The 144,179-nt window shown below is 36.7% G+C and overlaps 5 protein-coding genes and 1 pseudogene across 9 annotated transcripts; 5 read left to right on the top strand and 1 right to left on the bottom strand.

Annotated features, from left to right (window-relative positions):
* Positions 1-31,480: 31,480 nt before the first annotated feature.
* On the top strand, positions 31,481-51,995 carry LOC128241872 (nuclear receptor subfamily 4 group A member 2-like). Of its 4 annotated transcripts, none has more exons than XM_052958985.1 (11): positions 31,481-31,861; positions 39,245-39,390; positions 44,057-44,191; positions 44,425-45,371; positions 45,624-45,804; positions 46,554-46,683; positions 47,875-48,035; positions 48,581-48,783; positions 49,324-49,502; positions 49,829-49,976; positions 50,281-51,995. In XM_052958985.1, the coding sequence occupies exons 2-11, from the start codon at positions 39,370-39,372 to the stop codon at positions 50,390-50,392; spliced, it is 2,217 nt and encodes a 738-aa protein (XP_052814945.1). In that variant the 5' UTR covers positions 31,481-31,861; positions 39,245-39,369; the 3' UTR covers positions 50,393-51,995. The 4 variants fall into 4 exon arrangements, with proteins under 4 accessions (XP_052814945.1, XP_052814946.1, XP_052814947.1 ...); XM_052958986.1 differs by lacking the exon at positions 31,481-31,861 and adding an exon at positions 36,560-36,667; XM_052958987.1 differs by lacking the exon at positions 31,481-31,861 and adding an exon at positions 38,938-39,020.
* Positions 51,996-55,164: 3,169 nt separating this feature from the next.
* Positions 55,165-72,914, top strand: LOC128241739 (acyl-CoA 6-desaturase-like). The gene is made up of 10 exons (XM_052958803.1): positions 55,165-55,481; positions 61,258-61,347; positions 61,551-61,748; positions 62,534-62,635; positions 63,310-63,496; positions 63,913-63,986; positions 64,256-64,353; positions 64,697-64,873; positions 65,950-66,075; positions 71,146-72,914. Exons 1-10 carry the CDS (start codon positions 55,290-55,292, stop codon positions 71,204-71,206), a joined length of 1,305 nt encoding a protein of 434 aa, XP_052814763.1. The 5' UTR covers positions 55,165-55,289; the 3' UTR covers positions 71,207-72,914.
* Positions 72,915-76,201: 3,287 nt separating this feature from the next.
* On the top strand, positions 76,202-95,965 carry LOC128240891 (importin subunit beta-1-like). Of its 2 annotated transcripts, XM_052957879.1 has the most exons (22): positions 76,202-76,371; positions 76,480-76,538; positions 77,920-78,102; positions 78,590-78,790; positions 79,105-79,181; positions 79,487-79,562; positions 81,501-81,650; positions 83,955-84,065; positions 84,577-84,678; positions 85,375-85,546; positions 86,194-86,438; positions 86,868-86,998; positions 87,343-87,490; positions 87,869-87,940; positions 88,641-88,788; positions 89,055-89,137; positions 89,369-89,476; positions 89,881-90,024; positions 92,232-92,337; positions 93,022-93,136; positions 94,282-94,443; positions 94,671-95,965. In XM_052957879.1, coding segments are annotated over exons 1-22 (2,634 nt in total). In that variant the 5' UTR covers positions 76,202-76,331; the 3' UTR covers positions 94,672-95,965. The 2 variants fall into 2 exon arrangements, with proteins under 2 accessions (XP_052813839.1, XP_052813838.1); XM_052957878.1 differs by lacking the exon at positions 94,671-95,965 and having other exon boundaries at positions 94,282-94,447.
* A 4,541-nt stretch (positions 95,966-100,506) lies between these two features.
* LOC128239836 (uncharacterized) lies at positions 100,507-117,998 on the top strand. The gene is made up of 11 exons (XM_052956278.1): positions 100,507-100,896; positions 101,807-102,044; positions 108,363-108,461; positions 109,110-109,288; positions 109,578-110,447; positions 110,647-111,794; positions 111,999-112,141; positions 112,407-112,603; positions 113,192-113,286; positions 113,929-114,068; positions 115,117-117,998. The coding sequence occupies exons 2-11, from the start codon at positions 101,831-101,833 to the stop codon at positions 115,365-115,367; spliced, it is 3,336 nt and encodes a 1,111-aa protein (XP_052812238.1). The 5' UTR covers positions 100,507-100,896; positions 101,807-101,830; the 3' UTR covers positions 115,368-117,998.
* Positions 117,999-118,458: 460 nt separating this feature from the next.
* LOC128241002 (innexin unc-9-like) lies at positions 118,459-123,446 on the bottom strand (annotated as a pseudogene).
* A 5,184-nt stretch (positions 123,447-128,630) lies between these two features.
* Positions 128,631-143,012, top strand: LOC128239835 (uncharacterized). Its single transcript, XM_052956277.1, has 11 exons — positions 128,631-128,704; positions 129,237-129,474; positions 135,090-135,188; positions 135,783-135,961; positions 136,196-137,065; positions 137,269-138,416; positions 138,619-138,761; positions 139,032-139,228; positions 139,786-139,880; positions 140,557-140,696; positions 141,809-143,012. The coding sequence occupies exons 2-11, from the start codon at positions 129,261-129,263 to the stop codon at positions 142,063-142,065; spliced, it is 3,342 nt and encodes a 1,113-aa protein (XP_052812237.1). The 5' UTR covers positions 128,631-128,704; positions 129,237-129,260; the 3' UTR covers positions 142,066-143,012.
* Positions 143,013-144,179: the final 1,167 nt, after the last annotated feature.

Here is a 144,179-nt window from a genome sequence, read left to right as displayed (position 1 = left end):
TAAAACTGTTCAAGTCAATATGGTAGAGCCTAATACTGTTCAAGTCAATATGGTAGAATCTAAAACTGTTCAAGTCAATATGGTAGAACCTAAAACGGTTCAAGTCAATATGGTAGAGCCTAAAACTGTTCAAGTCAATATGGCAAAACCTAAAACTGTTCAAGTCAATATGGTAGACTTAAAACTGTTCAAGTAAATATGGAAGAACCTAAAACTGTTCAAATCAATATGGAAGAACCTAAAACTGTTCAAGTCAATATGGAAGAACCTAAAACTGTTCAAGTCAATATGGAAGAACCTAAAACTGTTCAAGTCAATATAGTAGAACCTAAAACTGTTCAAGTCAATATGGTAGAATCTAAAACTGTTCAAGTCAATATGGCAGAACCTTAAACTGTTTTAGTCAATATGGTAGAGTCTAAAACGGTTTTAGTCAATATGGTAGAACCTAAAACTGTTCATGTCAATATGGAAGAACCTAAAACTGTTCAAGTCAATATGGAAGAACCTAAAACTGTTCAAGTCAATATGGAATAACCTAAAACTGTTCAAGTCAATATGGAAGAACCTAAAACTGTTCAAGTCAATATGGCAGAACCTTAAACTGTTTTAGTCAATATGGTAGAGCCTAAAACTGTTCAAGTCAATATGGTAGAACCTAAAACTGTTCAAGTCAATATGGGAGAACCTTAAACTGTTTTAGTCAATATGGTAGAGCCTAAAACTGTTCAAGTCAATATGGTAGAACCTAAAACTGTTCAAGTCAATATGGTAGAACCTAAAACTGTTCAAGTCAATATGGCAGAGCCTAAAACTGTTGAAGTCAATATGGCAGAGCCTAAAACTGTTCAAGTCAATATGGTAGAATCTAAAACTGTTCAAGTCAATATGGCAGAGCCTAAAACTGTTCAAGTCAATATGGAAGAACCTAAAACTGTTTTAGTCAATATTGTAGAGCCTAAAACTGTTCAAGTCAATATGGTAGAACCTAAAACTGTTCAAGTCAATATGGTAGAACCTAAAACTGTTCAAGTCAATATGGTAGAACCTAAAACTGTTCAAGTCAATATGGCAGAGCCTTAAACTGTTTTAGTCAATATGGTAGAGCCTAAAACTGTTCAAGTCAATATGGTAGAACCTAAAACTGTTCAAGTCAATATGGTAGAACCTAAAACTGTTCAAGTTAATATGGTAGAACCTAAAACTGTTCAAGTCAATATGGTAGAGCCTAAAACTGTTCAAGTCAATATGGTAGAAACTAAAACTGTTCAAGTCAATATGGTAGAACCTAAAACTGTTCAAGTCAATATGGTAGAGCCTAAAACTGTTCAAGTCAATATGGTAGAGCCTAAAACTGTTCAAGTCAATATGGTAGAACCTAAAACTGTTCAAGTCAATATGGTAGAGCCTAAAACTGTTCAAGTCAATATGGTAGAACCTAAAACTGTTCAAGTGAATATGGTAGAACCTAAAACTGTTCAAGTCAATATGGTAGAACCTAAACCTGTTCAAGTCAATATGGTAGAGCCTAAAACTGCTCAAGTCAATATGGTAGAAACTAAAACTGTTCAAGTCAAAATATATTTTTCCTTTATATTCAATATAAATAAGAAAGATTGTTCAAAATAATTGCCCTTAAACCCATTTTAATGCCATCTTGAACTGAACCTCTATTACATGGACATTGGGAAAATGTCTGAATACATACTATTTATTCATCCGTGTTTAGTACAAACATTATATGGATAAATCTAATTTCTTATATAATTTAATTGTACTTTAATATGACGATCATTCATAATAATAAAGAACCCTGCTTTTAGTAAAAAGTTTGAAACGACTTATATAAATCTACCTGAATCAGTTTAACATAATATGCAACTGTATTTAGACATAACTTAGGATTGATTTTGGATTTGTAAAAAAATATCACTAACACAGGCATCATCAAACATCAGACTCCATATAAGACTAAATTTTGTTTTTGTTATCACAGGAAATGCAATGACATGTGCTTTTTAAAACAAAAAAGAACAAGAGTATTTTTCAGAGTACATTTTTTGGTTATTTAGATGTTTTTATGCACCAGCCAATTGTATATTCCCCCCCCCCCCAAGTCCGGGATAGCGGGGACTTTGACTTCCGGTCTCTCAAAACCCGGGTAAAATACCCGACCTACAGGGACACACTGCTGGTAAAATCCCTGCCAAATGGCCCCGCAACCCCGAATGTTAGGCCCATTCTCGACTATTTTCAATATGAAGACAAAACCACATTCACTAGGCACTGCGGGGCCACCTGAAAGGTAAATACACAGCCCATTGCCTCTGCTGTCCCCGGTATACCCCTGGAACAAGGGCGAGGGGTGGGCGGGGCAGTCTTTCCAATTGACAAGTGCATTACAATCCCGGATTATGCTGCAAATAAAACAAAATATAAGGTGATAAACTTAGGCTTACTTATGTTGAGGTATATTCAGACCAGTGTTTATATCGCTATTTGTGAAAAGATATTTGTTCAAAACTGTTGTTTTGTCAGAATTTGATCAAAAATGAGCTTGATACATCAATTTGGACCAACCAATGACTCATATTCCAGTTAAGTTGACCTGTCATTTTCAGCATCGTCGTAACGAGGTAAAATTTTGGTTCCTTGTATTATGACTTCAAACATATTTATTGTCAAAAATAAGATTTAATTTCCAAACTCCGAGCCACATTGTTTATACCGGAAGCCGCCATTTTGATTGAATTTATTGAAACCCATGCTAAACCGATCGATATACAGTATAAAAACACTACGCATCGGTAACTTCCCTTTACAAAAACACGAAAACTAGCGTAGAAAAATTATACTTGATTATTTTTAGCCTTTTAATAAATTATTACCTGAAAAAAATCTGCTTGGCGATCAAAATGGAGGTGCGGGCGCACAAAAAAAATAAAAATATTTTTTTTACATTTTCAAAAAAATAGGAGCGGTAAATCCGCGGAACGAAATATCAATTTGGTGTGGCCTTATGTACTTATCAATTTCAGTTTTTTTATTTTTGTTTTATTTAAAAATAAACATCTTACTAAATTAAACTTTAACGGTGTTATCAGTTTGCTGTATTCGCTTTATACGGAAAATGTGTTGTTGACTAAAATAAACACTTTCCTTTTCCATATCGGCATATTAGACATTGAGTTGTTTCAACCTAAATAACGGAATTTTCTAAAAATAAAAGAAGAAGAAGCCGACTATATTTGATATTACTTGAGAAATATTTCAACTTAGGGACTAGTTCATAAATTGCAGAACATTGCTTTCAATAGTTTCCACGTTGCATGATAAAATATGAAGTTTAGTATGTTTTATAAAACTTTACACTTTAATTAATAATGAAACCTTAAATTATAATAGCCCTGCTTATAATTTTGAAAATTTTGATTTTAAATACCAACTCAATCATAACAACTCGGCCATCTCCGAGATAGATACAGGCCGAGGTGTTCCGATTGAGTCCAATTAGATGAAGGTTACACGGTACTATTACAATATCCTTTATGTTTGTAAACCTCCTACCCCTTGGTGACAGCAAAAAAGTCGAGTTTTGAAAAATTAACATTGAGCTTAATTGTTTGTTTTAAAAATGTCATTCGAAAGAATGAACTCCAGGTATTTCCCTCTTAATATATAGTATTTTTTATCCCCGTTTTATATACTCATATGAGTGAAATGTGTTACAAAAACTTATACAAAATATAAAGCAAGGAATTCAGATAACATGCCGGTACAAAAAGGTGAATGTCATGTTATTGAACTCTATGTATTATACCATTGATTCTATTTCTTCCGAAGAAACGTATGTATATTTTTGTTATAATTTAGTTTTAACTGGAGGATTAGCTCGGAAAAAACAACATCAGAATTCCGGGCTTAAACTATTGTAACAATATTATTAACCATAATGTCCTTCGAGCATATGTACACCCAACATAAAAAATATTATAATTGAAATAATAACCATTTTTGGTTATCTGCATGCACGTTTTTCTTCTAATTTCATTGTGCCGACTTGATGCTATGCATCAACTTTTTTCTTGTACAATTATGATAGCATTTACAAGAAAAACAAGTTTTGATTCAGTAGTATGTTAATAACACGTAACTACTATTTATTATTATTATTTGATATATTACAATGACTATTCAATCTTTAATTATTAGACAGTGGGTAGAAATAAATAACGCAGTCCAATAACCCATACAGAGTACAAAAAGAACGATGGATGACGTCACAAACATAATACAATAGAGAATACACGTGGCATTGGCATGACATGACGGGCATCAAACTTACCGCTCTGTCCTCAGTTTTACTGATTCTGTTTGGCCATAACGTCATGAGTCGAGAGACAAAACAAAAAAAAACGTGTTGGTATGATATTCATACAGCATGGTTAAGGCTTCGCTGTCTCTTAAGTGCTGTATACCAATGATTCTGACAGGAACATCGCTGACGATGGCATTAGTAGGAGGCTTGCTTTTCTATACGAACGCATCATAGCACTCTAATAAGTCCAAATTTCAGTAACAATTTTTCTTATCAAGTTTATTGTAGAAATGTTGGCTGTATTGAGGATGACAGTGCATATGTCAACCTGGGAGAAATGCTGTCGACCGAGGTGAATTTTATTATTCCGAATAAACAATCACATGACGTCAGAGGGTAACAGTGCAACAGACAGTGAAAATACGAGAAAGACAGACGAGACATCCATCCGAATGTATTCATTGAGAAATGTTGGGGTAACTGCATTGGAACGGTCAGCGGATCAGCAGATCAATAAGGGTTTAAACTGGCGTGTAGGTACGATAACCAATCATAGATATGCTTGATCCGAATCGATGATAAATAGCAAATGGAGTCCTATTTTAACAAAATTGGTTAAATTGTTCTTGGCTTCATTGATACTTAATTTAGAATAACACGCATACGCGCGCGCACGCACACACATACACCACAACTCCTCTTACTTTGTCCTTCCTTCTGTCTCTAACAACCTTTTCTCTGTCCTGAATAAGACTTCATTCAAACTTCACAGACTTGAAGTGCACCATGGAAAGGCGAGTTATGTGTTCATAACTATGAGGTCGAGATCCTTTGGAGATCAAAATTAGCATAGCAATAAATCGTCTCAGCTATTTTTATTTAATTAATACTGGGTCGCAACAGCCATATTGGGTGCATCTGTCAAATTACTGTGACTGTTCCTGCTTAATCTTAAAGCAATAGTAATATCCTAAAAGTTTGATGTTGAATTCCACAGTACATTATTCCCTTATTATCAAAATCAACTTTCAAGTCAGTTTTATTTTGAAATCCGTTTAAAGCTTTACAAATTGTTGACTTGATAAAACAGGTTTAATAACATGTAAATGGAAACCATATATATAATTAAACATTGGCTCTTTACAGTGTCTGAGACATAATGTATCGTGTAGTCTCTGTTTAAAGCTGCACTCTCACAGATTGACCGTTTGACTGTTTTGACAACTTTGTTAAAAACCATTGTCTTGGAATCAGCCATTGTTTGTGTAAATGTCTTTAAAGTGACACTCTTATTCAATATCAATACATACGCATGTATAACAAACATACATTTTGAGTGAAAAATCTTTAAAGATGCACTCTTACTCCCAAATAAGATTTACCACAATTAATACAATTGTTTTAATATACCAAAAAGGATGAATAAATGTATAAAACAATGGTTCTTATGAAGGATACCGAGTTGAATTTTAAAGAAAGGTGCAGAAAACATGGTATTTCTACCTTATGAAACGATAGTATATCACAATAAATCTTTTAGCACTCACCAATCATTTAATAATTTTGCGTTTTCAGCTATTAAATACACGGTTACAATCTCATTATCAGTAATTAATATTTTCCATAAATGCATTATTTAGTAAGTAGTTAAAGGCTTATCAGTCAAATTTATGTTTGCTATAAATGTGTATGTTATGATTTTGAATAAGGGTGTCACTTTAACTACTTACTAAATAATGCATTAATGGAAAATATTATTTACTGAAAACAATATTGCAGCTGTGTATTTAATAGCTAAAAACGTAAAAATATTATATAATAAATGATTGGTGAATGCTAAAAGATTTACTGTGATCTACTATCGTCCCATTAGGTATAACTACCGTGTTTTCTGCACATTTCTTTCAAATTAAATTCGGAATCCTTCATTATTTTCGACATTTATTCATCCTTTCTGGTATATTTAATCAATTGAATTTGTTGTGGTAAATCTTATTTGGGAGTAACAGTGCATATTTAAACCAGTGATATTAGAGTTCTGACAAAAGATCAGAGTTGTTCATATTCACGTTCAAAAAATTGATGTTTTATGGTGCTTTAAAAACAAGAAATTTTCAGCAGTTTTCCGAACAGCTTAAATATGTTCTAATGTGAGTTGTCTTATATGACTGAATTAAATGTTGATTTTGAAAAATAAAATGTCAATACTGTCAATTTGTTAGAGTACACCTTTAATGTTGTATTCTAAAACTTAACAACACAAAACTGTGTTCCCAATTTATTGCTGAAAAGAGTGAAACAACAACAACAAAACACAACAAGATAAGATCAACATGAACCTTATTAGTGATGGCCCAAAGCATGTCATAATTTACAGTTACATATAATTATGGAAATACTAGAGCACATTTCGATTGATACGGACTGAGACTCTTACATCAAGCTCTGTTTGTCTCTTTCTTGATATTATCATGTCGAGATAGAAAATCTTCATTTGACTATACTTATAAACGTTTTTGTAGCAGTTGAATATTGTTTGAGTTATATCCTATATTCTTAAACTTTCACCATACAGTCGAACCCCGTTGGCTCGAACTCACAGGGACCGGCGGCAATACATTGAGCCTCGGATTTGTTAACCTTCAGGTTTAAAGAAATCGGTCCTCTACATCTAGCCAGCGAGGAATTCGAGCTAAGCGAGTTCGAGCCAACGGGATTCGACTGTACATTAAAACAGTTCCTTGTGTTGCATTTGAATAGCGTGTGCATTTTAGAACACTAACTTAATTACATTTTGTTAAATTTTTACACACTTTATGGTGAATACGTCAATGAGATGATCATAAGGATATATCGCATTGCAAAATAGCTGCATGACTGATGATGTTGTTGTTGTTTATTTAACGCGCCAATAATATCTAGATCAGTCAGAAGTTAAATAGGTGACACATGCTTTCAAAACAATATTTGTAAACCAATGCACATTTTAAATCAAATCATTATTTCTAATTATACCTTACTTTAATTGCTATTCAAACAGCGAGGTTAACGTCTAAACATATCTGTCAGATTGTGACAGCTCAATCATGGAGATGTTGTACATGGAAATACAGCATTTACAAACATAAATCATAGCATGACAACACATTATCATAACAAGGCAGCATTCTGCCTCGTTTTCGAGTTCCTTTAATCTGATTGGACGACTCGTTCTAGAAATCACGGCAATCCCAATTCTGATTGGTCCACTCTGGTGAATCATCTTGTAAATGACAAGACGTGTAACAATTACTGTTATGTGGTCGACATTGAAAGTTTGGTTTTATCATTTTAATATGATTTATATTAATACATCCTCGAAGCCGGTTTACAAATGATATTGTTTATATGAACATGAATGAACAGTGGTTTGATTTTGTGTTTGTTGTTTTTTTTTATCTGCGGTCTTTGTATTTTTTTTCTTTACAGTTCATAACATTTATTTGTTATGTTGAAGATATTAATCAGCTTAAGTGTAATTAGTAATCACTATTGTCATAATGAGTTGTTCTTTCTTTTTTTTTTGGCTTCACAGTCATAAATTGGTCACAAGAACCACTAGATTGGAGAAATGAACTAATGAAAATATGATTTCCGTAATGCAAAATTTATATACTTACAAACATACAAAGGTATACAATGCTCAAACGTGTTGATGTTTGTTTGTTTATTTGAGTTTATCAAGGTCTGCCCGCGCCCATTGGCTGCATTATGGCTTGACCCCACCGTGATGACATCACGACTTAAATTGTGTTTAAATGTCATAACCGACATGAGATAGAAGTGACAGCATCCAGACATTGGAAGACTTGAAGAAACACAGTGAGATACAAGAGATCCGGGTGCGATACCCTAGCTCTGTGCGAAGAAACCTCTTGGTTCTTTAATGTGCTCGGTGTAAAGAACCGATACACGGGATACAACTTTCCTATCACTTTTATACATCGTATTCAGTTTTGCCCTAATTGATACATGTTTGGAGTAGTTTGAGAAAGAATGCTTGTTGACCGTTGTTACCGCCTAATGAGCTCATAGTCAAGATGGTTTTTGAAAAATATTTATTAGTATATGAAATGTGCGTTCGTGGGTGCCAAGCGTGCGTGCGTGCTAGAGTTTTTGTCTTCATTCTGTAAAACAGAAGTGTTTGCGTTCGTGATGTCCTTTAAGTGTCCATTTAATACTGTGTTTTGTATTGAATAACAAACAACAGGAGCAAATAGAAAAATCACTCACATTTTTATGATGACAAGGAATATTTTTATAGTTTTCAAAACCTTCAAAATTCAAGGCGCTCCAATTGTATACTATATATAACGTATATGTTTTTTAGTCTTTTATACATTAAAATCTGATATATGAATGATATGTGAGCATTGGTACCATTTTTTTTGATATATCTGAATTGCTTAATTTCTAGGGTGCGGTGGAGTGCGGGGGTATCTATGAGGGGTCAGTATTTTCATTATTATTTTAAGAGTTATCATTGTTGTTTTTTCCTTACACAGTTAAACGAAGCTGGCCCTTCTTTGTGCTCTATTCGGCATTTATATCTTTTAACACAGCTGGCGTTCATTTTTGTATTGTATTTAATGATAACTGATGTTTGTATAAGCTTTCCAAATGTCATTTATTGATTTACGAGGTTCGGAGTTTAAGTAACCCATACACTCAGGGGGGTGCATGATAAAGCTACTTTACACTCAAGCAGTACGGAGTACAGCTGCAAAACACTCACGTAGAGCGGGGTAAAGCTACAATACACACAAGCAGTACGCGGTAAAGCCCTCAAACACTCAAGATGTGCGTGGTAAAGCTACATTACACTCAAGCAGTGCGGGGTAAAGCTACATTATGCACAAATAGTGCGGGGTAACGCTACATTACACTCAAGCAGTGCGGGGTAAAGCTACCATACACACAAGGAGTTCGGGGTAAAGCTACCATACACTCAAGCAGTACGGGGTAAGGCTACTTTACACTCAAGGAGCGCGGGGTAAAGCTGCCAAATACTCAAAGAGAGCGGGGTAAAGCTACCATACACTCAAGGAGTGCGGGGTAAAGCTACATTACGCACAAGCAGTGCGGGATAACGCTACATTACACTCAAGCAGTGCGGGGTAAAGCTACCATACACACAAGGAGTTCGGGGTATAGTTACCAAACACTCAAGGAGCGCGGGGTAACGCTACATACACTCAATGAGTGCGGGGTAAAGCTACCATACACTCAAGGAGTGCGGGGTAAAGCTACCATACACTCAATGAGTGCGGGGTAAAGCTACCATACACTCAATGAGTGCGGGGTAAAGCTGTGATACACCCAAGGAGTTCGGGTAGACAAACGACAGGGTAGAATACAATTGATGTGAATGCTAAAAACAAATAAAGATATATATTGCACAGGCGGACAGTTTGTCAAAAGAATCTAATGTGAACGATAAAGCAGCGTTATAAAAATAGAAATGCAATTTAATCTTATAATTCTTATTAAGGTCATTTCAACTTGAGATTTATCGGAACGAGAAGGGCAATCGAAAAGGTAGGCAGCACTTGTCTTCTAGGGATATCGAGTATTATATCGCATTATTTCTCATCGAATTTGTCCCACTCTTTCCTCACCATAGGCTTGACACAGCTCGATTTTCTACAGCACTTAATATCTACTAAAATGCCAAGAATTATATAAATCTGCAACATAGCCGGCTTCTTAAATTATGTTAGATTTTGTAAGAAGATACTTTCACGTCAAGAAAAAGCCTTATCTACAGAGCTTTCGGTGAGTGACACTGAGAAATGACGTCATTGCAATGTTCTGCGAAAATATCAACGAAAACACATTCTAGTGGTAGGCGGAAAGTACATGACGAGGGGTGAAAGGAAAATATTCTATATGTTTCTTTATTTTATTTCAGTTTGTAGCTTTGCGCCATAGCCCTTTGAATATTGCCAGTTCATTGTGTTTGTACTCAAAGGTCTAAGTTATAGCGGTAACATTTGAGATAAAGAATTAATGGTTACAAGGGCTATTCGAGCGAAGCGCGCGAGCACGTCTTCGTCATTAAGAATTTACCTATTATAATATTCCATTATGTTTTAGATATAAAATGGTGCACTGTCTAATTGGGAATATATTGAATATGTCAAATTTCGAACATTATGACAATATTTAAAGGTTTTAACTTCTTAATGAAATTAAAATAAGAAGCAGAGTTAGGTCACATTTCAAGTTAAAGTCCCATCAACGTCTTTACGAAATTTGCATATCACGTGACTTTAAGAATACCTAAGACTCAATATTGCTTTATTTGCTAATAATTTGCATTTTTTACACAGATTTTCCGTTTTGACAACGTTTTAATTTTTTGTCTTGGAATTAGCAAATGTTGGCGTTTATATCTGCAAACCACTGATATAAGACAGCTGACAAAAGGACCAGATCGCAAATTTTCATATTTCTGTTCGAAAAATAATGTTTGTTGGCTTTAAGAAAAATGCATAAAACATCAATTTTTGAACTTAAATATAAAAATCTGCGAACTTATTTTTGTCAACAGTCTTATATAACTCTTTTCCATGGATTTTCACGAAAATTGACTCGTTCCAAGACAAAAAATAAAAAAGTTGTCAAAACGTTCAATCTGTGAGAGTGTAGCTTTAACTGAGAAGGTGTTTTTTTTTCAAATAAATCTTTTAACCAAAATAGGTCTTCTCTGTTTTGCATCTGAAACCACTTTTTTAACCATTATTTTACTCATATCAAAATCGCAGAACAAATAGAGATATACACATACATTTTGGCAATATCAACATTTGCTGAAGAGTTCCAGTTTGGTATCTGAGTTTTAACACACCTTAATAATTATTTGCCATACTTTATTTGTATTTGCCATGCTTAATTTCGTCAAACACAAAAATTGCATTTTGCAAACACACGAGCGAGCAATAAATTGCGATTTTTCACTAAACAACATTGATAATTTTTCATTCGAAAGTACTTGCATCACCTTTATTGTAGAAACAGGAGCTTAATTTTCTTCATGTGAAATTTCATTTGAACATATTCAGTATTTCTCCAGTTATTTCTCCGGTCTAATCCGACAACAGTTCGGGTACTGTTTGCAAAGCGCTATGCTCCTCCCACTAATCTACCTCATTAGCATATAGTGAGTCAGTGGTCGAGTTAAGAATTTCGTTGGTATTTCCCATACATTTCTTTTAAATAAAATATCGTGTGGACCTTGGATTTGTTCAGACATTATATGAGACTCTATCACAGTTATATATCACTTTTTTATCTTTTTCTGTAGTTATTTAATCCTAAGTGGCATTGTGAATTTAAACATTATTGAGATTGCCTCTAATTAAGTCAGCTTCTCCTTATATTGAAACCCAAATTAGAATTGGAGGTTTATAGCTATCCGTTGTGGGACCATGAAAATGATGTACATTCACCACTACTTCTACACGACATATTTCTAACAACCTGCATCAGGTTTAGCTCGATGTTCATACATGAATGATATCATGTATGTACAGAAATCATTAATTACTGGTCTAGCTTAGGATATTTTCAAACATAGCTTTATACAAATGTAGTGCTACTATGGATTAATGAACCAATACCCTCATCAAATAAACTGTTTAAATTTAGTTAAAGATGTTTCTCCAATACCATATTATTGTTCTCATAATAAGTGTGATGTACGCAAAAACACCGCAGGAAGCGTCTTCACTGTCTTGTAATAAACCGCTGCCTTCATTAAAGGAATTCCAAAAGGACTATCCGCGGTATCGCTGTATCACGAACTGCAGAGAGATCTAAAACAGTATATCCGCAATGCCATATCAGGAAGCCGTAATGGCTCCAAGGATATTTTCGCCTCCCTTTTAGAAGACGGATACACTCATCAGACCGTATTTTAATAGTCGCAACTGGTTTGGAAAACAGCAAGGGGGAGTTGCACGTCAACTCATTTTTTGTTTATTAAAAACAATGAGAAAATTGGGATGGTTCTAACCTTGAACTGTCTGTACAGACAGAAATGGATCGGAGTATTACACTTAAAACAATTCTATAGAATTTCCTACAAAATTCAGGAAACGCTTTGTTGTAGTTTGATTTTTTTGTCAAAGATATATAGAATTCCAGGATGATTCTAAACAAATTATATCTTCTTTTAGATGTACAATCTTAGTAACCATGCCAGTTTTTGTTTTATTTTGCTTTGGTGTGTAATTCTGAACTAATTTTGTAAAAACTATTTAAAAATTGTTGTCCATCTATTAATTTACAAAAGGTGCATAAACGTTGCCGTAGAATAGAAAAAATAAAAAGGTAACAATCACCATTAAACGTATCAATACTAAATATATTTGCCTCAATTATAACGTAAAGAATTGAAAAAATGGGTGGGATTTTTTCAATAACAGGAAGACATTTTAAATAATGGCTTAAAGAATCTTCTCGCCTCCATTTTACAGTCATCATGCCGTGGTTACAGTCATCATGCCGTGGTTACAGTCATCATGCCGTAGTTACAGTCATGATATCAAAGTTACAGTCATCATACCGTAGTTACAGTCATGCCGTTGTTACGGTCATCATACCGTAGTTACTGTCATCATACCGTAGTTATGGCCATCATACCGCAGTTACAGTCATTATACCGTAGTTACGGTGAGCATACCGAAGTCACAGTCATCATACCGTAGTTACAGTAATCATACCGAAGTTACAGTCATCATACCGCAGTTACAGTCATCACACCGTAGTAACGGTCATCATACCGCAGTAACAGTCATTATACCGAAATCGCAGTCATCATACTGTGGTTACAGTCATCATACCAAGCTAACGGTCATCAAATCTTAGTTTCAGTCATCATACCGTAGTTACGGTCATTATTCCGAAGTTGCAGTCATCATACCGTGGTAACAGTCATCATACCGTGGTTTAAGTCGTCAAAAAGTAGTTACAGTCATCATACCGTAGTTATGGTCATCATTCCGAAGTTGCAGTCATCATACCGTAGTTACAGTCATCTTACCGTAGTTACAGTCATTATACCGAAATTGCAGTCATCATACCGGGGTTACAGTCATCATACCGTGGTTACAGTCGTCATACAGTAGTTACAGTCATAATTTCGTAGTAACAGTCATCATACCGTAGTTACAGTCATTATACCGAAATTGCAGTCATCATACCGTGGTCACAGTCATTATACCGAAATTGCAGTCATCATACCGTGTTAACAGTCATCATACCCTGATTACAGTCGTCATACAGTAGTTACAGTCATCATACCGTAGTTACAGTCATCATACCGTGGTAACAGTCATCATACCGTGGTTACAGTCATCATACCGTGGTAACGGTCATCATATCGTAGTTACAAACATCATACCGTGGTTACAGTCATCATACCGTAGTTACAGTCATCATACCGTGGTAACAGTCATCATATCGTAGTTACGGTCATCATATCGTAGTTACAGTCATCATATCGTAGTTACAGTCATCATACCGTGGTTACAGTCATCATACCGTAGTTACAGTTATCGTGCCGTAGTTACAGTCATTATGCCGTAGTTACAGTCATCATACCGTTGTTACAGTCATCATACATTAATTACAGTCATCATGCCGTAGTTACAGTCATCATGCCGTAGTTACGGTCATCATACCGTAGTTACAGTCATCATACATTAATTACAGTCATCATGCCGTAGTTACAGTCATCATGCCGTAGTTACGGTCATCATGCCGTAGTTACAGTCATCGTGCCGTAGTTACAGTCATTATGCCGTAGTTACGGTCATCATACCGTTGTTACAGTCATCATACATTAATTACAGTCATCATGCCGTAGTTACAGTCATCATACTGTGGTAACAGTCATCATATGGTAGTTACAGTCATCATATCGTAGTTACATTCATCATACCGTGGTTACAGTCATCATACCGTAGTTACAGTCATCATATCGTACTTACAGTCATCATATCGTAGTTACAGTCATCATACCGTGGTTACAGTCATCATACCGTAGTTACAGTCATCGTGCCGTAGTTACAGTCATTATGCCGTATATACAGTCATCATACCGTTGTTACAGTCATCATACATTAATTACAGTCATCATGCCGTAGTTACCGTCATCATGCCGTAGTTACGGTCATCATACCGTAGTTACAGTCATCATACATTAATTACAGTCATCATGCCGTAGTTACAGTCATCATGCCGTAGTTACGGTCATCATGCCGTAGTTACAGTCATCATGCCGTAGTTACGGTCATCATACCGTTGTTACAGTCATCATACATTAATTACAGTCATCATGTCGTGGTAACAGGCATCATACCGTGGTTACAGTCATCATACAGTTTTTTGAAGTCTTTAAACCGTAGTTGCAGATATCACAATTTGTTGTGGGCTCTTATTGGAACACAGGAAGGCTGTGTCTTACCCTGAACATTGAATACACTTTACAAGTGGAGACAGGAATGGCCTTAAACAACGCTTCAGATGTATGTCATTACAAATGAGAAAACGCTTTCATTTTATTGTATAGGTCTTGATAATTTGACTATATTGTAAAATTTCTTCACCCATTTCCAAAAACGGCATGAATGTTATTTGGTAGTAGAACAATGTCTTATAAGGACATTTCATGCGATATCGCGCGTGTTAAACACCATAACAAAGGATGAACGAATAATTGTGTCCAAAATATCAACACTATTACTACGTACTAACAACACTGCAGAACACACTACGTTAGTACATTGTCTCCCATGAAAATGACTGTTTTGGGGCATCAAACTTCCACTACATTGATGAAGCGATTCCCGCCAGTTTGAACCGAGCATCGTATTGTCACCATCATTCAGTTACGGCGCTCATCGATTACCGTGAGAAAGTTTCCAGCAGTGACGTCACCGTCGCTTTACATCATAGCTGCTTACTTACGCATTTTGTGCTAAAAGCAGTTCAGTTGTATCCGATTTTACATTGGAACAGTATTGGGATATTGATTGAATTTGTGCGACAATGACGTCATGCGAGATTTCCTCAGTCTCGTTTTGAATAGCTCGCACCAAGTGATCTAAATTTAGGAACAAACGGATTTTCGATACAAACATTGATCGCAAAAGGAAACAAAAAACAGATACCACTCCCGCTTTAGCACTGCAAGAGAAAATTGTCCTCCAATAATAGTGTGTCATTCGTCGGAAAGCTGGAAAATAATGACCAGATTTATGTTTTGAGATACGTACAGTATAGAGAAAGGATGTTTTTCCTGTAAAGGATTTTTATGTTGTAAATACATGTCGCCCACCCACCACCACCCTCCTCCCCTAACCCGAATAAAACACGACTGGCGTTAGTTGAAAACGTTGTACGTAAGAAATACATGTCAGTATTCTGAAACAAGTCATAGCAGAAACTATTAATATACGTGTGTTACTTTGTTACTTAATTATTGCGTTGTTCAACTGCCCCCGTTTGGTGTTTGTTTTTACACTTAATCTTCATAAACAAGGACATTGATGACATTAAAGAATAGTATTAATAATATATAACAAATGCAGTATGTGAGCTTTTTAAAAAATATATGCATGTATGTCTGTATCCAGTGCCTCGCGTAAAATGATCAAATACACTTGCCACTAGGGCATATCCAGTGCCCAAATCACTTTGTTAACTGGCAACCAGATTAAAAAGGACATAAAATATGATGACAAACACACCCAGAAAACATATATAGCAACGATGCAATGGAAAATATAGTACCTTGAATTAAACGATAACCCAAATGTACCAAACAGACTCTTAACTAGAAAAATACCCGACGTAACTTTACAAAAAGAACGATACCATATACAAACAAATACCCATGATAAAAAAAAAATGTTGGAATGACCGCAATGAAACGGTGGGTTATGGATATCCTAACACTCTTGTCCCAACATTCATAAATAATACCAAACACATCTGACTTAAAAATGCATGCGGTAAAACATACTGAAGATATCCTCAATGGAACAACATAGCTAAACAGGGGTAAACCGCCATGGATCAGTCAGCGGAACTACATAGATGGACAGGGGTCAACTGGTGACCGCCATCGATCAGTCAGCGGAACTACATAGATGGACAGGGGTCAACTGGTCACCGCCATGGATCAGTCAGCGGAACTACATAGATGGACAGGGGTCAACTGGTTACCGCCATGGATCAGTCAGCGGAACTACATAGATGGACAGGGGTCAACTGGTTACCGCCATGGATCAGTCAGTGGAACTACATAGATGGACAGGGGTCAACTGGTCACCGCCATGGATCAGTGGACAGGGGTAAACTGGTTACCGCCATAGATCAGTCAGCGGAACTACATAGATGGACAGGGGAAAACTGGTTACCGCCATGGATCAGTCAATGGAACTACATAGATGGACAGGGGTAAACTGGTTACCGCCATGGATCAGTCAGCGGAACTACATAGATGGACAGGGGTCAACTGGTTACCGCCATGGATCAGTCAGCGGAACTACATAGATGGACAGGGGTAAACTGGTTACCGCCATGGATCAGTCAGCGGAACTACATAGATAGACAAGAGTAAACTGGTTATCGCCATGGCTCAGTCAGTGGAACTACATAGATAGACAAGAGTAAACTGGTTACCGCCATGGATCAGTCAGTGGAACTACATAGATAGACAGGAGTAAACTGGTTACCGCCATGGATCAGTCAGTGGAACTACATAGATGGACAGGGGTAAACTGGTTACCGCCATGGATCAGTCAGCGGAACTACATAGATAGACAAGAGTAAACTGGTTACCGCCATGGATCAGTCAGTGGAACTACATAGATAGAGAAGAGTAAACTGGTTATCGCCATGGCTCAGTCAGTGGAACTACATAGATAGACAAGAGTAAACTGGTTACCGCCATGGATCAGTCAGTGGAACTACATAGATAGACAGGAGTAAACTGGTTACCGCCATGGATCAGTCAGCGGAACTACCTAGATAGACAGGAGTAAACTGGTTACCGCCATGGATCAGTCAGCGGAACTACATAGATGGACAGGGGTAAACTGGTTACCGCCATGGATCAGTCAGCGGAACTACATAGATAGACAAGAGTAAACTGGTTACCGCCATGGCTCAGTCAGCGGAACTACATAGATAGACAAGAGTAAACTGGTTACCGCCATGGATCAGTCAGTGGAACTACATAGATAGAGAAGAGTAAACTGGTTACCGCCATGGATCAGTCAGTGGAACTACATAGATAGACAGGAGTAAACTGGTTACCGCCATGGATCAGTCAGCGGAACTACCTAGATAGACAGGAGTAAACTGGTTACCGCCATGGATCAGTCAGTTACCGCCATGGATCAGTCAGCGGAACTACATAGATAGACAAGAGTAAACTGGTTACCGCCATGGATCAGTCAGCGGAACTACCTAGATAGACAGGAGTAAACTGGTTACCGCCATGGATCAGTCAGTTACCGCCATGGATCAGTCAGCGGAACTACATAGATAGACAAGAGTAAACTGGTTACCGCCATGGATCAGTCAGCGTAACTACATAGATAGACAGGGGTAAACTGGTTACCGCCATGGATCAGTCAGCGGAACTACATAGATATTCAAGAGTAAACTGGTTACCGCCATGGATCAGTCAGCGGAACTACATAGATAAACGTGGGCTTTTTTCATTTGGTTTGGAAATCACTGCCTCACCACATGGCGATACATTCACTACTGTAAAGGCATTAGCATGGCTGACTTTATATTGCAAACAGAAAGAAATTAAAACATTGATTTTACCTGAAAAAGCTTTACAAATAGAGTCGCGGCAATATTAGCAAATAAACACAATGGCCATTTTCAAAACAGTTAATACCACCCACATTCTATTGTGTAATTTGTTTTACTCGCATTTCATTTAAAATTGTGTACAATAGTCGGAACATATCAACACCTTAATTACAACAAGCAAAATAGAACCCATCTTCTATATCTGTGTACTCTCATGCTTTATCGTGTTCTAACATCTGCCGCCGTAAAATGTGTTTTGCTAAGTATAGTAACACTCTGTTCTAAAAGAAACATTCGTTTACTGAAATAATTAGGAGGAGAGCTATATTTGTCTCTGCTGAACTTCAGTACCTAAACAACAACAACAACTGTTGGTCAATTGTCACGTGATCTTATTAGTTTCATAAACTTAAAAAGTCATAATCGCTATAGGCCAATGCAATTATTCTCAATGGTCATTACCTCTGATAGGAAAACTAGAAGATAAACGTTTCCATGATCAAATAGAATAGTACGAAATGGAAAAAAGGCAAGTCCCACGACATGAACTCTTGTTTTATATAACTGAAACACGCAATCTTACATTAGCTTGTTTACCTCAATAAAGTCAGTATGGAAGATGTAGAGGGTGACAACCTAACATTCCACAAACCACTCGCAGATCTATTTCAAGTTGTAGTGGCTTAAAAAAGGAGCGTTATTAGATATTAGAGGTTATTAACCGTGTCAAAGTTTTAGGCGATCGATCGTAAATCACTTGAAGGGTTACAGCACTCAATCAATCGTAAACAGGTAATAAAATTATAGCGCTCGATAAGAATTAGTTATTTCGAGCGCACGCTTAGGGAAAGAAGCTCTATCTTAAACCGGTTAGTGAGTTAGAGCGCGCGACGAGGGTAAGAAGCTCTATCATAAACCGGTTAGTGAGTTAGAGCGCGCGACGAGGATAAGAAGCTCTATCATAAACCGGTAAGTGATGTAAAGCGCAATGTGAGGGTAAGGAGCTCTATCATAAACCGGTTAGTGAGTTAGAGCGCTCGACGACAGTAAGGAGCTCTATCATAAACTGGTTAGTCAGTTAGAGCCCACGTCGAGAGTAAGAAGCTCTATCATAAATCGGTTAGTGAGTTTGAGCGCGCGTCGAGAGTAAGAAGCTCTATCTTTAACCGGTTAGTGAGTTAGAGTGCACGATAAGAGTAAGAAGCTCTATCTTTAACCGGTTAGTCAGTTAGAGCGCGCGTCGAGAGTAAGAATCTCTATCTTTAACCGGTTAGTAAGTTAGAACGAGCGTCGAGAGTAAGAAGCTCTATCATAAATCGGTTAGTGAGTTCGAGCGCACGCTGAAGGTAAGAACCTATATTATAAACCCATTAGTAAATTAGAGCGCTCGATGAAGGAAAGAATGTCTATCATAAACCGGTAGGTGGATTAGAGCGCTCGATGAAGGAAAAACGGTCTATCATAAACCGGTAGGTGGATTAAAGCACTCGATGATGGAAATAAGGTCTGTCGTAAACCGGTTAGTGAATTAGAGCGCTCGATGAAGGAAAGAATGTCTGTCATAATCCGGTAGGTGGATTAGAGCGCTCGATGAAGGAATAAGCTCTATCATAAATCGGTAGATGGATTAGAGCGCACAATGAAGGAAACAAGGTCTACCATTAACCGGTAGGTGGATTAGAGCGCTAAATGAAAGAAAACTCTACCATAAACCGGTTGGTGGATTAGAGCGCTCAATGAAGGAAAGAAGGTCTACCATAAACCGGTAGATGGATTAGAGCGCTCGATGAAGGAAAACTCTACCATAAACCGGTTGGTGGATTAGGGCGCTCGCTGTAGGAAAGAAGCTCTTTCATTAACCGGTAGGTGGATTAGAGCGCTCGATGAAGGAAAGAAGCTCTTTCATTAACCGTTAGGTGGATTAGCTGCTTTAGACCAGTTAAGAGCTTCATAAACCAGGTAAATGTTTGCGGTAAACAAACTGCAATCAACTCAATTAACAATTAAGACAGATACTGCATCATTTTTTTATTATTACATAACAAAAAAACAAATTTCGAAATATCTTACCAGCTAAAAACATGAAAAAAAACCATTGCTAAATGCAATCGTGACTTTATATTTAAAGGCGTGTGCATTCACGATATGAGATTTTACAACCGGCATTAAGCGTTGTGTGGTTGCCGTGAAATCACCCCAAACTACGTCAATACTTATTTATTTGTTGATCTCTCGGAATCATTGGAGTTAGCGATTTGAAAAACACTTCCTTATAAAGCTGCACTCTCACAGATTGAACATTTTGATGAAAACAAAATTTATGTCGTGGAACGACCAAATTTGTTCGAAAATGCATGGAAACCAGTCATTTAAGACTGCTGAAATTAGATCGCAGTTCAAAAAATTATGTTTTATGCATTTTTATTAAATCGTCAGAAACGGTTTAAGCCATAAAACATTAATCTTGGAACGGAAATAAACAATTCTACGATCTGATCTTTTATCAGCAGTCTTTTATCACTGGTTTACTTTACATGTAAAATGTGTGTGCCTCCAAAGTATCTTTTTTCTCCAGTCTATTTCAAAATGGGGACACATAACATAAGATGTTTCACAAAATACAAAAAAAGGTTAACCGTGCATAATATTGTGGGGTGAATACAGTGATGCATTTATTAAAACAAGCTTAGAAATGAATTCATCCGCATGGGCAGCATTTACAATAAATAAATTTATAATAAATCCAGCAGCATAAACAGCTTATGCACGTGCAAAATCCATCAGCATAAACAGCTTATGCACGTGCAATAAATCCATCAGCATAAACAGCTTATGCACGTGCAATAAATCCATTAGCATAAAAAGATTATGCACGTGCAATAAATCCATCAGCATTAACAGCTTATACACGTGCAATAATCCATCAGCATAAAGAGCTTATACACGTGCAATAATCCATTAGCATAAAAAGATTATGCACGTGCAATATTCCATTAGCAAAAAAGATTATGCCCGTGCAATATTCCATCAGCATAAACAGCTTATGCACGTGCAATAAATCCATCAGCATAAACAGCTTATGCACGTGCAATAAATCCATCACCATAAACAGCTTATACACGTGCAATTATCCATCAGCATAAAAGATTATTCACGTGCAATCATTCCTCCTCATAAACAACATGTGCACGTGCACTATACAGTCAGTGGAAAAAACATCGAAATAAAAACAATGTCACAATTTCAAGGATTTTTACTGCTAAATTACTGAGACGCTTTCTGTAGAAACTCTTACATATAATGTATCGAATTTCATATGACTATATAACACTATCGATTCCAGAAAAAGGATAGAAATTACAAAATAGCATTTTTTCCCCAATAACAAGACGATTCTAGGAAATACTGGTCTATTGTTAGATTTCTACCAAAGATAATGCCTTATACAGCTAAATAAGGTTTTCATAGCATATTTGATTCAAGCTAATGATATAGACTAAGGATAGTCGTTTGTTTCTGTGAAAGATCGAAATATCTTTCACAGAGTGGGCACCAAAAGCTATATTGAACGAGTGGCATAGATATGACTAGAAACTGTGAACCTGTTTAAAGAAAACATCTTCATGAGGACGGTCCAGTAGCTGCCTTGTGATGAATAGAACTGTCGAAATGTATCTGCCCGGAAAAAAAATATGTATTCTTAAAATATTACCTAGATTTTAAGGCTCTTACAGGGGTTCTGTTCTGTATCCTATCCTATCGTACCCTGAATAAGGGATACATAAGGCACCAGTCAATTGTAACCACGCCCCACCCCTGAGGTCCAGCCAATTCCGGGTAAAATCCCCTTCCTTTGAGGACACACTGCTAGTAAAATCCCCGCATAAAGTCCCAGCACCGCAGGGACATCTCAGGTACGGCTCATTTCCCGCTGTTTTCGGCGTGAAAAAAACCCACCGCACTCAGTCGGCACTGCGGGGTCACTTGAAAGGTAAACTTTGAACATGGTCCATTTCCTCCGCTATCCCCGGTTTACTCCCGGACCTGTGGGGCCGTGGTTACAATTGACTAGTTCATAGCGCCACAAGACAACACGACAACAGCCATAGATCACTTCAAAATACCGCCTCGGAACCGTCAGTGAAAACATGGTCAGTTGAGGAGGGTACTCGGTTTTATGCCGGTTGTAATGTTAAGTGGTTTCCATGATTTATTGTTGTTGGTGTCCCTTCTTCTTTCCATGTGGTCTTATCTTCGTAATTATAGACGTAATAGATGTTTAATCTTAGCGGAATGTTGGCTATAGAGAGGATATTGTGTTCCTCCTTGTAGTTTCATCTTAGCGGAATGTTGGCTATAGAGAGGCTATTTTGGCCCTCCTTGTAGTTTCATCTTAGCGGAATGTTGGCTATAGAGAGGCTATTGTGGTCCTCCTTGTAGTTTCATCTTAGCGGAATGTTGGCTATAGAGAGGCTATTGTGGCCCTCCTTGTAGTTTCATCTTAGCGAAATGTTGGCTATAGAGAGGATATTGTGGCCCTCCTTGTAGTTTCATCTTAGCGGAATGTTGGCTATAGAGAGGCTATTGTTGCCCTCCTTGTAGTTTCATCTTAGCGGAATGTTGGCTATAGAGAGGCTATTGTGGCCATCCTTGTAGTTTCATCTTAGCGGAATGTTGGCTATAGAGAGGCTATTGTGGTCCTCCTTGTAGTTTCATCTTAGCGGAATGTTGGCTATAGAGAGGCTATTGTGGTCCTCCTTGTAGTTTCATCTTAGCGGAATGTTGGCTAAAGAGAGGCTATTGTGGCCCTCCTTGTAGTTTTATCTTAGCGGAATGTTGGCTATAGAGAGGCTATTGTGGCCCTCCTTGTAGTTTCATCTTAGCGGAATGTTGGCTATAGAGAGGCTATTGTGGCCCTCCTTGTAGTTTCATCTTAGCGGAATGTTGGCTATAGAGAGGCTATTGTGGCCCTCCTTGTAGTTTCATCTTAGCGGAATGTTGGCTATAGAGAGGCTATTGTGGCCCTCCTTGTAGTTTCATCTTAGCGGAATGTTGGCTATAGAGAGGCTATTTTGGCCCTCCTTGTAGTTTCATCTTAGCGGAATGTTGGCTATAGAGAGGCTATTGTGGTCCTCCTTGTAGTTCATCTTAGCGGAATGTTGGCTATAGAGAGGCTATTGTGGTCCTCCTTGTAGTTCATCTTAGCGGAATGTTGGCTATAGAGAGGCTATTGTGGCCATCCTTGTAGTTTCATCTTAGCGGAATGTTGGCTATAAAGAGGCTATTGTGGCCATCCTTGTAGTTTTATCTTAGCGGAATGTTGGCTATAGAGAGGCTATTGTGGCCCTCCTTGTAGTTTCATCTTAGCGGAATGTTGGCTATAGAGAGGCTATTGTGGTCCTCCTTGTAGTTCATCTTAGCGGAATGTTGGCTATAGAGAGGCTATTGTGGCCATCCTTGTAGTTTCATCTTAGCGGAATGTTGGCTATAGAGAGGCTATTGTGGCCATCCTTGTAGTTTTATCTTAGCGGAATGTTGGCTATAGAGAGGCTATTGTGGCCCTCCTTGTAGTTTTATCTTAGCGGAATGTTGGCTATAGAGAGGCTATTGTGGTCCTCCTTGTAGTTCATCTTAGCGGAACGTTGGCTATAGAGAGGCTATTGTGGCCATCCTTGTAGTTTCATCTTAGCGGAATGTTGGCTATAAAGAGGCTATTGTGGCCATCCTTGTAGTTTATCTTAGCGGAATGTTGGCTATAGAGAGGCTATTGTGGCCCTCCTTGTAGTTTTATCTTAGCGGAATGTTGGCTATAGAGAGGCTATTGTGGCCCTCCTTGTAGTTCATCTTAGCGGAATGTTGGCTATAGAGAGGCTATTGTGGCCCTCCTTGTAGTTTCATCTTAGCGAAATGTTGGCTATAGAGAGGCTATTGTGGTCCTCCTTGTAGTTTCATCTTAGCGGAATGTTGGCTATAGAGAGGCTATTGTGGTCCTGCTTGTAGTTTTATCTTAGCGGAATGTTGGCTATAGAGAGGCTATTGTGGCCATCCTTGTAGTTTCATCTTAGCGAAATGTTGGCTATAGAGAGGCTATTGTGGCCCTCCTTGTAGTTTCATCTTAGCGGAATGTTGGCTATAGAGAGGCTATTGTGGCCCTCCTTGTAGTTTCATCTTAGCGGAATGTTGGCTATAGAGAGGCTATTGTGGCCCTCCTTGTAGTTTCATCTTAGCGAAATGTTGGCTATAGAGAGGCTATTGTGGTCCTCCTTGTAGTTTCATCTTAGCGGAATGTTGGCTATAGAGAGGCTATTGTGGTCCTCCTTGTAGTTTCATCTTAGCGGAATGTTGGCTATAGAGAGGCTATTGTGGCCCTCCTTGTAGTTTCATCTTAGCGGAATGTTGGCTATAGAGAGGCTATTGTGGCCCTCCTTGTAGTTTCATCTTAGCGGAATGTTGGCTATAGAGAGGCTATTGTGGCCCTCCTTGTAGTTTCATCTTAGCGGAATGTTGGCTATAGAGAGGCTATTGTGGCCCTCCTTGTAGTTTCATCTTAGCGGAATGTTGGCTATAGAGAGGCTATTGTGGTCCTCCTTGTAGTTTCATCTTAGCGGAATGTTGGCTATAGAGAGGCTATTGTGGCCCTCCTTGTAGTTTTATCTTAGCGGAATGTTGGCTATAGAGAGGCTATTGTGGCCCTCCTTGTAGTTTCATCTTAGCGGAATGTTGGCTATAGAGAGGCTATTGTGGCCCTCCTTGTAGTTTCATCTTAGCGGAATGTTGGCTATAGAGAGGCTATTGTGGCCCTCCTTGTAGTTTCATCTTAGCGAAATGTTGTCTATAGAGAGGCTATTGTGGCCCTCCTTGTAGTTCATCTTAGCGAAATGTTGGCTATAGAGAGGCTATTGTGGCCCTCCTTGTAGTTCATCTTAGCGGAATGTTGGCTATAGAGAGGCTATTGTGGCCATCCTTGTAGTTTCATCTTAGCGGAATGTTGGCTATAGAGAGGCTATTGTGGCCATCCTTGTAGTTTCATCTTAGCGGAATGTTGGCTATAAACAGGCTATTGTGGCCATCCTTGTAGTTTCATCTTAGCGGAATGTTGGCTATAGAGAGGCTATTGTGGCCCTCCTTGTAGTTTCATCTTAGCGGAATGTTGGCTATAGAGAGGCTATTGTGGCCCTCCTTGTAGTTTTATCTTAGCGGAATGTTGGCTATAGAGAGGCTATTGTGGTCCTCCTTGTAGTTTCATCTTAGCGGAATGTTGGCTATAGAGAGGCTATTGTGGCCCTCCTTGTAGTTTCATCTTAGCGGAATGTTGGCTATAAAGAGGCTATTGTGGCCCTCCTTGTAGTTTCATCTTAGCGGAATGTTGGCTATAGAGAGGCTATTGTGGCCCTCCTTGTAGTTTCATCTTAGCGGAATGTTGCCTATAGAGAGGCCAATGTGGCCCTCCTTGTAGTTTCATCTTAGCGGAATATTGGCTATAGAGAGGCTATTGTGGTCCTGCTTGTAGTTTTATCTTAGCGGAATGTTGGCTATAGAGAGGCTATTGTGGTCCTGCTTGTAGTTTCATCTTAGCGGAATGTTGGCTATAGAGAGGCTATTGTGGCCCTCCTTGTAGTTTTATCTTAGCGGAATGTTGGCTATAGAGAGGCTATTGTGGTCCTCCTTGTAGTTTCATCTTAGCGGAATGTTGGCTATAGAGAGGCTATTGTGGCCCTCCTTGTAGTTTTATCTTAGCGGAATGTTGGCTATAGAGAGGCTATTGTGGCCATCCTTGTAGTTTCATCTTAGCGGAATGTTGGCTATAGAGAGGCTATTTTGGCCCTCCTTGTAGTTTCATCTTAGCGGAATGTTGGCTATAGAGAGGCTATTGTGGCCCTCCTTGTAGTTCATCTTAGCGAAATGTTGGCTATAGAGAGGCTATTGTGGCCCTCCTTGTAGTTCATCTTAGCGGAATGTTGGCTATAGAGAGGCTATTGTGGCCCTCCTTGTAGTTTCATCTTAGCGGAATGTTGGCTATAAAGAGGCTATTGTGGCCATCCTTGTAGTTTCATCTTAGCGGAATGTTGGCTATAAAGAGGCTATTGTGGCCATCCTTGTAGTTTCATCTTAGCGGAATGTTGGCTATAGAGAGGCTATTGTGGCCCTCCTTGTAGTTTCATCTTAGCGGAATGTTGGCTATAGAGAGGCTATTGTGGCCCTCCTTGTAGTTTCATCTTAGCGGAATATTGGCTATAGAGAGGCTATTGTGGCCATCCTTGTAGTTTCATCTTAGCGGAATGTTGGCTATAGAGAGGCTATTGTGGCCCTCCTTGTAGTTTCATCTTAGCGGAATGTTGGCTATAGAGAGGCTATTGTGGCCCTCCTTGTAGTTTCATCTTAGCGGAATGTTGGCTATAGAGAGGCTATTGTGGCCCTCCTTGTAGTTTCATCTTAGCGGAATGTTGCCTATAGAGAGGCCAATGTGGCCCTCCTTGTAGTTTCATCTTAGCGGAATATTGGCTATAGAGAGGCTATTGTGGTCCTGCTTGTAGTTTTATCTTAGCGGAATGTTGGCTATAGAGAGGCTATTGTGGCCATCCTTGTAGTTTCATCTTAGCGGAATGTTGGCCATAGAGAGGCTATTGTGGCCCTCCTTGTAGTTTCATCTTAGCATCTTAGCGGAATGTTGGCTATAGAGAGGCTATTGTGGCCCTCCTTGTAGTTTCATCTTAGCGGAATGTTGGCTATAGAGAGGCTATTTCGACCCTCCTTGTATATCATCTTAGCGGAATGCTGACTATAAAGAGAGTACTGTGGCCCTCCTTGTAGTTTCATCTTAGCGGAATGTTGGCCATAGAGGCAATTGAGGCCCTCCTTGTAGTTTCATCTTAGTGGAAGTTTGAGGCCCAGTTTAATGCCACAAATAAAGCTACGCCATAACATACGCTAAATGAGAGACAAACAACGTACAAAATAACACAGACAGACCACACACGTATCAAAACATTCAGTTTCATTCCATTCCAGGTTTGAGATGCTGAACAATGTATGCCGCATTAAACAAAAAACAAAACCAGAAATATTCTAGGTATACATGTGCTCATTAGCATACTGCCTACATCCATAATGTTCACATTTAAGATACCGGCTGTCATAATTGTAAAATGTAAATTAGACATAAAGTTTAACAGGCGGAACAAATGGTGTTGTATTTAGCCGAGTTAAAAATAAATTTAGATACATTTGGCGCGGAATATTATTAAAGGATGAGTCATATACTAAAACTTCCATTCGACAAACTTTTGATTTGTTATACAAACAACACACGGACGTCTGCTTGATTAGTACACATATGACTTGAACGGCATTAAACTTGTCACCCATCTTTTATCCGCTTTATGCACCAGTCAAATGTAACCACGGCCCCCAGGTCCGGGGAATAGCGGGGACTTTGACTTTCGGTCCAGCCAAGCCCGGGCTAAATCCCCGCCCTGTGGGGACGAACTGCTGGTAAAATCACCGCCAAATATCCCCGCACCCCAGGAACCCTATAGGTAAGGCCCATTCCCCACTATTTTTGGCACCAAGACAAAACCACCGCATACCCCCGGACCTGGGGGCCGTGGTTACAAATGACTGGGGTATTATATGTGTGTGGTTACTGCAATCGCTTCTTCCTCTTTACAGGAGCAGTCCTACTTGGCTAGTCCCTGTAGTTTCCAATGTATTATTCATCATGGCATGCGCCATGACCCCGAAAGATCAGCAGATGAACCAATCACGCAGTACAAGTGGTCACCTTTTCTAACTCTTGTTAAAGCTGCTCTCTCACAGATTTCCTGTTTTGACAACTTTTGTATCCAGTTTTTGCGTAAATATCAGCTAACCAAAGATATCAGACTGCTGGATCAGATCGCAGATTTTCATATTTACATTGGAAAATTAATATTTAATGGCTAAAGGCGTTACGTACGGTTTAAGAAAAATGCATTTTTTGAACTTAAATATGAAAATCTGCGCTCTGATTTTTTGTCAGCAGTCTTATATCACTGGTTTCCACGCAGTTTCGCATATATTGGCTCGTTCCAAGACAAAAAATAAAAAAGTTGTCAAAAGGTTCAATTTGTGAGAGTGCAGCTTTAAGAAATGTTGGTACAAGTAGCAGGTTTAGTACACGAAAGTCTGCTAACCCCGCAATGAACTCTTGTTTCACTGAGGGTTCAAACGTGGTTACCTTGACATATTTTGATATGATCACATCTGTATGTTTCGGCGTTTTCTCTTTCACATGAATTCTGAAAACAATGTTCAAAAATAATTGTCATGTAACGGTATTAATAAAATTACTTGAATAAATCAATGTAACAAGATACATTTATCTTTTTACGGTAACACGCGGTTTCTCCGACGATTTACAATGATGACAGATGTGTTTACTTGTAGAGCGGTGTCTCTTTTTTTTGTGTGTATGACCTTCAGTAGTGTGCGTTTAATCTGTTTCTTGCTTTATTTCTTAACGAATATGTTTTAATATTGAATCTGGAATTCAAACAAGGTCATACAAGTAGTTGTGCCTCTATACAGGGTGTGATATCGTTATTGCTGGGCTCCTTGACTTGTGGCTCTATACAGGGTGTGATATCGTTATTGCTGGGCTCCTTGACTTGTGCCTCTATACAGGGTGTGATATCGTTATTGCTGGGCTTCTTGACTTGTGCCTCTATACAGGGTGTGATATCGTTATTGCTGGGCTCATCGACTTGTGCCTCTATACAGGGTGTGATATCGTTATTACTGAGCTCCTTGACTTAATTGTGCCTCTATACAGGGTGTGATATCGTTATTGCTGGGCTCCTTGGCTTGTGCCTCTATACAGGGTGTGATATCGTTATTGCTGGGCTCCTTGACTTGTGCCTCTATTCAGGGTGTGATATCGTTATTGCTGGGCTCCTTGACTTGTGCCTCAATACAGGGTGTGATATCGTTATTGTTGAGCTCCTTGACTTGTGCCTCTATACAGGGTGTGATATCGTTATTGCTGGGCTCCTTGACTTGTACCTCTATACAGGGTGTGATATCGTTATTGCTGGGCTCCTTGACGTGTTCCTCTTTACAGGGTGTGATATCGTTATTGCTGGTTTCCTTGACTTGTGCCTTTATACAGGGTGTGATATCGTTATTGCTGGGCTCCTTGACTTGTGCCTCTTTACAGGGTGTGATATCGTTATTGCTGGGCTCCGTGACTTGTGCCACAATTCTCTATTGCGGTATTAGTAAATCATGTCATAAAAGAGTCAATTAAAAGTTTTCTTTTAATGTGGTGTTGTTGTTGTTGTTTTCGTTGTTGTTATTGTTGTTGTTATTGTTGTTGTTGTTGTTGTTGTTGTTGTTGTTGTTTCAATTGTATCAAATATACACCACGTTTAATATTTGACATAAACAGCAAAACAGGCTTGTGCATTAAAGCATGTATACCAAACATTTGGTTGCTAAGTACTTCCTCTTTTAAATTAAAAAGCGACTGATTACCTTCATAATATTTAACCATACACGAAATGTCCTTCATGGGTGTTGAGTCTTTGCCAAATTTGGGAATATTACTTAACATCAAAATGGTATTTTAATCCAACGCGAATGTTTCGTATGTGTATAGATTATCTTCTGCAACATTTGGTACGAAAGCGACATTTTAATTAGGCCTAAAACGTAAAAAGCTACTTATTCGCACACAAAAAGCGAAGCGGTTCGCTGTGACGTATCTCTTTTCAAACTTTGTGCGAGTTCAATACTGAATTCTATAAAAGGACAGACGAAATCAGTTTCGTTATTCAATATCAAATTTGGCATGTTCTTTCCAAAGATGAATTAAATGCAGCATTCTTAATACAATTTTGTAACCGATTTGTTATACAGCATGAGGGTCGTTCAATGTAAACATTTTTAAAGTAGTACACTAAAACTTTTACAAGGCACAGGTGAAAGTTTTGTTTTCATGTAAGGTACTATAATAATTATACAATTAATGACTGTCAAGTCTCGGTCGAGAGATTGCATGTACACTTATGTTAACGATAAGAAAAACGATGTTTTGTCAAATCTCAGATATATAGATAAAATGTCTGTGAAAAATAATCCTTTTCATTCACTTACGTTTTCAAATTATTCATAAATTCTGCATAGATTGCAAAGACGTTAATTGCAAAGACGTTAATTCCATATACATTTAGCTCTATGTATCAGTACAATGACGTCACGAAATTATCGATACAATATTCGTTTAATATTGAACATTAGGTAAATAGATGATGTTTTGTACTAATCAACAAATCACGAACAAATCAAATAAACACAAAACACAAAGGCATCCTGAGTAAATATGATCTTTATATTACCCTTTCTTCCTTATCACATCAAATACAAATCCATAAATACATGTATGATTATACTTCACATATTAAAAATTTTGAAGACTAAATCATTAAACAGCTACAAATCCGTTATTGTAACTCATTCAGGCATTCGTGCATGATTATAATCATGCCGTGTTTATAAACCTTCAGGATTAATTTAAATATGTTTACAACGTCGTCTGTTTACAAAATTGTCTTTTATTCTCTCCCACACTGTTAAAAGCCGTTTCCTTGTTTGTCATTGTCTCTCCAAACTGGTCAGGTTAATCCTTATGACAATAACATCCACCCTCGCAACATATGCCGCAGCACGAGGCTTTTAAAACGAAACCAACAACTATTTAGCACGAACACATCTTTATTAGCTGTATTCTTCAACATTTCATTTTAAATGGTAAATTTATGTCACTTATTTTGAATTTTATGAATATCATTGAATCCCATTTGGCTACAGATACTCCGCGCACACTTTTCACATGATCATTGATCAGATTTGCGTGTCTGTGACCCACTTTTATTCCTGTATCGATTAGAAAGCTTTCCCTCCTTCTTGTTTGCGCTAATTTTCATCCAAGAGTACTATCTATAGATTCCCAATACCGCGTCTGTACGTCACTCATCATACTACCGTTATGTGGAGAGAATTTCTTGATCTGAGGCCTCACGCTGTCAATCTCCAATGCTAAAATAAGAAACAGCCAACGAGCCAATGAGAATAGCTGTTACTTATTTTATCGCGATGCGGTATGCGTGTGACGTAATTCTACAGCTCTCTATGACGTATGGTGTTTCCCAATTGAATGTTGTACTATAGTTGTAATATATAAACTCGCATGTTAGTAGTATGGAAATCATTTGAGTAAAAGTTCCATGAGAGAGAGGAGCACAAACTAACACAGTGATATTCTGTTTTGAGATATTCTTGCAAAACATAAATGGATATTTAACAAACAAACAATATTGAATTAATCTGAATACAAATTTCATTGAGGAATTTCATTCATAAAAACGGACTTGACGCTGACAAACCGCTATTGTACAAATTGTGATAGAAGTTGTAAAAGACTGTTCAGCGTGTTTTTCTGTGCAGTTTTTAAATGTTATATTAAAAAATGGACTTCTACAGTACACACATATCTGGATGGATGTAAATGGATATACTATGTAATAAATCGTTCCAATCTGGCGCATGAACAGATATCTGATGATCTTAGCGGATATATACTAACAGAAAAGGAGCTCACCACCAAAATAACACCGAAAGCACAAGGTTTGTAATTTTAATTTTTGCTTTTGAATGTCACATGCTACTATAAGCTATTTGTAACCATCACTATCAGTAAATTGGCAGGGTAGCATTTTGTGCTATAAATTATTCCATTAATACTTTAACATCGGAGGTTTTACAGTTTGAAATCAAAAGGCTGACCATTTCCAAACGGTAAATTCCTATGCTTACCAACATATTAATAAAACGTGTCCAGTCAAATGATTTACATTAAATTTGTTAAATCAAAACAATGTGTTGTTTTCAATGGATAAGTCAAAGGTAATAATATACATGTATTAAACATTATAAACTGGTATGTGTATACAATGCTTATTTTATATAATAAAGGAATTTAAATTCCAAGGCAGTCTAAAGAAGAATTACGTAACAATAGTTCCTTAAATTAGACTCGGAACGTAAAGCCCGCGTGTTTCGCTACCCAAGGCGGTCATCCCAGCATTGACCAATGGCGATACATGTAGTTAGAACTCTACCAATACCTGATAGTTGTGTAGTGGGTGTTGTCTTTGCGTGGCGAACTGTGTCTCTTTGGCCTTAATCTGAGTGCCTTTAAACGAAATCTTTGTCTTCGTTTTAATGGCTCAAGCAACAATACGTAACGTGAAATGGACTTAGCAGACACAGCTTGCATCAAACTTAAAATAAAGTTTAGCAATAGACATCCTTCTTTGGATATGTTGTCTAAATAATGCAATTCATTCTATAGGGATAAGACAAATAGTCCAACACACAGTGTTTCAAAGAGAGAGAAAAAGACAAGCATACATACATACACTTAATACATTACATTTTTTAAGCGCTATTGTCTGTTTGTATATATATATATATATATATATATATACAAACAGACAATAGCGCTTAAAAAATGTAATGTATTTATAAAAAAGTAACAATATTACCAAGTAACACTACTCTATACGATGTCTCTTGAAATTGAAATGATTTTTAATATATTCTGCGAAATGAATTAGTTAACTTAAATGAGAAGGAAATGAGTCCACTACCTTTAGAAACTTAAAACGCAACTTCTTAAAAATAACAAAACGAAGGTTACTGTGATATGTATTACTAGTAATCATGGTTTAAGAATGTAATGAATGTATAAAGAAATAAAAATAGCTTTATAATAAGAGCAAAATCATATTTATCTTCAAATCAATGTGAAAATTGATGTAATTATAAAGTTCAGATTTCAGATGTTTTGATCTTCTATGGAAAACTTGCAGCATTTCCTTTAGAATAAAAAATGTTCTAATACGTATGTAATACTATTAAAAAGAAAATAACAGCAACTTAAAATATATTATTTTAATGGCAGACCCGCCAACTCGTTTTAATGTTCACTTGGGTGCAAAGTTGTTGCAATGCGACATAAATAGCACTCATATTGTTGAATAAAAATAGCATCTCAGCAGCTTACGTTATAATCCCAATCATGGAGTAATATCGATCTATTACAAAGATGCGCAAGTGTTTCTGCGGTGTTCTCGTCTGTAATGACGTATCCCCCACAACGTATGCTATGAAAATCCATTTTTAATCATCTGTTACTAAAAATAGTAACACGATGACGTAAAGAGGAATTTCTTTGACTATATTCTCAGAGATTATTGCTAAAAATAGACTATTGGTCTTAGACATGAAATTGACCTGGATTATATTTGCCGATAGTTTCTCCCTTGGACGTCTTAAAATTGTCTCTTTATGTTTCATTTTATTTTCAAAATGTGATTCTCAAGAAGAACGCGTACTTAAGTTTTATATTACTCTGAAAATCAGAAAGCAATATGGGCTTAATTGCATGTCATTTTCTATTTGAATGTGTTGCTGATATTCGTGCTATTTATCATTATAAAAGTTACTAGTTGTTGTTGATATGTGGACGGTGAATTCACGAAGCCAAACGGAATTCGATGAAAAAGTATATTTTTGTTGGGATGAAATGTTTATGTTGGCACTACGACTAATGTTTATAAACAATCGCTTTCACAATTGGCACCAATAATAAAACAATGTTCCAATTAAATGCCTGTTTATTTTTCAATTTAGCAAACAATTATCCCGACAAGGTAATTAATGTCGTGTTAGCGAGGTTTGTTTTTGTTTAATTCCTATGTTGAGCTAAATATCTCAGCAGGGTGGTATTTTAATAATAGGAATAACCGTTTCCCACGCGGGCTAGATGCCACAATAAACCGTCAAATCACCATTAATCAGTTACCGAAACTGACCACAACACGTATATGACAAGCATTCGCCTATGATGAACAGCTGAATGAGTTCGGCAATTTAGTGGGATAAAAAGAAATGAAAAAAAATTAATTATATGAATGATGTTGCTTTTCATTATGTTAATATGGGTAAGGGAGTTAACCTGGAACTGTATAACAATCGAATACAAATGGAGTAGTGCCCCTTGATCTTACTAGCGAAATTGTCATTTAATATATGTTTGTCCTACCCCATGACTTTAAGAGTTCAGAAAATTATAGTTCCAATTTCGCCAGTGCACGGGGACGACGACAATGTTGCTACTACAATCGAGAGTGCTGTACTTAACATAAGAGATAGGATGAGCAATGTGGTACCGGTGTGTGTATAAAGTAGTTCACATGGTGTACCACGAGTGAAACACATGATAGAACATTTATTGTTGAAAAAGGTCATAACAATTGTATAAATTTGGATACATATTTCACCAATCGTCGGAGCTTTTGACTTTGAACCAAATTTTGCAGGTGCAACACTGCACTTGGTTTACGGAAAATGTGAGAAAAGTACATTTAAAAAAATCGAACGATAATAGTGTGGTTGTTTTTTTGTGTCACATGCGAAGCATGGCAGTCTTCACTTTTTCATTTCCGAGCGATTGTTTAACGACTTGTTGTAAGGTCTTTAAACATAGTAGTATGATAATGGCCATGGTCACTAGATGATTCCTATTTAATTGTGGGGTATATAGGTCGAAGGGCAGTGTCCCGATTACCTTTACGAAAAGAATCATGGGCTCTTCAAGTAAACATTATATTTTTTAAAGCATCAGATTTTTATTTAAATTTTAAAAAAATGCAATTTAATATTATGTCGATTGTTATTAATTTAATTAATTTAATAAGTCTCTTTTTGTACGGACGTTCTAGAATAGTATATACATGGAGTTTCAACCCCAAAAAAGACATGTGCAGAGTAACCTAAAACTCTCTAAACAAAATCAATATGCGAGTGTCATGTTCCAGTATTTAATTTCGAAACAAATCCTACGTTCCTCTTCTCTGTCAGCTAAGCTCACGGAACGGTGGTCATTTAGCTAATTAACCTTCCTCTGAACAAGTGGACAAGATTAAACCCGACTACTCACACGTGACTGCTTAAATTGACCAATGGCGCGTGCTGAACCTGATTATCCGGTTATAATGTCACTCGTTCATTGATTGGCTGGACTATAATAATACTTAAAACGTCATTAAACCGGATCATACAAACGCCTGACTGTCACCCATGAAATTGCTTCAATAACATTTTCGGGATGTATTGACACTCAGCATTGTTATTAGGGAGTAAATTATAAATGAGCAGTCTTAACGCAACGGATGTAAAATGTTCAATTCAAAACACATGCACACTGGCACTGATTCTTCTATTAAAAATGGATAGCTAAACTGAGGAATGGCTCAATGTTCTTATAAACAGTGAATGAATGCTTCTATATGTTGGTTATGACTGGAATCAATGCCCCTCACAAACCGCGACAAGAACAAACTTCGCACTCGTACATTGGAAACAGAAACGATATAAAACTGATTAACATATTTGTATGTGTTAGTGATACTCAACGAACAAATACATCCAATTTTTGCGATTAAAATGTTGATAATAAAATACGCTAATATTTAATATTAAAAAGATTTGTATTACACCATGCTTGATAGTCGAACGAATTACACCCAAATCAGCATATCACTAAATACTAGTTTTCTGCAATGAAAGTGTAAAATTTATATAACCAATAGTACCAAATCAAATATAAACCTTTAACGCAATACCGTATTTTATATTATCAATTCCGATTAATAAATACATATTTCGCCTTCAGGAAACTAGTCAACAGATATGGCAGTTTGCCGCCTTTGGGGAAAACAGTCCAGTGTATGAGTTAACGACTCTTTTTTTTGCAAAATTCCGTATCAACTCCTAGTTAAGCATTGACTTTTGTTACAAGCTGTTGGAATGTAGAGTAAAGCATAGCTGTTCCATTGTTCTAACAATTGCTACCAATTGACTGCCGCGAATACGTACAGTAGCATACTCAAATATCATATATAGTTACAATTACTTTCATATTGCGCTCGAAAAGGTCAGCCTGATATTTGTATTGACTAAAGCCAATTGTTTTGATCTTTACTATGGCCGGGCCAGTTACACTAGACATTTACTAGGAAGAAGACAAAATGTCACTGAATGCCAACCTACCCTACAAACATATAAAACCCATGTAAACGGCGGCCATTTCTTAGTATTTCATGCAAAATCTCACAAAATGTTACCATATGAAATATACTCGTGTTCTATCAAATGAAACTAATTTTTATTTTGTTGTTTTGATTCAGTGTGAACGATCATTTAAAAATATTTAAAATGATTCGTCTGAAATATTCAAAACTTACTATAATAATAGATTTCTTAATGCATATTTTGGAGCTAGTTGTAAAAGATCGTCAGTGTTCAGAAATATTTCAAATGGGATTATCTTATGAATTAAACACCGTATTTCAAGAAATTATGTTGGTAAGTGAAGAAAATACATTTATTCATTCAGAAAAATCACGTTTTTTCCCTAATATTAGGTATGAGGGAGATCTCAGTACAGAATAAGCAGACCACGTTCATTTCCCATGCATACAGTGGTGTAGGTGCGATCGTAAGTTCGAGTCTCTCATGGCTGCTTTAAATGGACACCGTGGGGAGGGGGATTCGTTTCAGCTGTGCAGTAAGATTCCTGCTGAAATGCTACAAGTACTACATTTTCTGCCGAGAGTGACTTATAGCCAGACAAAGCAATACCTGCCAGTCATGTCATTAGAAAAACACCTTTACCAAAAACGTCATAACGTCACATATAGCAACCGAATGCGTCCATGTTAACTCATTTTAAAGGTGGATGACTCATAGTGCTTTTTTGTCATAACTGGTTTGAGTGTTTTCTTCAGTTTCATTTTCATAAGATGTTTTTAAATGTATGGATAACGGGCACAAGATATAGGTATGGTTGAATTTGTCTTGATTTCGCTGAACTTCAATGAGTTTAACTAGATTTGTAGATTTGAGCTCGTCTGTTCTTTAGCCTTCGGTATTTATATATGTGTCAAAATCTTGGTGTCGTTTTCGGGGAAGATGTTGGTGTCGATTTCGGGGTCGGTGTTGGTGTCGTTGTCGTCAGGGACGGTGTTGGTGTCGATGTCGGGGTCGTTGTTGGTCGTTGTCGGGGTTAATGTTGGTGTCGTTGTCGGGGTCGGTGTTGGTGTCGTTGTCGTGCAAAAACGTTCACATTTGCCCTAACACCAAAACGGATTAAGATATTCTGATGGAACTTGGTATGCATGTGTGCATAGACAGTGAACATATTTCCGCGACGCTCTTGTTAAATACTGGGCCGATAGTTCAGGACGTTGTTAAAATTACAATGTTGATAACGTCATTGCTGCTAACTTTGAAATATGTTTTGTTCCAAAAGTTAATATGGAAAAACGTGTGATCTGCAGTATATCTAATAAGATTTGAAACAACTGTTTCAGCTGTACTTGTTTTATTTAAAAATACGCTCATATCATCAACTGTATCACATTCAAAAGTTAACAACTGTGCAATTTATCACGTTGTTAACCGTAATAAAAAAATTAACTATCGGCCCGTAGTGGTTAAGTCATTATTATGAATTCAATGTATGAATATTGAAAAGTGATATGATATAAAAAGAAAGGAAAAAAAATAAGAGACATTAAAAAGGGTGCTGAGAAAATTATACAATTAGCAAATTGACTCTTAAAGTCCCATAGCGGAAATGTTGACATTTAGGAGTAATACCGAAATTGCGGAACAACGGGTCTAATATCCATCATTAAAATAATAGGTCCGTTATTGAGCGTTCAACGACAAAGACTAAATGTCAACCGGGGCGCTTACAAGTAAAAATAGTGAGAGAATATCCCACACACTACTTGTTTTGAAAACTCTAATATACTGTGCAAAAATAGTGTACATCAACTAACTGTATTGCATCATCATTATCATTAACAGCAGCAGCACCACCACCATCATAATCATCATCATAATCATCATCATTAGCAGCAGCAATATCAGCAGCAGGAGCAGCAGCAGCAATAGTATCATCATCATTATCGTCATCATTACCACCAGCAGCAGCAGCATTGGCATCATCATCATCATCATCATCATTAGTAGCAGCAGCAGCATTATCAGCATCATCATCATCATCAGCAGCAGCATCAGCATTATCGTCATCAGCATCATCATCATCATCATCATCATCAAGGGCTCTGTCTGATATTTATAAACAGTATTTCAGTTGTTTACTTCTATTTCTTGCAACTACAAACTTGTGAATTTCAAATGAAATTAACATTCTTTGCAAAGTTGTCTATTTGTAATAATCACCAGGAAATTACTATTGACAGTCTGGCATGCGATATTCGCTCACAATTGGCCGAGCAATGTAAACATGTTTCAATATCATTTCCAAGTCGCGCGTTCATTCGATATTCTGAGTGAAATTACTAATGAATATTCATCTAGATTTATTATTCTAGCCAATTCTCTATTCCACGAATTATGAATTTTCATAGAATAATCAACGTTCGGAGTTGTGAACCAAACTATTTCTGTGTCTTTAGAATATATAAAAAATATAAAGGAATAAAATAGTTTGCTATATATTTTTGTTCTCAAGTGCCCAAGAAAACATGCATGTGTGGTAAAGCAAATTCTGCATAGGTTATTTCATAAAGTATGGGAAAATTTCACAAAACTATGTATTCCTGCCGTTTTTGGAACCAAAATAACAATTGTTACTATGCAAACGAGTCGGAATTTGCACCGGAATATAAAGTTTTTGATAAGCGCGGTAAGAACTTGTATTTATTAATGATTCTGCAATGGTCAGTGTTTAGTGTTGTTTTGCTGATAAAAATGATTTTATTTTTGATGTTGTTGTTTTTGGTGTAATTGTTGCGGCACCACCAATAACAACAGCAACACAATACTGCATGATGATGATGATGATGAAGATGACTTTGGTTTCTCCATTATATATAAAAAATGACCAACTATTTTGTCGTTTGCTTGCAGGGCTTTCTTCTGAAGCTATTTCCGGTCAAGCCGCCACCGTGACCAGTCGCGCGAGTTCGAGCCCGGTGCACGCGCCAACTACGTCTTCACTCAGGCCAGTGATCAGCACATGCGCAGACGAATCCATGTTGCTCTTACAACAACAGGTACACTTTCACCGTCAGTTTAGGAACTCACTCTGTATACATGTATTACATGGCACTTTCACCTTATCTTACTGTCAAGCGTAAAGCGCTTTTATATGTATACTATGTAGAGTTTATTTTCATTTCAATATCATTTTCACTCACTCACTCACTCACTCACTCACTCACTCACTCACTCACTCACTCACTCACTCACTCACCCACCCACCCACCCACCCACCCACCCACCCACTCACTCACTCACTCACTCAATCAATCAATCAATCAATCAATCAATCAATCAATCAATCAATCAATCAATCAATCTCTAACTCTCTCACTCACTCACTCATACATTTATTTATTTATTTATTTATTTATTTATTTATTTATTTATTTATTTATTTATTTATTTATTTATTTATTTTTTATTGATCGTTTTTTTTATTGATCGTTTTTTTTATTTATATTCTTGTTTTTTTTATTCAAATGTGTATGGATTACAAATACAGTTATGTGAGTGAATTTAATAAATGAATGCTAAAAATAAATAAAACAAGAACAATTCAAGTCAAATAACAGATATCAACTAGAATAATAAAATGTACAAAACTATATGCGCACCGGTGATGATTGTTACAGGCAGTGGTCAAACATTAAGCCGGACTTAAGTGATCAGTGTCAACTAAGAGGTTAAATGGCTCCTAATAGGGAACAAGTAACGCCCTTTTCTACAGCAGTATGGATGCTGTGCGGCTGGGATTGAATTCGGTGCTGTTTCACCATGTTCATCATTAAGACACGTGTTTAGATTAAATCGGCGGTCACTTTAACCAAATTATTATGGTCGATTTACCCTCAATGGTAATGGTTTCTGTGGAAAACCGGCGACCGCAAAACAAGAAAAACGATGGCGTCAGATAATGTATCTTTATTTTATCGCCATAATCGTGGACGCTGAAATTAAATTAAATCATGTTTGTCACAAAACCCAACCGCCGTACGTTCATTGACGCGTGACAGACTTGACACGTGCGCCATGAGGCGGACAAGCTTTGCGCAGGCATTGAGCGCGTGTAACTGACGCGTGGATATAGTCGCGAGCGAATACAAATGGCCACAACTTGAAAGCTATCCTATTGAAGAAATGGTGAACCATATGTTTTACAAAATGATGAAACGTGTATTGGTAAAGTCATTGCGATTTTTACGAGTTTTTATTCACTAGTTAAAATGATTAACAATTACTAAAATGTTGCAGAGTTTTGAGATCTAAGATACGACAATTTATTTACACAATTTAGTTACACGGTAAACTATTTCTTGTTTTGCCTGGCCCCAATTTTTCGAAACTTCATAAGTCCCTTATAATAACAGGATTAAGCTAAGCTCACTATTTTTGTTTTTTAATAATTTGCGTTATATTTACTTCTTTAAGAGTTTTATACTTAATATAGGAATCACCTTTATGATAATCACAATAAACAATTTTTCATTTATCAATGTTCAATTGAAGTATGTATTTTTGGCTAATTGAAATAAGCTACTTAAGCCTGTTAACCTTAAGAAGTTTCGAGAAATTGGGGCCAGAGGATATAAACCTTCAGAATATTGGCCACGGCTTTGCTTAGCTGTTTCGGTAACTGGTAATATTAGAATCTATGAGAATGTGCAAAGAATAGACCAGCAAGTTTAATGACTTAAATTTGGCATTATACTTGTGAAATATATACGTCTTTTTCATCACGAGATTTGCACAGAATGGCGAATGGGAAATGCGTGTCATGGAAAAGGGGTAATATATAGGTGTATAAGATGTACGTGAAGTTAGCGGCTTAGCGGCCTAGCGGCGTGTATAAGACTAAAAAAAACATACGCACAATCATTATTACATACTTTCACTTTTGCTAGGATATGTATTTAATATAAGTATAAACATTATTGATAAGTTCCTGGCCGGATTTGCTGCGGGGAAAAATAGAAGAAATATTTTCATGGGCTTTTATAAGAAAAAGTATTATTCTAAAAACCTTAAAGTACTAAGGTATTGATTATAATTGTATAACATAACTGGTATTTTCTCGCTTGGTTTCGTTGTTAAAAACAACCGAAAGGTTGGAAAATAGGTACAAATAAGTACTAATATTACCTACTAAACTTTTGCCAAGATATATAACATAATATTTCCTCGCTGTTGTTGGAAATGAATGAAAATCAATAGATTCCTTCCGAGTGATATGATGTATCTAATCCATAGGTAACATTCTAAGGAAACAGTCCTTTTTGCACCTTGACATTTGTGGAGCTTCTCGTAACATTACGGGGCTTAAAACAGCGCAACCCACGCGCCGACAATCTTGTTCAATTCATAGATTAGATTAATACCGTCAATGGTAGATCTGCGGCTATTTTCTGCGAAGAATAGATACTTGAATGACATATTGAATGTGTAAAATTGTTTGGACATGTTTAGTTCATGACATATAATGATATGACTTTTGTCAGTCTGGTCCTTCCTGGCTTACTGAGAGTCTATGATGCTAATTTAGCTGATGGATAATATCGTCTTCATTTTGATTACATGCGACAAATAAAACGGAGAATACCAACAGATGAATGGAATTAGAAGAGAAATAAAATGGACGTGTTGAAAGTATTGTCCACTATTGTCATCGAACATACTTAAATAGCTTTCAATTTACGGGATAAAGAACATTTCATGGACGTATTAACATTTGATCAAATTACGAAGTTGTAGCTCGTAAATGGCGGCGGAGAAAGTTATGAATGAAAGGAAATTATGAAGACTGTTCTTAGTTTCGGCGTTGAATGATTTTCACAATGTAATTAGGTGGAATTTTGGGATTTCAACAGTGCTAGATACGATTTTTTAACGTTTAGGGATAAGTTGATATGAGTGATGAGCTTCCGGTTGAAAATGAATACAAAGATCAGGTAAATAACTCATTATGTGTTAGTATTTTACATAATTTGTCGACTATCACACATGTGATGGTAAGATACACGCTAGTTCTTGTCGCATTGCACATCCAAATACACCAAGTGGCAAGACCGAGAAGAACACATTACGTGAATGTAAATTATAATGATCAAATTCCACATTACGCGAAGAAGTTATATGTACACACCTGTCGAACTACACATTCAGTTATCGATATATACAAAATGTAAAGGTGAACTACACGTTATGTATTCAATTATGGATTTACACATAATCTGTACACTAGTGCACCCACCCACCCCTCCTAAAATCGTCCTAGTTTACTTTTTATTTCAATATACATGTGTAGTACCAAAAAGGTTACACCCTCTCTATTAAACGTGAAATCCTGGATCCGTCCATGATGTATTATTGTCGTTATACATTCAATTATCAAATTACACATTATACATTCAATAATCGAACTACACATAATGCATATGTGTACTTCATAATTGTCTTTATCAAACTGTACATAATGCATACGTGTACCTATATTGACGTTTTATCTTCCATTGTCAATCTACACATTGTATATATGTGTACCTTAATTAACGTTATATCTTGCATTGTTGTTCTACACATAATTCATATGTGTACCTAAATTGACGTTATATCTTCCATTATCGGTCTGCACATACTACATATGTGTACTACATTATTGTTATTACACAAAGGTTATCGAATTACACATAATGCATAAATGTACATGAATTGCCGTAAGGGGAAATTACATTCCGCTGATTACCCATATTGGGAATACAAAATAAACTAAGAAATAAAGTACGTGTTTAAAATGGTATCTAGATATTGAATTGATCATTTGAACGCAATGTTAACAGTTGCATCATTTTGGTTGTTTGACATTTCATGTTTTGAAAATAAAAATAAACAAATAAATGAACCCCAGCCAAACTTGTGACAGACCGTGTTACTGCGATAGCATTTAGAATGCATCTAACAATGCTGACACATACTACCTTAAAGTTAGGCTATTTGCTTGTCATATCTTTTTGTGGACAGATGGATATTTTTATATATTTAAGCAGTGAAAATATCAGTTTCATTTTGTCATTTCTGCTGTGTTCTATTTTTTGTCTTTTGCCACTTTCATATATGCTTAGTTTTATTTGGTTGTTTTGCCATTTTTTCATATGTGCTGTGTTTTATTTGGATGTTTTGCCACTTTGCCATATCCGCTGTGTTTCATTTGGATGGTTTGTCACTTTGCCATAGCATCTGTGTTTCATTTGGATGGTTTGTCACTTTGCCATAGCATCTGTGTTTCATTTGGATAGTTTGTCACTTTGCCATAGCATCTGTGTTTCATTTGGATGGTTTGTCACTTTGCCATAGCATCTGTGTTTCATTTGGATGGTTTGTCACTATGCCATAGCATCTGTGTTTCATTTGGATGGTTTGTCACTTTGCCATAGCATCTGTGTTTTATTTGGATGGTTTGTCACTTTGCCATAGCATCTGTGTTTCATTTGGATGGTTTGTCACTTTGCCATATCTACTGTGTTTTCTTTGGTTGTTTTGGGACTTTGTCATTTCTGCTGTCAAAATTCAACACCATTTCACACAGATCCACTTGGGAACGCTTACTCTGAAGTTTTACTTAAATAAAGACTGATCCTATTTATATCTTTAGGCTAATCGGTGACGTCACTTCCTGTTTTTCAGCCTATCTACAGCGGCGTCCCTAGTGTGTCGTCGGAATCCTTCCACCAACCAATCACACCGCCGGCAATCCCCGCCTCAATCGGTAGTGCCGACGTCGGCGTCTTCCCGTCTTCTACGTTTAGTATGGCGTTACAGGTACGCGTCCTCGTTCTCGTCGGAGTTTTAGGGGTTTAATTTCAGGTTTTAGAAATATCAACATAATAATAAAAAATGGGGTTTTCAAGTTTTAACGTCCATTAGTCATTAATAACTCTTTTTTTCAAACAATAAACGACCGCTATATAAAATATATAGTTTAGTTTCTGCCAAAATCTTTTCAGTGTTTTGTTTTCCTTTTTATTCTTTCATTTACGTGTATTTTTACTCAGGATCTACAAGTCGGTGGATCATTCAGTGAGGAGGACACATTCCGATCATTTTCCGGTGATTTTGGCGGAAGCGGCGACGTGTGCTCAGCAGCATCCGCCTCCTCATTCCAGCCACCTATCTTCACGGAACCCTTCAGCTACGAGGGGACCTTCATGCTAGAAAAAGACCTAGGCAAAATGGTAGGCCTCTTCCCCGAAGCGTCCGGACAAATGCCGACGTCAACGGCGACTTCCGCTGGAGTGAATACTCAAAAATACATGGACCCTTCCACATTCGATTTTCCATTCCGTAGTTACACAGCCTCCTCGAGTGATCAGTGCTGTTATTCGAGCCACCCATTCCCCGAGCACACGGCGACTTCCTCTCACGCGCCGCCACCGCCACCACCGCATCATCATCACCAGCAGTCCTCAGAGAAGCTCTACCACAGGGACAGCTCCACGATCGCTCCATCGCCCATATCTCCATTCTCTGCCCCCGAGGATCTCTCCCAATCTGTGTTCCCACATTCCGCGCATCAACAGCAATCATATGGGGAACCCCTTGATAGTAAACTCAACATCAATGTAAACATTTATCAGTCTCATCATCATTCCCAGCAGCAACAACAACAGCAGCAACATCAACTACAACAGCAGCAGCATCAGCACCAAGCGTCTCAGGTCCACGGGCGCCACGTCCCCCACGCCGCCTTGGAGGAGACGTCAATGATGCGGCGCTCGGAAGGGCGACCCGGACTTTATCAGGGATACGGCGCGTCGTACGGTCAGGTGTTCTACGGCGGCCTTCAGGGAACGGAGCGGCAGGGCATCGGCGGTCTGGAGACCGGATATCCACTCATGGGCCGCTCAATGTTCCACGCAGACGTTTCCGCGCAACACCCTGGCAGACATTTTGGCCGGCGGCCGTCATTGACCATCCCCATGCCATCACACACTCCTGACAGGTATCTATATTTTTATCAGATTTCAAGGTTTTATTGTTTTATTTATGAAGAAGATGTACTGATACTGCATTTTTATCATTTTACCATTGGCCTGAACACTTGAACATTTGGTTTTACGCAGAAGAAGTGTTTATTAAGGCAAGAAAAATGGGCGTTGATAACCATTGGTATTACCAATACGAAAAACGAAACAGAATTTCGACATTTAAAAATATACTGATTTTGTAAATCTAAAGCCTTTGTTTACAACAGTATGGAACTCCAAAAATACGTACAGTCACCGAAGACGCCGACGACCCCTAGCTCTACCCGGTCTTCTCCCGGAAGGGAAGGCCTCCAAAAGGAAAGTCTCCTCTGTGCCGTCTGCGGGGACAACGCCGCGTGCCAGCATTATGGCGTCCGCACGTGTGAAGGGTGCAAAGGTTTCTTTAAGGTATACAATAAGGCTCTACTTTCAACCGATTTCATCATTAGCAATAAACACAATTTTAGATCGCCGTTATATCGTATATTGTAAGTCTGAATATATATAAAAAAATATATATAAATAATTCATGGAAGGTTTAAATCCGTATAAATGCTCAATATAGTTTAGAAATATCACGTGCGATCAAGTTTACAACAAACGAACACATAAATTCTTAACTGATGGCGCTATTCTGTTTCTAAATAAGTAATTTCTCACGCTCACGAACTATTTTCTAGAAATAGTTGTACACGTTTATTTATGAGGAATATAATGAGGATGTCTTTTTTCGAAATATGTTGGCTATAAATAGGACATTCATTTACTGAATTAATGTTTCGTCTGGAAATGTATAGTTCAGCCTTTTATGAATTTATGCTCGTTGCATCTTACTTTATAAGAACTTTTACAATAAATATATAAGAAAAGTATTATGCAGGCATTAGCAGTATTGCATAACGTGATGTTTCGCAAAATTCTGAAAATTATACCTCTATAAATGTCACGATTGCTATTTGCACAGATGAAAAAAGTGATGTATCTTGTTGTCTCGGGAACTTCGACACCCCGCCCCATCCCCATCCTCCCAACGCCGAACAAGGCCTAATTATGAGTTGGCATCTTAGTATATACCAATGACCTGTCATTTGCCGGTACATTTATCAACATAAACTTATATATGTTATATATTTTAATCTGGCATTCTATATTTACAGAGAACGGTACAGAAAGGGGCCAAATACGTATGCCTTGCCGACAAAAACTGCCCAGTCGACAAACGCCGACGGAATCGATGTCAGTTCTGTCGGTTTCAAAAATGTCTCGCGGTCGGAATGGTGAAAGAAGGTATGGGAATTCATCATTCATATTGATAGCATAGCGCATCCTTCCATATTTGGCTCCAAACAAAGGCTACCTGTACAATCAGCAACAAACTTCACTAATAATATATTATTATTATTATTTTTATTATTATTATAATTATTATTATTATTATTATTATTATTATTATTATTATTTTTAATATTATTTTTATTATTATTATTATTATTATTATTATTATTATTATTATTATTTATTTTATTATTATTATTATTATTATTATTTATATTATTATTATAATACCACAGCACATACGTTCAAAAGTGCTATACACGTTAAACTTCTATACATAGTTTACATATTATAACATACAGTCTACTAGTATTATAACAACATCCTAGCCATACAAATACAACTATTTTTCTATGAAATGCAGTGATACATATATAAAGACATACATATACAAAAACACAAACATGTGCACGCATTAATTGAAGGAGTTATCACTTTCTATTTATATTGCAAGTTGCAAAATAGAAAAAAACTTGACATACATGTGGTTTACAGAATTGTGAAGAGCTTCACTTATATGAGTAAACTGCTCTTGAGTTCGTATTTTTTTGTACGCAATTTCTTAGCGAAAAATGAGATTTCTCGTCTAAAAATAAGCCAGGGTGTGTTCAACTAAATTTCAGTCACTTGGGAAATAAATAGGAACGTTTATCAATATCTAGTTCTGTATATGTGATAGCTGTGATAAACCTTTCTGTAAAATAAGTAAAATATGTTTAGCAGCCTTGTTTGTACCATGTACAGCAAAAATAGAAAGAGGAAGGGAAAATCTCTTGTATAAGGATACATTTATTTAAAAAAATGCACCATATATAGAATAATCATGGCATTAGCAATCAGAATAGCACCAAATGACCTCCTCACGTTTAACTTGTTTTCTACCCACTACAGACATGATATGTCTTAGAGAAAAGCATACAAAGGGAAAATATATAGGAAAACGTGTTAACTTTCGTATCTATAAAGTAAATAAGATATGAAAACATAAAAAAGACAGCTTTGTCTAAGTTCACGAATAGAAGAGACAAATATAAGTACGTGAAACACTGACGTTTCTCTCTGGTAGCATGACCATATTATCATATAATAAATATCAATATCATTGTGATTACCATGTAACAATTGTTTTCTAATCCTTCACAGTCGTACGGACAGACAGTCTTAAAGGCCGCAGGGGTAGGCTGCCATCGAAACCAAAGAGCCCTCAGGAGGCCCCTCCCTCTCCACCCGTGAGCCTCATTACGTCACTGGTGCGTGCGCATGTCGATACGTGCCCGGATGTCCCTTCACTTGATTACAGCAAGGTAAGATTGATAAATTGAATAATAAATTGCATGATCTATTTATCGATTGATTGATTAATTAATGGATTGATAGGTCAATTGATTGATTGATATGTCAATTAATTGATTGATTGATTGATTGATTGATTGATTGAGTGAGTGAGTGAGTGAGTGAGTGAGTGAGTGAGTGAGTGAGTGAGTGAGTGCGTGAGTGCGTGAGTGAGTGAGTGAGTGAGTGAGTGAGTGAGTGAGTGAGTGAGTGAGTGAGTGAGTGAGTGAGTGAGTGAGTGAGTGAGTGAGTTCGTTCGTTCGTTCGTTCGTTCGTTCGTTCATGAATTCATGAATTCATGCATTCATTTATTTTAACTGACTCTTCCACCATTATTTGGATGTAATATATATTGTTTCAAACATTTTCCCTTTTTATATTGTAAATATGATTACGTTCCCATCCCACTGTACAAAGTTCCTGGTACTGACGTTTTACAATCCCCTACTTATTATTAATAAATCCGACGACCCGACCTTAACAACCAATTACACATACCATTGTTGCACCCCAACAGTACAAAGTGCCTAGTCCGGAAGACAGTCCTATGGATGAGGTGGACAGGATCCGAACGTTTTACGATCTCCTCCTTCAGTCCATGGACGTTTTAAAGGCGTGGGCGGATCGGATACCGGGCTTTTCTGACCTCCTTAAGGAAGATCAAGAGCTGTTGTTCCAATCTGCGACAATGGAGATGTTTGTTCTCCGAATTGCTTACCGGTATGTTGAGACTGTACGTTAATTTTTATAGCAATTAAAAGAATGTGCTTAAAAGTTCACGAGAGTCATGATTTATAGGTGGCATTGAAGAGAGATTGGGAAAGATGCTGAACGCTATATCAGTCATCGAGTGGAACATTTTTTGCTTAAAGTTATTTTTTTATAAAGGCAATTAAAATATAGAAGCAGTGTATTCCATTCCATAAGTTTACTAAGAATATTTCCCATGTTTTAAGCACAGTGGCTTGATGACAAGATCTCATTAAAGTCACAATAAATCAATTCAACTAGCCAAAATAATAGTTTAATAATACCTTCAATATAGTACATTACCTTAAACATAAAATGAGAGTTGACAAAATGCAAAAGTACCCTATACTGTATTATGAACCATGGCTAGTTGAATTGATTTTTATATTACTTTTATGACCTCTTGTTATCAAGCAACTGTGGCTTTAAGCAGATACCATTTCCCATTTTTAAGCTAGTACCATTTCCCATGTGAGATGATGTTTTCAATCTGTACGTGTGTGTTTTCAGGATTCAGACAGGAGATGAGAAAATAACGTTCGACAACGGGCTTGTTTTACACCGACAACAATGCTGGGAAATGTTCGGTGACTGGATCAGCTCCATCATGGACTTTGGTGTCTCCCTCCATCGAATGACCATTGACATCTCATCTTTAGCGTGTATGGCCGCTCTAGCCATGATAACTCGTGAGTACTTATTTTCATTTTTGATTTCGAAGAAATAAATAAAAAACATGATGAGATATCATGCCCATTAAATTAAGATAAGCGTATATATCCTTTCTAATGTCAACAATTATTTATATTTTATTCCCATTTCATACACACACTTCATTCCTCTCCGGTTCATGCTTAAAAACATTCATCCCCTGTTCACTCGACGCTTCGTTCTATAAATAGTGCATGTGGTATGAAATCATTCATTTCCGTTTCATGCTTAAAAATAGACCATTCATCCCCTGTTCTCTCTACTTTTAGTTCTATAAATAGTGCATGTGTAATGACTTTTTCAGTGCGACATGGACTCAAGGACGTAAAGAAAATGGAAGAACTCCAAATGAAGATCATAGATTGTCTCCGAGATCACTGTACTTACAACGCTGATGCCCAAAGAAAACCGAATTTCTTCTCACTCATACTCGGAAAAATTGCAGAATTAAGGTATGTATATGTTCACATCTGATTGTAACTTCGTCTATATTATCTATCTGGTTTCACTGAAGCATTTCTGTTGTTGACAGAACATTGCCTGTAACATTTGCATTTCTCATAGTAAGTTGAATTATAAGTTGAGTCACGTTAGAAAATAAAACGAGAGTTTTAATAAAAAAAAAGTTAAAAACGTTTTAGATAATAACCCAAAAACTCGTTGCTGTGTACTAAACATAGATTAAGAAATTGTATTTGTAAATTCATTCTTAAATATGTATAGTTTTTATTATTATTATACTACTTCATATTGCAGATCTCTTAGTCGAGAGGGACAGGAACGCTTGATATTCTTCAAACTTCAAGGTCTATTCCCAACCCCGCCAGTGATAGAAAGTCTGTTCCACTCAAGCCAGCTTCCATTTTGAATAAATTGACGATGGAGCTCCACCTCTATTTAGGCATGCCACGATATTGCCGCACCCATTGTTTTGACTCTCCCGTAACCACGTAATTTACGTTACTTTAAAGGGAAATGGCGTATTATGACTTACTCATTTGTGTGTTATACAATGTTTTGTGTTTTAAAAGTACAAAGTATACCTTAAATCGCCCAGAATCGACTCGATGATGTATAACATCACTTACAAATGGAGAAAAATATGCTCTTCAGACACTTTGAGCTGATCCAATTTTATGTGACATGTACCTTTTTCTAGTCAAGTGTGTTTTAACCCGGTGACAAGACAACTTACGGATTAGATGAGTTTTAATTTCTAGTCAACGTGGAAATAAGCAAGACAATGCAGCTCAGACAAACCAGACTATAAAATAGAATATATGTGAATATTTATTTTGTGTTCTTCATAAACTTACACACGAGAAACTGGTTGGAGCATTAGAATCTGTGTAACTTATTGCATATCACTTTACGAGTTATTTGATGTGTTTCATGAAATTAATATTGTATCTTTGAACCGATTTGTTTACTGTTTTGTAAATTGGAGAAAAATAATCATCATCTACGGATATGTTGTAAGACCACTGTGTTACGTTTGTAGGTTCGTATAATACAAAAAAATATTTCCACCGATGTGTGACTAGTCATTCGTTCCATTGTTTATTGTATTCATTTACATTGCTGACTGTAATATTGTATGAAATCGCTCATATAACTGGACTTCTGTTGTGTTGTTGTTTATTCGAAATGTGCTGCCTAAATATAGTTTATGCTACAGTAAAAAAGTGCTTGCATTGCCACTATGTTCATGATTTTGTGTTTATAGTTGAATTTGTTATTTATTTTGTCTTGCAAAGTCATGTGCTACAAATTTATTTGTTTTATCTGTACAGTGAACTAAGTCATTTTATTTATTTTCAAGTTTCAATTTGAATGTTGTGCCAATGTTGTTTTGATTTTAATCATATTCAACAGGTTGTTATATAATGTTTAATGGTAATAATCTATGTGTACTGTAATTTAATTATGAACCCTTTACTAATATGATATTATTATTATTTATTTTGTTCCGACTGCAACGTTTGCTTTATCAAGAAATGTTTATTCTAATTACAAAACATGAATTTTATCCAAACGGTTTGCCTGGGCCAAATGGTCAGAGATTTTCGGAAAAGTGACCTCGCGCAGGTGAGAACAAAAGTGCATCTGTGGTTCTCTTGTTTTGAAAAAATAGTGTCTTTCTTTCATTATATCTAAACTTTAGTTATATATCTAACCAGGAAGGAAACACAGAGGAGATAGTCCTATGATGGTACGAATCTATCTTTGTATTATATATCAAATGTAATCAGACACTTACTCGGAGACATTGTATTTTCTGCACATATTAATTATATATTTATTTATTTATACATTCTATGACGTAATTGTCAAATATGTTCGTGATATGAGTCATGTTTCAAAATGTCAGGATCATCTTGCTATTGAACAACGACCTGTGCTATTATTATAACTAATTGATATTGTTGTAATTAAACTATCAATATGCTATACCTTGGGCTGGGCTTATCAACACATCTAAATATATATATATATATATATATATATATATATATATATATATATATATATATATATATATATATATATATATATATATATATAAATTTGAATTATATAAATCAAATCTTACAAAACGCGTTTTACTTCTTATTTAGGTTGCAAATAATATAAAAGCATGGTGACTAAACAAGTTTCTGTCTCTGTGTTCATAAAACATAAATCCCGGCCCAAATTTCTCAAAACTTCTCAAGTTCCTTATAAAGGAACAGGATTAAGCTAAGCTCGCTATTTTTTTGTTTCAATAAATTGCGTAATATTTACTTCTTTTCGAATTTTTTATTCTTTAGATAGGAACTATCGTAATGATAATTACAAGAAACCATTTTTCATTTATCAAAATTCAATTAAAGTATGCATTTTTTATTGAAATAAGCTATTAAATCCTGTTAAGCTTAAGAAGTTTCGATAAATTGCGGGCCGTCCCGATAGGTCAAGATAAGTCCTGATACGATAACAATTTCATGATGTTTGTATATCAAAAATTTCCCCAGATGATCTCTTTTAAAAATCGTATTCAATACACTCATAAAAAATACATTACTATTAATTAAAAAAGACAACAATAATTATGCACGATTTGCGACATATTTAACAAGGTTCTAGACCTGAAATGATCTAAACAAAACAAATTTAATCATTGTATAAGGCTTTAATGAACTTACTAACAATTTTAAACGATGTTTAAATGCTTTAATGAATTCATTTAAAATTACTTTAAATGATGTGATTTTATTTGTATATTTTGTTATGTTCTTTCATTGAAGCAATGTTCTATTTTCCTATACATTTCTTCATGACACAAAATGTTATTCAAGAAATTCATCGTACTTTGTCAAAGACTTTGTATAGTGTTTAAGTAACATGTTGGAATAAAACTATAGACAGACTACCCATCTTGTTGGTTATGTTCCCGTAGTGACAGCAATTTATAGACGTCTCTTTGTCCGAACCTCTGATAGTTAATAGCTCTTGGAGACAGCATATAGATGACGCTTTGCAGAGCGTCCGTTTGACGTCTACTTTATAGCTCCCGGTGACAGAATATACTGTAGATGACGCGGTGTCCGCTGGTCGTCTAGTTTATAGGGTCTTAACCGAAATAACTTGGCACAAAGGTTCATCAAGCTAAGGCACAAAGCACATGTTTTTGCAACGTACGAGTTGACACAGGGGCCAAGCTCACAGACACCAGAATGTATGCTGCAGGGTCACATGTTTGGGCTGTTTATCATTGAAAATAATTAAACATCTTATCCTGGTACCAGACAATATTCCCACATACCAGCAAAGCTAAAATACTTATAGCGTTATAAAAATAGTTAGCTCACATATGTTGCCTTTATAAATATGTGCATATTTCCTTTTTAAGAAGTACATATTTTTTTGTATTGTGTTCCGGTGTAAATGCAATACATAATAGTTGTATTTGCATGTACCAGAATGTTCTTACAGTGTGTGTAAGCAACGAAGTGAACTTGAAATGCTAACAGATCTCAAAATATGCAAAAGTCCGATTCGGAAGAAAAGCTCTTAATTGGCACCACCACAATTCGCACAATATTAAAACGAAATCGTAGTCCACCTGCAGTAGAAGTATTCTTACACGGTACCACATTCTTTGATTTCGAAATATGTCCGTTTAATAAAATAATCAAATAAAATATAAATCATACTTACGTGTGTAGAAATAAACCCAGGGCACAATTAATTTTCGTTGCATCACCGTTAAGTGGTGGAGATGGCGTTTAGTGGCCGTGTATTAGTCCGTCAAGCCATATCAGATCTGTTCAATTTGCCCAAAGTATGATTTATTATGCCTAGATGGACTTATATGAGTTCCTGTCATCTAGGCACTGTGATTGGGCGCTGCCATTTTGTTCTGCCTTAACCAGTCAAAACTGCTGTTACGATATGTAGTTAGTATCCCATATGATGCTAATTATACCCTAAATATTTATTTTAACCACATATAAATATTTCAGTGAAATTAATACGTTTTAACATGTGATATATTTGTTGAATTCGTAAAAAATGTGAATAAATATATCTCTAATAGAACAAATTATTGTATTAGACCATAAATAGTTTTATTGGGGAATATATACTGCCATTTTAGAACACATATATTCTTAGTCAAGTTCGCAAATTATTTTATTTAATAAAAATATTAGAGATAGACTACTGCAGCGTTTGCCATGCCATAGTAGAGATCCAAGCATGTTCTGGTTACGCACAAAGTGAAGGCCATACATGTACATAGCCTGCTTAGATCAACAAGCCAACTCTCGTATCCGCCTTTTTTTATATTTTTGTCAGTTATGATCAGCTAAATGATGACTATGCAGCGACTAGTATTTTAAACAATGCAGAGTTGTTACATTAAATAAATGAGTACATGTACATAAACTTGCATAAGCATACTGTATACTCATGATTTGCCTTTAGCATACTGTAAACATCAGACGGCAAACATAAATGGCATCATGAATATATTAATGACTGAACGAACAGACTATTTCATTTATCCAATATGGAAGTAGGATTGGTTATTGTTACCATATCAACAAATGGTTTGCAACCATTACAAAAATTATATATGCATAATTAATTAATAAATAAATGAATTGTGAGCGAGCGAGCAAGTTAGTGAATAAGTGAGGGAGGGAGCGTGCTAAAAATAAATAATCATAGATAAAAATGAATAAAAAAAAAAAAAAAAAAAAAAAAATAAAAAAAAATGAATGAATGAATGAATGAATGAATGAATGAATGAATGAATGAATGAATGAATGAATGAAAGAAAGAAAGAAAGAAAGAAATTATTTTCTTATATTTATAAAATAGTTAATAACCGTTAAAAAAACATGTTTACAAAATTAAGATATTAAATAAGTATAATAAATCAATTAAAAGCATCGTTTAGAAATGTTTATTTTCAATAACTATAATAATTAAAAAGAATCGCCTTCAAAAATCAGAACTTATATAAAAAAGACAGTTTCATAACAATAAATTGGGTTCGTTTGAACTTGAACGAAAAACTGTCGATAATCCCATAGTAACAGGTAAACAGTTTGCAATGCGCACCTGTTACTCAACATTCGAGTCACTGAAACGCTTAATTTGCAGATTAATTTCTCAAAAGCGTTTTGTTGACCAAGACAAATTTCAACGACTTTCATTTCCGCGTTTTATGTGTTACGAAAGACTGCAGGAAAATATATCAAGACTTAAAGCAAAAAATGGGTAAAGGTGGTAGAAAATTAGAAAATGGAGACTCAAAAGTAATTCCATGGTCTGAAATTGAAACTCACAACAACAGAAATGACAGTTGGGTGGTTATACTCGGGAGAGTTTACAACGTGACAAATTTCATGAAAAAACATCCCGGCGGTGCGAGACTTCTAGGATCGTATGCGGGACAGGACGCAACAGTATGTAGAATCTAAATAGTTTTGGCAAAGATGAAGGTTCATTAAATAGCCACAATAATGCACGTTAAAGCTGCACTCTGACAGATTTACCGTGTTGACAACTGTTGTCTTGGAATGTGCCTAATGTTGAGTTCATATCCGAAAACCAGCGATATATGTACTGCTGACTGATCACTGTTTTTCATATTTATGTTAAAAATTAATGATTTATGGTTATAAGCGTTTTTAGTGCTTTAAGAAATAAATGAGAATCAACACCTTCCTCTGTTTATCTTTAATCTGATCTAAACCAAAGGATGAAATCCTTTTCCATCACGACATAAACATGTATACTACGTTCAACAGCACATTAATGAATACAAAACTGAACTAATTTTCCCCTCCCCCTTGTTGAAAAGTCCTATACATGTAGCATAATAGTGGAGTGTGGAAAAGGATGACTGCTACCTGTAATTAATAGACAAGTAAGAGTTATTAGTTATCTCCTCCCCCAGGGACAAGTTTTTAAGGGTACGCCGAAAACTTAAAAGTAAACAAAAAACATCCAACACAAATGAATCATCAATACAAGAAACTAATTAGTCCTAAAGCGCAGTGGTCAAATTAAAAAGCCTCTAGGAGAAAGTCTTTGCCTTTGACATTGTCAACACTAAGCAGTCTTTGTAACACTAAATTAATGTCATATACAGCACAACTCATGTGGATATCATTCATTATTGTCACGGCGGCAAGGTCTCCGGGATGTCAGCAGCTCCTTAGTCCCTGCTTTATTGTAAGGTTGAAGACGGGCAAGGGCACGTGGTACACTGGTCATAGGCCTATCTGGACTAGAGTTTCGGTGGTCCGACTGGTCAAAGCTCAGACGCTTTGGCTCTAAAGTTGATTGGGTAGTCTGCCTTGGAGTAGAAGCCCTGGTTGGCCTTCCTGGTATGCTTTCCGAAGGAGACGCCTTGGTGGGTGTTTCGCTTGAGCTAAGCGGGGTTTGAGAACCTCCTGGTGGTAGTGATGGAGTCAGAGGCATGGAAACCTGTGGTGTTACCCTGGATGGAGGAGGGCAATTGGAAACTTCTTGTTGTGGTCGTTCCACAGCGGGTGTCACCGACAAACCTGGCAAGGGAGTGCCGTGGAAAGGGGTGAACTTTCGAAGGTGTTGTCGGTTCCGGATAGTTACTCGGCCTGTACCATCCACACGGATAACATACTGGTGGTACTGCCTTACCTCTACAACAGTCCCAGTGCGCTCCCACCTCCTTGGATGGTTGCCGACCAAGTTTTGCAGATAAACATGATCTCCCACCTGCAATGGAGGCAATCTGTGCGTGTGTTCATTCCAACGCTCATGATCCCTTGAATGTCTTCGGGCAAGGGCCATCTCTCGATGCGACATCAACTCAGTCCAAGTCTCATGAGGAGAGTATCGACCCATTAGGATTGGGATAGCATCACGGATGGGTCGTCCAAACAGTATTAATGCTGGGGACGATTTTGTCTCGGGGTCAACAGAATTTCTGTACATCAGTAAGGCTCTCTGGAACTTATCTACATCAAGGGATCCTGTTGCAGTAACATTGTCCATGAGCATGCGTTTAACTGTTTTAACAGCTAACTCCGCCCTGCAATTAGCATGTGGGTTTGCAACGGACGTAATCCTGTGTCGAACTCCCCAGGCCTTTAAGAACTCCTGTGTCTTTCCAGCTGTGAACTGTGGTCCCCCATCAGAAGTTAACTCTTCAGGTATCCCAAATGTCACAAATGTCTCCCGCAGTCGCTTGATAAGGCCCTCCGCACCTGATTCTGACCTGTGTACCATAGGCCAGTTTGAGTATCTATCGACTATCACCACATAATCCTTGCTGTTATAAGTGAAATAGTCACTGCAGATCATCTGAAATGGGTAGTCTGGAGGTGTTATGTCTGAAGGAGGCTGCAACGGGTTGGACTTGGCCATCTTATGGCAGTGTACGCACTGTTCCCTCACCCTGGCAATATCAATTGAAATGTCTGGCCAATACACAGAGTCCATGGCCCTTACACGCATTGCGCTGACTCCTTGGTGGTACCGGCTTGCGGAGTGCAGGGGGAATAACTATTCTTTGGCCCATGAGAACCACACCGTCCACAACACATAGGCCTGCAGCAAAGCGATGAAAAGGGCGCAAGGGCACTGGTAGCTCCCTGCAGTCCTCTGGAAACCCAGCCTCCAGGATGTTGACAAGGTCAACAAACGTCGGGTCTGATGCTGTGGCCTCTCGTACCATGTCCCAAGTAACAACAGTGATGATCGCATTAAGTGCACTGCTTGCAGCGGCAACTGTATCACTGTCATTTGCCATATCATTATCCTCGGCATGCTGGTATAAGCGTGTCAAGGTGTCACGGTAGAACTCTGTTGTATTACTGAGAGTATCAGTTTCCGGTGCTTCGCCTGGTAACAGAAGACGATCTGGCTGACCAGCAGGGTGTCTTGAAGCTGCATCTGGACCTAGGTTCCTTTTGCCAGGTACATGAACGATTGAGAATCTATATCCTAGGGTCTTCTCTTTGAGGTTTAGAAGTCTCCTGTTGTCAATGTCGGTGAGCGACCTGTCATTCAGGATCTGGAGAAGGGGTTTGTGATCCGTGGCTACGATGAGGTCTTTGCATCCAAGAACATAATACCGTGTTTGGTGGAGTGCATACACTACAGCCAAGGCCTCACCTTAAATGGGAGCATACCTGCTTTCAGCAGGATGTGTGAACCTACTGCCAACTAGACACAGTTTCCAGCCATCCGGACAGCAGGCAGGAGTCTTGCTTTCACAGTGGCAGTACTTCTGCATCAAGAAGAATCCAATTCCATCTACAGACCAGTCTGTGGCCAGGCATGTCAGGCGAGTGGGATCAAATAGGCGCACACCTTCTTTCATCTCCTGGATGATGACCTCTTTGGAATGGTGAAACAGTTCATCTAGTTCATCCGTCCATTGAAATATTGCAGATGGCTTCAAAAGAGCACGGAATGGCTTCATTTGTCTTGTCATGGCAAAAGCATATGCCCCCTGATTGATTAGTCCAAACCAAGCTCTCGCACCAGTAATGTCAGATGGTGTAGGAAAGTGTCTTATTGCATCCAGAAACTTTGTACTTGGTCGTATGTTCGTTGGTGTGATGGTAAGACCTGCGAAATCAACAGTGTCCTGGGCAAATTGGAACTTCTTCGGATTCAGGGTGATACCATTTCGAGCACACAGGTCAAACCATTCACAAGCCTGGAAGAAAGCTGCTTCAATGGAATTTTCCCACATACATGTATCATCTACACATTTGACCTTGTTTTTGAAGTCTGCAATAATGGCGTCAAAGCGTTGATTATAAGCATCTCCACTGGCCATGAATCCCTGTGGAGCCACCTTGTACCTGTAGCGCCCCCATGGTGTAATGAACGTCGTGAAATGTCGGTCCTCTTCACGGATTGGCACAGAGTGGTACCCATTCCAAGCATCTGTCACTGTTTTTTTCATGCCCTGTGGAACTCGATCGGCCAGATGGAAGGGGCTTGGTACATGATGGGTTTGGCGGACAGAATGGCGGTTTTGAGGTTGCAAGTCAACTGTACGTCTGGGGGTACCATCAGCCTTACCCGTTACCACCATCCTGGAACACCATGTTGTGGGGGTATTCGAATCGACCCTCTCAAGCACACCGATGCGAACATCCCTCTCTAGATCAGCATAGACTTTATCCTGCCAGTGGATTGGGACAAGTGCTGGTTTGTGGACTGCCACTGGTGGGGCACTTGGGTCAACATGCAGTTGGAGGGGCTCACACTTCATTAGTGGCAGTGGTTGATGTTCGCACACATTAAAAGTCGTAGCACTGTAGTAGTCGAGAAGCCACTCTCTCAGGGCTTCCACATTGTCCTCTGTTGCACTCAAACCATTGGGTAAAGTCGTGGGCATAGGTGGCGGTTCCTGTCGACGTCTTGGGCAGGAGCAGGTCTTCTGGGTGCAATCAAGAGACTAGCTGTCAAAGACGAGAGCACCCTGGTCCACCGCATTAAACTTAACAGGATGACCCAATCTCCTGGGACAGGTATTCGGACATTTTTGGCCAGTCTCCGAGGCCAAGCTTCACTCTGCCAGTATAAGGCCACCTGCAAGGAACCGGGCTGTGCACATGTTTTTGATTTTAGTGATGAGATCATCAAGGACAACCTGGTTAGGGGCATTGCTGACCCAGAGATTATGTCTGATTTGCTTGGTGATCCTAAGACAGACAGAACACTGGAGGAAACTGTGTCTTTTATTGCCCAGAAAGAACAGGGCAAAGTGACGAAAAGTGCAGTGGGCGACTCAGCTGGTGCCATGTATGCTGCTCGTTCAAGCCAAAAACCTGCCCCAGTTCCTGGAGCAAAATGCTGGGCATGTGGAGGCCCTGCTCATGGTCAGAGGAATGACCGAAAGACGAGGTCTAGAAACTGTGAGGCCTGGACATTCACCTGTGGTAAATGTGCAACAAAAGGACACTATACCAAATGTTGTAGTAAGTGCACTACTTGCGGTTTGTGGGGTCACCGTGACTCTTCATCAAGAGCCTGTCGCCAGGGTACGAGTCTTAGGAACCCTCCCAATTCACATGTCACTAGAGGTTCAACAAAGGATTCTGACTATGATAAAGCTAGTTACGTCTTCGACCAGTTGTGTGCTACATCGGAGCAGGGCAGATCAGCTATTAGGACTAGCCAGGCTATAGGATCCAGATGTCAAGAGGGTGGAACACCTCTCGAACATTATATATACGATGGTCAGTGGGTGGCTAGACCTTCCAAACCCCACCCTATGATATTAGTGAATATGACACCACTGCCATCAAACGTAAAAAGCCATGGCCAAGAACTATATGGATAGGAGAGGTAGCAGTCATAAATGAAAATCAACACCTTCCTCTGTTTATCTTTAATCTGATCTAAACCAAAGGATGACTGCTACCTGTAATTAATAGACAAGTAAGAGTTATTAGTTAAGAAAAATGCATAAAACATAAAAAAATTAATGTAAATATGAAAATCTATTTTTTGTCAGCAGTCTTTATAATATTACTGGTTTCCATGCTGCATTTTCACAGAAATAGGCTCGTTCTAAGACAAAGAAATACAAAAAGTGTTAAATGTTCAATCTGTGAGAGTGCAGCTTTAAAGAAACTTCTTAAACATTCGTCATGTTTCGCTTAAAGTAAATCGCTCATGATTTGTAAAAAGCATTTTTTATTACGAAATAAAGTGTGGCAAATCATAAGAGGTGTTAAAATAAGAATACCAATTAATAGCTGGAACCCTTCAGCAAATGTTGATATTTGCTCAAATATCGTCTTTGAAGACCACAATTTTCATTAGCTTTAATAACGTGATTGGAAATTAATTACGGCTGGTGTTGTGTTGCGTGATTGGTTGATTGACATCATGACGTGATGTTATCAATATATCCTTAACAGGTCAACATATCCACCACTTTTGTTAAAGTCCTGGTGGCCGGTTTCCCATATATATATATATATATATATATATATGATATGTATTGATGTGTTTCGCTTATGTTCTGTATCACAATATATTCAAGTATTATGGATATGTATCACTTATTTTCTGTATGACAATATAATTATTAGTTTATCGATAATATCACACATCCCTGCTTTTTACCTTTATCTCTGTTCCATTCATATCTTTTTGCCCCCATTTGAAGAGTAACATACCGGCTGGGTCCAATACAGTTCATACATGTTATTATTTAATTTTCAGGATGTTTGGACTGGAATGCACAATGACAAGGACTTTGTTGGCAAGTTCATGAAACCACTGTACATTGGGGACGCAGAACAAAGGGACACGGTATAGGATAGACTCAGTTTCCATCCAATTAATATAACTATTATAGTAAATTTCTAGGGTTGGCATTTTTATACCAGACCAATTATGACTTTAAGAGTAACTGCACGGTCTTACTGAAGTGATTATATTCCAATCAAACCATCTTGATTTAGTGTGTGACTTGTATAAATACATACAATTCAATCTAATTTGTCATCTTTCAGATTGAATTGGAGAATGATTTTCGAGAGTTACGGAAACATGTCGAGGATTCAGACTTACTGCGTGTTAACCCGATGTTCTATATTCTGCACCTTGTCAGCATTCTGGCATTCGAGGTGGCAGGATACCTTATACTCTCTCGTCTCGGCATTTCCTGGTTCCCGTACATCACTGCTGCTACATGCTTTCTGATATCACAGGTAATATGCTCTTTAAATTAATTTTAGAAAATAAGTTTATGGCATCATTCCAGTTTCTGATAAAATCAAATGATCTATGACTGGCAGGACTTCATTTCACAGCTAAACTGGTATTTTGATTTTATTTCATAATAAAACAAAATATATAAACAGTCTTCTTTTATGAACTTGCAAACAAAAAGTTAAAAAAAAATATGTGAAAAATACTAAAGTGACTTATCAAAATACTGAATTTTATAGGATTTAACTTTAACATTTATAAAAAATGCAAGATAAAAACCCCATTCACATTCACTCTCATTTAGTGCATATTGTTATGTTGACATTATGGACATGAACATATTGTTTCTGCAAACAAGAACAGTTAAATATCAGGATGAAACTGTTTTGTAGGAACATTTTTTGGTTAAAAACATTTTTTTCTTTTTTATTATGTGTGAAGAACTGATATGAAATACTGATAAACGGTACATGTTTTGTCCCTTTATTTTATTGAGCGTATAAAGCAAAAGAGTAGAGAGTTTGAAAAGCATGAATTTAAAAGTCATAAGGTTTTATATTTTTATGTGAAAACAATTGAGGAAACTTAAAAAAAGAGGGAGAACAATAAAGTTTGAAGTGTCTTATGCTGCTTCATATTATATTTCGAGGTTGATGCCAGAATGAGATGGAGAAAAAAAAACCACATTAAAATATATACGATTTTGGTACCTTCTTTGAGTTCATTCATTAACCCCACAAAGTTTGTATGAAACATGGATTGCTGATAAATCTTTATTTTTCAGGCGCAAGCTGGCTGGCTTCAACATGATTTTGGCCACTTGTCCGTCTTCAACAGTCGGAGACTCAACCATATTGCACATCATCTAATCATTGGACACTTGAAGGTAAGGCTTGTTAGTTTAAACTTAATCTATTTGAGTCTGATTGTTAACAGAGCTATATAAACAATAGAACTTATCTGAACAATGCTTGAGTTAACTTAGGTTCATGGATCAAAACCTGGGCTCAATGATTGTCCACAAACAGTCTAAAATCTGAGAGCGAACTTAAACTCAATAAACTATTTTTTGAATGCCAAAAAAAAAGTTTAATATTTCATTCCTTTTAGAAAGAATAGTTAGGTGATATATTTAGCTTATATTTTAATAAGTGCCCCTTGTGGGGCTAATATCCACAACCTCTTTGCTGAGAAGCATCCATGTGTATACCACTAGCCTATACCACCCCATCATTTACTCTAAGGTAATGGGGACCACTTTGACGTTGTTCATGTTTAACTGCAAACAGATATTTTTTTCTCACCATTTATCTTGTCATTTTAATTCTGGTGTCGATGTCTGTATGATGGATAACCATGGTAGAACAGCACTACTTAGTGTGTAGATGTTGTGTAACCAGAAACTTAACAGAGCAGTTTTGAAGGTTTTGAGGAAGCTGCTTGTGGCAAAATTGGACCACAGAAGCTGGAAGTAACGGTAAAAAAGCTCACTCCTGTACAAATATGCATGTACATGGTATTTTGTATATAATAATAAAACATTAATGTTTCACTCTATAGGGGGCGTCTTCACACTGGTGGAATTTCCGTCACTTTCTTCACCACGCAAAACCGAACATCATCAAGATTGACCCTGACGTGAAGACAGCAAACTTGTTCCTTCTCGGGGAGGTGATGCCGAAGTTGTTTGGAACGAAAAAGCGTGGAATGATGCCATACCAGTACCAACATGTGTACTTCTTCCTCTGTAGGTGTTGTAATAGGAAACAATAAGTTATATTGGTCATAATTAAAACTATTTTGTTCCCTGTTTTATTAGTTGGATATTGTATAATGGCTTGTAGGTTACAGCCGTTACGGGAATGAGTTTGTCCCATTTTGGTATACATTTTTTTGTAATCAATAGTAGGATAAATTATATATTTTTTATTTAATGACTTTGATAAAAATCTATTCAAGCAAGGACTTGATTTCTGTACAATGTGTGACCATGCAATAAAGCACTTATAGGAAATGGCCATACCACACTATTGTTAAGTGTGTCATGTGTAAATGCATTTGAAAGTGACTTGAAAATGAGCTGATTCTAATCTTGTTATGAACAATATTTTAAAAACTCTGAAATTACAGTTTGAATCATAATTATTTCTTTCCCCATTTCAGTGAGTCCACTTCTCTTGCCAACATACTTTGTGTTTGAAAACCTTTTCTTTGTCGTCAAAAGACGCGATTATGTGGTAAGCCTTTACATTTCCTACTTTTTTTTTGTTAAGTTGAAATAATAGCTGAAAATGATTGTTGTTAGTTTTATTCTGGGTTTGTCACTAAGGTATTTAACTGACATGATCAATCCCACTCCTGGACCGTTTTAATACTCTTTGAAGATGTATTTTTGTCTAATTTTTTCATAGTTGGGACCAATTCACTACTTTTCTTCAAAATATTTTCACTGTTGAAACAATAATTCTGAATCTTGTCCAATCATTTGATTTCTATGTATTTCCAGGACCTATTTTTCACTGCGTCGTTTTTCTTCAAGTTATTTTCACTGTTGGGACCCATTCTCGGGGGCTGGGGAACTTTCTGGTTCTTCATGTTTGTCAGGTAGTGTCTTTTTGTCAATCGGTTTTTGTTTTATATATATTACAGGAAATTTAAGTAATTTTTGTAATGTAAGGGAAATAACTACTGTCACTTTTCATTTTTGTAACTTTCAACATAATATATACTGTACCTTACTAAAGTCAAGCAGAGACTAGCTCATTATAAATTGGAACTTGTGCAAATGCATAAACCTTGGCCATTATAAAACATAAAAGCTAAAACATCTTTCCAGGTTTTTTTGAGCGCTTCTCAGTCAAACTAGGTTGAAATGATAAAAAAAAAGCTGTTTCAATCCAGCTAAACAAGTTATAAAAAACAGTTCATAAATCAATTCAAATCGCAGGTTCTTTGAGAGCTACTGGTTTGTGTGGTGTACCCAGATGTCACACATTCCGAACGAAGTTGACTTTGACCATGCAAAGGATTGGTTCCGTCTGCAGCTTGACTCGACATGTAACGTTAACCCATCTTGGTTCAACGACTGGTTCTCTGGACATCTCAACTACCAGATTGAGCATCAGTAAGTTTTGGATTACTGTAGGTCAGACATGTGAACCTTTGGCAATGACATAGAGATAGATTAAGGTCTCAAAAGCAGTAGATTGGGTTCAAAAGCGGTAGAATTTCTAATTCCTTTAATTTTCACTCAGAAACAATGATGGAGACATTGTAAACAAAAACTTGATATTTTTTACTATTTTAAGATTTTCGGAAAATACGCATACAATACGTCATGTGTAGGGTTGTAGGGTGAAAGTGTGGGTTGTGTTTCAACCCCCTTTTCCAATGTATAGTATACTTTGTGCCATATGAACTGCTTTCGTATACACCATATGTTTATGATTATAACTTTGCAAAGATTCGGATTGCTGACAAAAAGGAAATATTAAATGATACCAGTTTGGAAATGAAATATCATGTACATTGTTTTTGTAACTTACCAAATTTCTTCTTTCCTGGTGTTATTTTCACGGGGATCAGATTAAGTGCAATGAATGAACCATTAATCTTTTGTTAATTAATTTAATTATTCACAATATAGGTAAATGGATTTTAATTTTTATTCTAATGCATTAAAATGTTTTACTTTAATGATCAACATTAATAAAGCATATGAATTTTGTTAAGATATAAAAATATTAGTGATATTTTGGCAATTTTTAAACTGGGAAATTTGTGGCCATGTTGCTATTAATTGAGTATAAAAGACATATGTATATATATAGGCTGATATATTTTAATATACCCTTAGTAAAATTGTTGTCGTAGTTGTTGCAGTGAAAAAACTTTTGCCATAACTAAAAGAAATCCTCATGATATCAAAATGAACCTGGTAGATATGTTGCCTAAAATAATAGATGTGTTATACAGGATTCTTCTAAGAATTTTCCATATTAAAAATCATAAAAAAATCTGTCAATGTACAATTATTTGGACAAGTAGATATGTTGCCATAGACAAAAGGCATATTCATAACAAGGCCATTTAGACTGGCTTTATTAATTGGTGAGTTATGCCTCTAGTTCAACTAAAACTAGATGAGCTATGGCTTTTCCTTGTTAGATGTATAATGGGTCATTAATCACTCTATTTCAGCCTGTTCCCAACCATGCCTCGACACAACTTTGGTAAAATAGCGCCCCTTGTGATTTCCCTTGCGAAGAAACATGGAGTAAAGTACAGTTGTAAATCACTGCCTACAGCCTTCGCAGACATACTTCGGTAAGGTCTATATAGTTATCATATTTCATATACTCTTCATAGGTTTAATGATAGTTTCAACATGGCAGGACTTTATGACAGGCAAACACACCATATCTAATTCATGCCATGTCCTTTATAGATTTGTACATGTAATTGTATTACCTTTTGAGGACAAGGTCAACAGAATGACTGTTGCTAAATTTAAAGCAGAATTGTTACATGTGCTTGATAGACATTAAAATAAGGGGGAAATGTCAGGAGGTATTTTTGGTTTGGCATATTGAAGGAATCAGTTATATAAATATTTTTGTGAGTGACAGTATAATAAATAAATAATTCTATATGACTAATGGTAAAATCTGCTGACAATACAGTACAAGCCTGTAGATGTCATATTTATTCTTTCCCAGTAAATTTATGATTTTACCTTGTAACATTGTGACATGAATAAATAGATTTGAGGAAAATTTTCATATTTAAATTATGGATACCTGTTAACTTTTAAATTTTGTTTTAATGACACAATCTCAAATTGCACTAGCTGTCAATTGATTGTAATGTCCAATAAAATTGGGCTATAAGAACTGTATTTTGATCTTGGAGGTTATATTCGACTCAGTTATACTGTTGCAGAATCTTAAAAAATCCAACAGAGTCGAATATGACCTTCCGGATCTAACATAGTACTTTATAATATATGACCTTTTATCATTTTCATAACTGGTTTAAACAGCTTTAAAGACAAATTGTTACATAAAAAACTTCTATTTATGATATGAATTTAAAATAGTGCAATAATACTTGTTATAACATTATGTTAGCAGAGTGGAATAAATGGAATACGGCAATACTGCACTAAGTGGAATATGGCCATACTGCACCAGGTGGAATACAGCCATACAGCACCAGGTGGAATACGGCCATACTGCACTAGGTGGAGTACGGCCATACTGCACTAGGTGGAATACGGCCATACTGCACTAAGTGAAATACGGCCATACTGCACTAGGTGGAATACGGCCATACTGCACTAAGTGGAATACGGCCATACTGCACTAAGTGAAATATGGCCATACTGCACTAAGTGAAATACGGCCATACTGCACTAGGTGGAATACGGCCATACTGCACTAAGTGGAATACGGCCATACTGCACTAAGTGAAATACGGCCATACTGCACTAAGTGGAATACGGCCATACTGCACTAGGTGGAATACGGCCATACTGCACTAAGTGGAATACGGCCATACTGCACTAAGTGAAATATGGCCATACTGCACTAAGTGAAATATGGCCATACTGCACTAAGTGAAATATGGCCATACTGCACTAAGTGGAATACGGCCATACTGCTCTAGGTGGAATACGGCCATACTGCTCTAGGTGGAATACGGCCATACTGCACTAGGTGGAATACGGCCATACTGCACTAAGTGGAATACGGCCATACTGCACTAAGTGAAATACGGCCATACTGCACTAAGTGGAATACGGCCATACTGCACTAAGTGAAATACGGCCATACTGCACTAAGTGGAATACGGCCATATTGCACTAAGTGGAATACGGCAATACTGCACTAAGTGAAATACGGCCATATTGCACTAGGTGGAATATGGCAATACAGCACCTGCACTAAGTGGAATACGACCATACTGCACTAAGTGGAATACGGCCATACTGCACTAAGTGAAATACGGCCATACTGCACTAAGTGGAATACGGCCATACTGCACTAAGTGAAATATGGCCATACTGCACTAAGTGGAATATGGCCATACTGCACTAAGTGAAATATGGCCATACTGCACTAAGTGAAATATGGCCATACTGCACCAGGAGGAATACGGCCATACTGCTCTAGGTGGAATACGGCCATACTGCTCTAGGTGGAATACGGCCATACTGCACTAAATGGAATACGGCCATACTGCACTAAATGGAATACGGCAATACTGCACCAGGTGGAATATGGCCATACTGCACCAGGTGGAATACAGCCATACTGCACCAGGTGGAATACGGCCATACTGCACTAAATGGAATATGGCCATACTGCACTAAGTGGAATATGGCCATACTGCACCAGGTGGAATACGGCCATACTGCACCAGGTGAAATATGGCCATACTGCACCAGGAGGAATACAGCCATACTGCTCTGGGTGGAATACGGCCATACTGCACTAAATGGAATACGGCAATACTGCACTAAGTGGAATATGGCCATACTGCACCAGGTGGAATACGGCCATACTGCACCAGGTGGAATACGGCCATACTGCACTAAATGGAATACGGCAATACTGCACTAAGTGGAATATGGCCATACTGCACCAGGTGGAATACGGCCATACTGCACCAGGTGGAATACGGCCATACTGCACCAGGTGGAATACGGCCATACTGCACTAGGTGGAATACGGCCATACTGCACTAAATGGAATACGGCAATACTGCACTAAGTGGAATATGGCCATACTGCACCAGGTGGAATACGGCCATACTGCACTAGATGGAATACGGCCATACTGCACTAAGTGGAATACGGCCATACTGCACTAAGTGAAATACGGCCATACTGCACTAAGTGGAATACGGCCATATTGCACTAAGTGGAATACGGCAATACTGCACTAAGTGAAATACGGCCATATTGCACTAGGTGGAATATGGCAATACAGCACCTGCACTAAGTGGAATACGACCATACTGCACTAAGTGGAATACGGCCATACTGCACTAAGTGAAATACGGCCATACTGCACTAAGTGGAATACGGCCATACTGCACTAAGTGAAATATGGCCATACTGCACTAAGTGGAATATGGCCATACTGCACTAAGTGAAATATGGCCATACTGCACTAAGTGAAATATGGCCATACTGCACCAGGAGGAATACGGCCATACTGCTCTAGGTGGAATACGGCCATACTGCTCTAGGTGGAATACGGCCATACTGCACTAAATGGAATACGGCCATACTGCACTAAATGGAATACGGCAATACTGCACCAGGTGGAATATGGCCATACTGCACCAGGTGGAATACGGCCATACTGCACCAGGTGGAATACGGCCATACTGCACTAAATGGAATACGGCAATACTGCACTAAGTGGAATATGGCCATACTGCACCAGGTGGAATACGGCCATACTGCACCAGGTGGAATACGGCCATACTGCACCAGGTGAAATATGGCCATACTGCACCAGGAGGAATACAGCCATACTGCTCTGGGTGGAATACGGCCATACTGCACTAAATGGAATACGGCAATACTGCACTAAGTGGAATATGGCCATACTGCACCAGGTGGAATACGGCCATACTGCACCAGGTGGAATACGGCCATACTGCACTAAATGGAATACGGCAATACTGCACTAAGTGGAATATGGCCATACTGCACCAGGTGGAATACGGCCATACTGCACCAGGTGGAATACGGCCATACTGCACCAGGTGGAATACGGCCATACTGCACTAGGTGGAATACGGCCATACTGCACTAAATGGAATACGGCAATACTGCACTAAGTGGAATATGGCCATACTGCACCAGGTGGAATACGGCCATACTGCACTAGGTGGAATACGGCCATACTGCACCAGGTGGAATACGGCCATACTGCACCAGGTGGAATACGGCCATACTGCACCAGGTGGAATACAGCCATACTGCACCAGGTGGAATGCGGCCATACTGCACTAGGTGGAATACGGCCATACTGCACTAGGTGGAATACGGCCATACTGCACTAAGTGGAATACGGCCATACTGCACTAAATGGAATATGGCAATACTGCACTAAGTGGAATATGGCCATACTGCACCAGGTGGAATACAGCCATACTGCACCAGGTGGAATGCGGCCATACTGCACTAGGTGGAATACGGCCATACTGCACTAGGTGGAATACAGCCATACTGCACTAGGTGGAATACGGCCATACTGCACTAGATGGAATACAGCAATACTGCACCAGGTGGAATACAGCCATACTGCACTAGGTGGAATACGGCCATACTGCACTAGGTGGAATACGGCAATACTGCACTAGGTGGAATACGGCCATACTGCACTTAGTGGAATACGGCCATACTGCACTAGGTGGAATACGGCAATACTGCACTAGGTGGAATATGGCCATACTGCACTAAGTGAAATATGGCCATACTGCACTAAGTGGAATATGGCAATACTGCACCAGGTGGAATACGGCCATACTGCACTAAGTGGAATATGGTCATACTGCACTAAGTGGAATATGGCAATACTGCACCAATACTGCACCAGGTGGAATACGGCCATACTGCACTAGGTGGAATACGGCCATACTGCACTAGGTGGAATATGGCCATACTGCACTTAGTGGAATATGGCAATACTGCACTAAGTGGAATATGGCCATACTGCACTAAGTGGAATACGGCCATACTGCACTAAGTGGAATATGGCCATACTGCACTAAGTGGAATATGGCCATACTGCACTAAGTGGAATATGGCCATACTGCACTAGGTGGAATACGGCCATACTGCACTAAGTGGAATATGGCCATACTGCACTAAGTGGAATATGGCCATACTGCACTAAGTGGAATATGGCCATACTGCACTAAGTGGAATATGGCAATACTGCACTAAGTGGAATACGGCCATACTGCACTCAGTGGAATACGGCAATACTGCACTAAGTGGAATACGGCCATACTGCACTAGGTGGAATACGGTAATACTGCACCTGCACTAAGTGGAATACGGCCATACTGCACTAAGTGGAATATGGCCATACTGCACTAAGTGGAATACGGCCATACTGCACTAAGTGGAATATGGCCATACTGCACTAAGTGGAATATGGCCATACTGCACTAAGTGGAATATGGCCATACTGCACTAAGTGGAATATGGCCATACTGCACTAGGTTGAATACGGCAATACTGCACTAAATGGAATATGGCCATACTGCACTAAGTGGAATACCACTGGTGAAATAAGAGCTTTTAGTGCTCACCCAGTGAAATATATTGCAGTATTGTACCTAAACAAACAATTTACCTCTGTTATATTGCAGGTCCCTTGAACACTCCGGTGAAATTTGGTACAACGCGTATTATGAAGGATTGGACAGCTAGAAAGGGTACTTCTCACATGCTGTGATAGTTCAACAGTCTCGTCTCACATAAATGACAGCATGATAATCAACTAAAAGGTCTCAACAAGGGAAGTTCTCAGAAAGCTTGATGATCATGGAACCACATCTCCTGAAATGACCTTAAGATAATCACTAAAATGGATGAGTTATAGTAAGGGTATTTCTCACAAACTGTGGTAATAAATGTTCTCACTGAATGATTGTCAACAAATTGTCTGCATGAAAATAACAGTATTTTATGATGAATCTGTGATTAACCCGTTTATTGTATTCTGACAGTATAAACTTTTGTTTATAGTTATTTAGATATAAAAAATATTAAAACAAACAAGAACTATATGGTGTACAAGAAATGTATGTTGGATGAAATGTCTTTGATTGTTGGTTATAACTTGATAATGTTGTTTGATTTCAAAATATAAAGTTATTTTTTTTGAATATATTCAAATGATTTGTATTTCAAATTATCTCCTTCAAGTCATATTTTTGATTGGTGATTGATTATCTGTTCCATGAATTGTTTGCAAAACAAATATATTTTTATGTATTATGCATAATAATGACCACATTTCTTCACTTCCAGTGGTGTTATATTGACAAATATTTGATACAGTACATGTATATATGTGTAGTAACTTGTTCTCTATTCTGTATCAGGCTCAATACCGGTACATCATCTACTGTAAGCTGCCATTTTCCTTGTTTTTATATGTTTCATGTGCCTAGTATTTTAAGTTACAGGGTTTATAATAAGTAAGCGACCCGATATAGGATATACGGGGCAAAAGATACCATAATATGGTTTCCTGTAACCAGTATATCCCATATTGGGTCACTTACTAACCCGTGACGTATATATCATGTTCACAACCTATTTATATTGATCAGTGTTTCATATATTCATTGGAATCGGAAAATAGACGCCATTTGGTATAATATAAAGATTAGTGACCCAGTGTGGAAAAATATGGAATGTTACCAGTCCTGGTCCAGTGGCGTTGTGTCATTCATGTTGGAGGCGTAATATACATGTTGATCTCTTCATATCAACCATAACTATAGCTGTGGTCCAGATAATCATCTTTTTGCAATTGGTATGGGCTGCATCATTAATCTCATGGCTCAATGTTTTGGCTGCTGGATGTGTCCCTGTTGTTTCTATTCCATTAACATATTACATTGATTTTTGAAGATATGTTAATAAGAACTGAATTTTAATCTGAACCATTAGAACAATGAAAGATGATATTTTCTCCATAATAACAAACCATTTATAGTTCCAAACTTTATATTTCAAGGCCTGTTTAAAGCTTAATCATTCTGCTGTACATAACAGACAGTGGTCAACATATATTAATGCTGGTCATACATTAACGCTGGTCAACATATATTAACCCTATGTTTATGACTTCTATATTAGATTTATGAGCAGCTGTTTACTTATTAGTATGTTCGTAATCAACTGTTGATCCTAGACTAATTTATACAATCAAGTATATGTATATATTATTTTTTATATCGTCCAAATACCATAATTTTTTTTTATATAAAATGCTCATTTTACTATAGTAATTATTTTTCTATTTTTATACTATGATTTTATTTTTTGCACAATATTTGTTCCAATGTTCTTAGACCATGGTCTTGTTCCTGGTATCTGTTTTGATCTTTGAATAAATTATAATTGAAAAAAAATGTTTCTTTCATTTTTAGCCGCATTTTTCTACGATATTTCACAGGTTGATAAAAGGCGAAAAAATGGCAGGCAGGCAATTAGGCAGGCAGGTGAATATTGTTAACAATTCTGCGTTAAAGTATTTATTCCATGTCATAAATTCAAGTTTTTATCCAATTGTAATGAAACTTGGCCAGAGTACTTGTCTGTATGTTGTCTTGAATTAACAAGTATGATTATGGGTCACATGGTCAAATCTTAGAAAATCCCAGTCATAAATTAAGTTTTATTGTGAAACTTGGCCAGAATAATGTTCTTTTGAGCTCTTAGGGTCACCTCAAAATTAAGTTTTTATCAATTTGTTATGAAACTTGGTCAGGATAATGTTCTCTTGAGGTTTAAGGGTCAACTCAGGTCAAAGACTAGGTCAAATCTAAGAGGTCAAATCTTAGAAGAAATAAAACCTGTTATAAATTCAAGTTTTTATCCAATTGATATGAAATTTGACCAAAATACTTGTCTACATTTTTCCTGAACAAATATGAATATGTGTCACATCACGCCAAAAAAAAGGTCACTAGGCCAAATATTAGACGAAAATACCCATGTAATGAATTTAATTGTTTTTATTGTTATGAAACATAGTCAGAATACTTGACTGCATGTTTTCTGTAATACTTGTGAATATGGGTCATCTTTGGTCAAAAACTAGGTCATGAGGTCAAATCTTAGACGAAAGTATCCATGTCGTGAATTAAATAGTTTTTTATTGTTATGAAACATAGCCAGAATACATGCCTGCATGTTTGATGTAAAACTTGTGAATATGGGTCATCTTTGGTCAAAAACTAGGTCAAAGTTGATAAAAAAAAAAAATCCCCATCATAATTTCATTTTTGTTGTTAATTTTCATAAAACATGTCAACAACGAAGTTCACTTGCTATTCTTTAAACAGTTAAACACATATTCATATGCAGAATTCCATACTTTCGTTCATACATTCAACCTTTTTAACCTATCATCATGACTTTGGAGTCCAAGACATTTTTATGCCCCCTTTTGAAAAAAGTGGGGTATATTGTTTTGCACATGTCGGTCGGTCGGTCGGTCGGTCGGTCGGTCGGTCGGTCGGTCTGTCTGTCTGTCGGTCGGTCGGAATACCAAATGGTTTCCGATCAATAACTTGAGAACGCTTTGACCGAGGGACCTCATACTTGGTATGTGTATTGGTCATCACCAGCAGATGAACCCTATTGATTTTGAGGTCAGTGGGTCAAAGGTCAAGGTCAGTGTGACCTTTACATGAAAAACGGTTTCCGATCAATAACTTGAGAACGCTTTGACCCAGGAACCTCATACTTGGTAGGTGTATTGGTCATGACCAGCAGATGAACCCTATTGATTTTGAGGTCAGTGGGTCAAAGGTCAAGGTCAGTGTGACCTTAACATGAAAAACGGTTTCCGATCAATAACTTGAGAACGCTTTGACCCAGGGACCTCATACTAGGTAGGCTTATTGGTCATGACCAGCAGATGAACCCTATTGATTTTGAGGTCAGTGGGTCAAAGGTCAAGGTCAGTGTGACTGTAAGCTGAAAAAAGGTTTTCTGATTGTCCATATTTTATTTTTTTTTTATTAAAGTTCTGCTCCAAACAGAACAAAATATGGTAGTAAAAAGCAATATTAATTACGGTACTGTCTTCCATACATCCTATTGAAAAACGCCATTGTTGAAATGAAAATTCGTATATAATGTGGCGTACCCCGTTGCCCTTTGATTGTAGGAATGAAGAAAGGGGTGTTTTATCACTGTGCTCTGCAATTCCCTTATCCCCAGATTGTTGGTGTGTTATAGTTTTCTAAAGAAAGCGGTGGAGGCATTTAGTCGATGCAACGCTGTGAACGCAAAAATTATCGGCATGCCTAGTTGTAAATTTCTTAAATGTAAGCCATACCTTTCAATTGAGAAATTATAATAAATTGCTCACTTTTGTCTAACCCCATGTACATATTACCTTAACCATTGTTCTACATGTCAACTTAATCGTCATAGCATAATGTGACTGAAAATAATAGTAGGGAAGATGGAGTTGGATGCCATGGAAGGCGTAAATGAGTGTCATATGGGTAATATATAAGGGAGGAAATCTAGATAAGGCAATACCGGGTAGTTAGTAACGAACTAATTATGCAGGTGGAGCCTTTTTGCACATGACATGTGTACATGCGACAGCAGTCACCAAAAAACGCATACAAGTATATGCAAATGCCAACTAAAAATTGAATAATTCGGTAAGCATGTTAATTTTAAGGAATTATATTTTTTAAGAAAATGATTTTAGGAGTGAATTTAGCAGCTGATCATTCAACGACGGAACTGTACTGATACAAAAGCCTGTTGACAAGACAAAGACTGGCCAATGACATCAAAATACATTAAACCAAGACATGTTTTAGCCAAGTCCCCGTTGTGCATGAAATTAATTATACATTCTATTTTGCATTCATATACTCAGTCGAACAGTGAATAGACATGGTACATTGCAAATGTTACTAGTGATATATTCACATCTATGGCACAGTGGGCCAAAATATGGATAACTTAGTGTACGGACAATACAATGGCCTGTACGACGTCGATACCAATTCATAATATATATTGTTGTAAATGTAACATAATTGAAACGACTGATTTGAGTTTCTAAGGATTCCCACATCTCTATCACTCTGAGCACAAGAACATATTATCTAGATACTGTTGAAATAAATCTAGATCGACACGATTGCATACTTAGTCATGCAATGTAGATCAATTTAATGCAAATTCAGAAAAGATTAAACGAACTATTTGATCTTTCACTTCACATTCTCATTCATCAAAGGTTTGACAATGATAAATATGTTGAACGCATGGCCTCATCGCTCTGGTGTACGAGAATGGCACTGCATTATGCACGAATAATGCACGAAAAAAAGTATGTCTCTTAAAAGTGTTTTAAATGGCGGGAAAATAGCCGCACAACCGCTTACAAAAAGTAGTTCTTTTTTTACACGGATTTAAGGACAGAAAATAAAAGAAACACAAGATGACTTCAAAACAGTATATATTTATAGTGATCATTTCAAAGAAAAAACCTTTACTGGTCAAATTTGTACTGAAAACCTTAAACTATACTTTTGTGTAAACCTCTTTTTCATTTGCTATTATTTTGCTTTAAAGTAATGAGAGAGATTTCATTGTCCAATAGAAATCGCTGTAACAAAAAGAATAGTTTTAAAAGTACCGGTTGCACTCGAACGAATTACTACGCCTTTCCACATGGAGTTCACCTTGCCGAAAAAGAAACAGGAACAGTTTTGAGATATTTTGTGCTCTTGAAAGATAAAATTCAACTTGGCATTAGATTTACTAGGAAGATAAATCCAACATGGATCTTGTTACGATTTTAGAAAAGACCACATCGGCTGGTAAGTTGAGAATTTTGATCGAAAAAAGATATGTTTATGAAATAATTCTGAAGTCGGTCGGTTTTTTCGTTGATCTGTCTATTTATGTCGTTGTTTTATGTTTTTCAGATCATACCGAGCTAGAACATGCCCAGAAATTCCTGGAGCAAGCTTCAGCCACAAATTTGGTGAGTACTTTCTCGGTAAACATGGTGTAAAAAATGCCGGTAGTTTTGACAGAATTTTTACAAAATGGCGGATTGTGGTGGGATTTTGTGAAAATTAGTCATTTTTGCGTCTTTATAACACACCTTAGTTCGGTATTCTTTGATGGCATTACATTTAAACTGTTATAAAGTAACACAATATCCACGCACACACATGCACAACTTCAATTAAAAATTAACAAGAAATTCGAAAAAATAAAAAACTTCTTTTGATCATTCAGCCAACTTCATTTATGAAACCATTGGTGTTTACCGATGAAGGTGACTGGGCTCATTCAGGTTACAAAACAAGTGAATCAGGAAATAATTATTGTCTGAGCCAATAGTTTCCAATGCAGTTCTTGTTTGCCTCTAGCCTGTCCTTGTGCAATATCGGGTTATGGCGCAATCTAGTCTAAAATAATAGACATGTTATACAGGATTTTTCCAATCCCTAACGTCTAAACGGGAATGTGCAAAAAACGGGGGTGTTTTAAAAATATTGAAATTGTTTTAAATGAAGTATTTTATGGTTGAAATTGATCATAAAGAGTTATATTCATATTTCACCATGTAAGTGAAATGTTATTTTGCACTAAACAAGCATTTAATGCATTAAAACAAGTTGTTTACCTCTCCAATAAAACGAAAGTTGACTGACACAGACAACAATTATACGAAGGGGAACAACTCGATACAATCGTAATAACTCGGCCTCCTCCGACAAAGCTTCGAGATAGACCTCGTTATACAATTGTAACAACTCGGCCATTGCCGAAATGTTCCGAGCGATTTAAAACTGTGCCCTAGAGCCTTGCAGGTGCCCTTCATGTATATATCGTTATGTTTTGACAGAATGAAATGAAGAAAAGCCGTCAAACTCATAATTATAAGTTGGATATTTATTTTTTGTGTACGGAACTAATATCAAATAACATTATCTGGTAATATTTCTTGTTTTAATGATATTTTATAGACGCTATATGCTTTAACCCGGAATCCTGATCGGAACAACTACCCACTTTTGATACTTAACAATTTGTACGTGAAGGATTTGCCATATCAAAAATCTAAAAAAAATCCGTCAACGTACAATTATTTGGACTACGGCGCAATCAATTGGAAATGTTACCAGCTCTGACCATTGTTATTTGGCACTGTAGGGAATAAAGTGTTAAAAGAGTTTGATCAATTAGATCAGATCTCAACATAAGAAGCGTATTTGTATAATTATGCTTTTCGAAAACATGAAACACCCATGTTTTAATTTATTTTCAAGTGTAAAAAACACATTCAAAATGACAGTTTGCATATATTTTTTCTGCATGAAATGGTTTATCTGTACCTATTTAACCACTTGTAGCCGGAGCTGCTCAAAACACTGTCCGAGATCTTGAAGACGGCAACTAACAGTCCTGTGGCTCGTATGCAGGCAGGTTTACAGCTGAAGAACGCACTTTATTCAAAAGATCAGGCCTTAAAGTTGGAATATCAGCAGAGATGGCTTTCCTTTCCAGAGGACGTTCGAAATCTTGTCAAAATCAATGTAAGTGATATTGAAATACAACCACCAAAAGGAGTTGACAGCAGTATACTGCAGAAAGGTGGAGGATAGTTATGTAAAATTAAATATTTTCAGATTTTTGATAACAAGTCTAAAATTCTGAGTAAGGACAAATTTCTGCTCCATTTTAGGAAGAGAAAAAAGGGCTATACTGATTTTGCTGTACAACCGGGTTCCTAAGTTCTTTGTTTTTCCTGAGGTCCCATTGTTTCTATCATGTGCATCCTGGGGATGCGCTGTGTTTTTTAATTAATACGTGCATGAAGTAATGCTCCGATTTTTGACGAGGATCCATGTTTGTGAAACATGCATGTTTGAGAGATGCACTCGAGCAGACTTGAACATAAATCATTGCATAAATGAAATGCGTCTTATGCCAACCTTTTTGTTGCTTTTTGGTCATTTTCTTTTTACTTGAACAAAATTCAAAAATTGATCATTTGAATATTGTCCTAATGAATATTTTCAGGTCTTGGCGAGTTTGGGCACCGAAACTGTTCGACCCAGCTCTGCAGCCCAATGCGTAGCTAACATCGCCTGTGCAGATCTTCCAAATGGGTTGTGGCCTGACCTGATTTCCTCACTTTGCCGTAATGTTACTGACCCAGCAAGCACAGAAATGATGAAAGAATCCTGCTTGGAGGCAGTCGGATATATCTGCCAGGATATAGTATGAATTCTGTGCATTTTCTCTAATAATGACAATAACATGAAATTATTGGTCTAATTACATAGACTTAAGGCTTTTGAATCCTCATCAATGTTTAAGAAGTGCCTATCTCTGAATAAAAATCAAGTTATTTTATGGCAAAGACATTCTGTTTACACCATTTTGGAAATCAGAAATTTGGAAAACCATATCACATTATTTGGCATCCCCGTTGTTTCTACTTTAAACTTCAGGACTAGAAAGTTTAAACCAGTCATTATTTGTTCACTTAAAGGTTGAACTTGTATTTAAATGCTCTATCTATAATATTTCAGGACCCAGAGATTCTTCAAACACAGTCAAATGAGATTCTTACAGCCATAGTTCACGGAATGAAAAAAGAGGAAACAAGGTAGAAAATATAATTGTATAACATTTCTTAACTCCTCATAAAGTAATCAGCTTTCCACTCATAGTAGTTGCTTACATTAGAAATCTGTTTCCAAGAATAAGTCGTGTCTTCTTAAGAGGTATGAAAGATTTGAAGTAAGAAATTTATGAATATAAGCATTTAATGAAATATTTTGGGATTGTATTTATAAGTGTCATCACCAAACTAAAACTTTTAAGTTCCGTGGTTGTAGATTAAACATTTTATCTAGAGTAGTATATCTACATATTTTAGATAAACATTGTTTGCAAACTTCCATATTTTAGCAACCATGTCAGATTTGCCGCAACAAACGCACTTCTCAACTCCTTAGAATTCACCAAGAGCAACTTTGAAAGAGATGTAAGTATGGATTGGACATTACAACTGCACTTTTGATATATTCATGTTGTATAAAGAGTTCTCAATTAGGACTGATTGCTGGCCGAAATGACTTCCATTCGATCGAATGTGCGAAAATATGTTATTTTGTTTTGTATAGGTGAAACTTCTTTCATAGGTGGCCTTATACTTGGGATGTGCGATACTTTTGATAAAATCCAAATATCATATCATTATGCAAAAAAGAAAAGTATGGCCCTTTGCTATTCGACTTAAATCTTTTTATATAACTTGATACTGATCAATTAAGATGTATTGACTTGTGTCAACAAATTCCATGAAATGATTTTTAATTGTGAAAAATACTACATGAAAATGTGTCATATGGCAGCTGGAACATTTCAAACAATCATACTTATTATAAATGCCTAATTCCTCTGGGAGGAAATTGCAGCAGATCCCTCATTTCTTTGCTGTCAAGTTCTCTATATATAGCCTTAAGTAGCCCTTTACAATAAATAGTGCTTATAACTTTTAGGAAGAGCTAGGAAAAGGCACCGAAACACTTCCAAATGATTTCACTACGCTTGAATGTCTCTTTTTGTAAAGTTTGCATTGGTTACCTTTTTCCATGAAGGTGTTGATTTGAACATTGTGACATTTGAATGCTGCTAGTGCAAGTGTGAATTCCCACAAAATTTATGATCATGTCACATTTAAAACATACAGCAACACTTTTGCAAGTTTATTTGCTAGTGCTTTTAACTTTTAATGTTATACAATGATAGAAAGTAAAGTGTCATACAGCATTAGAAAGTAAAGTAAGAAATAACACTTAAACAGTGAAGTGGTTTGTAATATTTGTTGTTTATTCAAAATAGTTTTTCTTCAACAAAAGTAAGTTCTTGAATAGCTTTAGCTTAACATTTAACAACATATCACAAAGACTTAGGCGAGATAAGTTTTTCAAACAATACCCATCTCAGGGTTCGAATTTAGACTCGCATACTCGCAAAATGCGAGCGACATTTGGAAATTGCGAGTGACTTTTATTCAAGCTCGCAAAATTCTGCGAGTGGCTTTTTCTAGACCACAAAATGTTAAAAGGAAAGTAGAATAAACATGAACTTAATTCCGCTATGTAGTCGAGTGTAAACAGCCTATTAGTAGCATGTTTACACTACCGGTATAAAGAAGACAGTACGGAGTCACGCTCTAGTAGGTTTTCAAAAATAGAACAAATACGGAAAAGGCTGAGTTTTATCTCGAATCTTTCCGGGATGCTCCGAGGCGTGCATAATACAAAGTAAATACGAATGACGTAATCACCTAGCTCAATCATTGGCTAAATTTAGCGCTTTTGCGCACTATATGTAAACCCCATCATCCTGTCAAAATGAATAGACTTCGTTGATCGATATATTTCATGGTCCAAAGTATCCACGCTACATTTACTGTTGCTTTTTTATTTTAAATTTATTATTTTATTGTTTTTAATACTTATAGACTTAATGAAATCTGTAGCGTGCTTGTCGAATGGGTATTAAATTACCCGATGGCGAGGGTAAATATACAAAGTGAACAATGTCAAATTATTGGACAGCTTTGTTATCAAAAAGCTGCCAGCATCAGACGAGTCTTTCCATACCCCCAAATAGAATAAGCCATCAACAAGTTCTAGTAGTCGAGTCACTCAAGATTGATACTTTTTAATATTCATAATATGTCTTAGGTGTTAATTTCTACTTTAATTAGACAATATTATAAGGGAATAAAGCAAATAATAAAATTGCAAGTTGATTTGTCATTTCGCGAGTTGCCTCAAAATGCACTCGCAAAATTTTGCGAGTGTTCCTTAAAGTTAAATTCGAAGCCTGCATCTAGCAGTACCAAGTTTAAGACGCATGTGACTTGAAAATTATTTAATTTGATGTTAACCAACAACCTTCAATTTTTCAGTCAGAGCGACATTTTATCATGCAAGTTGTGTGCGAGGCAACGCAGTCGGAAGAAACACGTGTAAGAGTTGCGGCCCTTCAGTGTCTTGTGAAGATCATGTCCCTTTACTATGTCTACATGGAGCACTATATGGGCCCCGCTCTGTTTGCGGTATGTAACGTTACTCTTACTAGACTATTGTCTATTTCACAATGAAAAAAGGGTAATTGTGATTGCCAGGTTTCCTAGGCATCGGCCATAACTGGAAAACATTCCAAGATATTCACATGTATCTCTGATTCTTGGTAGACATGCTGCCTGAGCTAATGGGCTCATGTGAAGCAAGGTCCACAACTCTGGCTGGAATAATTGAAGTTGGACCCCGGGAACCTGTTTTCGAATTAAAACACAATAGACAAACATTAATTTTATTAGGTTTCTTGTTGTCCATGGTGGAATTCTGTAATCTATGCAGGGCTTTTGGGGGCTATATGGAAATGGGACTCGTAACCTATAAGATGATAGAAATTGGGGGGGGGGAGACAAAACTTTTTGTCTCAACAAGTTTGTATGGGTAACCTGACCAACTGTATTTTTAAATTGCTGATAAAACTTTCTGCATCATTGATTATTCTTCGTCAGTTTATGAAACTTGGTCAGAATATTTGTCAGCATGATTTTAAAACCAATAGGAATATGGGTCATATTGGTTCAATAACTATTTCACTAGGTAAAATATTATAGTTTCTTATTCTTCATAAAAAATCAGTGTCTATCCGATCTTCAAGAAACTCCGGAAGCATATAATTTCTAAGCATTATATTTAGGACTGAAGGGTCATCTTTGGTCAAAAACTTTGTTGGACAAGTGTGCAAATTGGTCAGCAGCTTTTACTTTTTCCTTGATAATAATATATTCTGCTCCAAAGTAGCTAATATACTTTTGTTGTTGTTTTTTAAAGAAATAAACCTATTTTATTCTTGAAACTTGCAGCAAATTAAACATTAAATGTAAAGGATCTGGTTATCCATAGATCAATAATTGCTTATTATAAGCTGTCTATAAGAGGAGTCTTTTACTTCATGGCCATAAAAACACCTGATAAAAAGCCTGCAATCTCTGAAAAGGCAATATAATTATATTGTTAATGTACAAATACTTGATTTGCAAATTTACAGACTAATTACATTGTATGGGATTTTTTAATATTGATTTAGTGTTATAGGCTTTTAAACTTGCTGCTAGGCTTAATATAGAAAGTCAAGTAATGTCAATGTACAGTTAGTGAAAATCTTTGAAAAGATATTAAAGTATTTTTGTTGAAACATCGTGAAATGGTTATAACTGCAGAAATGATAAATTCAAGATAAATGGCTTAATTATGTTCACGATGGCTTTAAATGTTTATTATGTTTGTCTTTTGCTGGTCATTTGCATAAAGAGATGCATGGGTGAAAGTTTTCCGGACTGCTCCGGAAGTTCCAGATTTTCGATGTCCTCATGGATCACTTTTCCAAAACGTGTAAATCTGTTGAGATTTCAGAGGGGGGGGTAGGGGGTATAGGCCTACCTCAACCCTGACCTCGACTTTCAAACTGTTGAAACGAAAACGAAAGTAAATTCCAGTGACTCGATCTGTTTTGCGATTTATATTTAGTAACAATTCGTCATTGCAAGGTGCTCGCTTACAGGTTTTTACGATGAAAGCCCGGAGCGTGTTCGGCTACGGCCGTAAATAGACTAGCTGGGTTCGACCGTTTCCGCCAATAAGTTCCGAACGGGAAGGCCAATCGGGAATGTTCGCAATCATCAATACATCGCAGACGCTATTTAAACGCCTAGGTAGCGGTGAATTACGATATAATACGACAATTCTGATTGGCTTGCTGTACGCTGTAGTCCAATTAAATAGCTGGTCTTTAAGCGGTTAGGTGATTCTTTCAAAAAACAACAACAATATTCTTGTGATAATAGATCGTTGCAAAAAATATTGAAAATGAAGTTTCTACCCCCAGCGTACAACACTAAGGACTTAGAAAGTAAACAAACTAACAAATGGAGATGGGCATGGCCACAAGAATAAAAATGTTGCTAAATTTTGAAGGTTATATTTCATTCTAAATCTACATCAAAGAGTATGTTTAGGGTATATCCATGAACAAAAGCTGTTTACAGAAAATCATGCATTTTCTGCATGATAATAAGTCAGTTTCTTTGGCAATCATATAATCCTGGAAAAGCGCTGTACAAGCACTCAAAACCACTAATCCCCAGGCCCCCAGCTAAATTTTCAGGATTCACAAGATTTCCAACTTTCAACCATGGAGATGCCTTAAAATCATACAATGTCAGCCCCATAACCTTAATAATAATGCTTTGGCCATGATTCTCGTACTTAAAACTTAATTTCAGGTGACTTTCAATCCCTTATCATTGAAATCAACATTCTATTCCAAACTTGTGGCTGTTTTTCAGATCACAGTTGAAGCAATGAAGTCAGAGGTGGACGAGATTGCTTTGCAGGGTATTGAATTCTGGTCAACCGTGTGTGACGAAGAAGTGGATCTTGCCATCGAACTGTCAGAGGTAAGCATTGTTCAGTATTTAGTACATCATTAAATTGTCTGTCCTGTGGCTGTCAAGGAAAATGGTTTCTGCCCAAAAACTTTTGTTAGAATTCAAGGAAACACAAGTTAAAGGTCGCTTTTTTCCTAACCGATACATGAAATTTATTTGCTATAATGTCTGATTTCCCATATGAAAATCTTAGTTTTTAAGCAATGCGGCACTTCTTAGTTATATCTTTTCAAAAGTGATTATATTGTAAAGGGCATAATATTGAGACCAAGTTTGATTCGATGGAATTGTATGGTTGCACTATTAATACCCGAATCAGGACCCTTCTTGAGATGGTGATATTGACCGTGACTTTCAATTAAATCTGAATTTTGATAAATTCATAGGAATTTCATGCATGTTGACCTCAGTCCCTGAAGGCTAATATTTTTGACCACTGCAAGAAATAGTTGTCATGGAAGTCAAGTTTAAATCATTTGTATTAAAATTTGACAAACATAACTTTTCAATTTTCTGACAGGCTGCGGAAGCAGGCAAACCACCAGAGAGAACGAGCCGGTTTTATGCCAAGGGAGCCTTGCAGTACCTTGTGCCAATTATGCTGTCTTCTCTCACAAAACAGGTACGGTTTCTCATTATCGGGAAAGAAAAAAGATTGAAGGATGTATTAATAGTTATTCTCCATAGAGATCCATCAGGTTTTTACACCAACTAAACACTTAATACCTTTTGCCCATTAGGCTAAACTCCCTCACTGAACAGGAACAGTCTTAGAAATTTCAAGCTCTTGCAAACACCTGTTCCCAACGGCATTGGCATCATACTTTTATTTTGAACTACTTTGTGTTGGGTTTTCAATTTTGGCTTGCATATTCTTCATAGTTAGAATATGAACCGTTTAGATTTTGGGGTCAAAGGTCAGGTCATTGTGAATAATTATGGGTGTCCCCAAAGGGCAAAACATTTGATTTACATATTCTAGTAGTGCACAGCAGTGTACCGGAAACAAGTCAGATATTGCCAGTTGATTTAAGTAGAATACAATATTGTGGAATTTTACAAAACTAGATTGAAACTTCTCTTTTTTTATCACAATAGATGTACATTAGACAAATAATTTTTGTTCAAGAGTCTTGAATTTTAATCTTTTTGAGAAAAACTATAAAAAATTGATTGGAAGAAAGATCATACTCTTAGCTTCAAATTCTTAATGGAAGCCCTGGCCAACCAACAGACTATGGGTGTCCTGTGAATTTAAAAAATCTGGTCAAGTTACTTCATAACAACAAATTAAATTGATCGTAATGAAATCTTTCAGGAAGAGTTTGATGATGACGATGAATGGAATCCATGCAAGGCTGCGGGAGTCTGCCTTATGTTGATGGCCTCGTGCTGTGAAGACGATATTATTCCCCATGTTCTGCCCTTTGTCACACAAAATATACAGAACCAGGACTGGCGCCATAGAGATGCTTCCGTCATGGCATTTGGTAGGTAGTTGATTGCTTAGTTAGTTACGTATTAGCCAGTTTTAATGGGTTATCCAACTTAAGATATGGTCAATGGTCATAAAATCCTACAGTAGACTACTACACTACAGGGCAGTGTTTTTTCCCCACCTTTTTGTGAACAGGGCCAGGCCCTCAGAATTGCGAAAATAGCCATTAGATTGTCTAAAATATACTGCAAACAAGTGCAGTGCATTACTGTCAGGGCTTTTTCTGTAGCTTCCACAGGTCCAACTATCAGACCCATTACCAAAGCCAAATATATATGATATTTTTCCTAATTAGACAAAAAAATTCAATCTGAATTATAATCGTCTACCCGTACATGGGACTCAAAAATAAAAAGCTACCAAAATATGGCATTCGAGTGTCCTCGGATTTCTTTGCGCTTTTTTATCAAGAATTTCGCATTAGCACAATTGTTTAGGAAATCCACTGGTTCACCAATAAAAACACCTGGCCACGGCGACAATTTTATATTTTATGTCCAAATTAAAAAACTAAAATGAAAACAAATCTCTGATATAAATGACGCTTCTCTCCAAGTATCTATCATAGATACAACCAAAGAATACTTTCACACATTTCTTGATGTGAATTCTGTCACATCTTTGATTCTTTTCTTTCAGGTTCCATATTGGAAGGTCCAGATCCGAACCAGCTCAAGTTATTGGTGGACCAGGCTCTGCCGATGTTGATAGAGAGCCTCAAAGACCCGAGCGTCGTTGTTCGAGACACAGGAGCATGGACCATCGGTCGTGTGTGCGAGATCTTGCCAGAGACGGTTATCAATGAGAAATACTTGGAGCCGCTGCTATACGCTCTTGTGGACGGCCTGAATACAGAACCGAGAGTGGCTAGCAATGTGTGCTGGGTAGGTTTCCAGTCTGACTGTTTTAAAAAAAAATCATGGTTAGACCCAAGGTCTATACCTCAAAGATCAAGGTCACGCTTAAAGTTCAAAGGTTGAAATTAATTTTGTCCAAGCTGTATTTTGACCATGCAAATTTGCCATGAAGGTTCACCCTGGTGAGTGGGAGTGGATCTCCATGGTCAATATATTCTAAGAGGTAAAAGGTTGAAATGATCCTTGTTCAGGAAGTCATGGCTTCAAGTTTTCAAATTATTGGCAGAAACCTGCAAATTGATGGATTTAGAGCTAGAATTAACTATGGGTGAATGTCTGTTGTTTTTTTGTTGATTCAGTCAGCCGGATTAAAAGAATGAATCAAGTTGAACAAATTTGTCTTTACCATGTTAATTGTGTGATGTACTTGAATTACGTTTCTGCTTCCCTGGACAGGCATTTTCCAGTCTTGCTGAAGCTGCCTACGAAGCTGCAGAGACGCCAGATGATGGAAACGACCCACCAAACTACTGCCTCTCCAAATACTTCGAACAGATTGTCCAGAAACTTATAGCCACTGCTGATAGGTAAGATACTTATTGCTTGTTTGATTTGTGTTTTTATGATGTAGATAAAGTTTTGTGGGAATTAACTTGTTAATATTGAAATTATCAGGCTTTTAAGCTTTTAGAAAGAGGGTTGAAACTGAATGTCAAATGTTTGGATTGGTATGTAGGAAGAGTTTATGGAGACCTTTCATGGGTTGCATTTAGGGCCCCTTGAGTCAAGGTCACTGTTACCGAAAAATTGCTTGTACTTTCTGGCTGCCAAAAGAAACAATTTGAAAAGTTACTTTAACTAGAAAACCATCCTGAAAAGTGAGATCATACTTAATTTATGATATCAAGCTTTATATTCTATTGATTTTCAGAGCGGATGCGAACCAAAACAATCTAAGAAATGCTGCCTACGAGGCCATTATGGAGCTGATGAAAAACAGCCCTAAAGACTGCTACCCTATTGTCCTTAGTACACTGGTCCTCGTCCTAGATAAACTAGAAAAAGTCCTTCAATTAGAGGTGCGTGCTAGTCTTAGTAATCTATTAAAAGTGGGACTTTAACTTTAGTAAACAATTTACTTTCATATTTATGACTTAAAAGTCCACACAGTTTTACCTTCCATGGATAATGTACAAAGTTGAGCAAAATAGTTTCTCAGTCCAGTAAATATATGTACTTAATTCTATAGATTGCATTGAAACAGTCGACTTCATTTTAAAAATATAAAGTAAGACGGTATATAAAGTAAGACGGTATATAAAGTATGACGGTGCTTTTTCTGATTCATATATTTAAAAGAAGAAGAAAAAGAATGGTATTAAAAGTTGACCCCAAAATTGTGCTAATAGTTAAGTTAATGTAGAAAAACTACATTAAATCTTGTTTGTCTTTTACAGAATGTGATACAAGCATCTTCGGAGCGTTCCCAGTACAATGATTTGACTTCACTGCTTTGTGCTACTCTACAGGTAAACACCATAACCAAGTCGCCCACCTCTGAATGTTTGCTTACCTTTTTCCCACATGTATCATTGGGTAACATACCATTTGTCTTTTTTAAGGCCTCTTGCTTAATTGAAATGTAGGTATTTTGGCGAATTTGTCTGTCTTTGAAGGGGCTGTACTCCTAATGCTGAAACAGCAAAAAAAGAAAAGAAAATTGTCGAAAACTCACATAACCTTGGTACCGATGTGTTCAATGCATTGAAACTTACTTTTGTACTACATTGTATACAATTAATTTATTTTTTGCAGTTTTTTCATATTTTTTCATTAAAAAAGATTACTAGGTATGTCAACCTAGTAGAATTCATTCCTTATGTCCCATAAGGAATGAATTCACAGTGGCACAGTGGATACAACACTGTACTGTAATTTTGGCAGTACCGGTTTGAACCCGGTCTCCAACTCCATTTTTTTACATTTTGGTAAAAAATTTACAATTATGATATCAAAGAGTAAAACATTTATTACATAATTGTTCTGAGATTCGTTACAGAAAAAAGCGTTTATTGGTGCCAATGTGGTGTACAGTCCCTTAAATGATGAGTGCAAAACTATTTAATAACAGATGCATTAAACCTGGTACTTTCATGAATATATTAAATAGTTTTGACAAAATATAATAGATCTGATCTTGAAAATCGAATATATTGTCATCCATTTCAGAGTGTATTACGGAAAGTAACACCGGAAGATGCCCCAAAGATTTCTGACCAGATAATGCACTGCCTGCTGCGAATGTTCCAGTCTTCAACTGGGAAGTCAGGCTGCGTGCAGGAAGACGCTCTGTTAGCACTGTCTATCCTCACTGAGGGTAGGTATAATTTAAAGAAAATTATATTGGGTTTGTTAGGATTAGGGGCTTGTATTTGCTGTAAATGACATCACAACCCTTTCTCTATTTGATATAAATAATCTACATGTACTTAAGCAAAAAGAAGTTTTATGATATGCATTGTTGCTTTATTTCTTCTTTAGCATCAAGACAAACTTTTTAATTATGATTTATTCGTAAAGAAATAGTTTGAAAATTTAATATTAAAGAAATTGGTGCCGTCAAATGTCTGATGTTGTTTTCAGTATTGGGAGAGAATTTCCTCAAGTACATGGAAGCCTTCAAACCATTCCTGATCCATGCCCTGAAAAACCACGGTGAATACCAGGTAATGGACTGGGGTGTAGATTGGGCTTTATTGAGAGAGAAAAATGAATGGGGGTAAAATTGATGAGGTGTATGATGCATATAAATTGTCAGTTTTAAATATGTTTCAAAATGTATACAAAGAATGCCTCTCAATGCTTTAATTTTAAAAGAGAAAGGGATTCAATCACAAAACATTCAAAGGCAATAGAAACCGTCCTGTAGTATAAAACTCTTGAACTTTCCTTTGTAGGTGTGTATAGTTGCTGTAGGTCTGGTTGGTGACCTGAGTCGAGCCCTGGGACAGAAGGTGCTTCCATACTGTGACGAGATAATGCTCCTGCTTCTAGAAAACCTGGGGGTAAGTCCGTTCATGTTTGTTCAGCCATGTTAAAGATACATTGCATGACCTTCCCAGAGAATATACGCAAAGTTTTTGCCTCATGTTTAAAGCGATCTAGTCCATGTGTAACACACACCAGTGTTGTTCCTTCAATGTTTTATAAATGGGGCTGGGGCTAAAATTCTAATCCATGCCATTCCAATTTGCCTATAAATAAAGAAGAATGTTTTAAAAGATAGTCAGAAAAGATATTTATTTAAAAGATAGTCAGAAAAGATATTAGAATGTTAAAAAGTTGGTGTCTTAAAGAATATACCATTTTTTCCATACAAAAACAGAAAAGCATACAGTAATCAGAGTTTCTGTCCATCCGTCCCCTTAGTCCTATCATTATCATCATACTTTATTCTCTCTTTTTTCAGAATCAAAGTGTACATCGGTCTGTGAAGCCCCAGATTCTGTCCATATTTGGTGATATTGCCTTGGCTATAGGCCCCACCTTCAAGAATTATCTAGAGGTTGTGTTGTCTACTGTACAACAGGCCACACAGGCACAAGTTGACAAGGTAGGGCACCTAACGTTATTGTTATGCCCCCGAAGGTGGGCATATTAAAATCGCACCGTCCGTCCGTCCGGCTCTGTAACTTTCCCTTGTATGGACAGATTTTAAAATAACTTGCCACATGTGTTCCACATACCAAGACGTCGTGTGGCGTGCAAGACTCGTGTCCCTACCTCAAAGGTCAAGGTCACACTTAGTGTTTATTCACAATGGAGTGCTGCATATAAGGACATAGAGTATAGATTGTCGTGTCCGGGCTGTAACTTTCCCTTGTATGGACAGATTTTAAAATAACTTGCCACATGTGTACCACATACGAAGACGACGTGTCGCGTGCAAAACCCGTGTCCCTACCTCAAAGGTCAAGGTCACACTTAGTGTTTATTCACAATGGAGTGCTGCATATAAGGACATAGAGTACAGGTTGTCGTGTCCGGGCTGTAACTTTCCCTTGTATGGACAGATTTTAAATAACTTGCCACATGTGTTCCACATACCAAGACGACGTGTCGAGTGCAAGACCCGTGTCCCTACCTCAAAGGTCAAGGTCACACTTAGTGTTTATTCACAATGGAGTGCTGCATATAAGGACATAGAGTATAGGTTGTCGTGTCCGGGCTGTAACTTTCCCTTGTATGGACAGATTTTAAAATAACTTGCCAAATTTGTTCCACATACCAAGAAGACGTGTCGCGTGCAAAACCCGTGTCCCTACCTCAAAGGTCAAGGTCACACTTAGAGTTTATTTACAATGGAGTGCTGCATATAAGGACATAGAGTATAGGTTGTCGTGTCCGGGCTGTAACTTTCCTTTGTATGGACAGATTTTAAAATAACTTGCCACATGTGTTCCACATACCAAGACGACGTGTCGCCTGCAAGACCCGTGTCCCTACCTCAAAGGTCAAGGTCACACATAGTGTTTATTCACAATGGAGTGCTGCATATAAGGACATAGAGTATAGGTTGTCGTGTCCGGGCTGTAACTTTCCCTTGTATGGAGAGATTTTAAAAAAACTTGACACATGTGTTCCACATACCAAGACGACGTGTCGCCTGCAAGACCCGTGTCCCTACCTCAAAGGTCAAGGTCACACTTAGTGTTTATTCATAATGGAGTGCTGCATATAAGGACATAGAGTATAGGTTGTCGTGTCAGGGCTGTTACTTTCCCTTGTATGGACAGATTTTAAAATCACTTGCTACTTGTGTTCCACATACGAAGACAATGTGTCGTGTGCAAGACCCATGTCCCTACCTCTTAGGTGAAAGATACACTAAGTGTTTATTCACAAGGGAATTCTGAATATAAGGACATAACAGTGTAGGTTGTCAAGTATGGGTGGTATTTTTTATGTTCAGAGGCAATTTAAAATAACTTGCCATATGTATTTGACACGTAAAGGCAAGATCAACTTTTCATGTACTGACCTTGTTCGTAGGTCAATGTCACATTCGGGGGCATTCGTCACATACTGTGACAGCTCTTGTTGGTCCATATTTGGTGATATTGCCTTGATAAAGACCTTTAAGAATTATCTATGTATGGTGTTGTCTACATGCAACACAAGATTGAGTTGACAAGCTAGTATAGTTAGATATCCACATTAACTTTCTGAAAAAATATTTTAAAAAAACAACTTGACATCGCCAAACGATTCACTTTTCATATTATAGCTAGATTGCTACAAAGCTGATAGCTTATGTACAAATATTCTAAAAATTGCAACAAAGCTGATAACTTATACAAAAAAAAATGCTAGATAGAAAACCAGGGGCAGTGAATATGAACAGTCTCAAGAGTTCAGACTCCAGACTTGATATGGTAGAACTTCATTTCATTGTTATTTATCTTCTTCGAAACATAGTGACTGTGAAAATTGCTGAAATATACTACTATTTGAATAATTTACTATTATTTAATACATATATATTTTTGTAAAAGGAATTGAATAAGTATGATTTTTTTGTTCCTTCATAAAAATGCTTTTCTGAGTCTAGACTTGGAACTTGAGACTGTTCGTAATTATTGCCCCAAAACTGGTTTAAAAAATCAAGCTTTCATAGAACGGATCATTACATGTAGTCCATGCTCCTCATTTCTTGGACACCTGTACAAACTGAAACATAGGCAAGGACATCCCCCAAGCCTTATCCTTGGCTAGATATTAAATGGACATATTCTATTAGTGAATGTGTTTATATTGCAGACTGACTATGACATGATAGACTATCTGAACGAGTTACGTGAAGGATGCCTTGAGGCCTACACTGGCATTGTACAGGGATTGAAGGGTGATGGTGACACTCCAAGTCGTAAGTTTGCATGAAAGTTTGACTATACTGGCATTGTACAGGGATTGAAGGGTGATGGTGACACTCCAAGTCGTAAGTTTGCATGAAAGTTTGACTATACTGGCATTGTACAGGGATTGAAGGGTGATGGTGACACTCCCAAGTCGTAAGTTTGCAGGAAAGTTTGACTATACTGGCATTGTACAGGGATTGAAGGGTGATGGTGACACTCCAAGTCGTAAGTTTGCAGGAAAGTTTGACTATACTGGCATTGTACAGGGATTGAACAAGGCTATGATCCAAGTGATCGTAAAAGTCATATTAATCCATTGTTCCTAATGATTGATTGGATCCAAAAGTCCATGTTCGTTACAAAAAAAATATTTTTCCATTAAGTTTTCTTAGATATTACTGTCTGTGAGGAATCTGACCATCTGTCTGAAGGTGAAAGACATCAATAATTGGACCTGTACTCACTTTTTCTTAGGTCTCTAATTTAAAAGTCAAAATAGTTATGAATCAGAATGAATTTGTAAACAATGAATTTCTTTATGCAAACATCACTTAAAAAATAAAAATAAATAAAATATTAAGATTCAAAACTATCATCTGGACTGTTCAAATTTACTTTGTTGGGAAAACTGCATTGATCCTAAGTTTATCAAATACTGTATAGCCCTTGAACTCCCTTTCTTCCTATTTCAGAGGAGGTAGCGTTACTACAGAACCATGTTGGACACATGATATCCTTCATAGAACACATAGCACTAGATGAGGATCACAGCGACAGTAATATATCAGCCTCGTGCGGTCTCATAGGGTGAGTATCTGGGATGTAAAGTGTACATGGAGGCAGTATTGAAGTCTGTCTTCTTCATTGTCCAGATTGGAAAGATCCCTGCCACAACATGCTGTTTGTGCCCCCAAAGGTGGGGCATACTGAAATCACGAGCATCAGTCCCGTTTTTAGTGACCTGGCATAACTCGTCTTGCAGAGATTTTAAAATTACTTTGCACATGTGTTCTTTACAGGGACAAAAGTGTCGTGCTTAAGTCTAGATCACACTTTAAGGTTTTTCATAATGGAAAGATTTTCCATGTGCTGGCTGTAACTCTTTCATGCACGGAGGGGTTTTAACATGCCTAGGCACATGTGTTTGGTACATAACGACGGTTGTGTCGGCAGCAAGATCCTCATTTTACCTCAACCATCATGGGGTCCGGCATTGGTTTTAACCAACAATATATAACAACATTATATTGATCACTCTTGTTGGTATGATGTTACGCAAGAGTGTGGTTTAGGGTTGTGGAGGAAACCAGAGTACCCGGAAAAAACCCCACTTGTCTGGCTTGGTAACCACAAACCAAACTCACATGCGCCCAGGCCGGGAATCAAATTTAGGTCGCCTAGGTGACCTTTTCCTTACCATGCATTTTAAGATTTTCAAAACTTGCAATAGAGGTTCACCATGCTGATTGGGTAGTGTGGAAGGTTTTGAGTAATGTTCAACTCCATGCTCTTCTGTATTGCAATTGCATGGAAGAGCATTATGTCTACAGGTATCAATGGCTCTTTCAATGGGCTTGACTTGTCACCATTTGAGGTCTAGTGGGTTTTTGCCATGTCTTGACATGAATTTGATCTATATGAGGGCTGTGATTTCTGTACAGCAAGGGGAAGCAGATGCTTATTGGATTTTGTCATTGCTATTTAAAGTTGATAATATACTTTACCTTTCTTTCCTTAAGGCCTTCTCAAGTAATATGTGATGATGAAGGAAATTTACCCTTTATGAACAATGAAATTTTGCTTAATTTTGAAGGCTATAAAAAAAATTGTGATATTGATCGCAGAAGCATCTGTTTCCGAGTAGGGGCTTGAACCAGAGACCATCTCACCCCTTCCTCTTCCATTGTTTAAAAAAGGGTATGCAACAGTACACAATCTTTATCTACTTTCAGAGACCTTTGTACAACATTCGGTGCCAGTATCCTGCCATTGGTCGATAAGGAACCAATAACAAGCCTTCTTACAAAAGGGCGAAGGTCAAAAGTCAGCAAATGTAAAACATTGTCCACTTGGGCAACTAAAGAAATCCGCAAACTGAAAAACGCTCAGTCATGGTAGGTTATGACTAGTTTGTTTATATAAGTTGTATAGATATTTTTAAATAAATTTGCCGGTATATATATGTGATTAGTTTGTTGAGACTTAATATTTTAAGAGTCACTGAGGATCATATATATTGATTTGTTTGAAGTAATTAATCTCTTTATCTGCTGAATGCATGTTTTTAAGTCGTTGAAAACTAGGAAATCCAGAATGAAAAATTTATGTGTCTCTCTTTCAGATAAATTAAGGAGCCTAGAATCTGTGTAATACTAGAATTGCACCATGGACATCTAGACATTGCTACATAAGACAACAAAATTATATGCGGAGTTGTCTAAAAACAGCCATCTCAAATATCCCAGCAAGACTTGTGTGTTTTTGTGCGAGGGACTGGGAGATTCTGACAACACTACAGTGAGGGGGAGAGAGAATTATTGTTACGAGCGTGGAAAGTGAGCAAGTTGCGAGAAAGCTCAATTGACGACAAATCGTGCGAGTGAGCGAGACCAGTGAGAACGCGACATTACAAAGCCCAGGACGGTGACTGCAGACTGACAAAGCACTCAGTTCGACCTTGACCTACGTTATATTGACAACAATATATATAGTTATGAACGACATCAAACTTCATGACCGGTTTCATCTTCTCAAATACGGCCTGAGACAAAATTGTTCAGCATAAATGCAATTGCAGTTTTGTTTTAACACCGTTGTGTTCTCCTGTTTAAAAATGTGCATGCCAAAATTAAAATGAAAGAAGTAAAAAAAATATAGATATCTTTTAGAGAAATGACCATTGATCTAAATATGTTACTTGTTGCAAAGAAATAAAAGCATGTTATTCATTGTTTTTCACTGAGCTATGCTGTGATCATACCATTTTCTAAAGTGATATGCATATTTTTCCATTTACACGGGAATGAGTGATATTTCCCGCAGTGCTAATGTTTGTATTCTTCTCAGCTGTTGAATTATTTGTTCAAGCCTTCCTCTTTTGTGCTATACAACTCTGATTTCTCTTCTACAGACATCCGACAAACTTGTTATTTTTGTGTTCTGTGTGTATATATATATATTTGCTTATGTTGATATAAAGAGGGTTTCATGCAATATTGTATTTAATTTATCAGCTGAGTTTTTGATTTGACCAAGCAAATTTAATGAATTTTTGCTGCTTATAACTCCATTAGAAAAAAAACCCAATGCATTAGATTAATCATTTAAAATTGCATAAAATCCTCTATTGCCTAGTGTCGAACTAGGCTGTTATTTCATGTTTGAAGACAGCGTTCATTGACTTAAACAATTGGTTGATTAGACTCTGAAATGGTTTATAAATTCTAAAACTTAAATATCATTAATTTGTTGCCATAGCAACGACATGGAATGAAAGACCACGGATTATTAGTAGTCAAGTTATCAGATCTGTTATAATTTGTCCATGATTGGCACGATTGTAAACATAAATTATATATCTCTATTTTCATACAATGATGAAGGTCTTGACAGAAATAAACACATTTGAACAATGAATTTTGTCTTCATTTTTATACGCCCGAAGGGTCGTATTATGTTATGGCCTCCATCGTCTGTCTGTCCGTCTCTCCGTCCGTTAGCAATTCCTTGTCCGGGCCATAACTTGGTAACTAATAAAGCGATTTTCAAATAACTTTATACAAATCATCACTACATTAAAAGGATGTGTCGCGCGCAATTTCCAGGTCCATACCTCAAAGACTAGAATCACCATGGGGGTGCGTTAGCAAATCCGTGTCAGGGCCACAACTTGGTCACTAATAGTCATTTTCAAATAACTTTATACAAAGCATCATTACATTAAAAGGATGTGTCGCGCGCAATTTCCAGGTCCATACCTCAAACACTAGAATCACCATGGGGGGGACGTTAGCAATTCCATGTCCAGGCCATAATTAGTTTACTACTAAAGCAATTTTTCAAATAACTTTATACAAATCATCTCTACATTAAAAGGATTTGTCAAGCATGCTTTCCAGGTCCGTACCTCAAAGGCTAATTTCACTTGGGGGCGTTAGCAATTCCGTGTCCGGGCCATAACTTGGTAACTAATAAAGCGATTTTCAAATAACTTTAAACAAATCATCACTACATTAAAAGGATGTGTCGCGCGCAATTTCCAGGTCCATACCTCAAAGACTAGAATCACCATGGGGGTGCGTTAGCAAATCCGTGTCCGGGCCACAACTTGGTCACTAATAAAGTCATTTTCAAATAACTTTATACAAAGCATCATTACACTAAAAGGATGTGTCGCACTCAATTTCCAGGTCCATACCTCAAACACTAGAATCACCATGGGGGGACGTTAGCAATTCCATGTCCAGGCCAGGCACTGCTAACTTAAGTATCATTAAAATTTCAATATTGGAAGTTTAAGCCTTTGTTGTAAACACTTCACACCTAGTAAGCAGTATACTAGCATAACCTAAATGTTGATTAAAGACCTCAAGCCGAATCTTCTTCGGGCGTATAATGCTCCGTTTCGCGGTGCACTTGTTTCAAAAAGCATTTGCATTTTTTTCGGAATTGTCTGTCGACATTATTTGTTTTTCTGTCAATTTGCCACAGACTTCCTAATCAACTATGTATTGCGGATTTTGATTTTCAAAGAAAGATACAGTTAAAAATAGTGTTTTTTTTATTCAATTTCTGGTAACAAAAGAGCAAATGTCTGTGTTAAAATGGCTGAAACACCATAAATCATTTATTGGGTAGTACTGACTATTTTCACACACAAACATTTTTGTTTTAAGACATTTACAGAAAAGGGTGAATGCTTTTTGAGTCGAAATCTAAGAAAAAGTTGCAAGGGTATACTAGTATGTACTACGCCTGCTAAATATTATACCTCAAAACCACTGGCACCGGATTTTCAAACTCAATCATTTTTTTAAAAAATCAAAAAAAAATCTTATAATTCCTTACTAAAAATTATGATACCGAATATGTAAAAAAATATTGAAAAATATTTTTTTTCAAATATGCACTTTGTACTGTATAATATACTAAGTATATTATACAGTACAAAGTGCATATTTAAAAAAAAAATCAATATTTTATTACATATTCGGTATTATAATTTTTAGTAAGGAATTAAAAGATTTTTTTTTGATTTTTTAAAAAAATGATTGAGTTTGAAAATCCGGTGCCAGTGCTCAAAACTAATTGAAATGTCTTGAACAAAAAGTCATCAAACAACGTTTGCACTGGAAGGCCCTTGCTGAAAACAAGCTTCTGTTGTCCGACATATTTATAACCCCCGTGCAGGATTAGTGCTGTAACCACATTTACCATCGTTGAGGTTAAAACTATTTCGAATGAAATTCACCCTGGAATGGGGTCCTATATAGCCGTTTCAAATGCGAAGATTGTGTACACCGTCGTCGAGGTCGCATACTTATTATAACATTTAATGACAATACGAATGGGATGTAAGACATCAAATACGTGGGTGAATATGTTTGGGAGTGAATATATGTATACTCTAGTGCTACTCGCCACGGGGTCGGAGTATTGTTCAAGTTTTAGGGCAATTTGAGGTATTTACTTATAGCCTCTTGATCCTTCATTCAATTGACTGCATACTGCACAGGATCATAAGTTACCTATCTCCATAATAGCCTAAATACAAATTATGGCACTTGATCGACTTAAAAAGAAGGTTAAAGTAGTAGAGCAACTTGGGTTTTAACTCGGGTCTCCGATACCGTTCATTCAATGGACTTCATACCTCACATAATTTATCACGGCCATCACTCAATTAGGTTACTTAACCCCATAAATGCCTGTATTTTAACACGTATCTGCGTTAACTCTTGTTCATCATGAATTCGAATGAGGGTATTCATAAGTTGAAACATTCCTATAAGTGATTAAAATAAGCGGAGATAACATGAAGTGGTGTTTAACATATAAAACCTGCAACTCGGCCATCTCCGGCAAGCTTCGGGATAAACCTCGTAAATATAAATAAAGATATACGAAAACGTGATGAGACTACCGGCGATTAACACCAATGTTAATCCGTGTAAAAAGGCCCACCAACAATGAGTTGTGTTGATACTGTATATGTGCTTGAATCAGAGAATATATTGTTTGCATTTCAATATTGAGATTTCAAGACTGATAATAAATGACAGATTTGATATCCAAAAAGAACTGATAGTCAAAATTTTAACATAAAACTTTGCATAAGATACTTTCACATTACACTAACATTTCACTTAACACCTGACAGTGAGTATGGACTAAAAACCAATAAGTAAATATTTATCATATTTAGATGTTCTTCTTTCCTGAAAGACACTGTTTCCACTAGAAAAATCAGTACAAAAGCGGCATAGCCGCAATAATATTCGCACAAAAATTACATGGCGTTAATCGAAATGAACGTAGTTCATGGCATGCATAAAATAATACATCGAAATTAATGCATATGACTAAATGTCAGCATTTTCTAAATCAAAGTAGGATTATCCGAAATGAACGTTTTAAGTCATACTTTGCTCATTTCTGCAGCTTCCCTTGCCTTTAAAACAATATCATCTGTGAAAAGCAAATAAATTGCTTGCATTCTGCGTTTGGTGGTGGGGAGGGGTGAGCTAACCGCCCATTTCGCTTTATTATTTGATTGCCTTATATGTCCTTGTTTCAATACAATTCAGTTCGAGCTGCAAACAACAGTTTCGGTCTACCCAGTCGTAGCAAGCCCTCCATTCATGTCTAGTCACAATTGTGTTATGGGGCCTCAAGGGCGTGGACCCACGGTAAATCATATTGAAAATCATTACAATCTGGTGCATTCTGGGCGTTCTGATGTGCTTTATTTAGTACTGGAATTGGACAGTTTTATTTGTACGAATCATGTGAATTCAGCCACGTACTCGCGTATAGGCAGCTACGCGCTTACAGTCCTGTGCGTGTGTGTGTGTGGGGGGGGGGGGGTTACTTATTAGGCGTCCGCAATAATTTGTACAAATCAATTAGTCGTTATGTCGTCGAGCAGTCTTGTCTTTCTTGATAAACAAACACAAAACATCTGATAGATACGCAATTGAACTCTTCTTTTTTTGTAAATGAAAGCCAATAAAATATTTAGTCTGGTTAATTTAATTAATCAGGTTACTTGCATTCACGACTTTTATATTTTAAACTTCTTGCAAAATGAATAATGCATAATTTCTTAATGATATTTGAAATAGTGTGCCTTTTATATTATTTCAACATAATACAATAATGTAATAATATTATACGGAGTTTTGTGTCGGATGAAATTACACCTTCGCCGTCCCTTCACCGAAGGTAAGTCTAATCATACAATTAAAGTGCCTTATTATTGGGGAAAACATTCATCAAACCGTCGCGCAGTTTAATTGGGCTTTATAGTCGGAATCTATATCCATTGCCATTACGTTCTGATTTACAAGGGATGTAACTCTTTCACTCATATTACTATTGTGTATATACACCCGATGTGTTTAAAGGGTGGAAGGTGGGCTGTCACAATGGCCTTGTGGTCTCGGAGTCAGAAGCTAACCTTGTTGTCGAAAAAGAGGTGTAAACGCAAGAAACTATGGTTCGAGACCACCCGTCACCAACGACAGCCAACAACGACAGACTAACAAACAATATTTTATTGCATTATAATTCATTGCATTAAAAAAAACAAAAACAATAACAACATATAAGCATTTTTTTTGCACATTTTATCGAGAATATATGGCCACGTAGCTATAAATATTTTTTTTATAAAGGCTGATATATAGCGTCCATCAATTACAGTGATTATGATTAAAACTGAGCAGTGTAAATGCTTGACTGCAGTATACAAATGTTTAACAATCGATCAAGGTTGAAATGAATTAATATTCATTCTTAATAATATATCGTATTAGATCAAATCGATTTGAATGAATTAAGGTTCTGTTTATTAATTAAAATTAACCATTTTGAGCTATCAATGTTAGATGTTTATTATATAATGGAAAGCTAAAATCATGCTGTTTTTAATACGAGTGGGGAACAGTTTCATGTTGAGTAAATGATCATCAAGTCATAACTCTTAAAGCGACTGAATTCATTACGTTTTACACTGTTCGAAAGTAAACAGGAACATATTTTTTGTTCCGCATTAATCACATTTTGAATATCCTTTGAAATCTTGTCATAGAAGCTCAGTAGTAGAAACGACCTTCAGAAGTGGTGAACGAGTGTCTAATTTTGTTCTATTCGGTAGTGAATTTATTCGTGTAAGTGTGTCAATTCACCCTAATTATATTTTTATTAGCATTGCTTTGGCTGTGGTTTAGGCTTCTGTTATTCATTTATTCAAAACGGTTATGGCTGTGGAACATTACAAATTGATGTAAAATATGTAATAAGCAATGAGTGTACATCTTAATGCGATTGAGTCGGCTAATGTAAAGGTAAGTGTGAGTTAATATGCATTTGATAGTGTTAACTTGGTTAGAGCCGGGTGGTTAGAGACGGTGCAGCCGATCTACGACTTAAATTCCATTATGCATATTTATAATTCACTATTATTATTATTATTATTATTATTATTATTATTATTATTATTATTATTATTAATCGGCTTAGTATTCGTCATAACCTGGAGCCTGAAAATATATAAAATAAGGCTAATTTGAAAAAAATATATTGTTTATTCGACAAAATATAATTTTGAAAACTGATGAATGATTTCGTACAGATGCAGCGCTTTGTTTTGAAGTGAAACAAGATTTACATGGTCAGGAAAATTATTTGAAACATTGAATTTATTTTGGTCTTATATTTTAAAGGGACTGTACTGCGTATGATAATATAGCGGAAAAAAATAAAATTGTCGAAAACTGACATAAACTTTGCATCGATGTGTACAATGCATTGAAACTTACTAACTGAAGTATCACATAGTTAACAATTTATTTAAGTTTAGCAGTTATTTCGTATTTTTGCATTAAAAAAGATTACTGGGTATGTCTATCAGGTAGAATTCATTCCTTATGCGTGATTGGCTAGTCGGTGTAATCAGGTGATATTACTGAGGTAGGTGTATAGCTTAATTATGCCACCCAATTAGAGTAAGCCGTCGTAGCTCAGAAGATACGACGCTAGATTGCAATTTTGGCGACACGGGTTTCAACCCGGTCCCCGACACAATTTGTTTTTCTTTTTTTAGATATTTTGGTACTTTTTTACAATTATGATATCAAAGCGTAACACATTCTATTAGATATTTGTCCTGAGATTTGTTACAGAAAAAAAATTGTTCCAATTTGGTGTACAGTCCCTTTAAAGCTGCATACTCGAACTATTTAATTTCATTTTCAGCACTGCCGCTGGTATTAAAGAAAGATGCAGGGACTTTCATCTATCATTTTTACCCTCCTAACATTTTTCGTGACTTCAACATCAACTCAGAAGATTGTCCTCCAGGGAAATGTTTACATAGAGGGTGTGTTTACAGTGTATGAAAACGAGGCTGGTGGGTGTGGCAAAACTCTTCCATTCTCGGTGCAGCATATTGAAGCTGTTACCTGGCAACTGCGAAAACTGAACAACCGTGTAGGTAAGTGTAGTGACGTCACATGCTGATGTCATGAAATAAAAATCTGCACAAGAATGATGTGGTTTAAATCAGTAAAATAGGTATATTATCATGTATACGGACAATTAATGTACAAGTATGTTCTCACAGGAGTTATTAAAAACTATAGTGGTTATACTAAATGACTTAAAACATGTATATACATCTTTACGCGTCCAAAAGAATGAGTTTACTATATGCTATGTTTTAATGTTAGGGTTAAACCTATTAAATCATGTTTTAAGAACCTTAAGTCTACATAATGTTTTTCATTCATGTTGTATTTAGAAAATAGGGGCCTATTTACTTTTAGAAAGCATTTTCGCTATATTATTTTACATTTGTCTTGATGATTTTGAAGTGTTATTGTCCTATCCCTAAATTTGTTATTTTTGTATTTTTGTTATAAATCTGTCCATGTGTGTGTGTGTCTGTCCAGACATATTATGGCACACTCTGCCCCAAACATACGTTGACCTTCACTCCTGAAACGTTATTAGAGCGTTGTTTACCATTTGTAGTTTTATCCCTTGGGCTTAACTCTAGGATTCATGTTGGACGCCAAGATTTGAGGCACCCCCTCTCAAAAAGACTTTAAAGATGTACTCTTACTCCTAAAAAAGATTTACCCCACTTTTCTTTTAATTTTCCAAAACGGATAAATAAATGTCGCAAACGGTTTAGATACCGAGTTTAATTTGAAAGAAGTAAGCATAAACCACGGTATTTCTACCTTATGAGACTAAAATAGTCCACAGTAAATCTTTTGACATTCACCAATCTTTTAATATTTGTATGTTTTCAGCGATTAAATACACGGTTTTAATTATTTTATCAGTAACAATTACTTTCCATAACTGCATTATTTAGAAAGAAGTTTAAGTTTTACCAGTCAAAATTTAATATGATTTTGAATTAGAGTAAGTAAACTCACATAGTTGCCATTAAGCATAGGCGATTTAACCAAGGGGATAAAGGTCGGATTTCTCCCAATTGGATCAGAGTTATGGCCCTTGATTAAGCACAACATCAGTACAAGTCCTTCTCTTCCGGCCCAATACTCTGACATACGAGACTCCTTAAACTTCATAGATACCGTTCAGAATTACATAACACAGTTCAACACCCCAAAACAGGGCTCCTTTAATAAAGATTGTAAGGACTAAGATCGTTAATTTCCTGGCGTTTAAATAAATGATATTTGTAAGGACATTTATAGCATTGATTATTACTGGAAAGGGGCCCAGGGTTTTTAGGTTTGATACTGGAACGGGACCCAGGGTTTTTAGATTTGTTACTGGAACGGGGCCCAGGGATTTTAGAATTGATACTGGAACGGGGCCCAGGGGTTTTAGATTTGATACTGGAACGGGGCCTAGGGGGTTTAGATTTGATACTGGAACGGGGCCCAGGGGGTTAAGGTTTGATACTGGAACGGGGCCCAGGAGTTTTAGATTTGATACTGGAACGGGGCCCAGAGGTTTAAGATTTGATACTGGAACGGGACCCAGGGGCTTTAGATTTGATACTGGAACGGGACCCAGGGGGTTTAGGTTTGATACTGAAACGGGACCCAGGGGGTTTAAGATTTGATACTGGAACGGGGCCCAGGGGGTTTAGGTTTGATACTGGAACGGGGCCCAGGGGGTTTAGGTTTGATACTGGAACGGGGCCAAGGAGTTTTAGATTTGATACTGGAACGGGGCCCAGTGGGTTTAAATTTGATACTGGAACGGGGCCCAGGGGTTTTAGATTCAATAATACCTAGCAATGAACTTTGATTTAATGTAATATAAGCGCGGGGGGTCTACATGGTATTGGCACTTTTTTCAAAATAATCTTACTTGGACTACTTAGACTCGTTAAGCATAAAACGTTTTACCAAAGGATATTCTTATTTTATAAGTATGTAGGGCAGTGGATTTAACAGTTTGGTAAACAAACATATCAGATTTCATGTCCCATTTCCATGTATGACTTGAATGCTCTTTTGTAGACGGTTGTATATTCATCGACAAGGAACTGAATTTATGATCATTGTCCTTATTATCCATTTGAAATGTAAAGCTGGATAATTTAAGTAAAACACATTCAACGGTTGACAAGATTTTAGGTATTTAAAAGGTAATTACCTGTTTACCACTTTAAATATTCCCCATTTAGGCCAAAGAAAATGGGAATTTTCAGCTAAGTCGGGTTCTTTTGAGTTTATTTCAAATTAAGATGTTAAAAGGAAAGCATGTGCTATTTATTTATCTTTCATTCATATTTTCGCATTTTCGTTGTTAGTATTTTGTCAGCCACATGACTTGGTACAGTCGTCTATTTTTCATAGTTCCCTGTTCCCTCTGCACATGCGCGAAGTAACTATAATCGACAGCTAAGGAATCGACTCGTATTGACAACTATTCAGTACACATTTAAAATATTTACGTGACAATATTCAAGTAAAGATTAAGCATTTACGCTAGATCATCTTCTCCTTTATTATTTTCTTTGTACCATACAATCTAGCGAGCTCAATTTAGTACCAAAATGTGCGTTTTTTGTTTGTATTCATTCTCATGAGAAAATAGATCAGAATATTGTAATTGAGAAGAACATAACACGGTTATGAGTGACAGAATGGGCGATGTTATCCAAGTAACTGTACTAGGAAAACGTACCGAGTACCGGTACTCCATACCCGAATAATCCAAATATCTTCAATATGTAAATTTTTAATGAAAAGTATCATTAAAATTCATATTACGTTGTTGTTTACCCTTTCTGTAAAGCCAACAATTGGTTTTATTTTCTTTCTTTTTTAAAAAGCCGCGACGGTTTACCATCCAACGACCTCGTTTACTGATTAAAGGTGGAAAGCGACCCTGAGCGAATTTTCGAGACAATGTCTGAAAATTGGTATACAAATAAAACAGCATAGGCCGAATTAGGGACTGTTTTTAGATTTTCAATATTCGAGTTTCCAAAATATACCACCGACGTCAAAGTTGCGAAGAATTTCATTTTTTTGCGATCCATCTACAATAATCGATATTTTAACCAATCTTTCGTTTACCGCTACGAAATTGTTCCCTCTAGTACGTCATATGGAAAACATCCTCAGCACCCCAGCGTAATGTAACCTATTCAATATATAAAATCATATAGGTTATGATACGCCGAGGTGCCAAGTATGGTGAAAACGTTCACGGATATATAGTTTTCTTTTCCTTGTTTTAAAGGGACTGTCTCACAGATTGGCACCAAAAGGTTTTGTTTTTTGTAACGAATCTCACGACAATTATCTAATAGAATGTGTTACGCTTTGATGTCAAAATGGTAAAAAAAAGTACCAAAATGTTAAAAATAAATGTGTCGGAGCCCGGGTTCGAACTCGCGTCGCCAAAATTGAAGTACGGGGTCTTCCCTATTGAGCTATTAAGGCTCGCACAATAAGGGTGACATAATTAAGCTATAAGCCTACCTCGGTAATATCACATGATAACGCCGACTAGCCAATCACGCATAAGGAATGAATTCTACCCGGTAGACATACCCAGTAACTTTTTTTAATGGAAAAATACGAAATAACTGCTAAACTTAAATAAATTGTAAATTGTGTGGTACTTCAATAATTAAGTTTCAATGCATTGAACACATCGATGCCAAGTTTATGTCATTTTTCGACAATTTTATTTTTTTCGCTATTTTTTCATCTGTGAGACAGTCCCTATAAGTATTTTATTTTTAATTCGTCTCTAACGTCAATTTCTGCGGCAAAAACGGCGTCGTGCGCCTATCTTTATTTTTGAAAATACCCTGATTATTTCGATGTTGATTTTTTTTTAAATATATCTATTCAAAGTTTTATTTCAAATCTACTATCAAGAAAGGTTTTACCGACTTTATTTTTGCGCAATACCAATTAACACTATACCTGTTTCTTATTCAATACGTATTATACTAAAACGTTTAGCCTGACGTTAATTGAAGCATTGTTTATGTTATGTTAGGAGCGAAACTGGCGAGTCAAATAAGTGCGAACACCAAATAAGTACGAGTTCATTTTGGAATTCTATAGGAAATGATGCAGGCTTTCTCGAACTGTGGCCTCGCTACGCTCGCTCCATTTTCTGTAAATCGCAAGAAATGAAACCTAGCTTACATAGTCGTAAACTATTGAATTTGCGAAATGCGAATATATGAATATGAGATGTAATCCATTGATGCCAGACGGTAACATCAAATAAATTTGTTCCTTTTTCCTTAACAAATATACTACAGAGCACTTTTAAAAGTCCGGATGCCAAAGTTGAGAACCTTGCAATGCGGTATATAGAAAACATGTTTGCATATGTTTGTAGCCTTGACCCTTAACTCAAGTATCTGATATATGGTCTACCACCACCTTTGCTAAAACGAGGTCTTCAAGATGGTTTCCAGGATGACCGCTAAGGGGTTTAAGTCTACAATATTCTTTCACATATCCGCATTTATCTTTAAATTTAGTCATAAAGCTTTATATTTTTAACCAGTTTTTCGACGAAAACCGTTTCATCAGAATGAGGATTTAGTTGGGACGTGCGGGCAGGCGGACGGACGAACGTCAGAACATTTTTTTCCGCCTAATGGCTGTAGTTAGAGTTGATTGAGAGTGATGAAATTCAGTGTGTAGGATAGGTTGTGTGAAAAATTAGCTTTTGGTAGTAAAGATATAAAAATGATTACTGAACAATGATTTCAGTTAGGATGGATGGATACTGTGGTTTACTGTCAAGGGGTGGGGTAAAAGATAGTAAATATAGAAAATGAAGAGCTAGCGTATGATTGCTATTGATGAGTTGGGGTCAAGGTCAAGTAAACAGCAAATAGAATATTGGTTCCTGACCAATACATTTAGTAAGCATTGATGAATAGTGATGAAACATGGTGTGTATGTACCTTATGTAAAGAGCAAGCTTGAGATTGATTTTGATGTGGGTTGGTCAAGGTCATGAAACACAATATGGATTTGACAGCGAAACTAAACACATTAGAGTAACTTTCAGTTATGGAACTTGTTCATGAAAAAAGGAAGATAAAGGCTGCTGCTTTTTATCACTCCTACATGAAATTAATTGTTAATTTATTCTTATCAAACCCTATTAAAAATTGAGTTGGTCGCATTGTGGCTCTTCTAGTGAAATGAAGGAATGTAACTATTATACATGCAAAAAAGAAATGATTTATATATTCAAAATGTACGATTTTTAAAAATTCTTTTTGGATTAGTTTTGGTTTTTGTTCTGTCAGAATCATCGTTCCGTTTGTGTTGATATTGAACAAGAATGCTTAAATGTAAGAAAACATTTCGGATCGGTTCAGTTCAATTATAATGGCATCATAGATGTCAAGCAAAATAAAATAAAATGAAGTTTACTTTCTAATAGGGGCGCTATCTATGATGTTTTAAGTTTAGATTGGTATTTGATAAGTTAGTATAATTAGACTTAGTGATTTTAAAATGATATCACATCTAAATTGTATCTGAATGCATATTTACTTACAAATTATATCAAATCATCATTTACTTAAACATACATAGACTATAAGATCCATTAGCGCGTATTATTACCCCAAATGTTGTTTGAAATCATGTCATTTTCACCGAATTGAATAAGAAATAAATTAGCTACAACTATTGAAAGATTACATCCGATCCGTTTGGAATTTCTGCGACTTCGGGTGCCTCGTATATCACGCCTCACTCTTAACTTGTTTATAAGAAATACAGTGAATCTACATTGAGAGGTAATGTGAAAATGCAACCTAAAATGTAGTTGATCGATTAAGCAAAGCTCTCACAATTCTCATTTTGCCTCGATCGGGCCCGGCTTATCATGTTTTGGTAAAGTTCTTTTGCATAGAAAGGACAACGCAATATTCATATTAAATGTCATCAGATATGTTCTACTGCCTTTGCACAAAGATTGTATGAATAAAAAACTAGTAGACTCTTGACTGTTTAAAATATTAAACTCTCAATCAAACTCTAGTCAAAGACCGAAAGCGGCGTAGACTGTGCTTTGTTTCATTTAAAGTGGTAATTAACTAGTAAAGTATCTTTGTCTAAGTCTTCATTTGAAGCAAAATATTGCCGTCCGACGTAGCATTTATGACGTATTTTAAAACGTGGTATACACACACTGATATGAAATATTACGGAATAACTAATGTTGACTTAAAGTCATTTAATAAATGATGTATATTACTATATAATATATTCTTATTTTCCCACGCGTCACACTTGCAGCATATGTTAATATACATGTATAGGTCTCCGGGTATGGGCGACATGCGGTTCGCTGACAAGAGCCAGACAGATCGCGTACAACATAACGCAACAACTAGATGAGGTCGCTCCGGACACACTTGGTAACATGTCTTTTATATAAATTCAAACAAAAATGTTGTTTAACAATGTTATAATAATCAGCATTTGGACCAGTCTAAATCTGAACTTGCTAAAAAGAGCCATAGAGATTGCTTACAGCATCTCACAGTACTCGGATGCCCTGTATTAAAATGTCGATATATATTATTTGGACAAATGGCAACATTGTCAGCTGTTCTGAACTTTGGTTCGTGTGACTGGCAGACTATTGACACAATGTATAGCATTACAAGCTGGACTATAATAGCCAGAGGATAACACATAAGATGCACATCATCTTAATTAAAATGTACATTAAGATTTTCACTATTTATAGCATTGTGTTTGTGATTTGTTTGGATTACACATTTTGCAGAAACTTGATGATGGCGCATCGGACACTTTGCTCGCACTCGATTCTGCTTTTCTCGGGGTTATATGATGATCACCTAGCAAGCATATTTATTTTTCATGATTTATTTTTCTCCCTTTTCAGATTTACTCCATGAGCAATTAAAACCTCTGTCTTACTTTTATCATGACAGTGAACACGAACAGTTCTAAATTGTCTTATTTTACAATATCCATTAATTCAAGTTTGTATAATAAGCTATGCCGTGACTTAATATATTCCTGTATATTACTTGTAGCCGTTCTTGGTCCGGAGAACTCGGAGGAAGCGGAAGTAGTTTCCAGGCTTCTGGGTGCTCTCCCTGCAAGCGTCCGGCCCCTCCACATTTCGTTCAGTGCCGATGGAGATGTTTTCACTGACAGGGTTGCGTTCAACAACTTCTTTCGAGTAATTCCACCAGAAACAGCTACTGTTGAGGTACTTTGTCCAGTTAATTATTATTAATGTTGACCTAACGGTTATAACAAGATATTTTTGTAAATATCTCTTTGGCAGTGTGTACCATAATGTTTGCCTGTTTAGGCATTTTGATTCTAGTATTCTAGTGCTATTTACTAGAGTTTTTCTGTAGCTTTGCAGAATGATTTCAAACTAGGATTATTTCTGTAAATCAACAGGCATGGCGCCAATGCCAATGTTCAGAATGGTTTCACCCTACCATCATAACAATTTGAATCATTTGCGTGTCACTTTTTATTTTTTACAGTCCGTTGCGAAGTTTCTTTCCGAAATGTTTTGGACGTACGTTGCTGTGTTTCACGACAACAGTACACAGAGTTTGTCAAGACTGGAGTATTTGAAAGAACTTGTAATGAGCAATGGGATTATAACATGCTTTCCAAGAGTGTTTGTAAGGAATGGGGAAGCACTGGCAAACGTTGAAGATGATTTGAAAGGAATTTACGAGGCGGATAAAAGAATAAACGGCGTACTGATATTGGGTGACGTTGAACTTTGGCAAACGGTTTCGGCGGCAATAGATAGTAAAGTTGCAAGTACGAACTCGAGCTACGAACGACCAGTGGTTTTGTTCATTACAGACACTTACTTAAGCCTTCAGGCGACAGAAGATCCGTCGGTTTCTGAGAAAGGACTGTACATTGCCAGTCCTCGGACAATTGAGGTAACGCCATTTACAGAAGGTTGGACCGAGTTATTGACAAATAGCACCAATGGGACATCTTATGTTCACACCATGATGGAGCAACATCACGCCGCTCAGTGCAAAGCAGTTGTTAGCGAAGTTTGTAGAGCAAAAGCCCTGAAACTCTTCCCACCATCCGTCCATTCACCATATGCAATTCTCGCAACGCTGCTCATTTCAAACGTATTTCAAACTAAGTGTCCATCATTTGAACGATCATGCTTAAATAGCACAGGACGACACTCGCTAGTAACAAGTATGGAGAACTCATTTGGCTTTGAGTTTCGAGATTTTTCTTCGCTGCTTCGATTCTCGTTTCAATCGGATTCTCCGGAAATTCAGATATCGCATATCTCAGACAAATTCTACGGCAGTGTTATTTATAATAAAGTACGATCTTCAAACACCCCACCTAAATGGCAATTTGTTGAGGTAATTATTATTTTTGCTTTTCTTCATCAAGATCGTGACAAATGTTGTTTGGGCGTCCCCACTACAATAAAAATATCAATCGTATTGCTAGTACTCAATTCCATATCAATGGATTGTTATCAAGTTAATGTTAATTCATCAACGTTGAAATCAATAAAAATCATCTTATATGTTAATAGAGTTTTTTTCATAATTTCAGGCATTGGAATACTCCACTCAAACAAAGGAATACATTTTTCGCTCGGGAAACATACGGCAATACACAACTAACGGCACGGAACATATTTACCCCGACGTCCTCCGACCAGAATGCCCCGACGGACGGCAGTGCACCGAGTGCCCTATGAGAGAATCACCACCGATCGATGTTACAGAGGGAGATATGTATATCGTCGGCATAGTCCCCGTTCATACTACGTCCGGTAATGCGTTACAATGTGGTAACGTCAAACAAGGCGGTGTGGACGTCGCTGAAAGCATCAAAGCGACGGTGCTGGAGGCGAAAAACAAGTATAGTAATGAAATCCCTAATGCAAACATTGGCGTCATCATAATTGACTCTTGCAATGATCCACAAGTAGTAGCAGCCAGATTGCTTGAATTGCTAAATCAGGGAATATATGAAAACGGTGGATTTAAAAAGGTGAGGTCAAACATATTGGGGTACATTGGAGGATGGACAAGCGACAATAGCATGCAGGTTGCGTCAATCTTAACCAGAATAAAGTCAGTGCAAGTTTCTTACGGAAGCACAAGTCCAGCATTAAGTAATAGAAATCAATTCCCCTTCTTCATGCGTATGATTCCGAATGATCTTTATCAAGGACAAAAAATGATAGAAATCGTCAAGAAACTCGGCTCCAATCTGATTCAGGTGCTGTATTCGGACACCGCATACGGTAGAGGGGGGAAAGATGCTGTTATTTCTCAAGCTGTGGCACACAATATTTGTGTTGGACAAGTTGTTATGGTAGAACAGAAGTCGGATGTAGATTTGGATGCCATTGTAAGCGAACTGGAACAAGAGAACATGCCGAAGATAATAATGGTGTACCTCAGCTCCTTTGATGTGGTGAAACTGATTGGATCATTGAAAACCATGAAAGGCTTCATCTTTATTGCATCAGAAGGATGGGGAAATAGAGACATCATTGCAAATGCGGACAACTTGGAAGGGTCTATAACACTTGCACACGAATTGAGGATTCCGGAGTACATAAATGAACACATTGAAGAAATTTCAAAAGCTGAGAAAAAGTCGGCTTGGCTCACGGAATATATGGAAGACTATTTCGATTGCTATTATGAATGGAGCTTTGATAAAACAAAAGGCGATGCAAAATGCAGGTAAACCATTTGTCTACGAGTTTCGATTGATTATGCCTCCAGCTGTCACTTTATTAATTTTATTGTTGCGATTAAGCATTTTCTCTCCATTATCCTTAAATAACCAGATATGTGTGATATCATTGAATAACACCCCACGCTTAGAAGTGAGAAAATAGTTAATGTTTTCACAGAAAAGTTATTGTGATACATTTGCCTTTACAGCCCATCCCAATACCTGGAAGCTGACAACTGTTTTCGCGTCACGCCGGATCAGCGTTGCTTTAAGGTGGAGACGTGGTCGCCTTTCGCCGCCATCGGCGTCGAGACGCTACTGAAAGGTGCAAAATTGGCACTAAATGAACTATGTAAGTGCAAAATGTTTAACAAAATACCAAAGCTAAATACTGATTGATTTTTTTTTTTGAAGAAGCCTACCAGTTTATGTCCAGAAATAAGATAGATTTTGTATGATTCACACTAATATAACACAAGAGTTTTCGTTCTGGTTTAACGAAAGAAAGAACGCGATGCCGAAAACTATTATTTAATTTGAGACAGTATAATTATCCTTACGTTTCGTGTTGTGATTTAAGCTATATTAAAACGATTGATAAAAATAATTTTTTACAGGTAACGGCAATACGTCCACCATTTGTGAAGAGTATCTAAGACAACCGGAAGTGCTCATGAAACACGTGCTTAAACAAAAATTCGCCGTTTCCGGAACATCGCTTAAACAAGTATACAATGTTACGAGTCACGATGGGCTTATTGACTTGAATACGTACCAGATAAAGAAAGATGACAAGGGCGTTTATTATGATCAGGTATTTGATTTTACTAGACAAACTTTGTAGTAAACGCAAGTCTACTTTTAAGAAAATGCCTTAAGACTAGAAAACCTTCCAAATTTACAAAATAAAGATTAACGTGGACTATAAATATGTTCAGGTATGTTGTGTATTGACTTAAATAAGACAAATGTTAATAGGCAATCCTAGCCAAAACTCGTGTCACATTCGGTTTCCGATAAACAAGGCTTGATTATAAAGAGCATTTTTTATCTTTACTTACTCATGTTGTAACATTCCGCTGTACTTTACCATGATAACCTTAGTAGCGTAAACAGAACTGTTTTAACCCTTTAACAGCTTTATGAATTCTATCAAATTTAGTTTTAACTCAGTAAATGCACATGTCTAAGCGTGTATTACACATTCAAAACTGTACATGCAGAATAACACGTAGAATGTCTTCCGTTCTTTCCTAATTCGACCCGCTTTTCACTGATGCCAGCTGATTTCTTTGCAAAACACCAGTTATAACTCGATACATACTTATATCAGAGGGGATTTTTACTTGGCAGTAGGTGTCACTTCAAAACTATTAACCCGATAGTTCTATTTTCATTTCAGCTTGAAGAAGGATGGGTGTATGCGTTCAGGGAGTCAACGTGTGACAAAATTGATAACCCTGAATGCAGTATTTGCTTTAAGGATCCCACTACTACGTAAGCTTTGATTATATTTCAAATAGAACAGTTTATGCGCCCGTCAACCATGGCAATCGGTCATTGACGGGCCAACGATCAGCACTATTTTTGTTGTTTAGCAACTGTTGCAATACTTAGACAAAGGAAAACATCGAATTTTAGTGAATACAATGTAGTTTACTTATTTCTGGTAGCTGATGAACATCTCTCTGGTAGGACGTGGACCACGGACTATGAAGCGAGAGGCGGCGATACAAACAACTCTTAGAGCCACTAATCACATGTCATGCATTGATGTTTTAATACATTAGTCCTCTTGGCTTATATACGTTGTTTTTTTAACCTAGGACTATTTGCATCAACAAAAAAGACTGTTCTACAGCCTGGCATGTCTCCTTTCTCCAGTAGAATGACTCGGTGACCTATATTTTTCCATATTTGGTTACAAATCTATGTATTGTACCAAAATGGCGTCTATTTTCCGATATAGGAAAATAGTAAAGGGGTTGTAATTTATGGCGTACAAGACTTCAGCTTTTGTTACAGCTAGCATGTGCTCTATCCTGACACTGATTGTTCACATTTCTGACACTGTTTAAAATGTTTATGAAAACGCTGTATACTTTCCATGTCCTATCTTCTTTTTTATTTCCTTTTCAGACCAAGCCCGCCACCTGCTGACAATTCAAAACAGTCTTACATGACTGCAACATTCGTTACAGCGAGCTTTTGTTGTATGTTGGTTATGGTCCTAATAATCACCATGTGTAAAGTGGTTCAGGGCAGAAGAAAGCGAGCAGGTATGGTCATCTTATTCCAACATATTTGATTGTTACTGATCTGTTTAAAATGAGTATCAATTCATTACGGATGAGCTTAAGTAATGCATCACTTAATTGTAACCACGACCCCCAGCGGGGACTTTAACTTTCGATTCAGCCAATCCCCGGTAAAATATCCGTCCTGCTGGGACAACTGCTGGTAAATCCCCGCTTTATGCCATCGTACCTCGGTAACACATCCTATAGTTTAGGCCCATTCCCCGCTATTTTCGGCGCAAAAACCAAACCACCGCATTCATTGGCACTGCGGGGCCACTTGGAAGGTACAAACACGGCCGATTTCCCCCGCTATCCACTGGACCTGGGGGCGTGGTTACAATTGACTGGTGCATAATTGTAATGTTTATTACGTTCCTTGGTTGCTGCCTCTCCGCCTATCTCGTACCAAATGCCTTTCGTCATTATTTGTTTAATACCATTCCAAACTGCTTCATCATACGTTCACACACAAACCACCGATTTATGTATTGGTTTGTAGATCTTGCACCAGTTTGTTACACTTAAGTTAGTGACACTGTAAAATATACTCTTCAAAACATCATGTTGATGCAAAGGTTTCGTGCCTATTTTTTTCAATCAAACTCCGATATACAATAACGTCCCGCTTAATTGAGTACGGTGTGACATTTTGGTGGGAAAATGTCGTAAATTAAATCATGAATAGACAATTATGCAGTTTTATTGGTGCCGACTGAGGACCTCTTCAGAATCCAAGCCAATTAGATTACGTCGTGTGTTCATTTCTATACATTTAGAAACGAACCCCTGTGCGTGGTCATTGTTAATTTTCTAAGTTGAAAAGTATTTAATTCTAGCATGGCATGCTATTTCTTTGAAAGAAAAGCTTTCTGCCATGCGTGTGTCAGTAAACGCAATAAAGTACCGAGGTTGCTTTCGTTGAGGGAACTATATTTATTGCCGTAAAATTAAGTACGCTATTTAAAGTTTCATGTTTAAAGTAACATAATGTTAGATCATACCATTGTTTATCTGCTTCACACCTCAGCACGACGACAAATCTACTTGACGCCGACAATGGGTGACGACGGATACCTCTCAACAAACGACGTCCAGCGTATGTCTTCCGTTGGCGACTTTCCCGGTGGCATATTTAATAAGGATGTCAACATAAGTGATGAATCAAACAATACACCGCCACAAGGACACGCCAGTAACACCAGTCTCAACAATCTTAACAACAGCTGTAACCCCCCTCCGCCTTACCTAGGGCCAGCGCAACAAAACAAATATGTTTGAGGAGTAATGTTTTTTTAATATTTCGAATTATTGAATTCTCCACGCTTTACCACGACAATTCTGCCAAGCTGAACTGGGTTTTCATTATATACTCATGTTCTTGATATGATGTAACACAAATAATCGGTACATTTGGTGTGTGACATTTTCTTACACATATACTCAGTACATTTGGTATGTGGCATTAACTTACAGAATAATCAGCTTATTTGGTATGTGACATTATATTACACAAATACTCAGTACATTTGGTATGTGACATTAACTTACACAATAACTCAGCTTATTTGGTATGTAACATTATAGTACACAAATACGCAGTACATTTGGTGTCTGACACAAATACTCAGTACATTTGGGGTATGACACTATATTACTCAAATAATCGGTACATTTGGTTTATGACATTATATTACACAAATACGCAGTACATTATGGTGTGTGACATTGTATTGCACAAATACGCAGTACATTTGGTGTGTGACACAAATACTCAGTACATTTGGTATGTTACATTGACTTACACAAATACCCAGTTCATTTGTTTTGTGTCATTACATTACACAAATACTTAGTTCATTTGTTTTGTGTCATTATCTTACACAAATACTTAGTTCATTTGTTTTGAGACATTATCTTGCACAAATACTTAGTTCATTTGTTTTGAGACATTATCTTGCACAAATACTTAGTTCATTTGTTTTGAGACATTATCTTGCACAAATACTTAGTTCATTTGTTTTGTGTCATTATCTTGCACAAATACTTAGTTCATTTGTTTTGAGACATTATCTTGCACAAATACTCAGTTCATTTGTTTTGTGTCATTATCTTACACAAATACTTAGTTCATTTGTTTTGTGTCATTATCTTACACAAATACTTAGTTCATTTGTTTTGAGACATTATCTTGCACAAATACTTAGTTCATTTGTTTTGAGACATTATCTTGCACAAATACTTAGTTCATTTGTTTTGTGTCATTATCTTACACAAATACTTAGTTCATTTGTTTTGAGACATTATCTTGCACAAATACTTAGTTCATTTGTTTTGTGTCATTATCTTACACAAATACTTAGTTCATTTGTTTTGTGTCATTATCTTACACAAATACTTAGTTCATTTGTTTTGAGACATTATCTTGCACAAATACTCAGTTCATTTGTTTTGTGTCATTATCTTACACAAATACTTAGTTCATTTGTTTTGTGTCATTATCTTACACAAATACTTAGTTCATTTGTTTTGAGACATTATCTTGCACACATATTTAGTTCATTTGTTTTAAAACATTATCTTGCACAAATACTTAGTATATTTGTTTTGTGACATTACATCACACAAATACTCAGTTCATTTGTTTTGAGACATTATCTTGCCCAAATGCTAAGTTTATTTTTGAGACATTATCTTACACAAATACTCAGTTTATTTGTTTTGTGACATTATATTACACAAATACGCAGTGCATTTGTTTTGTGACATTATATTACACAAATACGCAGTACATTTGTTGTGTGACATTATCTTACACAAATACGTAGTACATTTGATGTGTGGCATTATCTTACAAAAATACTCAGTTAGTTTGTTTTGAGACATTATCTTACACAAATACTCAGTTCATTTGTTTTCAGACACTATCTTACACAAATACTCAGTATATTTAGTATGTGAAACTATCTTACACAAGAACACATAGTTTTGACATTATATTCCATCAATAGTCAGTACTTTTGGTTTGTGATATTATTTTTTAAAGGTTACTGAGTGCTTTAACATACAGTTACACTTATAGTTTGGAAAGAGGGTTCAGATATGTTGTCCGGCTTCTTTGTCATCAACGATATTTTAATCCTTTTGCAAGACCTTTTAAATGATCTAGTGTTTCTCTCATTTGGTGTCGGTTAGGTCTTAACATTGTGACAATAAACATAGCCTTCGTTTAATGTTTAACTAGTGGGTTTGTCTATGTAGTTTTCTTGTATCATGTCGATGATTTTCGTCATTGGTGGTCATGTTAACCACTAAAACGTAACCTTTTCTACAAGTAAACACAAGTATATTATTCTTCCGCATAGAGAACAAAGAGTAAATTGGGTATTTTATTCATTTTCAAATAGAACTGTTTGCGATGTTTATGGTAGTGATTTAATTTTACAAATACCATCAGTTTCATATTCATGTATAATGCCTTAAATGATTTATATACACTGGTTAATGGTATCACCGATATAATGATAGAATCAAAATACATCCATTACAAATTACAACAGTTACTTACATGTTTTTACTCGTGAACTTTAGTAAAGGACGGCGTGACTATAGGTCAACCAAATGATAAATTGTGTAGCTTTTGTATAAAAATGCTGAATATCTTTGACAGAAGATAATATGTTATTCTGCTATTTCTTAAAATGCAATGTATTTCTTTGTACAGCCATATGATTTCATGTTATATTATCTGCGTATTAGCATAATTACACTTAATTTTTACTAATTGTTATGAACTTGTATATTATTCATTTCTAATCATTTTAAACTTTATTTTATAGAATGGCTCATGAATAACTAATAAAATTTTCCATACACATATATATTAAAATCTATATTAAAAATTCAAAATTATACACGATTTTGAGTTCTATGTTATAAAGTAAATGTTAAAACTTGTAGGAATACATATTCCAATGTTTCAATATACAATGCATACTATTTCAAGCAAAAGAAATGTATATAGCAGTTAAACTGAATAATATTACAAAAAACAACAACAAAGGTATAAAATATGTTTCATGGTTAACAAAATGGGATAGAAGACGGAGCTATACGAGGTAACGTGATGCGAAACAAGATCAAAGTATAAGATACCATTCGTCTATTGTCTTATCCATAAACTCATCCCAATCCAACACATAGCACATGTATATGTACATGTATATTATCCTCGAAGGCACATATCTTACGTAATACATCACGCCAGGTTTAAAGCCTTTAATGACTTGGTTAATTGGTCATATCAATTTAAGTGATTTTACCAAAACACCATGTCTGCTCAAGGCCAAATATGTGAATGTACATATATATTTCACAATTTAAGGATACAGCATTGCACATATTCACCACCGGTAATTTGTTTCGATTCTGTGTAACGACTCTTGTATTTGAGAAACAAGTTTTCTATGAGCTGGCCTGTCAAAATGTCAGTGGCGTTATGAGCGGTAACGTGTAATCCGTAGAAACCGTCAAATTTGAGGTACGTCATAACGAACCGCGTTACGAGTTTGTTCTCACCGCGATAGTGTATCACCTTCCGCAGTGTCAGGTACTTCTTGATAAAATTGACGCGGTTTAGCGGAAACATTGATGCATGCACTGTTGTGCAGATTGACATGAGGCTCGCGAGACAAACGAACACGAGCCAGAACCAGATAAAAAGGAATATTTTAGAGTTGAATAAGTTGATTGGAAGCACACACTCTACTGTCCAGCGTTGAACATTGTTCATTTGGCTGATCTGGAAACCACAGAGAGTTACACGTGGAAATCTTGATTTGATTTTATGAAATCGGGATTTTCATCCGCTAAACCGATCCCCATGCCGCAAAATCGTCCCCTAGGAAACTGTTGAGCGCAAAGTATTGTAGAAATGCGTTTAAAAAATAACATACTTTTGTCAGTAAACAAGCTGTTATGAACTGATTTCCATATCGTCGACCACAAACTAAACACGAGTACTTAGAAATAGTATTCTTTAGTGACATACAGCAGATGTCTCTATAGTGCTCCCCTGACGTCAGCCAACTGTCGAGATAGTCCGTAACTTCGTTAATCTTTTCGTCCCTTTCCATTTTGTGTGCTAGTTGCAATGCATACCATTGATACCACCTGAAAAGATACGATCACAATTGTACTTAGGTTGAATTGGTATGTCTATTTTGAGTCGTACATTGCTTTCACTATGTTCGTGCCGCTTTCACTTATTCAGTGCCGTTGTGACTAAATCCAAGTTAAAACACAATTAACAGACGTGCATGTGTATTTAGCGTACGTATTTGTCAAGACTGATATATGTAGAGTACATAAGAACTTTCCACGCAATTCGCGGCAGCTTGAACAATATGCTCATGAAAAGAAGGATGTATGGGACCCACTGGTAGTAGGTCAACTGACGCTCCTTCCGGTTGTCAATGTCGGACGGGATGACGTCCTCCATCGGCACTTGATAAGTGTTAGACACTCGACATATCTGTTAGGTTGAAAAAATATTTGTTTATTTATCATAATGAATATAGAATGACTTAGCAGTGACGCCTAGTAGATGATCAAATATCTTAATTTAAAAAAAAAACAGCTTGTAAAAATTTAAGGAATCAAATGCGGTTTAATATTTGCGCCGTTTAAAACTACGGTAAAAAGGTATGGTAATTGGTATGTATAACATGGTATAACCATCACGATGGCAATGCTTATTTCACCATTTAATCAGACTGTATCATGACAATTATATTATTTTGTTTGGTCATACAGCTCTAATATCAGAGCTCAAAATCAGTTTTAGTTCATTATTCCCGTTTCTACATCTCGAATACGATAGGCTTTTCCAAGGCTTAAAAGGACAACATGTATCTACTACTCATAACACCTATACACATATAATATTGGTAGACCCTTTTGGCAATAAATGAGCAGTGTGTTTGCTGCGGGAAATATTTAGTACCTGGTTAGCATAATTGACATGTGCGTCTGTGAACTGCGCGGGGCACCAACATTGAATGGCGTCCTCGACATATTGTTTGGTGCTGACCATAATCATTATGGTAAATATAACCAGCATCATCGTAGAGTAGTGGTGGCTGAGACGGTCGATAAAATCGTCGTCATTTCGGAGTTTGCCGAGTCCAGCATAACTGCCTACGGAGCCTAGAACTTTGTCTAACCTATGGAAAAGAGAAAATACAGTTGTTTAAAACATCAAGATAGTATATAAACGGAATCGTCGTCTTCCCTGATACTGCTTTGACCCGCATAACTGCCTATTATCGTGTATTGCGTAGGAAGAAATGATACATTAATAAGAAAAACATGTATCAAGGTAAAGCTGGGTCGGTCAGAAGCATCGGTGTTATTCCTTTATTTCCTTATTCCTGCAAAACTACAAGCGGAGACCATGCCATCACCTAAGGATGAGAAGAACAAAACTATAATTAATATGATGTTAGCATTCGCTTCTGTATCTTCACTTTCATCTAGACCTTCTATGAAAAGTGATTGATTTCTGTAAAGCTTTCGTTCTTCTGAGCTCACGAAATAAACCAGTATTTCATTAATCGAATGTTCCACCATTCTTTATTTCTGTTCTTCAAAATTATCGGCAATTTATTGTATTTTTTTTCTTCACAAGGACTACATCAATGTATCGCTGAGGCTTTTGCATGTTTGTCACAATTTAACCTCTCGTACATAATCTACAGACTTTCTCTCATTCTCATGATCAGTTTCATACGAATAATCCACATACAATTTTGCCTTCTGTCAAACATAAGCTTAAATTGTGAAACCAGTACTTTCGTGCTTTGTAGCATTATGCACATAGACAAACGATGGTAAATGCTTCTTCCAGTGTTGTCATTTCCTTAAGGGGGATAAATACAATTCTGGTTTTTATAATATTCAAAAGTTTACATAACTCTTTCTTTAAATCTGATTCAAAGTTCTTGCCTTGATCAGAATGTAGCTATGAAGGTTTTCCATAATGTCAGAAAAAATGTGAAGCAATGCTTCTGCTGTAGTTCTTGGTGCTTGTTCTTTTGTGGCAACTACTAATAAGTACTTTGTGTAGGGATTTGTAATAACCAAAGACGTTTATAAAATTTCCCTTGAATAAACTGTCAAATTGTCTATGTAAACGAGCTCCAATGGTTAATGGGAATGGACGTTTACCAGAGGTGCCTTAATATATGTAGATGTTCTAATGCAGTGGTCACATTTTTCAAACCGTTTGTCAATATCAACTGTGTAACTAGGCTAATACAATATCTCTCTGGCCAAAGATACACTTCTCTCTTTTCCCGGATGACCGACGTCATTGTTAATCTATCAGATTATCTTCAGACATTGTGTTTTAACAGCATGTGGAAGCTGTTCTAATGGTTACTTGATCGACTTAAAAGTGAGGTTAAAGTAGTAGGGCAACTTGGGTTTTAACTCGGTTCTCAGATACTGTTCATTCAATGGACTTCATACCTCACATAATTTTTCACTTCAATCACACGATTAGGTTACTTAACAGATAGACAGACAGACAGTTTATTTTGACTTGTACAATGTACATCGTCAACAACACATAATGACATATAATGTCAACGTGTATGTAAAGTAAGAGATAATGCAAACAAATGAGTATATATATATATATATATATATATATATATATATATATATATATATATATATATATATATATATATATATATACACAAATATATATGTACAAAAGTCAGGCGCGTAGCTAGGCTTACGCGTGTACGTACGTGCGTAAAATATATTTTGAGAGTTCTAAAAAATAAAATCGAACGAAGCGAAATATGCAATAAAAATCGGACCCCAAATGGGATGAGGGTGAAAATGAGCATTGTTCAGAACAAATCAGACATGAACAAATTGTCATATGAAGCATATAAATATATTGATGCTCTAGGCATTCTGTATAGTATTTCCTTTTTGTACATGGGAGGAAATACATACAGAAAAATTCTGTAGTTCATCACATACATTAACCCGTTAAACTGTCTTAGAATGTCAAAATAAATAAATCGAAACTGAAATTTCATTTCAGACGTTTGTTCCGTGATCAGTAGGCTAGTGACATGCTGTTTTTAATAAATTATTATTTTCGATGTATCCTTACATTTGTTAAAATAATGCCAGAAACTACATCGACGAAATTTAAAAAACACAATATGTATACAATTCCGATAGAATGGGTGATTTTGTAGAGCGTAATCTACCAGCCAAATCGCTGGAAGGGTTCCAGCGTGAAGTGTGTCGTTGGAGAAATAGGTGTGATAGCGATGGCCTAGTGTATGACCGGTCGTACTAAACACTGCAAAGCCTAGCACTAGCAATTTTTATTTATTTGTATTTATTTTTTTGAGTTTTATATATTTAGTTGGAAAAAAATATAATTTATTGCCAATATTGTGTTAAATTTGTAAAATTACATTACTTCAAGATTGAAAAATCCAGCGAAACCTAGCAAAGCCTATGGCAAAGTCAAGCAAAGTCTGTTTTATTGTTATTCATTTGTATTTATTTGTATGAGTTTGATATATTTAGTTGGAAAAATTTATAATTTATTGTCAATATTGTGTTAAATTTGTAAAATTACATTACTTCAAGATCGAAAAATCCAGCGAAACCTAGCAAAGCCTATGGAAAAATGTATAATTTAGCAAATTCAGATTTATTCTGAACAAAGTCAATATATTAACACTCAGAAATAATATTCAAAAACAAAAGGATGTCATTGTTGAATAATTGACCTTATTGGAACGAAAATTTGGCATACTTGCATGCTACAATATCAAATTCAAGTTACGTCGAACAAGGTCTAGCAAAGCCTAGCAAATTCAGATTTATTCTGAACAAAGTCAATATATTAACATTTTTAAGATATATTTTAATACAAAAGAATGTCTTTGTTGAATAATTTGACTTTATTGGAACGAAAATTGGCATACTTGCATGCTACAATATCAAATTCAAGTTACGTCGAGCAAGGTCTAGCAAAGCCTAGCAAAGTCAGGGATATTTTGAACAAAGTCAATGAATTAACATTAAGTAAGATTTGTATGACACTATAGGTGATACATTAGCACAAATAAACACATGTTTATACCCAAACATATCAACATGCCTCCACATTTTACTGTCAATGCCAGTTTCGACAGCCACTGTGGAGCGTTCGTTTAGCACCATGAGAAGGGTGGAGACATATCTACGGTCAACCCTGACCCCCGGTAGATTATCTGGGCTTGGTTTAATGAACACCCACCGTGATCGAGACATAAACATTGATTTGGTGAGAGATGTGTTTGCAAGAAGAAAGGAGCGACGAATAGCCCTTCTATTTCACGTGTAGGCTTAAAAGGAAAAACTTATGTATGAATCCCCTGACAGTCGGAAAAACATTATTGACCTGATCGGTTGCACGCAAACTTATACGACATGTTTTTTTTTTTCAAGTATGCTGGATTGCAAGACCTTCGACTCCGTGGCAATGCCCACAAGCACGCTTCTATGATTTGAGAATGTAATAGTCTGTAAAGTAATAGAAAAACTGTGTGGTCGGTGAAGACAAGATATGGCTAACCATTTTCTCAATATTCATTTACAGGTTTCGCTCTGCTTGCGGACAAATCTTACAAAATTTACAAGTAACTCATAGTATATATATATATATCAGAGGATGAACATTAAATAGAATCTTTTTCATCATGAATTCGAATGAGGATAATCATACGTTTAAACATTCTTATAAGTGATTGAAATAAGCAGGGATGACATGAAGTGATATATAAGACGAAGAGAACTTCATGTTGTCAGTAACACGTTTGAGATTGAAAAAAACCCATGCAACTCGGCATTCTCCGGCAAGCTTCGAGATAAACCTCGTAAATATCAGTAAGGATAAACGAAAACGTGATGAGACCACCGGCGATTCACACATTGTTAATCCGTGTAAAAAAGGCCCACCAACAAGGAAATGAGTTGATATAGTATACGTTCTTGAATCAGAGAAGATATTAATTGTTCGCATTTCAATATATTTAGATTTCAAGATTCAAGATCAACTTATTTATTAAGTAACTTCAACTTAAAGTGTTCCTCATAACATGATAGATATATTACATTCAAACATATATACAAGGATAACATGATAGGTTTGAAATCTCAGACATGAAAAAAAACTGATAACATAACACTTTGCATAAGATACTTTCACATTTCACTTACACCTGACAGTGAGTATGGACTAAAAAACAATAAGTAAATATTTATCATATTTAGATGTTCTTCTTTCCTGAAACACACTGTTTCCAGTAGAAAAATCATATTCGCACAATAAATGTACATGACGTTAATCGAAATGAACGTAGTTCATGGCATGTAAACAATAATACACCGGATTTAATGCATGCATTGACTAAATATCGGCATTTTCTAACTCAAAGTAGGATTATCCTACGAAATGAACATTTTAAGTCATACTTTGCTTATTTCTGCAGCTTTCCTTGCAATTAAAAGTGGTGGGAAGGGGTGAGCTAGCCGCCCAGTTAGCTTTATCAATTGATTGCCATAATAATAATAATAATAATAATAATAATAATAATAATAATAATAATAATAAAAGCTTTATTTACCGAAGGTTACACATTTAGACATATGCGAACATATATTCTAATTTTCAATATGGCCTTCAAAGTAAAGAAACAAAAGGAAAAAAACAAACATTATCCTTGAAAATAAGTCACCTGTCAATGTTAAAACTAGAAAGGTACATTTACATATAAAACTATTAAACATTCTGTTAATAAATACATTCATACTTTAACATTCACTCACAGACATTAAACGACATGACTTTAAATTTAACATATACATGTTAAAAGAACATGTAAAATAATTTATCATTCACACAAATAATGAAGCTTATAATTTTCTTTGAACGTTTGAAGGGTTTTCATACATACATGCCTTTGTTTCAGTACCATATTGTTCGAGCTGTACACAACAAATACGGTGTACCCAGCCAGGGCCGTAGCTAGCCCTCCATTCATGTGGATTTATAATTGTGCTATGGGGGATCCGGGGCATGGCCCCTCGGTAAATTTTGAAAGCAACTGCAATCTGATGCTGGGCGTTCTGATGTGCTTTATTTAGTACTGGAAATGGACAGTTTTGTTTTATCAGAATTATGTGGATTCAGCCGCTTACTCGCGTATAGCTACGCGCCTGCCAGTTCTGTGCGTGAGTGTTTTTGTTGTTGTTGTTGTTTGTTTGTTTTTTGGGGGGGAGGGCTCACTTTAGCTCCTAGGCTGTGAATAAACCCAAACATTGAAAGTTTCCGTCTGCAGTAATTTGCATTATTCAATAAGTCGTCATGTCGTCGAGTAGTCTTGTCTTTCTTGATAAAGAAACACAAAACATCAACTGATAGATACGCAATTGAACATTTTTTTGTAAATGAGAGCCTAAAACATAAAATATTTAGTCTGGTTAATTTAGTCAGGCTACTTTCATTCACGACGTTAATATTATAAACTTCTTGCAAAATAAATAATGCAAAATTTCGTAATGATATTTGAAATATTGTGCCTTTAATATTATGTCAACATAATCAAAGATATAACATACACGTACTAAATGTGATATTTATTATTTATTAATACAAAATGCACTACTAACGCACCATCTTACTATACTAAACGTGTCTCACTTTAATAAATGTGTCCCATTCCCACCCCACTAAAGGGCGAAACCAAAAAAAGTCGATCTTACTATTGGTTTGGTTACCAAATAAAATGCGTGGCTGTATTTTTGTGTTTTAAATGTTTGTATTTTCAGACTTTAACATAGAAACTGCCTTAAACATGCTCGGTCTCTCCCTATAATATATTTACATTGTATTTGTTTACAAAAGACAGTCAAATAACAGGTGGTTCTCACCTTCTAGACTTATTGCATGCTCTACATAAGCGTTTTTTCTCTTGGAATATTTGTCCACCTTCTGGTCTCAACCGAGAGCCGGTGTGATGATAGTCGTAATTTAGTTAATGTTATTTTATATTTATCAATGTTTACTCTCTTTAAATATTGCTTTAAACTGATAACGGGCAAATTTTAACGGGAATTAAAAAGCGATATAATGGCAAAGACAATGAACAATATGATTGATTTTGATTACAAAATAATCGAAGAGAGTTTACAACAAAACACTTACACATGCGGTTAATCCCGGCAGGAAAAAAAACATTGATTATCAAAGTGATAAACATTTTATCAATCAATAAACCAATCAATCAATTAATCAATCAATCAACCAATCAATTAACTAACAAACAAAACGACCGACCAATCAATAATGTGTAAAAAAAATCATTTACAGGTCTTGTGTCACTATAGCGAATGTATGATTTGAGGTATTCAATGTAATGGATGGTAAATGCATGATGTAGAAACAAAATACAAAGGTAACAAAGGTTTAGTTAGAAGGTTAAAAAAGTAACCAATTTAAATAGAATAAAAATTGCAAACTCTAAAAAGAAAGAAGAAGGGTTTTCTTAAAACCAAAAATTTTGCAAATAACTGCAAAATGACGGTAGGAAATATTTACCTTCGACAGAAGAATCTGCTTTATGGGTGGGCTGTCACCATGGCATTGTGGTCTTGGAGTGAGAAGCTAACCATCACCAACGATAGCCAACAACGACGGACTAACAAACAATATTTTATTGCAATATAAATCATTGCATTAAACAACAACAACATATAAGCAATATTTTGGCGCATTTTAATGGGAAATATTTTTTATAAAGGCTGATATCTAGAATCTAACAATCAATTTCAGTGAAGATGGTTAAACCTGTTCAGTGTAAATGCTTGACTCCAGTATACGAAAGGTTTGATCATCGACCTTTTTCGGATATAAAATGTTTCACAATCGAACACCATGTAATAATGTATGCAATCGCAACTCACTAGGGTATGAACTTGTAAATCAGTGGTGGTTATTCTTTTTCCAGTTTGTTGTTATAAAGTTAATCCAGTTTATAATCAATAAGAAATATCACCTAAGAAATCATTAGCGCATATTTATCATGAAAAAGAGTTAGTTAAACAAAGCAGATAAAATACCAAATGTCATTAACATTTTATCTTGATTTCGGATGTTAACATACACAACCTAATTACTGTTGACGTCACCTGTACATGTACAACCGGGAATTGAAAATGAAGATTTCGATTATTTGAAAGGCCTTAAAGTTCATTGTTGAATACGGAATAAAGCAAACGAGGCTAATACAGTTATACAAACTGTGTATGTACATGTGTGTTTGCAGTTATGATATAGCATTATTCAAGAAATGCAGTTCTACGAGAAAAAATACACACTATTCGTCGGATTGCAAAATGACGGTAGGCAATCTGCACCTTCGACAGAAGGATCTTATATCAATAAAAGTGCTTTACTTTTGAAAAAAAGTTCATCAAACCATCGCGCATTTTCATTGAGATTTATAGTCGGAATTTATATCCATTGACATGTTTGTCTTTTAGAAAACGTTTATTTACAAGGGATGCAACTCTTTCATTCATATTACTATATGCAGTCGATGTGTTAAAAGGGTAGACGTCGGGCTGTCACAATGGCCTTGTGGTCTCGGAGTGAGAAGCTAACTTTGTTGTCGAACAAGATGTGAGAACGCAACAAACGATGGTTCGAGAGCACCAGTCACCAACGATAGCCAAAAACGACGGTCTAACAAACAATATTTTATTGCATTATAAATCATTGCATTAAAAAAACAAAAAACAAAAAAACATATAAGCAATATTTTGGCGCAATTTAACGAAAATCTATGGCCACGTAAGTATAAATATTCCAACTTACTTGACTATACTATTGTTTAGATATCCACTTTACTTGCCCATGGTACAATATTGTAAAGTATAGTGAAGAACCACAATGTAAATGATTTAAGTGCAGGAGAGGACAGCACTTTATCATGGTAAAGTAAAAGGGAAGAATACGTTGTAAAATGGTAAAATTAAGCGGAAACTCGTATCATGGTCAGTTAGATTGGAGAATCATACTGAATCGTGGGCAGTGAAGAAGAGCTTTGCATCATTGTTAAACGGAGGCGAAGAAGAAGGTTGATTTAAACCAATATACAATTATTATGATGTATCGTATTTGAGGGAATTAATTTGAATGAATTAGGGTTCTGTTTAATTAAATTAAAATTAACCATCTTGAGCTATTAATGTTAGATGTTTATTTTATAAAGGGAGGCTAAAATTGTACTGTTTTTTAAACCATCTGCCATTTCATGTTTAGTAAATGATCATCAAGTCATGTCTCTTAAAGCGACTGAATTCATTACATTTAACACTGTTTGAAAGTAAACAGGAAGATATATTTTTTTCCGCATTGATCACATTTTGAATATGCTTTCAAATCTTGTAATAGAAGCCCAATAGTCGAAACGACCTTCAGAAGTGGTGAACGTGTTTCTGTTCTTGTTCTATTTGGTCTTGAATTCATTCGCGTAAGTGTTAGTTCATCCTAAATACTGTTTTTATTAACATTGATTTGATTTTAGTTTGGGCTTCTGTTATTTATTCATTTAAAACGGTTGTGGTTATGGAACATTACAACTTGATGTAGAGTATGTTATTAGCAATGAGTGTACATTTAAACGCGATTTTGTCGGTTAATGTTTGTCTGTGGTGGTCACCAAGAAATATATCAACTTTGTAAGGTTAAGTGTAAGTTAATATGCATTTAATAATGTTAACTTGGTTAGAGCCGGGTGGTTAGCGACGGTGCAGCAGATCGACGACTTTAATCATATTATGCCTATTTCTAATTCACATTAATCGGCTAAGTTTTCTGCTGAAAAATTCTCCTTATTAGACAAAATATACTTTGAAAACTAATGAATGATTTCATACAGATACAGCGCTTTGTTTGGAAGTGAAACAAGGCTTACGTGGTCAGGAAAATTATTTGTAACATTGAATTTATTCCGGTTTTATATTTTAAAGCTGCATACTCGAACTATCTATTTTCGTTTTCAGCACTGCCACTGGTATTAAAGAAAGATGCATGGACTTTCTTCTATCATTTTTACCGTCTTAACATTTTTCGTGACTTCAACGTCAACTCAGGAGATTGTCCTCCAGGGAAATGTTTACATAGAGGGTGTGTTTACAGTGTATGAAAACGAGGCTGGTGGGTGTGGCAAAACACTTCCATTCTCGGTGCAACATATCGAAGCTGTTACCTGGCAACTGCGCAAACTGAACAACGGTGTAGGTAAGTGTTGGACGTCACATGCTGATGTCATGAAACAAAATAAACTGATTCTGCTTAAAAATGTTGTGTTTTTTATCAGTAAAATATGTATTTTAACATGCAACTATATGCCGACTGTTAATATATGTTTTCACAGGAGTTAATTCTATAATGAATATACTAAAACACATGTACTAGTCTAAAAGAATGAGTTTACTATATGCTATGTTTAAATGTTAGGGTAAAACCTATGAAATTTCATCTGCTTTTTGTTTTTCATTCATGTTGTAATTTCACGTTTTTATTTACTTTTAGAAAGCATATTCGCTAAATAAAATTACGTTTGTCTTGGTGATTTTAAGGTTTTCATGTCCTCTCACAAAAAAACGTTATTTTCCTCCCGTCCTTCCATCTGTCCATGTGTGTGTGTGTGTCTGTCCGGATTTATTATGGCACACTTTGCCCCAAACATATGTTGACCTACACTCCTGAAACTTTATTGGAACGCTGTTCGCCATCTGTAGTTGTGTCCCTCGGGATTAACACCAGGATCCATGTTGGATCACAGTTATGGCATTTGATTTCGTGCCACAACGTCAAGGTTTGAGGCACACCTTCTCAAAACACTTTAAAGATGCACTCCTACTCCCAAATAAGATTTACCACAATTAATTCTTTTGTTTTAATATCCCAAAAAAGATGAATAAATGTCGAAAACAGTGGTACTTATGAAGGGTACCGAGTTTAATTTGAAAGAAATGTTGATAAAACACGGTATTTCTACCTTATGTGACTATAGAAGACCACAGTAAATCTTTTAGCATTCACCAATCATTAACATTTGTGCGTTTCAGCCATTAAATACACGGTTACAATCTTGTTATCAGTAATTATTATATTCCATAAAAGCACGTTTTAGAAAGTAGTTTAAGTTTTATCAGTCAAAATGAATGATTGTTATTCATGTGAATGTTATGATTTTGAATAAGCGTGTCACTTTAAAGTAGACTCATATGACTTCATAGTTGCTGTCAAACATAACCAATGGGATTAAGGTTGGATTTCTCCCAGTAGGATCAGAGTTATTGCCCTTGATTAAGTACAATATCAGTACGTAGGTCCTACTCTTTCGGCCCAATTTTCTGACATACCAGACTTTAAACTTATTATATTTCGTTCATCATTCCATAACATATCAAAAATATGGCTGCTTTAATAAAGGTTGTAAAGACTACGATCGTTAATTTCCAGGCGTAATGAAACTATCTGTAAGGACATTTTTAGCATACTTTATTTATTTAAGGTTCACGACTAAAATATCTTATTGGAACGGGCCCCAGGGTTTTTAGATTTGATACTGGAACGGGGCCCAGGGATTTAAGATTTGATACTGGAACGGGGCCCAGGGGTTTTAGATTTGATACTGGAACGGAGCCCAGGGATATTACTTAGTTATGAACTTTGATTTAATTTAATATTAGAACGGGGGCTCTACGTTGTATTGGCACCTTTTCAAAATAATCTTACTTAGACACCTTAGACTTGTTAAGCATAAACAATTTTACCCAAGGGGTCTTCTGATATAATCATAAGTGTGTAGGGCAATCGAGTTAAAAGTTTGGTAAACAAACATATCAGATTTCATGTCACAATTCCATGTATGACTTGAAAGCTCTTTTGTGAACGGTTGTATATTCATCGACCGGGGACGACAAGGAATTCAATTTATCATCATTATCCTTATTATCCATTAAGTAAAACACTTTCAACAGCTAACAAGATTTTACGTATTTAAAAGGTTATTACCTGTTTATCACTATAAATATTCCCCATTTGGACGGGAAATTTTAGCGATGTCGGGTTCTTTTAAATTTATTTCAAATTTAGTTATGAAAGTGAAAGGCATCTGATATTTATTTATTTTTCGTTCATATTTTGAATGCACGATTAACGGGGTTTTCCCCACTCATATTAACCCGTACGTTGGTGTTCGCAATTATTTTAGAGCCAATTAACATCGAGTATTTAGCCAATTTACTGTACCTCCATATCATTTAATTAGATCTGACGGTGAATGCAAACAATCATTTTCGTTGTTAGTATTTTGTCAGCTACATGACTTGGTACAGTCGTCTATTTTTCATAGTCCCTTGTTCCCTCTGCACATGCGCGAAGTAACTCTAATCGACAGCTAAGGAATCTACCCCTATTGACAACTATTCAGTACACATTTAAAATATTCATCTGACAATATTTAAGTAAAGATTAAGCATTTACGCTATTCATTCTCATGAGAACATAGATCAGACTAGTATAATTATAAAGAGAATAACATGATCATGAGTTACAGAATTAACGAAGTCATCCCAGTTACTGTACTATTTTGAAATATTCCAAAATTAAAGCCGCGACAATTTACCTCATTTACTGATTAAAGGTGGAACGCATAAGCCGAATTAGGGACTATGTTTACATTTTCAACTAAGAGTTTCCAAAATATAGCACTGACCTCATTATTGCAAAGTATTTCATTTTGTGCGATCCATCTACAATAATCGATATTTTCACCAATCTTTCGTTTACCGCTATGAAATTTTTCCCTCAAGTATGTCATGTGAAAACCATCCTCGGCACCCAAGCGTATCATAACCTATCATATAGGTTATGATACGCTGGGTTGCCGAGTATGGTGAAAACGTTCACGGATATATATTTTTCTTTCCCTTGTTTAAAGTGTTATATTTTTAATGCGTCTATGACGTCAATTTTCGCTGCAAAAACGGCGTCGTGCGCCTATCTTTATTTTTACCCCCCCCCCTCCCTAATCATTTCGGTTTTTTTTTTAATATATCTATTCAAAGTTTTATTTCAAATCGCCTACTATCAAGAAAATTGTACCTTACCGACTTTATTTTTGCACAATATCAATTAAGTTAGCGCCATACCTGTTTCTTATTCAATACGTATTATATTAAAACGTTTAGCATGGCGTTAATTGAATTATTGTTTATGTTATGTTAGGGGCAAAACAGGTGAGTCAAATAAGTGCGAACACCAAATAAATTCGAGATCATTTTGGAGTTCTATAGAAAATTATGCAGGCTTTCTCCACCTGTGGCCTCTCTTTCCTCGCTCCATTTTCTGTAAATCGCAAAAAATGAAACCTGGCGAACATATGAATATAAGATGTAATCCATTGAAGACAGACTGTAACATCAAATAAATTGGTTCCTTATTCCTTCATCAAATATATGACAGAGCACTTCTAAAAGTCCGGTTGCCAAAGTCGAGAACCTTGCATGGCTGTAAATTGAAAACATGTTTGCATATTTTGTAGCCTTGACCATTAACATAGGTGTCATGTAATGGTTTCTCGCCACATTTGCTAAAACGAGGTCTTCAAGATGGTTTCCAAGATGACCGCTAATAAGTTCAAGTCTACAATATTCTTATACATATCTCCATTTACCTTAAATATTCGTAAAGCTTATCAATTAAAACAGCTTTTCGCCGAAAACCGGGTCATTAGAATGAGAATGTCGTTTGGCGGGAGGACAGGTGGACGGGCGGGCGGGCGGGCGTCAAAACATTGATTTCCGCACAATAACTTTAGTTAGGGTTGACGGAGAGTGATAAAATTTGGTGTGTAGGTAGCTTATGTAAAAAGCTTCCTCGGGGTAGTTTTTGGTGGGGATGTTAGTAAAAATATAAAAATGGTTACCGTCCAATGATTTCAGTTAGGGTGGATGGATATTCGTGATTAAGTAGCTTAGTAGCGTATGTGTGGAGCTGACTTAGGATTGCTCTTGTGTGTGTGTGTGTGTGTGTGTGTGTGTGTGTGTGTGTGTGTGTGTGTGTGCGTAAGAGTGGAGCATGCTTAGGATTGCTTTTGAGTGTGTGTGTGTGTAAAATAGGAAAATAGGTTCAAATAATAATTTTAGTTAGGATTGCTGAATGCTGCGATGAGGCTTGGAGTGTAGGCAGCTTGTGGGTTGCTGTCAAGGGGTAGGGTAAATGATACTAAGTATATGAAAGTGGTTTCCGCCCAAAAATTATCTTAGAATTGATGAGTATTCAGTGGGGTCAAGGTCAAGTTAACTATCAATAGGAAATTCGTTCCCGACCAATACATTTAGTTAGGATTGATGAATAGTGATAGTGATTTTGATGTGGGTTGGTCAAGGTCATGAAACTTAGAATGAATTTTGCAGCGAAACTATATACATGAGAGTAATTTGCAGTTATGGATCTTGTTCATGAAAAAAAAAGAGAAAGGTTGCTGCTTTTTATTACTCGTACAAGAAATTAATAGGCTATAATTTCTTATCACCCGTATGAAATAAATTAGTTCGTCGCATTGTGGCGCTTCAAGTTAGTTTTAAAATGAAGGAAATATGTAACTGTTAATAAACTTAACATTACAGATGATTTATATATTCAAAATGTGCGAATTTGTGTTAAAAAATTATTTGTGTATTAGTTTTGATTAGTTTTGTCAGAATCATCGTAGTGTTTTTGTTGACATTGAACATGCTTAAATGTATGAAGAAAGCATTTTGGATCATATCAAGTTCAATATGGCGTCCAAGATGGCCAGAAAAAGAAAAGAAAATGAAGTAAACTTTCAAATAGGCGTGTTATCTATGATGTTTGAACTAAGTTTAGATTGGTATTTGATACGTTGGAATAATTAGTATTTTTGAAATTATATCACTTTTAAATTGTATCAGAATGAATATAAACTTAAAACAAATATCATTTACTCAAACATGCATAGACTCTAAAATTAATTAACACGTCACAATTAGTGTATTAATAAGGAAATGGCAAATAAGTTAATTACAAGAGTGACGTGAAAATTCTACCTAAACTGGTTTTGATCATTTAAGCATGGTTCTCACAATCCTCATTTTGCCTCGATCGGCCCCGATTTACAAAGTCTCGGTAAAGTTATTTTATTAGTAAGGACATCGCAAGATTCATAGGGAATGTCGTGATGTTTTCCTTTGCATAAAGATTGGGAAGGCACATTTTGTTTCGAATGAAGACTTTAAACAAAGGAATTTCTTAACCATTTTAAATGCAACATAGCGCAGTGTACGCCGCTTACACAGCATTGCCTTGGGTCGTTTTTACCAGAGTTAAATTGAGAGTTTAGTTTCTTCAAACACTTCGCAAAACCTTTCCACAAAACCGACGCCTGATGGAGCACTGTCAAAAGTTAGTTTAAAAACAGGTTTATCGGAGTGTTTGAGGAAACTTATCCCTTAATCAAACTGTTTTAAGTCATCATTCGAAGCAAAATAGTGCCTTCCGACATTACTAAACTCTCAAACTGTAGTTAAAGACCGAGGCGGGGCTATGTAAGCGATGTAGACTGTGCTTTCTTTCATAAAGCATAAACAAATAAATAGTAAAGTTATCTTTGTCCAAGTCTTCATTTGAAGCAAAATAGTTCCTTCCGACGTAGTATTTTTGACCTAATTTATCACGTGGTATACACACACTGATATGAGACATTACTGAAAAACTAATGATGACTTGAGGTAATTTCATAAATGATGTATAATACTACATAATATATTCTTACATTCCGACATGTCACACTTGCGACATATATTAATATTCCTGTATAGGTCTCCGGGTATGGGCAACGTGTGGTTCGCTGGCAAGAGCCAGACAGATTGCGTACAACATTTCGCTACAACTAGATGATGCCGCTTCGGACACACTTGGTAACATGTCTTTTTTAAAAATTTAAATAGAAAATGTTGTTTAACGATATAATACAATACATCAGCATTTGGACAAGCCTAAATTTGAATATACTAAACAAAGCAATAGAGTTTGCTTACAGCATCTCAACAGTACTCCTGTATCAAAATGTTGATATAGACTATTTGAACAAGTGGCATTGTCAGCTGGTTTGAACTTTGATTCTTGTGACTGGTAGATTATTGACACAATGTATAGCCTCACCAGCTGGACCAAAATAGCCAAAAGATAACCTTTTCAGATTCAGTATTTATAGCAATGTGTTTGTGATTTGGCTGCATTAAATATTGTGCAGAAACTTGATGATGATGCATCGGACATTGTGCCCACACTCGCTTCTCTTTGGTGTGGGGTTATTTGGTGATCACCTAGCTAGCATATTGATGTTCTTCCTTTTTCAGATTTACTCCATCAGCAATTTAAACCTCTGTCTCACTTTTATCATGACAGTGAACACGAACAGTTCTAAATTGTCTTATTTTACAATATCCATTCATTCAAGTTTGTATAATAAGCTATGCCTAGACTAAATGAATTCCTCTATTTACTTGTAGCCGTACTTGGTCCGGAGAACTCGGAGGAAGCAGAAGTAGTTTTCAGGCTTCTCGGTGATCTTCCTGCAAGCGTCCGCCCCCTCCACATTTCTTTCAGCGCCGATGGCGATGTTTTCACTGACAAGGATGCGTTCAACAACTTCTTTCGAGTAATTCCACCAGAAACAGCTACTGTTGAGGTACCTTATCCAGTGAATTATTATTAATGTTGACATGTCGGCTATAGCAAGATATTTTTGAAAATATCTCTTTGCCATTGTGTATCTTAATGATTGCCTGTTTCGGCATTTTGAGTTCAAACTAGGATTATTTTTGTAAATCAACAGGCATGGCGTCAATGTCATTGTTCAGAATTGTATTACCCTACCACCATAACAATTTAAATCATTTGCTTGTCAATTTTTATTTTACAGTCCGTTGCGAAGTTTCTTTCCGAAATGCTTTGGACGTACGTTGCCGTGTTTCACGACAACAGTACACAGAGTTTGTCAAGACTGGAGTATTTGAAAGAACTTGTAATGAGCAATGGGATTATAACATGCTTTCCAAGAGTGTTTGTAAGGAATGGAGAAGCACTGACAAACATTGAAGATGATTTGAAAGAAATATACGAGGCGGATAAAAGAATCAACGGCGTACTGATATTGGGTGGCGTTGAACTTTGGCAAACGGTTTCGGCGGCAATAGATAGTAAAGTTGCAAGTACGAACTCGAGCTACGAACGACCAGTGGTTTTGTTCATTACAGACTCTAACTTAAGCCTTCAGGCGACAGAAGATCCGTCGGTTTCTGAGAAAGGCCTGTACATTTCTAGTCCTCGAACAATTGAGTTAACGTCATTTAAAGAAGGTTGGACCGAGTTATTGACAAACAGCACCAATGGGACATCTTATGTTCAAACCATGATTGAGCAACATCACGCTGTCCTGTGCACAGCAGTTGCAAGCGATGTTTGTACAGCAAAGGCCCTGAAACTCTTCCCTCTATCCGTCCATTCACCATATGCAATTCTCGCAACGCTGCTTATTTCAAACGTATTCAAAAACATGTGTCCATCATATAAACTATCATGCATAAATATCAAAGGACGACAGTCGCTAATAACAAATATGGAGAAGTCATTTAGCTTCGAGGCTCGAGATTTTTCTACGCTGCTTCGATTCTCGTTTCAAAAGGGCTCTCCGGAAATTCAGATATCGCATGTCTCAGACAAATTCTACGGCAGTGTTATTTATAATAAAGTACGATCTTCAAACACCACACCTGATTGGAAATTTATTGAGGTAATTATTATTTTTGTTTTTCTACATCAAGATCGTGACAATACGTTGTTTGGGCGTTCCCACTACAATAAAAATATATATCGTATTGCTAGTACTCAATTTCCTATCAATGGATTGTAACAAAGTTAAAGTTTAATTCATCAACGTTGAAATCAATAAAAATCATCTTTTATGTTAATAGAGTTTTTTTTTCATAATTCCAGGCATTGGAATACTCCACTCAAACAAAGGAATACATTTTTCGCTCGGAGAACATACGGCAATACACAACTAACGGCAAGGAACATGTTTACCCCGACGTCCTCCGACCAGAATGCCCCGACGGACGGCAGTGCACCGAGTGCCCTATGAGAGAATCACCACCGATCGATGTTACAGAGGGAGATATGTATATCGTCGGCATAGTCCCCGTTCATACTACGTCCGGTAATGCGTTACAATGTGGTAACGTCAAACAAGGCGGTGTGGACGTCGCTGAAAGCATCAAAGCGACGGTAATGGAGGCGAAAAAAAAGTATATTACTGAAATCCCTAATGCAAACATTGGCGTCATCATAATTGACTCTTGCAATGATCCACAAGTAGTAGCAGCTAGATTGCTTCAATTGCTTAATCAGGGAATATATGAAAACGGTGGATTTAAAAAGGTGAGGTCAAACATATTGGGGTACATTGGAGGATGGACAAGCGACAATAGCATGCAGGTTGCGTCAATCTTAACCAGAATAAAGTCAGTGCAAGTTTCTTACGGAAGTACAAGTCCAGCATTAAGTAATAGAAATCAATTCCCCTTCTTCATGCGTATGATTCCGAATGATCTTTATCAAGCACAAAAAATGATAGAAATCGTCAAGAAACTTGGCTCCAATCTGATTCAGGTGCTTTATTCGGACACCGCATACGGTAGAGGGGGTAAAGATGCTGTTGTTTCTCAAGCTGTGGCACACAATATTTGTGTTGGACAAGTTGTTATGGTAGAACAGAAGTCGGATGTAGATTTGGATGCCATTGTAAGCGAACTGGAACAAGAGAACATGCCGAAGATAATAATGGTGTACCTCAGCTCCTTTGATGTAGTGAAACTGATTGGATCATTGAAAACCATGAAAGGCTTCATCTTTATTGCATCAGAAGGATGGGGAAATAGAGACATCATTACAGGTGCGAACAACTTGGAAGGGTCTATAACACTTGCACACGAATTGCGGATTCCGGAGTACATAAATGAACACATTGAAGAAATTTCAAAAGCTGAGAAAAAGTCGGCTTGGCTCACGGAATATATGGAAGACTATTTCGATTGCTATTATGAATGGAGCTTTGATAAAACGAAAGGCGATGCAAAATGCAGGTAAACCATTTGCCTACGATTTTCGATTGATTATGCCTCCAGCTGTCACTTAAAAAGTTCTTGATGCGATTAAGCATTTTCTTTCCATTATCCTTAAATAACCAGATATGCGTGATGTCATTGAATAACACGCCACGCTTAGAAGTGAGAAAATAGTTAATGTTTTCACAGCAAAGTTATTGCGATACATTTGCCTTAACAGCTCATCCCAATACCTGAAAGCTGAAAACTGTTACCGCGTCACGCCGGATCAGCGTTGCTTTAAGGTGGAGACGTGGTCGCCTTTCGCCGCCATCGGCGTCGAGACGCTACTGAAGGGTGCAAAATTGGCGCTAAATGAACTATGTAAGTGCAAAATGTTTAACAAAATACCAATAGCTTAATACCGATTGAAATTTTATTGTTTTGAAGAAGCCTACCAGTTTATGTCTAGAAATAAGATAGATTTTGCATTGATTTACACTAATATAACACAAGAGTTTTCGTTCTGGTTTAACGAAAGAAAGAACGCGATGCCGAAAACTATTATTTAATTTGAGACAGTATAATTATCCTTACGTTTCATGTTGTGATTTAAGCTATATTAAAACGATTACTAAAAATAAATTTTCACAGGTAACAGCAATACGTCCACCATTTGTGAAGAGTATCTAAGACAACCGGAAGTGCTCATGAAACACGTGCTTAAACAAAAATTCGCCGTTTCCGGAACATCGCTTAAATCCGTATACAATGTTACGAGTCACGATGGGCTTATTGACCTGAACACGTACCAGATAAAGAAAGATGACAAGGGCGTATATTATGATCAGGTATTTGATTTTACTAGACAAACTTTGTAGTAAACGCAAGTCTACTTTTAAGAAAAGGCCTTATGACTTGAACACCTTCCAAATTTACAAAATAAATATCAACGTGGACTATAAATATGTTCAGGTATGTTTTGTATTGAGTTAAATGATACAAATGTTAATAGGCAATCCTAGTCAAAACTCGTGTCACATTCGGTTTCCGATAAACAAGGCTTGATTATAAAGAGCATCTTTGATCTCTACTGATGCCCAACGAATATCTTAGTAGCATAAACAGTTTTAACCCTTTAACAGCTTTAGGAATTCTGTCAAATGTAGTTTTAACTCGGTAAATGCACATGTCTAAGCGTGTATTACACATTCAAAACTGTACTTGCAGGATAACACTTCGAAAGTATTCCGTTCTTTCCTAATTCGACCCGCTTTTCACTGATGCCAGCTGATTTCTTTGCAAAACACCAGTTATAACTCGATAAATACTTAATCAGAGGGGATTTTTACTTGTCAGTAGGTGTTACTTCAAAGCTATGAAGCCGATAGTTCTATTTTCATTTCAGCTTGAAGAAGAGTGGGCGTATGCGTTCAGGGAGTCAACATGTGACAAAATTAATAACCCTGAGTGCAGTATTTGCTTTAGTGATCCAACAACTACGTAAGCTTTGACTGTATTTCAAATAGAACATTGTATGCGCCAACGATCAACACTCATTTTGTTGTGTAGCAACTGTTACCATACTAAAACAGAGGAAAACATAAAATTTTAGTGAATAGTTTACTTATTTCTGGTAGCTGATGAACATCCGCCTGGTAGGGCTTGGACCCACGAACTATTAAGCGAGAGGCGGGGACACGTACTACTGTTAGAGCCGCTAACCACACATTTTTAAATTGCCCATGACCCAATTTAATGTTCAATAATGACTACATTGTATATAGATATATCACGCCTACAACATGGATTACACAACGCCATTGGTCCAGGACAGGTCAGGCGGTGACCTATAGTTTTCCATATTTGGTTACTAATCTATGTATTGTACCAAAATGGCGTCCATTTTCCGATTCAGGAAAACAGTAAACTGGTTGTTGGGGTAATTTATGGCGTACAACACTTCAGCGTTTGTTACAGCTAGGGTGTGCTGTATCCTGACACTGGCTGTTGACATTTTTTCTTCTTCTTAAGGACAACCCTAACTCCTATTAAATTAAATAGTGACCTATATCGTTGTAGCGTTTGTTACAGCGTGCGTATCCTGACACTGTTTAAAAAAAGTATGAAATTGCTGTATACTTTCCATGTCATATTTTCTTTTTTATTTCATTTTCAGACCAAGCCCGCCACCTGCTGACAATTCAAAACAGGCTTACATAACTGCAACATTCGTTACAGCGAGCTTTTGTTGTATGTTGCTCTTGGTGCTGATAGTCACCTTGTGTAAAGTGGTTCAAGGCAGGAGAAAGCGAGCAGGTATGGTCAACTTATTCCAACATATTTGAATGTTACTGATCTGTTTAAAATCAGTATCAATTCATTACGGACGAGCTTAAGTAATGCATCACTAAATTGTAACCACGGCCCCCAGGTCCGGGGAATAGCCGAGACTTTTACTTTCGGTTCAGCTTATCCCCGGTAAAATCTCCGTCCTGCTGGGACAACAGCTGGTAAATCCCCGCTTAATGCCATCGTACCTTAGGGACATGCTATAGTTTAGGCCCATTCCCCGCTATTTTCGGCGCGAAAACAAAACCATCGCATTCATTCGGCACTGCGGGGCAACCTGGAAGGTACAAACACGGCCCATTTCCCCCGCTATACCCGCTATCCCCGCCGGACCTGGGGGCATGGTTACAATTGACTGGTGCATAATTGTCATGTTATTCTGTTCCTTGGTTGCTGCCTCTCCACCTAATCTCATGCCAAATGCCTTTCGTCATTATTTGTTAAATTCCACGCCAAACTCTTTTATCATACGTGTACACACAAACCGCCGATTTATGTACTGGTTTGTAAATATTGCACCAGTTTGTTACACTTAAGTTAGTTACACTGTAAAATACACTCGTCGAAACATCATGTTGATGCAAAGGTTTCGTGACTATTGTTGTTGTTTTCTTCAATCAAACCTTTGAGTGCAGGTTTGCGCATCGTCAAATAACTCCGATATACTATTAGGTCCCGCTTAATTGAGTGCGGTGTGGCATTTTTGTAGGAAAATGTTGTAATCATGAATAGACAATTATGCTTTATTGGTGCCGCCAGAGGACCTCTACAGAATCCAAGCCAATTAGATTACGTCGTGTGTTCATTTCTATACATTCTTATACATTTAGGAACGAAACCCCTGTACGTGGTCATTGGTAATCTTTCAAGTTGAAAATTATTTACTTATATCGGATCATGCTATTTCATTGAAAGAAACGTTTTCTGCCCTGCGTGTGTCAGTAAACGCAATGAAGTACCGAGATTGCTTTCGATGAGGGAAATATATTTATCGCCCTAAAATGAAGTACACTATTTAAAGTTTCTTATGACCAACATTATGTTAGTTCATGCCATTGTTTATCTTCTTCACACCTCAGCACGACGACAGACCTACTTGACGCCAACAATGGGTGACGACGGGTACCTCTCAACAATCGACGTCCAGCGTAGGTCTTCCGTTGGCGACTTTTCCGGTGGTATATTTAATGAGGATGTCAACATCAGTGGTGACTCGGCCTCAAACAATACAACGCCACAAGGACACGCCAGTAACACCAGTCTGAACAATCTTAACAACAGCTGTTATCCCCCTCGGCCTTACATAGGGGCAGCGCAACAAAACAAATATGTTTAAGGAGTAATGGTTTTATAATGTGTTTTTTTGTAAAACGAAGGCATAAAACAGATATGCATTTCTTTTCGCATGCGCACATAATGTAAATGGAAGTTTGCGTTCGCACATATTTCTGTGCACATCTTTTCTTTTCTATCGATTATGCTGAGGATCATGTTTTATGTTACGTATTTTTGTTTAATACATGGTCATGACACTTTATCAGATATATGTCTGCGACAATTTTTCTAAATACCTGACATATTTTGAATGCAGACCTATGCACTGAATGCTATAGAGACCAGCGTGCGCAAACTCTTTAACATCTAAACCATAATGAACCACCCCAAGACAGCTAGGTGCGGCGATGACGTCGCCCTTTTTTCCATTTGGTTAATAAACCGAACATGCAATGGATGACAAAAATATACTTGGATAGGCATTCACAAATTAAAATCAAACAACTTTTTTTTGGCATACAGTTTAGGCGATATGTTGTTTCGATAAACGTGTTGTGGTACATGGTTTACGTTAGGCATTGATCTAGTACATTATTAAGGGTCTTCCTTAAATGTGTAGCTTCTGGATTAGTACTGTGGTTGATTCTTACTACTGTTTGCATATGAACTAAGAATCCAATGTCTCGAATTATTGAATGATCGTCGCTTTACCCCGACAATCATACCAAGTGAATTTTTAATTAAGTTCAACTTCTATAGCCTAGCCAATTGGTTCAAAATGGCTTTTCGGTCGTGGTTTTTTTTAGTTGATTGACGAGTGTTAGTTTCTAATTTTAATTGCAAACGGTAGCATAACGCTTATTACCCCCATAATGACCTTCCTGGGGGTTTTGTATGTTCGTTTTCATTATATACTCATTTTCTTGATATGATGTAACACAAATAATCGGTACATTTTGTGTGTGACATCATCTTATATAAATACTCAATACATTTGGTATGTGACACTATATTACTCAAATAGCCGGTGCATTTGGTGTGTGACACTATATTACTCAAATAACCGGTACATTTGGTGTCGGTGACACTATATTACTCAAATACCGGTGCATTTGGTGTCGGTGACACTATATTACTCAAATAACCGGTGCATTTGGTGTGTGACACTATATTATTCAAATACTCGGTACATTTGGTATGTGAGACTATATTACTCAAATACTCGGTACATTTGGTATGTGACACCATATTACTGAACTACTCGGTACATTTGGTGTGTGACACTATATTACTCAAATACTCGGTACATTTGGTGTGTGACACTATATTATTCAAATACTCGGTACATTTGGTATGTGACATTATATTACTCAAATACTCGGTACATTTGGTATGTGACATTATATTACTCAAATACTCGGTACATTTGGTGTGTGACACTATATTACTCAAATACTCGGTAAATTTGGTGTGTGACACTATATTATTCAAATACTCGGTACATTTGGTACGTGACACTATATTACTCAAATAATCAGTAAATTTGGTGTGTGACACTATATTATTCAAATACTCGGTACATTTGGTATGTGAGACTATATTACTCAAATACTCGGTACATTTGGTATGTGACACTATATTACTCAACTACTCGGTACATTTGGTGTGTGACACTATATTACTCAAATACTCAGTACATTTGGTGTGTGACACTATATTATTCAAATACTCGGTACATTTGGTGTGTGACACTATATTACTCAAATACTCAGCGCATTTGATATGTGAGACTATCTTACACAAATACTAAGTACATTTGGAGTGTGACATTATCTTACACAAATACTCAGTACATTTGGTATGTGAAACTATCTTACACAAATACAAAGTATATTTGGAGCGTGACATTATCTTACATAAATACTTAGTACATTTGGTATGTGAAACTATCTTACACAAATACAAAGTACATTTGGAGCGGGACATTATCTTACACAAATACGCAGTACAGTTGGAGTGTGACATTATCTTACACAAATACTCAGTACATTTGGTATGTGGAACTATCTTACACAAGTACACATAGTTTTGACATTATATTTCATCAATAATCAGTACTTTTGGTTTGTGATATTATCTTAAACAAATACTGAGTACTTTATCTTACACTATCAC

The sequence above is a fragment of the Mya arenaria genome, chromosome 7 (genome assembly GCF_026914265.1).
Source record: "Mya arenaria isolate MELC-2E11 chromosome 7, ASM2691426v1".
NCBI lineage: Eukaryota > Metazoa > Mollusca > Bivalvia > Myida > Myidae > Mya > Mya arenaria.
The sequence above is the reverse complement of the archived record's forward strand: the minus strand, read 5'-3'. Positions and strand labels throughout refer to the sequence as shown.

Excerpts from the sequence above, each read along its gene's own strand:
- LOC128241872 (XM_052958984.1), top strand. The coding sequence starts at position 42,283 with ATGAGTGATGAGCTTCCGGTTGAAAATGAATACAAAGATCAG. Across the intron at positions 45,805-46,553 it reads GGTGCAAAGGTTTCTTTAAG|AGAACGGTACAGAAAGGGGC; the intron begins GTATACAATAAG and ends CTATATTTACAG. Across the intron at positions 49,977-50,280 it reads GGAAAAATTGCAGAATTAAG|ATCTCTTAGTCGAGAGGGAC; the intron begins GTATGTATATGT and ends TTCATATTGCAG.
- LOC128241739 (XM_052958803.1), top strand. The coding sequence starts at position 55,290 with ATGGGTAAAGGTGGTAGAAAATTAGAAAATGGAGACTCAAAAGTAATT. Across the intron at positions 64,354-64,696 it reads TGGTTCTTCATGTTTGTCAG|GTTCTTTGAGAGCTACTGGT; the intron begins GTAGTGTCTTTT and ends TTCAAATCGCAG. Across the intron at positions 64,874-65,949 it reads AACTACCAGATTGAGCATCA|CCTGTTCCCAACCATGCCTC; the intron begins GTAAGTTTTGGA and ends ACTCTATTTCAG.
- LOC128240891 (XM_052957878.1), top strand. The coding sequence starts at position 76,332 with ATGGATCTTGTTACGATTTTAGAAAAGACCACATCGGCTG. Across the intron at positions 76,372-76,479 it reads AGAAAAGACCACATCGGCTG|ATCATACCGAGCTAGAACAT; the intron begins GTAAGTTGAGAA and ends TATGTTTTTCAG. Across the intron at positions 84,066-84,576 it reads TTGCCATCGAACTGTCAGAG|GCTGCGGAAGCAGGCAAACC; the intron begins GTAAGCATTGTT and ends ATTTTCTGACAG.
- LOC128239836 (XM_052956278.1), top strand. The coding sequence starts at position 101,831 with ATGCAGGGACTTTCATCTATCATTTTTACCCTCCTAACATTTTTCGTG. Across the intron at positions 108,462-109,109 it reads GGTCGCTCCGGACACACTTG|CCGTTCTTGGTCCGGAGAAC; the intron begins GTAACATGTCTT and ends TATTACTTGTAG. Across the intron at positions 114,069-115,116 it reads GGGCAGAAGAAAGCGAGCAG|CACGACGACAAATCTACTTG; the intron begins GTATGGTCATCT and ends TTCACACCTCAG.
- LOC128239835 (XM_052956277.1), top strand. The coding sequence starts at position 129,261 with ATGCATGGACTTTCTTCTATCATTTTTACCGTCTTAACATTTTTCGTG. Across the intron at positions 138,417-138,618 it reads AAAGGCGATGCAAAATGCAG|CTCATCCCAATACCTGAAAG; the intron begins GTAAACCATTTG and ends TTGCCTTAACAG. Across the intron at positions 139,229-139,785 it reads AGGGCGTATATTATGATCAG|CTTGAAGAAGAGTGGGCGTA; the intron begins GTATTTGATTTT and ends TTTTCATTTCAG.